Source organism: Dipteris shenzhenensis, chromosome 26, assembly GCF_047967505.1.
Source record: "Dipteris shenzhenensis isolate YYH24624 ecotype China chromosome 26, Dip_SZ_1.0, whole genome shotgun sequence".
In the NCBI taxonomy this organism is placed as follows: domain Eukaryota; kingdom Viridiplantae; phylum Streptophyta; class Polypodiopsida; order Gleicheniales; family Dipteridaceae; genus Dipteris; species Dipteris shenzhenensis.
In genome coordinates, this window is record NC_141621.1 from 23,695,388 (window position 1) to 23,797,057 (window position 101,670).

General features: G+C 40.3%; 1 protein-coding gene across 1 annotated transcript; it reads left to right on the forward strand.

Moving 5' to 3' along the window:
* The first annotated feature begins 8,176 nt into the window (after positions 1–8,176).
* On the forward strand, positions 8,177–82,147 carry LOC147884848 (ABC transporter B family member 3-like). The gene is made up of 12 exons (XM_087397224.1): positions 8,177–8,413; positions 8,756–8,810; positions 8,993–9,168; positions 34,034–34,255; positions 34,385–34,626; positions 34,802–35,327; positions 47,570–47,843; positions 47,943–48,567; positions 48,649–48,858; positions 48,978–49,263; positions 52,395–52,658; positions 81,491–82,147. The coding sequence occupies exons 1-12, from the start codon at positions 8,177–8,179 to the stop codon at positions 82,145–82,147; spliced, it is 3,774 nt and encodes a 1,257-aa protein (XP_087253350.1).
* Positions 82,148–101,670: the final 19,523 nt, after the last annotated feature.

Here is a 101,670-nt window from a genome sequence, read left to right on the forward strand (position 1 = left end):
CATTAAGCTGAGATAGACTGTAAGAAGATATCACGATGTTAGAATTACCATCTAATCACATGTCATGAGCAACCATTTAATCGCACGTCATGGCTAGACGATGATGTATATGACCGCCTATGCTAGGCTAGGCTACTAACAAAGCTGGGTGTATGTGCCACTAGTCCTGCCCCCTCATCCCATTGCATTATGATGACCTTGGCTCCGATGACCGAGAAATTCTCCCATGACAACCATCTAATCGTGATGTAAATGGCTTCCTAGGCTAGGCTAGGCTACTAGTAAGCTGGGTGGATGTGCCACTACTCCTCCACCCTCTTCCTATTGAATTATTATGATCTTGGCTCTGATGACCAAGATATTCTAGCATGGCAATCATCTGATCACACGTCATGGCTACACGATGATGTAGATGACTGCCTATGCTAGGCTGGGCTACCAACAAAATCCAACAGGTGGATTGTGTGCTCTTAGCAGCGATAGGCACCTAGAGTCACACAAATGACACAAGAAACGAAGGGGAAAAGAGTGGGATGGTGGCAAGTCTAGCTATATAAAGGCCTTAAGACCAGAAAAATTCACTGCACACAGGAAAATTTCTCTCCTACCCCATTCCATGCTCTCTCCAAGCCCCCTTCTACCCCTATGATGAATCTTTTGTTGCTGCAGCCTCGATGCCCCTTCATAATGCTGCCCAAGTCATGGGATCCATTATTTGCCTTGTCTCTCCATCCTACAACACTCCACCAGCCATAGCCATGACCAAGGGAGTTGCACGATGGGGAGCTAATGGAAACGGGTCATCGTTGTTCCATCAGGCACTGGGAGAGAACTCAACTTGGTGATGCGACTCTCATAATTGAGCACAACCTTTGGCACTGGAAGGAGAACTCAACCTGGTGATAAGCAGAAGTTGCTATGACAAAGGCAATTCTTTGAAAGAATTGAAAGAAAAACCTCATGACCAACCGTGTTGCAAGATAGGGAGCCAAGGGAAATGGGTCGTCTTTGTTCTGTGAGGCACTGGGAGAGAACTCAACTTGGTGTTGAGCCTCTCGTAATTGCACATAACCTTCGGCACTGGGGAAGGAACTCAACTTGGTGATCAGCTCTAACACACTAAGAGCATGCATCAGTGTGCTGGAGCTCACCACCATATTGAGTTCCATGTCTGCCGTCGAATGTTGTGCTCGATTGAGCTCACCTCCAAGTTGAGCTTCCTCTTCCACTGCCTTGACAGAAGTTGCTATGAAAAAGGTTATTTCAATTACAAGGTGCTCGTATTTCCCTTGCATACGAGGAGGACTAGGTCAAAAGTGTAAGAAAGTGCTAACAAGGGCAAAAAGTGACACCAGTCCTGCCACAGTGGTGATGTTGACAAGTGCTTAAAGAAGTATCACAAAAACAAAGTGCTAACATCTTTGTATGTAATCTGTTTTGTTAAATGTTTGCTTCAGATGTAATTTATTTTTCTTCAATTTTGATGTAATACTATTCTCGCAAAAACTATTGGATGTAATTTCTTTTGTTTCAATTTCAATGTACTACCATTATTGCCAAAACTATTGTTGTTGTTACTTCGATAGTGAAAGTGGATCTAAAGAAGAACAAATGGCATATTTCTGCCCTCGTTTATATTTTAATGCAACCATAGGGATCGTTGCACAAGAAATTGTTGAAAAATTTATTGTTACTGTAGTGAAAATGGTTCTAATAACTAGTGTGGTGGTTTAGAACTATGATAACTCCAATAACCAGCGCGATGGTTGCAAGAAACTATACTAAATTGCAAATGTCTATATTTTCCTTAGCTTGGAACTAAAATAGCTCCAACATCTAGTGCGGTGGTTGTGGATATGGACCTTAAGGGGTCCCATTAGAGATTGACATGCTATGGTGGTCTTCATGCCAACATGGTGGTCTCTTCATGCCAACATCATTGCTTGAACCAGCACAGTGGTCAACACAACAAAAGATTATGTTGCGCAGTGATAGATGGCAAAGCTACACAATTACACATGGCGAGGCAAAAGTTTTGTGCTATAGTCAAGCCAACGTGGTTGTTCTCGAGCCAGCACGGTGGTCAATGCAACAAAATATTGTGTTGCACAGTGACAGATGGTGAAGCTGCACAAGCAAACATGGCAAGGCAAAGGCTGTGTGATGTAGTCAGGCCAGAGGCATCAGAGCAACAGTCTTTGTGCTCATGAGTAAATGCATATAGTGACATGTGTCGAGTTCTGCGCTATTGACCATGATAAGATTGCGTCTCATTATTACACCACTATGCCTTCATGATGTCGGAAAAATTTTTGACGAAAGCGCGAGTCCATGAAAAATTTAAATATTCTCCCAGAAGCGCATCGTGTCGTGGCCCCAAAATGGCCTCGAAAATGGTTTTGTGATTGGCTACAACTAAGCAAACATTGACCCAAAAGGGAAGGGAAATGCAAGCAGAGAAGGGAAATTATGATATTTTAGCATGAGGTTCCATCCCACGATAGAGAGAACAGAGAATTGAGCTTCAAGGAAGAGATTTAAAAATAGGATTGTAGCAAGAAAAATTCAAAATGGCTCAGAAATAAGGCAGAGTGAAGAGAAATGAGAGAGAATGAGAGGAGTGTAGTAGTTGGATGGGAGGATTTGGTTTTCGGACAAATGGTGCAAGTTTGGTTGAGAAATTAGGTTTTTCAGTATGGTTATTGAGATCAAAAACATGATGAGAGAGTGGAGGTAGCAAGTGGGTGGCCTACATCAAACTTTGGGCCTTTGAATAAAGAAATAGGAAAGTCAAGCCATTCTCAATATTCGATTGTCCTCCACTATCCAATATTTTACTCAATTTTATTCACCTCATCCTTCCATGTCACCAGCCTAAGGGCTCTCTTACAGGGCCCCTATTTGAGTCCAATTTTTTTGTAATGAAATCACTCTTTAGCTCATGCCAAGAATTGTTCTCCTTTAGCATGATACCAAGGTCGATGGACAGAGCATGGATGTAGAGCCAAAATTGGCAACAAAGGAGCTAATCAGGATATGCTACCAAATCCTACATACCACATTCTAGCTTGATTAAAAGAGATCACTCTTACCTTTGAGCTCAACAAGATGGAGCTAGCAATGAAGTTGTTTCAAATTGGTTGCCAATTGTGCAAGGCTATGATTTATTTATTGTTCATGAGAGGGCTAACAACATGAGGATAAAACAACAAGATGATAAGAATGGCAAGGCTTGAGGAGATTGGTCATGAGAAGAGTTAAACAACCCTTATGTCTTTCTTCTTTTAAGTAAAGCTATTTTTCAAAAAGAAATCCTTTAAAATAGGCAACACATTCCAAGAAAATCAGTAGGTTTTAACCACCACAGTTAATGATAATTTTATGCAAAAGTTTCCATTTCCAACATCATTGCATTTGAATAACTCTCCAAGTGATTTAAGGTTTCTAAAGCACAAAATTGATTGGTTATTGAGCAGTTGGATATTTTGCAAGATAGCACAGAGAAAAGGGAGAGGATGAGAGGAAGACAATAGAAATCCACCCTGGAGATGTATAGTACAAATTGCATGTCCTTGGTAGGCACGGTGATCCAAAATCTATGGATGCTAGCTAATTGGAGTCATTCATGATGACTAATAAGTAGGCCTCTGCTACTTTCCAAAACCTAGCAAGCAAGGTGTCCATAGCTATATGCCAAGAGGCTTCACAAGCCCTTCTCACCTTACTGGACTTGGGTTATTTAGATCTTACATCAATTCGCATACCACTTTGCAAAGCCGGCCTTTTAATTGAGGAGGTCAATATGGATTTGGTACTTTTGCATCTCTTAAAGAGCCTTATAACAAGATTTTAATTGAGCACTTGCATTTTTGGAGAGAAAATCAACTCTTTCTTATATGAAAAAGGGGCTTTGAACCCCTAGCAATTCGCCTCTTATGGCTCCCTTGGATACTTGAAAAAAATGAAGAGTGAGGAGGAGCAACTCCATCACGGATGGATGGAAATGGACATGAACTGTAGATTTCTCAGCTTGCGTGGTGAAATTTTATCTAATTCACTCAGAATATATACAAATTTATCTCAGCTTGCATGGTGAAAATTCATTTGATTCAATCAGAATACATACAAATTTATCTCAGCTTGCATGGAAAAAATTTATCTGATTCAATTAGAATACATACAAATTTATCTTAGCTTACATGGTGAAAATTTATCTGATTCAATCAGAATACATACAAATTACCTAAAAAAATATTTTGAATTATTACAACACAAACACAACAACATAGACAAAAGTCAATGATCCAAAAAAGAAAACATAATGGAACTCATTTTCTTTCTCTTCCATTGTTCAATAAGTAACATGACATAATCTAACTTGCATTCCATCATAACTTTAGTTGATCCTTGGTTTCACCTTGCATGGCCATGCCTTTTTTTTCTCCTTGTCTAAAAGTATTTCACTGAGTACATGATTCCTACTAGTTGCAGAGTGGCACAAACAGACAGCTTGGTCTATGGCTTCCCCAATATGAACTTTGAGTTTATTGTTCATGCATCCTTGTTTATGACTTTTCACACAAGTAGTGGCTGAATTTTTTGATTCATTAAATAACAATACTATACCTATGTGTGAGCTGATCGAAATAGGCAAAGGCAAGCTACACAATTCACACAAGATACTTTTCAAAAGGATATAATAAAACTCACATATTTGATGTGAAGCTTTATTAATCCTTTAAGCTTCTTGAATATCCTTTTTGTTGTTGTTGAGAGTCATGCACTAAATTTTGTTAAAACACATTAAAGTACTACTAGATTGGGACCATACATTACTAAATATGCTACACGATAACAAAAAATGTTGATATATTAACAAATTTATTTAATATTTTTATGTTTTCTTATCTCTTACCATGCAGTATATTTTTTAATGATTTATAAATTTATAAACTGTCTCTTAGTATGCGGTATATTTTTACTATATTTAATATTTGTATGTTTCACGATAAGAGACAATAGACTCTCAAAAGACACATTAAAGTACTACAAAAGTGGGAAAATACATATGTGAGGTGAGTGTGAGGTATACCCACATATCGGAGAGGGGAATACCTTGAGGTATTTCAAACTACCACATGATGACATCTGGCTATCGCATGGCAATAAAAAATAACTAGTAGCGAGAAAATTTTGGCACTAGATCAATTTAAAATGCCATATATTTTGGCCAAAACTTGTCTAAAATGTATTAAATCCAATTTTAATATCCCTCAAATCCCTAGAGCCTAGACCTTGGAAACATTTTAAATTTGGCTATCTTTTATGATATAAGCTAAAGAGGATTGGAAGCAATGAGAGGACTTAAGTTTCATTAGAATAATAAAAAGGAGTATGTGACCAATGGAGGTGAATGAGAAGGCAAAGATAGACCTAGAAGGCATAGCACCCAAGCTAAAAAACTAGCTTAGAGTCTAATGGGTATGAAGTAGCTTTCCATCCATGCCAAAAGGTGTAGCTTTACTAGAAAAAAATTTGGAAGGTAAGTATGTCTATATTATTAAACCAATCATCACCTTATTTTTCATTAAATTTGAAGACAAGGATGATAATGCCTTTAAGTACAAGTACATGATAGAAAAAGTTCATTAATTTGTGTATACTGCAACATTAAATCAATCCTACTTCCAATTCAAAACTAGATATAATTGCCAATGCCATGGATATAAAAGTAGATTGATGAAGAAGAATACATGTAAGGACTTGGTAGTAACAAAGCGATGGTGATGGGAATGGGTCAAGGAAATGGAAAATAATAAAAGGGAGAATCTGGTGATTGGTTTAATAAATACCCTATAAAAATCACGAATAAGAGTAGAAGGTGTAGATAAGAGGCCTGTGAGTTAAAACCAAGAAAAGAGACAAAAATAGAGACAAAGAGAAGGAAGAAGGAAGAAGAAAGTGAAGATAAAGGGCTCGTGACTAAAAACCAAGAAAAGAGAAGAATAGAGACAAACATGATGATGATTCAAATTAGGGGACGGTAGGGAAATGGAAATTGGAAGCTTATTAAAATCAAGAAAATAGAGACAATTATTGTGATGATTTAAAGTGAGCACAGGGTAGGGAAATGTAAATTGAAAACTTATCAAGTATTAGTGTGATGACCATTGGCTTGTTAATGGATTTATACTCTTTAGATTCCATTGGCTTGTTAATGGATTTATACTCTTTAGATTCCATTTTTTATTTTTGTTAAAAGACAAAAAAGTCCACACCTATGTAATAGCTTATTATTTATTAATCGTTGGCATACTAATTTCGTAAGTCTTATATACTATTAGAGAAAATCAATTTGGAGACTTAACGTCAACAATGAATCAAGTAATAGATTTAATGATTCAAAATTTTATAAGTACTACAATGGTTGGGCCATGATGCCTTTAGTGCTTGAGTTTCCAACCATCTTGAGTTTAGAATTTATCCTAGAAAGTCTTTTTAGATTTAGACCTCCTTTTAATGGAAAGTTCTTTGACCTACTATTGTGAAGGGTACTCCTAATATTAACTTTGTCTTTTGAAGGTTTCATTTTCTAAACCCCTTCCTTTAATCTTAAAAATTCCCAAGCACGGTCTCTTAGGCTCCAAATTTGAGGCTCTGTTGGAGTCCTCCAAGTTTCATCTAAAACCAAGGCCTTCCACATCTAGAGGATAATAGAAGTGGATAAAGTTTAATGAGAGGTCCCCATGCTGGCTCAACAATTATCTTGAACTTGAGTCCTTGGTTGTGAGACACAAGGAGGCTAGAAGTAGCCCTATCTGTGCTAGAGATTATCCCATGCTAGAAAAAAGCAACTTGAGATATTTCATATTCTCTACCATTGGTAGCAAGTGGCAATGATTTGTACCCTCCATGGGGAGTCATGAGGTGGATCACTCTTTTATAAAGAAAGAAGGAGTGTATAGTTGCGCTTAGACTAATGTTAGTTGAACCATTGAAAAATAAATGCACTCCCCAAACCAACTATTTTTTATCTCTCAAAGGATACATGTTTGCTAGTTTTTATAGGCTATCCTAGGAATTGATCAGTTTTTCTTAATTTAAGCCAATGTAAAATACAATCAATGCCAATTATGTTCTAAGAATGTAAATTCGAATGGTGCAAAACCTTCTTCCCACGAGAATTGTGCTACTTGAATAATTATGTAATCGTGACCTTTCTTTGGAATGATACTTATGAATTATCATTATTCCTATGGTATGGCATAAATATCACCACTCTTAGGAATAATGGTGGCCTTACTTAGGGCCTTAGCACATGGATGGGGCTAGCATGGGTTTAGGATGGGAATATTTTTGTCATCATTACTCCCATCCTACACCAAGTGGTCTAGGATGGATTTAGAATGGGAGTAGCCACGTTTTCTCCCATACTAGACCATGGCCTCTAGACCCTGGCAGCCAGAATGGGTTCCCCTTTTTTAGGGATTCAAAAACATGGAAGGATGACATGTGTCCTTGTCCCCACAAGGTCCCCACCTCTTAAACACATGAAATGATGCCATGTGTCCTCTTCCTCCTGAACCCATCCTTAGTTCTTTTTTTGTTAGCACATGGTGGGATGAGAATAGGATAGAAATATGCATGGGACCACTCGGGACCACCTTTTCCCATTCCCATCCAATTTCTGCCCATAGGTGTAGGGTCTGCTGCTTTGTTGGTAAGCGCAAAAGCTGAACTCAAGGGAGATCTCTTCTAGAGAGTGAAAATTTGGATGCATTAGAGAGAAGAGTTCATAGGTGTAGGGTCAAGGGCGATTATAGCTAAACTCAAGGGAGATTTCTTCTGGAGTGTGAAAACTTGGATGCAATAGAGAGGAGGAACATTCCATAGGTGTACGGTCAAGGGCGATGTGTTCTTGCAAGTGTAAAATGCGCATGGAATAGAGCGAAAAAGCTCAAGCAACTGAAGGGCGATGTTTTAGTGGAAGTGTAAATGTGGATGGATGAGAGAGAAAAAGGTGGGAAAGTGTGATTGTTGTGTGTGAAGCGGTTGGACGAGAATGTTGAGGGAATTGTCTTTTATGTAAAAGTTGTCCAAAGACAAAATCCTTATTCCAAAGACATTATAGTCATATCTATAAATACATTCACACCATCAACTTTTGGAAGTTGGAATGGCTTCCCATCATCTTCATCCACCACCTCCCAAGTCTAAGCACACCATCTCTTTTCATCAGCTCTTTCGCTTCGTCGATGCCACAGACATTGCTCTCATCGTCGTCGGCACTCTTGGTGCCTCCCTCGCCGGAGCTCCCTTGCCCATTATCGCTGCCATCTTCGGACACCAGCTCGATGAGCTCGGCTCTGGAACTCTCATCCGTAGAAAGGAATTACTACTCCACATATCGCGAGTACAGACTCCGCCTGGTTTTTTAATATCGTTCCGTTTCGTTTGCATTAACGTGCGTTAGTCTGCACTAGACCCTTACGATCACAGATTTGCTTCAACGTTCGTTAGTCTGCACTAGAAGCTTACGACCACAGATTTGCATTACCGTGCGTTAATAGTGTACAGTAGGAGCTTACGACGATAGCCCACGAGAATTGTGCTACAAGAATCGTTATCCAAAGTAAACACTCCGCCTGGCTTTTTAAGATGGTTTCGTAGTTTGCGTTAAAGTACGTTATGAGAATTGCTTATCGTTTATGCGGCCATTGATGCATTGCAATGATGATTGCATGGATCTGTGCAGGCTTCCTTCTACACATTCCTCGTAGGTGTAGGGTCTGCCGTGGGATTCTTCTTTGGTAAGCGCAAACGCTCCAACAAATCTAAAAAATGGATTTTTGCCTCTCCTGGCGGCCCTGGCCTGATGCTTGCCTGAATCTTTCTCCCATTATGAATGAAGAAGAATGTCTCTAAATGATTACTCGTCGATTATTTACCTCCTCTCACCTTAGGGGGATTTTTTTCTTACTTGCTTCTGTAGAATTGGCCTGCTGGATGACGGTTGGTGAAAGACAAGCGGCTCGAATTCGGTGCCGTTACTTGAAGGCGCTTTTGAGACAGGACGTATCGTTTTTCGATAGAGAAATCTCATCGGGAGAGATCCTGGAAAAGATGTCCGGAGACACAATTTCCATCCAGCATGCAACAGGCGACAAGGTATGCTTGTATGGATCTGCATTTCTAATTGTGTGGAGTCCTCTCTCATTGCACAGCTTCATTTCTTCACTGGAGTTCCCTTCCTCTCATTCCATCCCTTGTACTAATTCATTTCTTAAGTTGTACCGCACAGTTCAGTTAAGGGCGCCCATGTGGTAATTTGCTAAAGGAATGAGACCAATAGTTTATGCAATTCCTAAGCTTCATCTTTAACCTATTAACCACGGACAACTAAAAAAGAGAAGTGTGTGTATAGACGCTTCAATCCTGTTACAGAAAAAGGTATTTGCTCTGCGTAAGCTCCCTCCACTTTGCTTGGCCCTGCGGCTTGCCATCACTCCATCTATGGCTTCTCATGGCTCACTTCGCCTCTCTACGTCCCATCCCACCCTCTCGATCTCAGTTTGTCTCTCTCGCTTTCTCTCTGGGAGTCTCTCAATATGGTCAAGAAAATCAAAGCAATTGTGGGGGCTCACTAATTAGGAAAATCGCGATACGGTTTCTGGGTGATAGGATTGGTGCTACAGGAAGATCAAGATCAAAAGATATTTCCATCGCCATGATTGGCATGCGCCATGGAGATATGCAGTGGCTGCTTGACTCTCGAGCTGTAATTTCTACCCGCTATGGCCCTCAGAGGGAGCCATTCGCTCACTCCTCTTCGTGGTGCTCACCCTCCTTGCTCTCATCTTCTTCGGTATCGCCTTGCAATAGATAGTACAGGCTGGCTTCAAAGCTATGCGCTCCTTCTTCACACGACTATAGCAGCAGTAGCTCCAGCCTCACCTTCTCTTTGCCCCCCTACGTCCTCCCTTCCATTCTCCCAATTTACCAGACCCCCCCGCTGTCCATACCCCTCCCTCACCCTTACCTCTCCTTGCCGTCATCCCTTTTCCACAGTCTTTGCTGCCTCGAAAACCCCCCCCACCAAAGGCGAGGGGATGAACAAGAAATTAGACGTCAGCATTTTTTAGGCTAAAGACGTTTGCGTAGGGAATGATGCTTCCGAAGAATGCGTTGTTGCTTGGGATGAAATGGAGGAGACATGAACATTGTGTAAGCTGAAAGATGACATAGGAGGAATTTTGTTGCAGCAAGCGAAGGAAGAAGGGTGGTGAGTGCCAGTGGCTCATATCTTCAAACACGCTATGCGTGCTTCCTTTTATGTGCCACTGAATATACAAGCCCGTAAGAGTCAACCCCCTCTTAACGAAAAAGCAATTTGCATCAAAGGATTCAATGTGCAATGCCAGAACTTTAATCAGAGTTGCAGGTGCAGAGGCTAGACTGAGCAGATTGCAAAATGGCTTAAGAATTTTCTACATGGAGTTACAACAATGGAGACGCCGCGGCACGGGGCGAGTGATTGCGGATAGAAAATGGATGATTTGTGTAGGATGAGGTCGTGGATGGATACGATGCTCGAGGAGGATTGGCTATCACAAGAATTGTTGCATGCTGCTCATAGGATTTTGATCACAATGATTACTATCATTAAAATCATTCAATTGATTGATTGGTCATAGGATCCGCTCTTTTGCTTTGAGCCAAGGTTTTTTGCTGTTCTCCTTTAGACATTTGTTGGGTTTCCAAGGAGGTGCCATGTGTACATCAATGCATCAATGTTCTACTTCCTAAAAAAGCCATGCGGCACGAGGATTTATGACAAAGGAGGGACGCAAATGGTTATCTATCCAAACCTTCATAAACTTTGAGATAGATAGATAGATAGATAGATAGTTTTTTACCCTCGGAGGAACAATCCCAAGGAGCCAATTATGACTCATCTGACGTCGATCCCTGAGGATCGAACACACAACACCCAATGACAGAAACCAGAGCCTTAACCACCAAGACCCACGCGGGTTTTACAAAACTTGGTGGGGAAGGATGGCCTTTATACACTAGGATAGATAGTTTTTTAACGTCGTAGGAACAATCCCCCAAGGAGCCAATTATGACTCATCCGATCCCTGAGGATCGAACACATAACACCCAACGACAGAAACCAGAGCCTTAACCACCAAGACCCACGCAGGTTTTACAAAACTTGGTGGGGAAGGATGGCCTTTATACACTAGGATGGATAGTTTTTTAACGTCGTAGGAACAATCCCAAGGAGCCAATTATGACTCATCCGACGTCAATCCCTGAGGATCGAACACACAACACCCAACGACAGAAACCAGAGCCTTAACCACCAAGACCCACGTGGGTTTTACAAAACTTGGTGGGGAAGGATGGCCTTTATACACTAGGATAGATAGTTTTTTAACGTCGTAGGAATAATCCCAAGGAGCCAATTATGACTCATCCGACGTCGATCCCTGAGGATCGAACACAGAACACCCAACGACAGAAACCAGAGCCTTAACCACCAAGACCCACGCGGGTTTTACAAAACTTGGTGGGGAAGGATGGCCTTTATACACTAGGATAGATAGTTTTTTGATGTCGTAGGAACAATCCCAAGGAGCCAATTATGACTCATCTGACGTCGATCCCTGAGGATCGAACACACAACACCCAATGACAGAAACCAGAGCCTTAACCACCACGCGGGTTTTACAAAACTTGGTGGGGAAGGAAATGAAAGCACTAAAGAGGAGGAAAAAGAGAACATGTTTCCTTTTAGGATATGTTTGCTAATGGCATCAATTTGATGTCTACTAGTGGAATGCATCTTATGTCAAAGTGATGTTGATAAATGGTCTTGATTTGTCCAACGTGTGATAGGCAACTTAGGCAAAATTCAATGTATGCTAGCCATTGTGTTTGATATAACTGTCAACGGTGGCAAGGATGCACAGATCTACTAAATCTAAAGCAAGGGGTAGAGAAGAGAGCAAAAGAAGTGGTGACGAGATTCAGCCAGCGCTGAAACTATGGAAGGTGGATCGATGGTGGGGGGGATGGAGGCCAAATTCAAAGAGGACGAGCTGGTCACAGTTTAGGGTTGTGGGCACAACGGATTTTCTGGTAATCAAGGAGGGAGCAAGCAGGATGATTCATGGAAGCATTAGTGAGGCATTGGTGGATGCTACCAATGAGGGGGAGCCGATGAAGGAGACAAGAAAGGGACGAGGGAGGAGGAGGGAGCGGGTGGAAGGAAGTAGTTGGAGAGAGGTCACTGATGCCAGACAAGGAGCATTAATTTTCCCAATTCGATAGGAGAGCCTCTTCAACTTTTGTTAACTTTTAGTTCACAATGGAGACTAAATAGTAACGGTGCGAATCTACACTTGAATTTGTAGCATTGTAAAGCAATTGCGATGTGAAGTGATGGATATATGATGATGCAGAGAAAACACAATGCACATTATTATTGTCACATGAAGTGTCCAATTCAAATGCAAAATTTGGCATCCATAGAGAGGTTTGTTGTGGTTTTCAAATATCGATGGATAATAGAATAGAAACGCGAATTAAAATCTGGCATACATAGCTAGGTTTTGAAACATCAATGGACAATTGAATAGAAATATAAGTTATTCATGCGGCGGCAAGTCTTGCATAACAATTTGTAAGTACTCACAACACACTTGGGCATATACGAGAGCATTTAAATTCATACATGTAGAGAGACTCAAAGATTGCAAGTTAATGATATAAATCAATTGTGTGAATTGAGAGTTCATACATTTCAAGTGTCACTAGCCGGTGTTTGCATAGAACCAAAAATTAGGTAGAACATAAAAATTTTAGGAGTTTGAGAGACTTAGAGATGGGATGGAGGATTTCAAAGACTAGACAATGACAAAACTGGCAGGAGTCCCTATTGTTTGTGTGTGAAAGACAAGGTGAAGTCTTCTACATCCGCAGTGTAGCGCGGGTTGCGTTCTAGTAATGTTCTATTATGTCATAGTTCCAAATCCACCTTCCAGCTATAGAGCCAGGGCTCCAGTCATCTTTAATGGAAAATTTGCATAACATAGCCTTTCTAGCAATCCTAAACTTACAACCCGAATCCGAAATGTAGCCCGATTCACACACATTCACGGACAATTCAAATACTTGATAGGAATGTCCGGCAAGTTTGCAGACCCTCGTCCCCCTTTGATTCACACACGTTCGTCGGATAAGGATTCATTATATATTTTATGTAGTGGGTAGATGGCACTAATAAAAGAGTGGTGTGGTGGTAGGGTCTACGTCCATCATGAGTGAGATCATGGGTTTGAATCTTGCTGCAACCAATGGTTTCTTTTTTTGAACACGGACATGCTCTTTCAAGGTCGCCCAAGAAAATTTTAAATTTCGACCAATGGTTGCTTTTTTTGAACATGGACATGCTTTTGGGCGGCCTTTCAAGGTCACCCAAGAAAACTTTAAATTTCATCCATGACCCAGCTCCATGTTGGATTCACCACCACCTACGTTCACCCGTGTGTGAAGCCCCTCTCCATCGGCTCTCGAATCTTATTGGAGGATGACCCTTTTCTCTAGATGTTTGCGGACGTGGGTATACATACCTAAAATGCAAGAGCAGACCACAATATTATATCCAAATGAGCAATGGAGAGAGTTGACTTCACCTGCTCTTTCGCAAATTCTAAGATGTCTTCGGGCATATACTCTTTGTGTTTATACTAGACTGAAGCTTGATGCTCCATTAGATAGTCCGCATACATCGCCGACAAGAATGTTGCAGCTCACACACTTTTGTGTATGTGTGTGTGTGTGTGTGTGTGTGTGTGAGAGAGAGAGAGAGAGAGAGAGAGAGTGAGAGAGAGTGAACGCGCCTACACTTTTGCATCGGGGTACCGTATTGAAGACACCCAGGCCAAGCAGAAGGAGTGGTTTTCATGGAATCCATCACTGCATTGACAGTCTTGCCACACACATAACATCCTTCAATGTCGACAGGAAATCTTTATGGGATAGAATATGGCACCGTTCCAAACCAACAACCAGCTCAAGCAAACAAAAGCCGCCCTCCAAAAGGAAAAAGAAGCGGTGGAGGCCAACGGACTCCATGCCATAGAGAGAAACAAAAAGCTCGAGTAGGAGCTACAACAACAAACTCAAGAGGCCTTGGCCACAGAGCTCTCTAGAAATGGTACGGATTACGAGTCCTTGCTAGCAGCAAAAGCAACGCTTGATCAAGAGCAACATGCTAAGTCCAGGAGGAGAAAAGGGCCTCGTAAGAGAAGAGGACTAGTGAGCTAATGCCATGCCAATACAAGCCCCCTAAGTGGAGTCCAAAGGAGGCCTAAACCTTTTACCTAGGTGGATATAACCCACCACCTATCTTTATCTTTAACCTATTAACCATGAACACCCAAAAAAAAAGGAGAGGACATGTGGTAGCTTGGAGGAGAAGAGCCTACCATGTGTCACAAAGAAGGAGCTCTTGGATGGAGGCTTGGAGGGGAGAGGAGGTGGAAAGACAAGAGGCAGGCTTTGCGGAGGAGGTGAAAAGACAAGAGGAAGCTTGAGGGGCAAGGAGTTAGAAGGTCAATGGAATGGAGGACATAGAAGGTCACCTCCGAGAGGAAGGAGGAGATGTAAGGTTAATGGAATGAAAGGAGGAGATGGAAGGTCTCAGAGCCATGGGTTAAGACAGCCAAAATTTAAGAATCAAAGATCCACCTTCAGATGGGGAGTGGTTGAGGATGGTCATGCATCTTTGCCCGTGCACGTGCAAAGCACAGGTTCAGTACTCGTCACTTTTATACATCATCATGGGAGGGGGCCACTCCTTCCAAATTCAAAATTTTAAAATTTGAAGTGCTTCTCCGTCCCCCCTTTCACCATCCTTTTCATCCTCCATCCTTCCAAATGCCTTCCTCTACAGTTTTTATCTACTCAAGATGCCATTCAAAGAAATCTCAAAAAGTATCATTTAATCTTGGAGTTGGAGGCTCAATACGAAAGCACAAAAGGTTGGGGGACGAGAGTTGCTAAAAGCTAATGCCACAAGCTTTGTTTGCAATGAAAGAATCATATTGACCTTTAGATGAAAGATAGCTTGTATCTTGTAGAACCTTCCATGTAAGAGACTCCTCCATTGCATGATTTTGTTCACTTTATCGGAGATGGGAATGCTAGATTTCTTGGTTATTGCTTTCAGAGGATCCAAGTTCAATCATTGGCTATGCAAGCAAGGGAATTGCAAAGAGCCTAAGTTGACGAACAACTTGTAGGTTTAAGGAATAGTACAATTGCCACAATGCATGAGCCTAAGTAGAACAACTTGTAGGTTTAAGGAATAGTACAATTGCCACAATGCAAGAGTAAAATATCTGCAACTTAAGAATAGGAATCTTTGTGACAAACCAATTTCCCTAGTCTTAGAGCAAGATGGATTACAAGAGCCACTCTCAAACTTGGACGAGCATTAAAAGTCTTTGGAAAGATCTATAAAAGGAATGGGACAAGATGACACGATGAGTGTAGTACCTTAAGGGAAGAGCTTTCAGGTTCGAGGATAGGAGAAGACACCTCAAGCTTAAGGACAACACTAGCACCAAGTAGTGATCCTCGTAAGAGGAGAATTTTGGCTACTAGGTTGGTGTAATGCTTTTTCATTCAAAATCCTAAAATGCAACATGCATGACCTAAACTTTGTTTCTTGTAACAAATTGATTTTTCTCTTCTTTAGAAACTTCATGGGATGTGAGGGGAACACTAGACATTGATGATATTGAGACTTCATACCCTTTGAGAGATTTATTTAAGCCATGGAGTTAGGTCCTTGAATGATGGACCCAAGACACATAGGCATGTAGCTATTAGTTGCCCAAGAGGTAATGGACTTCAAGCATTAGATACAAAGGAGATGCTTGGATCTTATGATGCTACTAGTGTAAGCCTTGAAGATTACACAATGTGTTCAAAATTCTCAAGTCTACTATTACCAAAAATTATCTAAAGTCCATAGTTCCATACCAACATCTTGGTCTATAAAGCTTTCCTAATAGGAAGCGAATAATATTTCTAGAGAAATGCTTAGAGGATGCCATTGTGTAACCAGCACAATGTTGGTGTAGCTAGCCAAAAGCGGCTTGGTATTTAATCATTTGAGACGAATGGTTTGAATAATATTTATTTGGATGTTTGAAATATCTATAGTACCATGGTAAGAGATGGTAAAGAAAACTCCCATCTTTGTGTTGTACTTTTCTTAGTTTGATTTAATGTATCCTAACAAGCTTCTTATTCATTAAATAGAGTGCAGTGGTAAGCTAATTTCTGCTATCAAAATGGATGAAGCTTAATTGGTCAAAGGGAAAAAGATGGAGAAGGTAAGCATTTGCATTGTAAACAAGGCCTTGCACTTTGTTTAGGGGGATGAGGAAAATGTACACGTTTTCTTAGTCTATTTTGAAAATGACATATGGTGGTCTACTATACTTGAGACTCCAAAAGAGTGCAAAGAGATATTAAAGTGGGTTTTAGATAGAACCAACATCCCATCCGTTATTCCAAGATAAGAGGACGGGCAACCATTATGCTTGTATTGCACCAACGTGCAAAGCATACAAAAGGGAAGCTTACAATGGAACAATGCAATTTATACAACCAAAGGGCAATGTCTAAATGTGAAAAAGAGGAGCCTAAGTGGGATCCCATTAGAGGGAGTACATGTCAACTCATTTTGGCTATAATCAGCCTTATTGAATGAAGGCTACAATATGATCCATACAAACCACAAAGTAGCACCTATTTTAGAGACTACCAAGTCCTCCACATCCAAATGCTATCCAAGATCCACATTATAAAATCACATTGAGGGAGATTACAATTTGTTGTGGTTAAGTTTGATGGAAACAAGTTCCATACTTGGCATTTTCAATCTGATATCTACTTATGTCCAAGGGAGTGTGGTCTCTTGTGAATGGATCAGGAAAGGTCCAAAATGGGAATGAGGAAGACAAAGATGATGATGAAGAGGCGCAGTCAATTATTGCCTTACATCTCACCAAAGATCTCATTCATCACTTCTTGGAGTTCATAATGACAAAGGATATGTGGGAGGAACACAACAAATTTTACGATATAACGGGTAAAAATTCCAAACTTGATCTTAAGGTCCAATTTATGATTTGAAAATGCAACATGGAGAAGCTCTCGGTGCCCATATAGCAAATTTAAAAGCATCATGGCTCAATTGATGTCCATCGATTCAAACGTGGATATAGAAGATGATATAGCGGTCCTCTAAAATTCTATGCCACCTATGATAGTCTTGTAGCCACTCTTAAGAATCTTCCAAATCCCACATTTGAGGGATTAATTTCCTCTCTTTTAAAGAAATAGAATAACGTTTGGGATAGGCCTCTACATCAGCACACCTCCTCAACAACCACTTTGCAAGATCTTTCCATGACCGAGAAATCACAGCTAAAGTATAATTTTTGAAAGAAGAAGGGGCACACCGACGAATCTTGGTGCTTCAAGAAGGATCCATCAAGAAAGAAGTAACGCAAATGTGGGATCATTGGCCATCTTTCCCATGAGTGTACGAGAGGTAGCTCATCTAAAGAAGCATGCAATATTCTCAAGCCGCTTCTCCAAAACTACAGAAGATCCCTTTTGAGCCTATGTTTTTTTGTAACCCTATGATAAAAGCATATTGTATGAAAATGCCTATCTCTATAAAGAAAGTTGGAGTGTAAGTCCAGTGCAATGTTGCGTTGAGGACCCATTGAGCGGGCGTGTTAAAATAACCTTCTCATAGGAACCATTCCTTAGTAGGCCTGTGATCTAGATGCATGAACCGTGTGGGCTCACAAAGGCTTATCCTCATCCTTACCTTGAGGGAGATAGATCTCACCTACATCTATAAAGGAAGAGTATAAATTATGTCTTTGCACCCTTCAAATGGGCTAAAATTGAAGTGGTCCAAGACCCCTTTAGACATCTTTTATGTGGTCACCTTTCTGGTCTTCTCTTCTTGCTTCACATTGTTTAGCCTTCCATTGTCTTCTCTATTTTGTGACACAAATCTCCTTGATTACGAAACAGGTAAATTTTTGCATTACATTTAGGCAATACAAACTAAGGAAGAAGCCCTTATCAACATCCTTATTACAAGGTTTTGGAGACTTAATAGAAGACATGGTGTTAATTGACACAACATACTACATACATGAATTAGCAGTTGATTATTCTAAATGACTCTATAAAATATCTTCACCTCCTCGAACCCATATGCATTATACTTCACCCATACTCACACAATGGATATGACCCAATCAAATGATTTGCACATTGATATCACTGACTTCCATGAAGATGCATGGGTTTTCTATACCTGTACCAATCCAAGGGGATAACTTAACCCTTCCATTGAATGGAAATGAGGTAATTACTCCGAAATAATTGTGGAAGTATAAGAAGGGAGGAGGGTCTTACCACGTGCCTTTCACGAAGGTCAAGGGAAGTGTCTACTCCTTTACAAAGTGTAGAGACATAATAGGCATGTTGCATCAAAACATCCATGAAAATGAAAATACTAGCATAAGAAGAGTAAAAATGAAGATACTAGCACAAGAAGAGTAAAAATTACATTATTATGATAGTGACACTTCAAAAACATCCCATAGCACTAGTTTGGTAGAATGCTTGGGGCGCCAACTCCCTTTAGTAAGAAAACGTATCAAAATCTTGAGTATGAGATGAATTTAACAATATGCCATGAGTAGAAATTATTCAAATTAACATGGTTGTGTTCTATAGTAAAAGAGCTTCAAATATGTCTTTACACCTTGAAATTTGGGTAACACATGAAAAGGTTACATTAATTTGAAGGGAGATGGGTTTTCATATTTTAGTGTATTTTTTTTTTACCCCCCCCATCCAAAAGAACCCCCCCCCCCCCCTTGGGCCTCACATGTTATGAAAAATATGTACAAATCTTAAAATCTTGCATATTTTCAAGATATATACCTTATCTTTTGTGGGAGGGGGACATGAAATTTTCATATTTTTCCATTGCATATTTGAAAATTTTAAAGGAAATCCGTGCATATTATATATGGACCTTGTCCCCCCATACCCTAGATTTTGGATGAGGGTAGTAACATTACATATTGAGTTGGCGCCCCAGGGTAGAATGACAAAAATTTCTCCCAGGACAATTTTATGTCATGTTAACTTACCCACTTCCTAGAATTTTTATAAGGCATTGATAATGTATTTTGGTGTTTTGATTATTGACCAAGCTTATGAGTTGAAAAAAACTTAAGATTATTATGGATTTGGAATCATGTTTATGACTTTGAGTTTTACGTAAAGTCTTAAGGTTGAGCTGTCACCAAAATCCTGCTTGATTATAATGGGTTTTTTAGAGTTTTTAAATCCCATAGTCTAATAATAACTGTAACACATACGTTTAGATTGCTTTTGGAGTTAGGTAATCATACTTAACTATGAACTCAAAATTAAACTTTGTGAAATTTGATAGTTACGTAATTTTGATCTTTTGCATATTATTTGACATGTATAACAAGTTCAAATCTCAATCATCCTTTGTATACGTCTCAATATGATCTTATGGAGTAGCATGAACTTTTAGAAAAATGATATGATGTAGAAATGCAAACATTCTCTTGATTATTGGTTACGCTGGAATTTATGTTATTTTTAAGATACAAGGATTAAGTGATATGATCATAGGAATCATGAAAGGCCTAAATCATTTTTATGGAGCGTCTCTAGTCATGAATGAAAGATAAAATCAAAAAATTCTTATATGTAGAACTTTTATGCATACTTTAAAATTATAAAAGCGAGATTTGTTATGAAATCTTTGAATCCTGCCTCAATGAAAATCTGTGTTACTATACTTTTGTGGGTTTATTGCAATCATGTGTGATGCCTTTTTATGTTGAAATCATGTGTGCTACCTTTTTATGCTCCTTATATTTTATAAAAATAGTCTTTTGAGTCTACCTTAAGCTCAAGAGAGGGAATCCTCAAAAAATATATATCTAGATCAAGTTGTGAATTTTTAGAAAAATGCCTCAAGCCATAAGCTCCTAACAAAATGGGCTACAACGATATAGTTAGAAACAACCCTAGAAATAGCATACATAAAGAACCCTCCAGCACTTGGAAAAAAACATACATAAAAAATAGTTAAGCACTTATGAGAACAAAGATGACGAACTAAATAAACCTCTTGCAAAGAAAGACGCGTGTCGTTTAGCAAATGCTATATGCTGTGAAAATAAGCTCCTCGTAGCTTCTTCAACAATATAGACAGTCATAGCATAGCCAAGAGAGGGATATGCATAAAGAGTGACTATAGAACTGAACTTCAACACTTGATATAATAAAATAAGGGGCAAAAAGTGGGCTCTAAATAACCAACATTGCTGAAGCCTGACAAAAGGTGTCTATTGAATCTAAAAGATTCTCCTGTAATAAGAGCATCAAATAGGGACCTCTCCACAATATTACATGGCTAATGTTCAATCTAACAATACCTCTATATCGAAATGACTAGAACTAGGATAGAAAATTCTAGCCAACAAAAGGTTAATAGGAGAGATACTAGAGCTAAGGTTTACGCTTTAAGGAGAGACTAGAATGGCAAGATTAAGGAAAGCGATAGAACAGGAACTAGGATTTGGTATTGTGTTAGAATGTAGGATGGAGAGTGCTCAACAAGGAGGGACCTCAAAAATAGGAAGGAGAGAGAACAATATGAAAGACCACACAACAAGATAAACCAACATATCAAACTCATATGGACTATCAATCTCAAATGAAGGCTACAATGTGATCCACACAAACCACAAAGTTACCACCTATTTTATAGGCTACCAAGTCCTCCAAATCCACATCCAAGTCCTCTCCAATAACCACATCCTCTAGCCACATTGGGGCAGACTAACACACTCCAATCAGTTTGATGTAGATATCATAACACTTTGCATGCTAAATTATGCGCTCACTATGCATACTCAATAGGATACTGTATCTCCATTTAGCTTATGCTTGGAATTTAAGGCCAAAAGAATTATTTGCACATTGCATTGCAAAAGCCAAAAAACTTATTTCAAGGATGGGATTTCATGGAGTTCATGTGAAGTATAAGGAGAACAAGAAAATGTAAAAAACAACACAAAATCTTCTTGCCAAAGCATCCATGGATGGAGGAAAAGAAAGGATATTCTTATCGAGCCATGATGCTAGCAAAGAAACACATACCTTGTCTCAAAACATCCTAGGTTTAGCACTAGAAATCTTTGTACGGGTGCAGTACCAAAAGAGCTTCGCATGCTTAAATAGCTACTTTGAAAGAAAAAGTGTAGATAAAGCTCCATGCATCAATAAAATTACTTTGACAAGGTCAAATCAATGAGATATATTATGAAATATTTAGGCTAGTATTGAGAAAATTCATACCATTGATGATAAAAGAATGGGGAGAGTTACATATTATGCATTAAAGGGTAGTCCTACTTTAGTTTCAGTTTCATGCATTATCCTTAGGTCAGTTTATGTTACTGACATGATGCGTGTTCATGTGTTTTATGCGCATGCACCGTGGTTTTGTGAGAAATGGGGTCCTATATCTACTTAGAATACTAAATGCATGGAAAATTCACAATGTAGAGCAAAGAGAACCCACTTCAAGAATTTAAGACATCATGGTAGAATCACTCGTAGTAATCCACTACACAAAATGCTTGACTAGTTCTATAAATGTTTGTCAAGTAGGACTCTCAAGAGTAAGAAGACAAAAGAGTCAAGAATTGTAAAGATGTCATTAGGTAAATGTGTGTGTGTGTGTGTGTACGAGTGCATGTGCGCATGTGTGTGTATGCGTGCATGTTTAGATTTAATAATCTCATCAATAAATGAATAGTACAATTGATTCACTCATAGAATAGCTTAACAACATTAACTAGAAATAATTCAGACATGGGAAATAAATACTTGAAGAACTCAAATTAAGTTTAAATCCAAATGTATTATTACAACCAAACCCTGGTAGGGTTACAAAAAAGGAGTAAATAAGTGTTGAATCCGTCAGGTAGTCCAAGCTCCAAGGTCAAGGTCCACTTACCTACCACCATCCAAATAAACCATATGTTTGAACAATATAGCTTAATTTGAATAGACAGGTAATGCATGTTTCCCCTAGCTTGTTATCGCTTTACCTAGGAACAAGAACATCCTTTCAAATTCCAAGGTATAAAAGTATAATGATTTCACAAAGAAAAGCACGAATAAATAATGCATTGACTTAGTTTTAAAGGAAATGTACCAATAGTCTAAAGTTGCATTTAAAGAAGGAGCAAATTAATTAAAGAAGAAATTGATTAAAAAATTTTCTGTAAAAGTGTGTGTGTGTGTGTGTGTGTGTGGCCCACTCCCAACCCAAAGGGTAAGACCACATGGTGAGTAAGCCCACCATGTAGAACTTACTCCCCACCTAATAGAATGCTAAGTAACTTTTGTACGGTAGAAATGGATAAGTATGATAAGTGTTTTAATAAGTAGTTGCTTACTCGAGGCTGTATCTAGTTGTTTTGCACAAAAAAGGAAAGATTATCCATTAGTAAATTATTGAAAACCGATTGTATAGTACTAGCTCAACCAAGGGCTAGTTGGGAGACCAATGTGTGTGTTTAGATTTGCTTAACAACATTAACTAGAAATAATTCAGATATGCATTAGGAAAGAAGGAAACTCATTTTGGGGCCCTCTAAGAAATTAACTATTTATCTATTTTTTTTGCACTCAAAATATGAGAAATGCCATCAATACGGATACTTATTGCAAAAATGTCAGCCTAGTACTCAGGCTTCACATTAAATGCATATATAAGATCCTTGATTTTTTGTGAAGCATCTGATGATTTTGACATTGCTAGCGCATCCAGAGCAAGCCAAAACCCCCAAATCGACCCGTGCCAACTGGCCAAATCGCAAGCCAAAACCCCCAAATCGACCCTGTGCCAACTAGCCAAATCGCATTTTTGTGCAAATTTGCCATTTTTGCCATTTTTTGAGCCTCCAGGCGTCGGCCCGCTTCGAATGCGCTTCTGATGTCAGAATCATCAAATTATGCACATAAAATCTCTTTTGAAGATCACGTATGTCAGACATAATAAAAGAAAAAGATTTTGAATATGACTTATTTTATCTTTTTACATGGTTTTTGGTATTTTTCCAACATTACGTTAGCCCTCTTCTGATTGGTCAAGAGCCTATTTTTCTAAATCCTAAAAGGCCCCAAAATGAGCTCCCTTTTTTCCTAATGGGGAATAAATAGTTGAAGAACTCAAATTAAGTGTAATTTCAAATGTATTATTACAACCAAACCCCAGTAGGGTTACAAAAAATGAGTAAATAAGTGTCAAATCCGTCAGTTAGTCCAAGCTCCAAGGTCATGGTCTACTTACATGCCGCCATCCAAATAAACCATATGTTAGAACATTATAGCTTAATTTGGGTAGACATGTAATGCATATTTCCCCTGGCTTGTTATCACTTTACCTAGGAACAATAACATCCCTCCAGATTCTAGCGTATAAAAGTATGATAATTTCACAAAGGAAAGCACTAATAATGCATTAACTCAAATTGAAAGGAAAGGTACCAATAGACTAGAGTTGTATTTAAAGGAGTAAATTAATTAAAGAAGAAATTAACTAAAAAACTCCTAAATAAGAAATTAATTTAACGATAAGTTCAACGGAAAAGCTTTTTTCATATTAATTCATTGGCAAAAGAGCCTTTCTTTCTAGTGGTTTTTGCTATTTTCTCACGGGCCGCCCTCGATCCTAAAGGGCACTCAAGAAAATTAGTGTTTCCTAATTTCAAGGGATTAGTGAGGTATTTGAGGTGTACCAATGGGAATGCTCCTTTTTGTGGGGCAATGCCATGTTGAGGTGGAGGGTGGGCAAACCTGCAAACAGCCCCTATTAGCTACTCCTCTTACACCGGGGACCACTCAAACCATCCCCCCCCTTCAACCCATGCTTGACCCTTCTCCCATATGCACCTCCCCCAAACAAACCTACAAGTCATTCAAGAGGTGGGTTCCTTTGTGAACGGTTGTCCCTCTGACCAACAGTCCATTCCCACTTTTCAAGGATCTAGTTTCTCTGGATGGAAGGCCAAGATTATCATGGTTCTAGAAGGGGATGATCTTTGGGAAATTGTTCGAGGCATAGCTCCTTGCCCTTCTCAGCCAGTAGATGGCTTTGGTGAATCCCGAGGGGTCCACTAGGGTTTATCGTATGGTACCACATGAGTGTAAGGGAGGGGGGTTATTTAAGGGAAGGAATGTACATTTTATAAGGTAAGGTCCCGTAAATATTGGGTAGATAAGGGGAATTTTCATATATTTATTGCACGCAGGTGACGTCTCCTTATTACTACTAGTGAATCCCCCGTGTGGTGAATCCATTACCGAAAGACCAGCATTCGAAAATTGGTAGATAATGTTTGTCAAGTGGACCAAGGAAAGCAAAGCTGCAAGACATTACATTCTTTCTGCCTTGAGTGATTCACTTATGATGGACAGTTTTTATTTGACAACTTCACAAGAGGTATGGAATCAGCTCATATATACTTTCGACAAAAAGTCGATCACGGAGGTTCTACATCTCTGCACGACCCTCGACAATCTCGAGTACAGGTCTTCCACTCTGATGGTGGCTCATGTTTCATCCTTCAAAGAGATCCTTAATTAGTTGGCTACTGTTGTGGATCCCATACCTCAATCTCAACTTGTGGCTCATCTTCTCCACACCATCAAAGATTACAAATATGATAACATCGTCAACATTATTTCCAACAAAGATGGTGTCACCTTTGACAGTGCATGCATGTTGCTCATCGAGTCTCACAAAACATGAAAGGCGATCTGCCACATATTAAATTATAAATGTATTATCACAACCAAACCCCAATAGGGTTACAAAAAAGGAGTAAATAAGTATTCTTTTGCATATCAGCTTGATGAATCTGCAAAGCGATGGGTTCCTATAGATTATCTGCCTTCTTGTACAATGAGGAGCCTCATTTTGTATAGCATCTTGATTGTTTTCTCAGTAATTTTTCAAACAATTATTATGTAAAATTGTTGATATTGATGTCCTTATAGGCTTGAGGATCATAGAGAACATGGGCACTAGGTTTCTCTCTTAACAACATACATAGGCACTAGGTTTCTCTCTTAACAACATAGATGTTGCATTTTAAAATAATTAACAATCAGTTGCATTTTAAAATAATCAACAATCTGTTGCATTTTAAAATGATTCCATTCTATGAATTAAACCCATATTTAATACTATATACATGTATGTGTGCATGCGCGTGCGTGCGTGTGTGTGTGTGTGTGTGTGTGTGTGTGTGTGTGATGTGCAATTTCTCAATGTATACATATGCATATGTATGTGTATATATATACTAGTGCCTATGTTGTTAAGAGAGAAACCTAGTGCCTATGTTGTTAAGAGAGAAACCTAGTGCCTATGTTGTTAAGAGAGAAACCTAGTGCCTATGTTCTCTCTTAACAACTAGTATATATATACACATACATATGCATATGTATACATTGAGAAATTGCACATCACACACACACACACACACACACACACACACACACACGCACGCACGCACGCACGCGTATGCATACATGTATATAGTATTAAATATGGGTTTAATTCATAGAATGGAATCATTTTAAAATGCAACAGATTGTTAATTATAACTCTCGATCAAATTTTAAGACTCTAATCTCATTTTTAGACAATCTAGAAGGAATCTGACTTCAACGCAGAAGCTAAAGTTGATATGGGTGACATTTTTTTTACAATGGCATGAATTTGGGTCTTTGGAGGGTGTCCAAGGCCCAAATTCGTTCCACAATGAGAAAATTTATTTTCCTACTGAAAATGTGACTCTGATCAACATTGCCTTCTGCCCTAACGTTAGATTCTTTCATCTTGACTATAAAAATTTAACTTCTTGACTAAGAAAGTGCATGAGCTAGGAAAAACATAGATGAGAAACCATCATGATTTTCTTATATTCCATGAAAGGCTATATTAAAAGACACTTCAAGCCAAATAAATATCTAAGAGAGGGGTTTGATTAGAGGGGCGTACTAGTGCTATGTCCTAGCACAAATTAGAGTCCTTAGTCAACATCTATTTGGATGCCTTACTTGTATTGAAGTGCACACGCCTTTTGTATTATTGTTCAATCTCATGAACACACTAGAAGGAGACACAAGGGATGCGGTTGTCCATACAAGTTTGGTGCTTCTTAATCTTTTGGATAGATTTTGTGCCCGATAAACTCCTCCTCTTTACCCTAGGATCTTGTTGGCATATACAAAAATGATTCCCGCAATCTACTTTCAAATCTCGCCATATATTATCTTGTGCTCCCTCTTCCTCTAAAGTGTTGTTATCATCTCAAATCCTATGCTTCTTGGGATGGGTGTCTCTATGGTACTTCCTTTATGTGATTCCTTACTCCACATGTTTGAAGTGTTTGTGCTCCAACTAGCTCTATATACGTACCCATCTCCAACCCTCATGTTTTCTGGCTTTTTTGTTACCAAGGCAACACCAACTATCGGTAATATGGTGGACTTGCAAGCTGTTTTCTTAATGTCAGGGATGGGATTTGCATGCGAATTCTCAATGTCACCCACCCCCACAAAACTGGTGTCAACAGGGCCCGTTCCTTGTACATCTAGTATGGGGAGTGAATTGGAGCAACTTTGCTCACTCACTAGTTGCTATTGCCTATTTTAGGATTTGAGAGGATTCCATAGAAGCCAGGTATTTCCTAATCCTCTTGATGAATGGGGTATCCAAACTGTCAACCACCTCGCTAGTTTGGGTCAATAATCAACCACTTGGCAGGTTCATCTCTCACTCCCAATCTCTATTACTACAACCCAAAATTTGATAGCCTCTATGACCAATTTCCAACTACCAAATAGTGTATGAAAACAAATGCTCATGCTTACACATTGTTCATCGTTACATGTTGAAATGAATAATGAGCATAACTCAATCAAATCACCTCCAACATCAAACTCGAACAATTTGTTGTCTATACTCACTCAAATCACCTTGGCATTAGACTCGAACAATTTGTTACCTATACATAGAACAAGTGCCTACTAAGCGTTTTTTAAATGGAGCTGCACGAAGAGATCATTGTTGCTTGAAGATTTCATATTGCTAATATTTATTGTAGCATTAGCTAGAGCTTGAGCTTTGGTTGGAGCCTTGCTTGCCTTCAAAAACACCCTTCTAAAAGGATTCTATGAGATAAAATCACTGATAGAGAGAACTAACAATCCCTCCAGTTTATTGTACATAATTGTATTAACAACTATAGCACTCAAAGTAGGAGACAACAGAGAATCTACATAGTAGTTGTTGTACAAGGCTGTAGACTATATTCATAATTGCAATGGAAGGAATAAAAAGGAGGAGCTCCACTTAGCTCTGTACAATCGTCTCTCTCTTGAAGGTGTCACTCTAAATGAGAATCTCTACTTGGATGTTGTAGATGAAGGTGTTGAACTTATCCCTAGAGTTAAAATCCTACTAAGTCTAACTTTTTGCTATTTTACAAATGGGGATGCCACATGTCCGTGTCTCTCCATCTAAGTTAGTGGCTTATTAATATGTACTTTAAAACAATGTACCATGAGCCTTGTTTGAGCGCACATGGTCCTACTTCAGTCCACATGTGTACAAAAATTAGTCTAACCCCCAATACTTAATCATGTCTCTCTAGGTATTGCCTCATTCTATCCACAATGTATAGTATATCCTAATATACTTAGTCTTAGCATAAAATACCTCAAACATTGGTTTAAATTTCTTGATTGGGAAGTTTTGAGTACCTTCTCACAAGATGGGACAAGGCATTGCACAAATGTGATATGTAGGAGAGCAAGACAAAGGAGCAATTTAGTGATATACAAGAGACCAAAATAAAGGGTCACTTTTCATTTAGATGCCCTATGTACTATGAGATATGTGGATGATACTACCACTGTCGATCCATGAGCAGTTTTGGCCCACTCAAAGATTTCTTGGCACACCCTAATCAGCAACACATAGCCATTTTCCTTCTCAAGTTCCGACAACATATAAATAATCTCTTCCAAGCCTAGAGGAGTGCATGGGAGGGATCGTCAAAACCATTTGCCAGAGGACAATCATGGACTTTTTCCTTTGTGACCCAAGCTAAGGGTAGCAAGTAATGAGAAACATGGTGGTAGAGACACTCGAGACCATGACATGAGAGGCACCGACCTTGGGTGGACTCTCACATGAGAACCACAAACCTCTTCTCTTAATTGTAAATAGACTACTAGAGTGACAATAGCACTTGTCAAACAATTAGTGATCTCCTAAAGATTATAGAGGAGGCGAGCGGCAAACTAGTTGTGCTTAGCACGAGCATTGTTCCATTATTGATTTTGTACCTCAATGATATGATGGGCCTCTCCAGATCCAAAGCCACTAATGGATGAGATCATCTTGTCTATTCTCAAATTGGTACCACAAAGAACACATAGGTCCTATTACTTGGATGGATAGTTGCTGATAGCCATAGATCTCCCTCCTTTGCTTTTGGGCTCTCTCTCTCTCTCTCTCTCTCTCAAATAGTGGCAATGTGATGCATTTATTTTCTTGTATTAGACACCGGCCTTGGGCGTCAGTCCTTGTTTTGTGGCCCCACCTCCTAGCTTTGATTGTATCTCATTTTTCCCAATCTCATATATCCTTCAGTCTTTCGTAGATGTTTTCAAACTTTCTTTATTGTGAGATGTGTACTCAAATACATGCAACCATAGGAGGAAGTTTTAAAGAAGGCTATTGATTTAGGAAGCTCCCATAAATCTATAGGATTTTTAATTCATGCAACAAAGGAATCTAAAGTTTTATTAAAACAAAGAAATTTAGGACCCATCTATAAATCAGTTTTTAACTTGCAACTTGAACACAATTTATTTCAAGTTTATAACCACCCAAGCATTCCCCTCACTTTAAGATCTCTATGTCAATAGAACCAACACATAAATATACATGTTGACTTTAAGGTAAAGAGAGGGACAATCCGGTAAAGGAATTGATTATTTTGAAAAAATGTGTTCCTCATCGGGCTACTTTAATAATCTGTAAACAAAAATCACACGACATAAAATCTAAGTAAGAAAATTCTAACCTATAAGAAGACAAGAAAAAGACAATGACTTTTGTATTAGCAAATTTTCATACATTTTGTGTCATATATATATGGGATGAAGAATAATAAAATATAAAATTACAAGTAAGAATATAAGAGGGGTGGGGGAAAGGCAGGGGAGCATGGACACCAACTTGTGCTTTATTGCTAGTGAGAAATAGGTAAGGGTCACATTTGTCAGCAAACTAAGGATTGACAATATGGGAGATGGGGCTACATAGGTATATCATGTACATTCTTAAGATCAAGTTTTCAAATTTGATATTTTCCACCATTTTCATAGAATAATAATTTAGAAGATATTTTTTAGTTAAAATTTATAAATTTAAAGGATATGAAGGATTAGGGTTAATATTTTATGTAAAATAAGGACATTTAAATTAACTCTTTTTGAACAAACATGCTATGTATGGCTTTCGAACAGTGAGCTACTCAAGATTTTTAAGAGAGAGAGAGAGAGAGAGAGAATCAATATATTGCACATGTGTAGAAAATAGCTTTAGCTAGGACCTATTTTCCAAACAAAAAGAAAAAATTTTCCACTTTGAAAACACACTAATTGGGTTCCAAGTCCTTGCTCAAGTACACTCTCTAGCAAGCTAGTGTTAATAAAATCTAGTAAGTATTTATTCATTTGAATAAGATCTATGTGCCATGTCATTCTTCTAGATGATACTCTTGGTAGATAAAAAGTCGAAACAATTTCTACATGTATGTATATGTATGTGTGTGTGTGTGTGTGTGTGTGTGTGTGTGCGCACGCGTGTGTGTGTGTGTGTGAGAGAGAGAGAGAGAGAGAGAGAGATTTGTGCAGAATGTCCTTCAAAATGATGGTAATTTTATGTCCTTTCCTATCGTGAATAGGCATTACGCTTTGGGCATGCACTCACTGCCTATATGGTAGAAGCTACAGGTCTTAATTCAACCATTCCTCTCAATTCTTCATCTTCCGGTGCAAGATCGATTGGAGGATTGGAAATTTACAAGACAAGAGACAAGTTTCCAGAACCTACCGATGATGAAATTTACTGTTGCGAGAGCTTATCGGCTACTGACCCTCGTCATGGATACAACATCATGCCAATGAGCTTTGGCGGTTGAATAAACCTCTCAAATGGTGGGCAAGATGCATGTGTACCATCTGGAAGAATGGGCTTCCTCTCAAGCAAAGGTTTTTAAGTGGCGGTGTTTGCTTGGGGTTCTACCAGTGGGGACTAGACTGGCTCACCGCCGCATAGCACTTACGCATTATTTGTGTTACTCTTCTCCTAGAGAACCAATCCTCCATATCTTGTGGACATACTCAACTACTAAGGATCTCCTTGCGACCCATTTGTCAGCCTTCATATTCGCTTCCCTTCGCATAGTTTTTCCAAGCACTTTTGGATTTTTGGAAGATTCCATTCCTCTCTCGATGACTATAGACCTTTCTTCTTGTGAGTTAGATTTAATGCATATTGGACCATCGGGCATGATAGAATCCATCGCATGTCCTCTCATGCCCCTGTAGATACTTGTGCATTCTATAGGTGCTCTTTGGATACATCCCTATGTGATGCTTGTCATATGGGTGACATTTCTCTACACCTTTTAGAAGCGATTTCCCACTGCTTCTAGATGCCTCACTTGGTGGTGGTGATTTGTAAATTTCATTAATTAATTGAATCGGCAGTTCACCTCCCAAAAAGATGTGTGTGTGTGTGTGTGTGTGTGTGTGTGCGTGTGTGTCTGTGGGTCTGTGTGTCAGTTTGTAATACTAGTTATACTTTGGCCTTTTCATATCACACATGTTTTGGAATCTAGCAAAAAAGTAACAAAAAGATAAAGTTGACAATAAACTTACATTTGAAGGAATAAGCATCAACAATATTTTTTTTTTAATTATACATATCACAAATTCTGACCAAATAGGAGAGCCTTATACCACACTTTAGGACAGCCACTCATTATAGGATATGCCATTTGGTAATAAGTAGGAATGTGCTTAATAAAAGGTTAATCTTTTACGGCCACCTGTCATTAAGACAGCTAATCTTTTACGCTCACCTTTCATTATAGGATACACCATTTGGTAAAAAAGTAAGTGCAAGACAAAAGGTTGGCCTATTTCAAAATCATAAGATTTTGATATTTTAAAGACCCAACTCTTGACAAGGAGCTAGAGAGTAACACTCGGATATCTCACTTAGAACACCTTGTACAGGATTACATGGAACAATTGAAATGGATGATCCATGATAAAGATAATGAATGTTGACACACAAGTGTTTGGACTACATGTGTTGAGTGGAATAATGAGCAATTCACTCATATAAAGGGGACACACAAGACACTACAAGGCTATGTGGACACCTGTATGAATGCACATGGTAGAATGGAACTATGTAGGGACACACAAGACACCACAAACCCTTAGTTTTAAACTCAACAGATGATGGACTAGACAAGACTCGTAAGGCTCTTGAAGGAAAGGAGGTGACAAGTTTGAAGCCATACTACTCTAGCCACATCTATGATACTGATGCAAATATGAACTAAAGCACTTCTAGGAAAGGCTTGCATATAAGTGGGTGGCTCCTTGACCATGCATTAGTGGCCCAACTTGCACAATGTTTGGAAGAGCATGAACTCCCCACTCTCACAACTGATAAAAACCATCGCAAGGACCATAAACATTACATCACAATCTCTTCCCCATTCCGTAACCCCAAAGGTGGGGGTACATATAAGGTTGAAGAATGGCATAGAATGGAAGCGGAATAAATTGACATCACAAAGCACAAAATAATCAACCCACATGGGTGGAAATTGACTTAAATACTTGCATTATCAATCCAACATCATATATACATGTGAAACAAGGCTAGAACCATGTACAAGAGTGTCAGGATCTTATCACCCTTGGGGGCCATGACATGGAGAGGGCGGAGTGACAAGCCAAGAGAAGAGGATGAGAGGTAGGGCTCCTCATGCAAATGACAAGATAGGAGGAGAAAGGACCAGAAGACTAGAAAGAGGAGTGTGGAGGTGGAGGAATGGCGGAAGGGTGGAGGCATATGAGGGACTTGCTTCCCAAAATGGGGGGTAGGTTGAAAGGGACCTCTCGCCTTTATCTCCACTCAATAAATTTGTGGCAACTCTAACGGCCGATTGTACTTCCCAATGGGGCAGATGAGGTTGACATGGCTTGTGAGCTTGTTGACATGTGGAGGATGGCACATCCTAGAAGGCTACTGACTCATCCCATATAATTTCATATTGTGTCTCACATCCAATCATCAACTTCCATGTGCCCAACACAAGCTTGGCATCATGCCCATTGGCACGCGCTTGGCATGAGTCAACCATGCACTATCGAGCCCACCTAAGACTTAAACCATTAAAATTTTCATTAGAGCCCCATTGCAATAATACATTTCTCCCTTTTAGGACATTTCCCAATACCTTATACATTAAATACCACAAGAGACAACATAGCATAAGGAATTTTTTCCTTATGACATCATCCACCATAACCTGACCCATGTCACTAGACCTTCCTACCGATTCTAATAGGAAAAGACACCATGTACAACTAGAAGAGAAGCGCTATGTCAACACATCTCTGTCCAACAAAACCAACAGGCCGGACTAGGCTGACTTGGCCACAAAGACTTAAGCAAGCTGACCAATAAGGTTGGCCCTATTTGTACCCTCTCCCTATACTATCATCATATCAGGCAAGTTGTAGATCTTGCAATCGTAATTTTTATTAAAGACCAATTACCACTCTTTTCCAATTTTGGAAGGGTTTCATAGTTTGCACATTCATAGTACAGCCTTAGAACGCACCCTTATCGGCTCTGTGGGATATAAACAAGGATCTCAATTTTCTCATATTGCTATGTAATACAGGAGGGAAGGAACATGCACAAGTTCTTTTAAGCGCTTCTCTTAAGCCCTTCAAACTGGGTCTGACAGAGGACTCTGGTTGGTGGAATGAAGGTTTTATTCTCGTATATTACTGGTTGCTTTGTATCATACTCCCTTTCTAAACATCACATCACAACTTGCTCCCTCTTCTACAGATCACTTTAAACCTGCTTTTCTTCACCAAGCAAGACTGTCCTACAATACCTTTAGATCATCCATTCAAAAGCTGCTAATTTCAATTTTCAACCAGGATACTTGATACAATTGTCTTGGCCATAGAATATCATGAATTCCAAAGTAGCCTTCTAACAAAATAGTCATGCATAATCTTAGTGATACATGAATATGTTGAGATAAGAATAGTCAATAAAAATCCCATTCAGCACATGAAGGTATCATGTGCTTTCATTGTATAAATTTTAACGAGCATTCACATTCCGACAAGCATCAGCATAGCCCTGGTTTCATGAGGAAAAACTACTTCCAAGTCCCAAATTACATTTTGAAATAAGAATTGATCCATTACTATGAGATGGAAGATTTTAAGACCAACCCAAAGCGGATTATTATCAGCTGAGAGAATGTTCACTTGCATGATATTCAAGTGAGTTTACAGTACAGTCCTAGTCTCAAGGTGATAAGTCATTAAGAAAACTTTGTTGCACATTCGATATACCACATGTGTTGTCTTGTCATGTCTATATCCACTATATAAAGGCAACTCCATGACTATGATTGTTTTGTGCATGCAGGCTGGAAGGATTTTACAACTGTTTTCAACGTTTGTTTGTGGATTTGTAATCGCATTTGCAAATAGCTGGAAACTTACACTAGTAGTTCTGACTTCCATTCCCCTCATTATTGGAGCTGGTGTGGTCATGTCAATAGTGGTCTCAGAAACATCAGCTAGCTTGCAGCTTGCCAATGCTGAAGCAGGCGGTTTTGTTGAACAAGTTATCAGTGCCATCAGAACGGTGATAAACACATCTTCCTGACACAGATTTGATTATTTAAGAAATTTTGCCATGATATTCAATTCCATGTAATGAAGAAAATGTCGTTTCCCATCATCGGAACTGATCTGCCTGATTTCCCAAAAACAGGTGGTCACCTTCAATGGTCAGAAGAGAGCAATTAAAGACTACGAAATTGCATTAAAAAAGGCTGATGCAGCTAGTAAGAATCAAGCTTTGGCTTCTGGCCTTGGTCTGGGAGCTATATTATTCTTCACTTTCAGTACCTACTCTTTGACGTTATGGTATGGAACATGGCTTGTACTCAACGATCATACATACACTGGTGGCAAGGTCATGATAGTTTTGTTCACTATAATAATTGGATGTGGGTAAGTTGCACCTGGCATTTGTGAGATGCTTTGATTTCATTGCTTTTCCTGCTGTCACATTTCTTATATCAACTAATGGATGACCCTTCAAATCTGAGAAGCATGAGCCAGAAGGGAAAGTTTTGGCGGTAGGTTGAATAGGAGGAGGCTCATATAATTAAGGTTTTGACTGCAGAGCTTTGGGCCAGACTGCACCATTGTTGACTGCCTTCGCTGCTGGAAGGGCAGCAGCTCATCGAATGTTCATAGTCATCAAACGAGTACCGGAAATCAATGGTTGCAGCAAGCAAGGAGTGACTATTCAAGACTTACAAGGTGAAATTGATCTTCAGGCGATACATTTTGCGTACCCAACCAGACCTGACATCAAGGTTTTCTCTGGTCTTTCTATCAATATCCCTAAGTGTACAACTACAGCTTTTGTGGGAGAAAGCGGAAGCGGTAAATCAACAGTGATATGCTTGATTGAGAGATTCTATGATCCACAGGATGGGAGTATTCTAATTGATGGTGTGAATATCAAAACTTTACAGCTGAGATGGTTAAGAAAGAAGATAGGGTTAGTTACACAAGATCCTGTATTGCTTGGGCTTTCTATCAAAGACAACATTGCTTTTGGAATGAAAGGTGCCACATTGAGGCAAATTGAGGCTGCTGCAAAGCTTGCTAATGCAGAAACATTCATACTAGGCCTTCCCAAGGTAATCATTTGCGAGGTGTTGCACTGAACAGATATAAAGATATTGACTCCTTAGAAAGACTGATAATGTTAATGGAATTTGGGTTTTTTGTCCCCAATTCAGGAAATAAACACAACACAAGTGAGCCTACAGTCTTACTAGAGTAGCTAAAAGTAGTACATCCACCTGGAGAGTCCAAGCAGAACTCAAACAGATGCATAACACAGTTGGGACATTTGTTTCCCAACAGACGTCACTTATATTCTTGCACCTCACCCTTCTCTACTACACAAGACAAACTTACAGTGCTCTCAAATGCCCTTTGTTCAAAAGGCTGCAATCTCCATTTTTTAGGAAACCTGCCCATCAATAATATTTAAGCACCTACACACAGACACAGCCATTCAATAATTATGTTCATCATTTCCTAGAAAAAGCCTACCTAAAGCAGAGAGGACAAGAACCACTGAGTTGTTCAAAATTGGAAAAAAATCATGAGAGTGTAAATGAAAAGAGAATGCATGCATGTATGCCTGCCTGCCCGCATGCCAGAGAGAGAGAGAGAGAGAGAGAGAGAGAGAGGTTTATTAACATCTGCAAAAGGCTAGCAAGGCCTATGAGACCCAAACATGGTCATACAGCGTGATTAAAAAAACCCTGTACAGGGGCTAGAGGTGTCTAGTACACCTTTGTATGTGTAATACAATCTAGAAGTCTGAACATAGAAATAGATGAGATAACCAAGTTCCCAAGTTTGTGTAGATCTCAGGTGGGTGGGTGTTACACTCTAGCCGAGGTAGCATGACCTCGGAAGAATCAGTCGACATTTCCGTTATAGGATCTATCTTTGTAATATATGTGTTTGCGCTTTATGTAAATGATCGGGAGGGATTTAATGTCAAGGTCCTAGGTGAGGGCTGATAGCACCAGACTAGATAGATCTGAGACCAAGGGCCTAGTGCTAAGATTGTGCCTAGGGGCAAGGAATTAAATGCATCCCAAGAGAGGGGTGAAATGTTGCATTAGGAAGGCCCTATATGGATGACATGTGGCATCTAGATCTATCTAGGGATTTGGGGTTTGCTAAGGCTAGTGAGAGAAGAGAAGGAATGAATTTTTATGTGAATTTCAACGTAGATCTCTTGCTTGCTTTGTGCCTTAGCAGAATAGGCTGGGAGGAGAATCATGGTGCTACTCCCGTGATCTGCAGTAGAGGCTAGTATAGAGAATAGTTGGTTGACAATTGGTATCAGAGCTCGGTTGAGTGAGCAAGGGACGGGAGACGTTGTTTGTGAAGGGCCTGCGAGGGGACTTGGATCCCTGTAACGACATGACGTGACCTTAGAAATAAGGTGACAGTTGGTATCATCACGCACGTTGACGAACTTGAAGGTTGGCTGGCCGACGAGCAGTAACGCTGATCCCGGGGGCAGAACCTGTAAATAGACCTCCCTATAGAATGAGTTTTACTGAAGAAGCGGAGGTGCGTAGGCAACTGGAAGAATACCTCAAGTTGGGGCAGATTCAACCAAGTTTCTCACCTTTTGCTTCACCAGTGATATTAAAGAGGGAAAAGGATGATACGTTTCGCCTCTGTATAGATTACAGAGCATTAAATAATATCATTGTTAAGCACAGGTATCCGATGGCTCGGATTGATGATTTGCTAGATGCATTACATGGAGCCGTGATTTTCAGCAAGATAGATCTTAAGTGCGGCTATCATCAGATCCGGATTAGAGCCGAGGATGTGCATAAAACCGCTTTTAGAAGCAGGTTTGGTCATTATGAGTTTTTGGTAATGCCCTTCGGACTTACCAATGCTCCAGCGACCTTCGTCATGCTTATGAACGATTTACTACGTCCGTATATCGGAAAGTTCGTAGTACATTTTATTGACGATATCTTGATATTCAGTAAAAGTGTTACTGAGCATTGTGAACACTTAAGGATAGTGTTCAGTACTTTGAGGAAAGCCAGTCTTTACGTGAATAAAAAGAAAACTATACTGTGTATGGTTAGGCTTGAGTATTTAGGGTTCATAATTACTCCACAGGGGGTAGAAATGGATCCGAAGAAAGTGGCTGCGATACTAACTTGGCCAATCCCTCAGAGTCTGACCGCGTTGCGATCATTCTTGGGATTTGTCCAATTTTATAGAAGGCATATCAAAGGATATTCCGGAATAGTATCGCCATTGACTGATCTGACCTCAGATAAAGTACCTTTTATGACAGAATCAACAAGAAAGTTTTAACACCATAAAACAAGCTGTGGTCTCAGGACCGGTGTTAAAAATAGTTGATCCCCAGAAACCGTTGTTCCTAGAAACCGATGCAAGTGGCATTGCGGTAGGAGCAGTCCTCCTTCAAGAGGGAAGGCCAGTAGCCTTTGAAAGCAAGAAGCTTTCTCCCTCTCAAAGGAATTGGCCAACTCATGAATTGGAGTTGTATGCTGTTATCCATGCTTTGAAAACATGGAGGCATTATCTGTATGGTTCAGAGTTTTATGTGGATGTGGATCATGATACTCTGAAACATTTCTGTAAACAGCCTGACTTGAGGGGCCGCCAAGCTAGGTGGGCAGAGCTCATGCAGGAGTTTAATCTAACGATTCGGTACCGAAGAGGAAAAGACAATAAGGTAGCTGATGCGTTGTCTCGCATTATGCACAACCTGAGTTTCACGGTATTAGAGAGTGCTCTAATGGCCGAGATCAGAGAAACTCAGAAGGTGGACGAGTTTGTCCAGAGCTTATGGCCTAAGGCTCATGTGTTAAAACCCGGGGAAAATGAAAAGGATGACCTGGCATCCAGAAAAGGCCAAACTTATGCAAGATATGCCATAAGGGATGGTATGCTAGTTAGAAATGGCAAGGTTGCAGTACCTGGTCAGAATTATCTCAGGCAGAGAGTCATTCGACAATGCCATGATAGCCCGTGTGCGGGACATCCAGGTGTCGAGAAGACATATGATCTCGTGAAGCGAGATTTCTTTTGGCCAAAGATGAAAAAGCATATTCATGAATATGTGACACGGTGTTTCTCGTGTCAGGTAAGTAAGGCCGAGCGGGTGAAGCCACCCGGACTTTTACAGCCCTTGGAAATACCACTAAGTGGGAGAGCATTTCCATGGATTTTATTGTAGGACTACCTGCAACACAAGGAGGGTATAATTCTATCCTTGTGGTGGTTGATCGTCTAACCAAGATGGCTCACTTCATTCCGACTAGAGAGTCTATTAGTGCCCCGCAAGTAGCGGATTTGTTTATTAGACATATATTTCGTCTGCATGGATTGCCTAGATCCATAGTGTCAGACAGAGATGTCAGGTTTACCGGTCACTTTTGGACAGCGGTATTTGAGACACTAAGGACTGAGTTGGGAATGAGTAGTGGGGATCATCCTGAGACGGATGGTCAGACGGAGAGAGTCAACCAGACTTTAGAGGATATGCTGAGGGCATATGTGTCATTGAGGCAACATACATGTGTCAGAAGGTGGACGAGTTTATCCAGAGCTTATGGCCTAAGGCTCATGTGTTAAAACCCGGGGAAAATGAAAAGGATGACCTGGCATCCAGAAAAGGCCAAACTTATGCAAGATATGCCATAAGGGATGGTATGCTAGTTAGAAATGGCAAGGTTGCAGTACCTGGTCAGAATTATCTCAGGCAGAGAGTCATTCGACAATGCCATGATAGCCCGTGTGCGGGACATCCAGGTGTCGAGAAGACATATGATCTCGTGAAGCGAGATTTCTTTTGGCCAAAGATGAAAAAGCATATTCATGAATATGTGACACGGTGTTTCTCGTGTCAGGTAAGTAAGGCCGAGCGGGTGAAGCCACCCGGACTTTTACAGCCCTTGGAAATACCACTAAGTGGGAGAGCATTTCCATGGATTTTATTGTAGGACTACCTGCAACACAAGGAGGGTATAATTCTATCCTTGTGGTGGTTGATCGTCTAACCAAGATGGCTCACTTCATTCCGACTAGAGAGTCTATTAGTGCCCCGCAAGTAGCGGATTTGTTTATTAGACATATATTTCGTCTGCATGGATTGCCTAGATCCATAGTGTCAGACAGAGATGTCAGGTTTACCGGTCACTTTTGGACAGCGGTATTTGAGACACTAAGGACTGAGTTGGGAATGAGTAGTGGGGATCATCCTGAGACGGATGGTCAGACGGAGAGAGTCAACCAGACTTTAGAGGATATGCTGAGGGCATATGTGTCATTGAGGCAACATACATGGGACAAGTGGTTACCATTGTTGGAGTTTGCCTACAATGATAGGAAACATTCATCTACTGGGTTCAGTCCGTTTGAGCTGAACTATGGTTATAGGCCAGCCAATCCAACTATAGTTGGAGTACCTCAGAAAGTGCCTAGTGCCGCGAACTTTGTAGTTCAGATGCGGGAGATGCTAGCACTTGCGAGAGCTAATATCCGTCAGGCTATGGATAGAGCCAAGGTGTATGCGGATGAAAATCGGTCTATAAGAGTATTTGAAGAAGGAGAAAAAGTTTTTCTCAGAATTCCTTCGCACTCGAAGTCGTTGACTTCAGGAGAGTGTGCTAAGTTATCACCTCGATACTGTGGGCCGTGGTTAATTCTAAAGAGAATAGACAGTGTAGCCTATAAATTAGAATTGCCACAGGGGTGTAAGGTGCACTCGGTTTTTCATGTTTCACGTTTAAAGAAATTTTTACATACTGGTGACTCACTAATCGAAGGTGTGGTTTTGTTTCAGGAGATAGAGGATATTGCAAGGCGCAAACCAACAAGAATCCTGGACCGAGGAACAATGCAAATACGAAATCGGAAGATACCCACGGTGTTGGTTGCATGGCATGGTCAGCCTCTATCCGGGGAATCCGTATATCAGTTGCGGAGAGTGTTCCCAGACTTTATCATCGAGGACGCTGATGTCTGAAGAGGGAAGGAATGTTACGCTCTAGCCGAGGTAGCATGACCTCGGAAGAATCAGTCGACATTTCCCTTATAGGATCTATCTTTGTAATATATGTGTTTGCGCTTTATGTAAATGATCGGGAGGCATTTAATGTCAAGGTCCTAGGTGAGGGCTGATAGCACCAGACTAGATAGATCTGAGACCAAGGGCCTAGTGCTAAGATTGTGCCTAGGGGCAAGGAATTAAATGCATCCCAAGAGAGGGGTGAAATGTTGCATTAGGAAGGCCCTATATGGATGACATGTGGCATCTGGTTTGCTAAGGCTAGTGAGAGAAGAGAAGGAATGAATTTTTATGTGAATTTCAACGTAGATCTCTTGCTTGCTTTGTGCCTTAGCAGAATAGGCTGGGAGGAGAATCATGGTGCTACTCCCGTGATCTGCAGTAGAGGCTAGTATAGAGAATAGTTGGTTGACAGTGGGCCCTAGTCAAGTTCTATCACGAGTGATGTGAGTTGTGCCTGGGCTTGGCTAGGGTCCCATTGGGAGTCCTGTTGTCTCTGGAGCATGTCTCAGTTCTGCCATGCTCCACTCCATGAGGTGAGCCCATGGGCACTGTGAGGCAGCCAGTGCTGTGCTCCTGCAAGGATAGTGCTCTATATGGGACACCTGCTGACTGGTCCTGTAGGAATCCTCTTGCAAGTTGGGCATCTATGAAGAGAAGGCTCAGGATCACATTCACTCTGGTGACCACAAAGCATGGGCTCCTCCCATGTGAATTAAAAAACTGTGACCCTCTGATTGGGGTCCTTGGTCAGAGCCACTAGTCTCATGAGTTTACACCGGGGTCTCATGACATTTGACATGAAGAGGGCTACCAGTGTTGTTTTGGGTAGTCAATGACTTGGTTCATGCGCAGGAACCCCTACTCGAAGAGACTCTGGTATTATTTCTAGACCAAGCAGTGGTCGTTATCTGACACCAATTACGCTCAGCTAGAGCAGCTTGGCTATAGTTTGTGCCAACAAATTTTTTTGGCCTGCCACGTAGCATTGCCATGCCACCATGCAGTCTAGAAACCCTAATTTTGTGAGTACATCAATTTGTGATATTATACTTCTCACACACATCTTTTGTAATGTGTCCCTCTCCGATTGTGAGAGTTATGCAATACAAGCCAGCTGATTTCTCAATCCAATTGCTTATTGCTGTTCCAAAAAAGTGTTAGAGGAATCTGGCAGCAATTTGGAGCATAGCTGAAGAGAATTCAGCAAAAGACAGCACTTTTGCTGTTGGAGTGTAGCAGTCAGCCATAACTTCAGTTGTGCAGCATCTGCAAGCAATAGAAATACAATCTGCATATCCTACTACATAAAATTGTCTAGATTTTTACAAACTTCTACACCTTTTACAAAGTCCTCGGCATTTTTTTGCATTTTTGTAAAGTCAAGTGCATGCGCAGGTGAATGAACAGGTGACAGCTTGCAAAGGACAGGAAATTTTGAGGTTTTGACCTGTTTTAAATACAAAAATGTATTTGAAGATGAGTGATTCACCACGTGTGCATTTAGGAGCAGGTGGTGCTGGAATCTATAGAGGAAAACACATGTGTGAATTTTGTACCAGTTTTTGCAGGAAACCCGCAGTTTCTACACAAATGTTGGAGGATTCCACAGTTTTTTTTTCAAAGAAAATACTTCTATTAAGTATGAAAGAAACTCCAAGAGCAAAGCTAAAGGGAGAAGTATATCATGCAAGGCATGAGAAAACAAACACCCTTGTAGGGCAAAGCAAGCTCCTATAAGAGAACTAGAAAAAATCCAAGGTTACCTCAACCCTGTGGAGGACTTTGAGAAGAACGGTGAGCCGCTCCACTCCTCCAGGAAAGCACTCCTCCTGGTAGAGACTGCCCGGGAACCAAGGTATGGAGGACTTTGAGAAGAACGGTGAGCCACTCCACTCCCCCAGGAAAGCAGTCCTCCTGGTAGAGACTACTCCGGAAGCAAGGTGTCTACCGTATCTATTCAGATACTGGACAATGTGTATGCAAAGTGCACCTAGGAACCATCCAAGGCCTCCGTGCATCTGGATTTGCAAATATGCCACACTGATATGCTTCCCAAAATCTCCCATGAAGTATCCATAGAGGCAGGCGCACATCTGTAAGGAGAGCAAAAGCATCATCCAAAGAATCAAATATCGTGGAGCTGAAAGAGCCCCAAGAAGAGTCGCCTCTCTCATAATACACCTGAGGACCCCCAAAGAGAAAGCCAAGCTGTCGAGTCCCAAGTCATGGAAAAAGGAGAAGGAATAAAGGTGCTCAATAAGCAAGCAATCCCCTTCCAAAGGATCCTCGCTTGCCTGCAATCCCACAAGCAATGCTAAATGGACTCCTAAGCAAAAAGGCAACAAATACAGTAGTCTGCCCCGAGCACAGACCTCCATTGGTTCACTGCAATCACTCCATAAATAGAAAGGAAAAGAAATGAGTGATTTCTCTACTCCCGAGGGATTTCCACACTCTCTTTCAAAAGGATTCTACTAGTCAGCAGAAATATGGAAATTCTCCCAATGAGGAGATCTAGTGGGCTCCCAGCCTCAAGGGTGAGCTGAAACTTCCTGGCATTATTGATCATGTAGAGGAAGAAGAGGAGGCTCTTCTTTCGGTGACCTGTATTGTAAAACAAACAGAGAACTACTTCGAAAATAAACGTTGATTACTTCAGCGCTCTCTCTCTCTAGTCCTCTCTCTCTCTCTCTCTCTCTCAGCTTTGTGTGTGTGAGGTTTGTCCAGAGATCCCTTGCTGGCATTATTGATCATGTAGAGGAAGAAGAGGAGGCTCTTCTTTCGGTGACCTGTATTGTAAAACAAACAGAGAACTACTTCGAAAATAAACGTTGATTACTTCAGCGCTCTCTCTCTCTAGTCCTCTCTCTCTCTCTCTCTCTCTCAGCTTTGTGTGTGTGAGGTTTGTCCAGAGATCCCTTGCAGTCTCTTGTGGTTTCTCCTCTGCTTCTCAGTTTTGTGTGTGAGGTTTTCTCTCTCTCTCTCTCTCTCTCTCTCTCTCTCATCTTCATCAGCTCTCTCTCTCTCTCTCTCCGCCATGCTGCTTCTTCTCCCCGCTATGCTGTTTCTTCACGTAGCTCTGCCCCCCGCCATGCTTGTCGCTCTGCTCCCCGCCTTGCACGCCGTTCTGCTCTCCGCCATGCCTCCACCTAGCTCTCCCACGCCTCCTGCTGCGCTGCTTGCTGCCCGCTGTGCCTACCTCCCCTCCACGCTTGCTGCCTACGCTGCTGCGCCCACCTCCCCGCTCTTGCTGTGTTTGCCACCCCTTTCCCCACGCTGCTGTCGCGGGCGTCACCCAGGCTGTGCCTCTACACCTCTGCACCATCGAAGGAGCTGCTGCTGCAGGAGCCCCCCCGCTCTCATTGGTCGCAGGACTGACCTACTATCTACCTCCCCGCTCTTGCTGCGTTTGCCACCCCTTTACCCACGCTGCTGTCACGGGCGTCACCCAGGCTGTGCCTCTACACCAGCGGGGGGGCTCCCGCAGCAGCAGCCCCCCCGCTCTCATTGGTCGCAGGACTGACCTACTGTCGGGACACAAGGGACAGCTTAGCCCCGGAGCTTCAAGGCAGACCCACGGGCTGCTCAGCCTCGCCATAAGGGGGCACCGAAAGCAGCTGTGCGCTGCTTGTGAAGCAGCCTTGAGCTGCTAGGCATCAAGGCTGACCTTGGTGGCCAGCCCCCTCATTACCTCAAGGCCCACTCACCACCTCTCGAGCGTTCACAATCTGCACCGTACCTGTACCTGCAAGAATATTAGCAGACAAGACCAAGAAAGGCTGCAATATGGGGACAAAGGAGAGCTCACCCGACCAAAAAACAAGAGGAGATAAGAACCGGAAGTATAGCCTCATCTGGATGAAAGCGGAGAAAAAAGAAGACCCGAGCGCCAAGGCTTGCATATCAACACTCAAAGAAATATGTAAGATGCAAGACACAGAAATTGAAGGCCTAGGCAAAAAGCTATCTTTCAGCATCACTGGCAAAAAGAAATACCTCTCTAGTGCTTGAGTTGTTGCTGTAATTCCTCTATGCCCAGCATATGGAGAGGCATGGCATTCCTCCAAAATCTTTTTCCTCATCTCCTGGGCGATGCATACCCATCTTTCAGGAATAGTGACTGGTGGACTCCTCTTGCAATTGCTGAAAAATCTCACTAAAATCTGCATCATTAGCATATTGCTTCCTCATGTCTTCATCATCCCTATGATAAGAGCAATAGTCACATTGTTCACCTGGGGTCGAGACAAGGCATCTGCCACTCTGTTCTGAGCTCCTGGAGTATGGACAATCTGAAAATGATACATTGACAGCATGTTTGCCCATTTCGTATGCTTCTCGGAGAGCTTTGTCTGAGTCAAGAAATATCTCATACTTTGGTAATCTGTTGTTGGCATAAGGCTTTGGTGATGCTTGGCATTTGGGCACGTGAGGTGCGTGCATGGAGTGGTAAGTTCTACGTGGATCGATAGCTACGATTGGTCCATGCACTAGGAGATGGTGATTGGTTGTTCCATGCATGGTAGGACACTTGGCGTGTGATGGCGCAGCTACCTGACGAGGAGGAGTGTAGAAGCGGTTGGGCGGCTTCCATATCTACGATCTTCACAACTAAGTCGGTCCTTTTGTCCAAGCCTTACGGCTTCTATGTAGAATCGAGCAGCTACTCTTTAGGGTCCTTAGAGAGTCTTTTATCTTCATGTTGTGTTTACTTCCTGCAACAAAACCCGTAGGTGTGAGCAGGAAGTCCGTTGTTATTTAGTTCTTTTTAATAGACGAGCTTTCACTGTCTTTTGCTTTGTCATACTGAAGAAGCCTTAGTCGTAGATTATTTCAGAGTGTTGATTTGATCATTCATGCACACAATACCTCATCTGTGTTAGCTCGTGATTATAAGCAAACTTTGCATGCAATATAGAATCCTCTAAAGCTAACATCTGTCTTAATTGTAAAGTCTGCACCCAAAAGATAATGCTTCCATGTATGGATGGCATGAATTATAGCCAGCAACTCATTCTCATAGATTCCCAAATATTTCTCTGGATCCCAGAGTCTCCTGCACTCATAGGCCACTACATGACCATTCTGATGCAATGCAACCCCAACACACTCCCCACAAGCATCGCAATCCACATCAAATGGCTAATACAAATATGGAACTATCAAAATTGGCTCTGTGGTCAGCTTCTCTTTGAGTGTGGTGAATGCTTTCTTCTGTGGAATTCCCCATTTGAAAGCTGTATTTTTCTTGGTAAGGTCGTGAAGTGGAGCGACTATGTCCGCGAAATGCCTGATAAATCTTCTGTAATAAGAACACAGGCCTAGGAAACTACGGACTTCATGCACAGTCTTCAGCTCCGGCCATTCCTGAATGGCTTGGATCTTTGCCAGATCCATCCGTATCCCATCTTTGGATATTATATGCCCCAAGTAATGGATCTCTTCCAGGAAGAATTCGTCTTCTTGCTATTTACATAGAGCTTGTGATTTCGCAAAACTGCAGACTTTATTGCTTTTCCAATCGATGATACAATGGGGATAGTCTCCCCTCTATTCCTAGCAACCACACGCTGTGTTTTACCCCTATGTACAAATTCCAACACTCTCTCAAGAAGAGTTACCTTCAATGCCTTGCGATGGACCCAAGGCATACCCAAAACCACATCGTGATGTTTCAATGGGGAGATGAAGAAGTCTTCTTGGTCAACATAACTTTGTACATGAAGATGGAGCTTCCCTATCAAGGAGTGACTGGCACAAGGTTCCCACAGAACATCTGGTCAGCATCCAGAGCCCTGCCCAACTCCTCCGTCTTTATTCCCAGCCTCAGGGCTAAATCCTATTATATAAAGTTATCTGTAGCCCCTGTATCAAACAAAATCAGTGCCTGCTAATCTCTGATATTGCCCCAAGATAGCAGCAACTCTCTTTCATCTGGGTTTGTCTCTCGGCCCACAATGTCCGGAATTCCTCCTGCCATCGGCTTTTGCTGTCCTGGTGGCTTTCTCTACTCCCTAGAACTCGAAGGCTTCTCGGGGCACTGGGCAGCCACATGCCCTTCCTTTCCACACCTAAAACATTTCCCCTCTTTGCGAAAAGTGGCAATCAGCTTAGGGGAAAACTGGGGTTTGCCCTTGAAGGCTCTTGGCGCCACGCACTTGATAGGTGAAGCCGTTACTTGGTGGCACAAGTGGTGCATGGAGCACTACAATGACATACTAGAGATAGCTTGCTATGATTGGGAGAGTGACTCAAGGACATCCAAGCCCATTTCCGCTACCCTAGTACATGGATCATCTGCATGTGTCAGAGTCCCTTCCGAAGGGCTATGCTGAAGCCATGAGACTGTCCATGGCTGAGGCTATGCTGTAGAGGTTAGGGGAGAGGTGAGAAGAGGGAGATGTACATACTTGTGATCCCAAGGGTAGTCCCCATTGATTAGCTGTATATTTGACAAGAGTGAGGCATCTATTGATTTCTTCATCTCACACTAATCAGGCACCCAGCAATTGAGCTGCTCGATTGCTATTTCAGGGCATGATGGGCTTTTTGTCCTTAACTAAGCATTCACTGAATCAGTTGGGTCTCACATGCGACTTTGGAGATTACTCATGTGTCCCTAGAGCTTCAAAAGCGTGTAAAACTGGTCCCAATTCTTCCAAGCTTCCATACTAGACTCTAGTCTCACGTGTGCTATGCCGACCAAATCTTTCATGTCACACAGCAGCTTAGGTAACAGTCAAACAAACTCTCTTGCTCTTGCTAATAGCAGTAGCCCCTTCATTATATTAGTTGTTCCATTGGGAGCCATCCATGAGCAAGCAAGCAAACGTAAGAACACATTTGCCAGGCAGTTGCAGTGCTGGAGGTGCCTTTACAAGGACATCTAAAACCGACGATAATAACCGGCACCATCACATGGGCTTCCAACTCATCCATGCAAGCTCAATGCATCCCCCAATTTCTACAATGCACATCAACAAAGGGGTTTGCCTACTTCTAGTCCACTTAGTCTGACCCACCAAATTCCCTCAAGGTTGGCAGAAGTTTAGCTCTCCGTGCCAAAGTTAGTCCTTGGCAGAAGTTTAGCTACAATTGATTAAAGGAGATAATTGCTCCAAAAATCCTTAACCTACAAGGAAAAATTATAAACCAAATAGAGTCATCGTTGTGGCAACAAATGCAGAGCCAATGGTAGAGGCACATCATTGTGGGCAACAGACAGATTAATCCACAGAGTACTTTTGTTCATTACTGCTAACTGAATCCATGTTTTTCCAGGGATATGACACGCTGGTGGGCCAGCAAGGAGCCAAACTTTCCGGGGGTCAAAAGCAGAGGATAGCCATTGCAAGAGCTATATTGAAGAACCCTCGGATTCTTCTCCTTGATGAAGCAACGAGCTCCCTGGACACAAAGTCGGAGAGAGCAGTTCTTGAAGCGCTGGAAAAGGTAACAAAGAATCGGACCACAGTCATAGTAGCTCACAGATTAAGTACAATAAAAAATGCTGATCTCATCGTTGTACTACAGCATGGATCCATCGTTGAAAAGGGTAAGGCCAAAACTTCAAACTAGGTTTTGTAATATGGAAACTATGGTACAGAAAGCAAGCAAGATCATGATCATTCTCACCAGATATGAAATTTAGCAGGTTCTCACGAGGAACTCCTGCAAAACAAGAATGGCGCTTACTCTCAACTGAGAAAGAGGGCGGAGGCTAAAGCAGCCCCTGAGGACAGTCGCCTGCAACGGGGAAGTCCAAGGAAAACCATGAGCCCCCGAAATTTGGTCAGAAAAAGTAGTATGATCGGCTCGCCCTCTGTAAGCTCTTACAATCAAAGCACGCTAAGCTCCCATGAAGTCGTTGGTCCGAAAAGCCCCCTAGGGTTTCGAGACGTTGAGATGGGGCACTTGACGAGTAGCCTGAAACATTCCCATGTCTTCCGCCTGGCTGCAATCATTCGACCTGAAGCTCAGATTCTTGTACTAGGTTCCTTGGCTTCCGCAGTAAACGGTGCGGTTATGCCCGTGGTTGGTGTCCTGTTCGCGAACATGATGCACACTTTCTATGAACAGCATGACAAGTTACGAATTGATTCTAACAAGTGGATTGCAATGTTCATGGTGGTGGGAGGTCTATCGCTAGTAGTTGCCCCTATACAAATTGTATGTTTTAACATTGTCGGGATCAGACTTGTTCGTCGCATACGGCTCTTGATGTTCGATAAGGTCACACGACAGGAGATGGCATGGTTTGATGCAGAAGAAAATTCAAGGTTTGTACATTAATCTAATGCCTCTGATACCTATTCAGAAACGAACCAAAGCGGATGATTTTCGTTACCTGAATTTTGCAGTGGCGCACTCAATTCTCGGCTTTCGACGGATGCAGCAGAGGTGCGCAACATCGTTGGGGACGCTCTCTCATTGCTTGTACAAAACCTGACCACTGTATTGACATCCGTGGTTGTAGCTCTCGCCAGTAATTGGCAGCAAGCGATGATTCTCGTTGCATTACTACCTCTCCTGAGCCTCCAGGCCTGGACCGAGGTGAAAATGATGAATATGTTTGCAGCGGAAACAGAGGTATTTAGCAAAGTAGCGAGCAACAACGGCAATTTTCAAATTGCAACGACAGCGTTTGTGTCAATCGTTGCGTAGAGTGGCGGATAAAAAACTGTGCTAGTGGATTTGATTTTGCACAGGCATGGAATGATGAGCCGAATCAATTGGCGCATGAAGCAGTGAGCAGCATAAGGACGGTAGCAGCGTTCTGCGCGGAAGGCAAGGTGAAGAAGATGTACAAGGAGAAGAGCGACAGATGCAAGGCGAGCGGATACCGCAGAGCGATGATCGGAGGAACGGGATTAGCTGTGTCGAATTTTCTGATGTGCACATCCTTAGCGATCGCGTTCTGGTCCGGAGGCCATTTGATTGCAGAAGGCAAAACGACAGTGAAGAATTTCCTGCGGGTAACATCCTTCAACTCCGGCCATTTTCGCTCACGATTTGCACGATTCAGCTCCGATTCTTGCGTAATTGATCCGTTCAGATTGCAACGATTTGTAGTTTTATGCGCATTGCATCGCTCGATGATGATCGAGTGTTCGGTGGTGGCTCAAATCTTGCAACAGCTCCCATTGTTGCTCACATTTGCAAGGACGCAGCAAGATATCAAATTTTCAGCTCCGATTCATCCCTTCATCCGTTCCAGATTGCAAGGATTTGTAGTCGCATGCGCGTTGCGTCCATTCTTGCTCCATATTGCTTCGATTTGGCTTCCATTCTTGCGTCCTCTTTTCCAGATTGCAACGATTTGTAGCGTTCAACTGTTCATCCGTTTCAGCCCAGTTTTACAGCTCCAATCTATCCGTTCATGCGTTCCAGAATCCGTTCCCATCCGAACATTCATGCGTTCTAGATTGCTCCGATTCTTGCACTGATCTGCAACGGTTTGTAATCGTATGCGTATTCCATCGTTCATCCGTTCCAGCTCCGATTTTCAGGTCCGATTCATCCGTTCCAGATTGCTTCGATTCTTGCGTTGATCTGTTCCAGATTGCACAGTTTGTAATCGTATGCGCACTCCATCGTTCATCCATTCATCCGTTGCAGCTCCGATTTTCAACGAACCCCGATTCATCCGGTCGTCCGTTCCATCGTTCAACCATTCATGATTTTCAGCTCTCGATGCTTGCGTTGATAAGTTGCAGATTGCAACGATTTGTATAAAGCCACTCATCCGTTCGAGGTAATTGCTCGGATTCTTGCGATGATCCGTTCGGGATTGCAATGATTTGTCAAAGGGCTAGGGCTTAATAATGGGGGCTGGGATCGACCTTATCAACAAGATGCACAGGGTGCCCCCGGCCGAGCAGTGTCCTTGTCCTTGCTCACAAAAAGGACCGTCAACGGCTGGGGTCCGCGGAGGATCTCCGTCCGATCTGCAGCCGTGGAGAATCGTAATCAGCGCCCTTAAATTTGACTGGGACAATCCGGAGAATCACGATCAGAAGTAGAAGCAGGCGGTCAGACTTGGCCGGAAACACTGCATAGAGACTCGACAATGCCGCAAATGAGCGGGCAGAGGCAAGCTGTCACGCAGATTGGCCCGTCAGTCGCCTACACACTGGCTGGCCACAGTGCCACATGTACCCAGTAGCTCGCCTCCCCATGCCGCTGACGGTCGGGAATCGTGCCTGATCACTGATCCCGATCAGAAAACCGGGACAATCGGCTTCCGGCCTAACGGCTAGTCTCGTCGGCTTGCCGGTTGTCCTCCCGAGAATCGGCTCTCAGAGCCAATTCCCTACGCCTTGAATTACAAGAAATGCCTTCCTCAGGCATGTCCCTAATGTGTACCTGGAAGCTAGCAGTGGGCACTCAATCTAATTTTCTTGAGTTGGCAACTGCAAGTTATGCCTATGGTCACAATCCATGGTGGTCCCCATGACATTGACTTTTCGTAAATGCCTCCCGTGGGCATTTCGCTCATATCATCTCCCAAAAGAGGGAGATAGGGCGACAAGGGAGAGGAGAGAGGGAGACAAGGGGCCACTGGGACAAATTCTACTTTTTGGCCTGCCATATGTGGTAGCCTAAGGGGCTTAGCACATGGGAAGAAATAGGATGGGAATGGGAAAAGGTGGTCCCAAGTGCTCCCATGCATATTTCTATCCTATTCCCATCCCACCATGTGCTAACAAAAAAAGAACTAAGCATGGGTTTAGGAGGAAGAGGACACATGGCATCATTTCACGTGTTTAAGAGGTGGGGACCTTGTGGGGACAAGGACACATGTTCTCCTTCCATGTTTTTGAATCCCTAAAAAAGGGGAACCCATTCTGGCTGCCAAGGTCTAGAGGCCATGGTCCAAGATGGGAGAAAAAGTGGCTGCTCCCATTCTAAATCCATCCTAGACCACTTGGTGTAGGATGGGAGTAATGATGACAAAAATATTCCCATCCTAAACCCATGCTAGCCCCATCCATGTGCTAAGGCCCTAAGTGAAGCCAACGAGCTTTTGAAGAAGCTCATTTTTGGGTGAGATCAGTGCCATGTGGGCGTCCAATCGTAGGTACGTGGTAGTTCCCAATTTTGTTTCATCCTGCATTTTTAGCGCCCCCCCCTCTCTCTCTCTCTCTCTCTCTCTCTCCCGAGTCCGCACCCCCTCCCTCTGAGTCCCTCTCTTCCTTTCTCTCTCTTTCTTCCTCCTCTCGGGCAGGCCTATTGAATGATACATATCATTCATCTTGTTTAAGGTTAAAATCGTGTTAGGATGTCTGCTTTAGACGGGTATCAAGTATATACTGCCCCTAGCGAGGCAATGCTAATAAATGGAAGCCTATTTGGGACACCTTCTCTCTCTTCTTCCGTCACCTCCTTTTGAAAGTCAAATTTGACGCATCGTGGGGATTCTTTTCCGCAAGGTTTTCCACAGTTTTTCGTCGTTTTCGTGTGCTCTTCAAATCGTGTTGCGTGTTTCCTTTTGAACTTATTCAGCTTAGTTATAAAAGAGCTCCAAATACCTTGGGAATCAATTGCCAAATGTAGAGTGCTCACAGAAGCTAGTTTTTCCGAGCTGAAATTGAGAAATCCGGGCTAGGGTTCAAAAATAAGGGACTATTTTTCTAGGCTAAATCAAGAAATCCCTTTTTTTAACTTATAGAAAAAGGAATCAAAATTAAAGAAAGTAAGAATGCAGGTTCTTAATGTGTTAGATTATTTTGGCATTGTTGCTTGTTGCAAGGCCTCGTAGGTTGTTTCTGATTGTATTTTGGAAAGCATGATTATGAAGCAAAGGTCCAAATCGAGTTTCTTAATGTGTTAGATTACTATGGCACTGCTGCTTGTAAGGCCTTGCGGGTTGTTTCTTGACCTATCCATGGTGCCATCTTTTTTTCCTCTTTTCTTTTAAGAAATCTAGATTCAAGGGACATACGATAAGTGCAAAATTCCTACTATTTGGGATTTTAAAGAATTTTAAGATACAGTCTGATTAAGCTTAGGATTGCCCTTAATATTAAGGTCTTTTTTTTTTAAAAATTCCAAGTCCTCATTGCTTTCAAACTTGAGAAGATTTACAAGTACGGTTGTGTGGCAGGTGTTCTTCTGCATACAACTAAGCGCCATAGCCATTGCACAATCTATGGCAATGGCACCAGACATGGGAAATGTAAAGATGGCGGTTTGTTCAATATTTGGAGTGATCGATAAGGAGTCACAAATTGACGCTGCAGGAACCGAAGGCATAACCATGGAGCACGTGAGAGGAGATATTGAATTTCACAATGTGTACTTCAAATATCCCTCTCGCTCAAACGTACCCGTCTTTACTGACCTCTCCTTCACGGTCCATGCCGGCCAGGTCAGCACCGCATTTCTAGAAAAAAGACATCCTTCAGTGTATTTTGCATCGATTGAAATCGCAAAAAAAACAGGTAAAATTTTACCCCATGTTTAGAATACATTCATATTTTGAGTAATTTTAGTATAAAAAGGGGCAATTGAGTATGTTTTGAGATGCAAAAACCGGCTGACTTGGAGAGTGACCTTATTTTGACTGGTTAGGGAAAAGGTTTTTCACTACCACTAATTTTGCTCCTTTCTGTACATCTACGACCATAGGTTCATAAATCAAAAGGGCATGGAATCGCACTTTCCATGCTAGCATTCAAACCTCTAGGAGCCTCTATTAACATCGTGAAACTTAGCAGCAATTCGTAGCCCCAAATCTATCGTTCAATTAGAAATCATCCTTGCAAAGCAATCGTCAATCTCCATTAAAGAAAACCCTGAGAACTCACCTAACATTCCCACATGAGATGGCTAGTGGATTCCAACTAGCCTTATTCCCATGTTTGCTCTTATTTTCCAACCTATAAATTCTTAACAAAACTTGTGGGCAACGCAAGAATGTGCTCTATCTCCTTATGACATTGTGGTAGTTTTGTGGGAAATGGTAATGCCAAGGTGGCATGTGGTCCCCACCTTTTTTTCCCATTTTTCCCACAAAACCACTGAGCTCTTGAGATCAATGGTTTTGTGGGCAAAAAGGCTTTGGGAATATTTGAGGGTTGTAAATGGCATAAAATCCAGATCTACCAAACAATCTAATGTTTAACATGGACAGTGTTCTCAGCAAAGACATTTTGTATAACAAATACAAAAACCTTCTACCTCTAAGATTTCAAACCTTACATAATTTAGAAACTCTTTCCACTAACCTTCACTTGCAAAAGTATGCCTTTAAAAACTTCTAACAAATGCAAATTCAAACATTCAAAGGGAGAAAGAGAAGGGTTCCTCCCCCCTCTCTAAGGAGTGCATAAAGGTTTGAAGACCTTAATCATGGACATGGGCTCATTCTCACTAGTTTGCAAAGTGCAAAGTTTGACATTTTCACAATGCAAAAGAGAAGCTACCTGCACTAATTCCAATTTTACATTCTCCCTCCTTAGTGGAGTTACATGTATACAATGTAGTTAATGCTCATTAGTTGTACCATGACAATGGTAGTAGTCTCAAGAGTGGGCTATTAATCTAAGTAATTTTTGGAATCACCTACTAGGTAATACCTTAGTCCCAAGCCCAAACCTACACCCAATGGGCTGATGACCTATACTAGTACTAAAAAATTACAAGCATGGGGCAAACAATGCATTTGCCTTAATGTCTTTCAAATATCGCACTCAAAAAATATTTACCTTCTTGTTTATAGGTCATATCCCTGAAATTAAAACCATCTAATTTGCAAGGTCAATCCTTTAAACTTGCCATTTAGTTCCTAAAACCTTTTACTTTATTTTCCAAAGTCAATTCTTAAAATGTGCCATTCACATGATATTAAACCTTGTTTTTTGGTGAACACTGCTCCACATCCACTTTTCTCTCCTCTCTCTGTTCTCTCACACTCAAGACCCTCCCCATAAGCCAAATGATCTTAGCATGGCCTTAACTCACCTACACCTCACAATAAAGGTGGCTCACTTTGACCATCGTTGTTTCTTGGCCCCTTCATTTTGACGATACTATGGTGTTGAGAGTATTTGCAAGTGTCCCATGAATGCTTTTATAGAAGATATACCTATATAATATTGTCTAAAGTTTATAGAGCTAGATGTTTCAATTTCACAATATTGCCCCAAAAGACATAATTTGATAGATATACTTGCAGTTTTGGTAGAAAACATGAAAGTCTAAAGAATTTTTAAGAATTTTTAAATTAAGTTTCAAGTCCTACAAACATTATAGACTTTTATTTTTATTAGGGCATTTAAACTTGACATGACACACATGGAGGAGCTTTTAGTTTGTTGTATCAACGAAGCTAGCCAATGAAACGTGCAGGTAACTTTGAGATAAAAAGAGTCTTTGTGGAGAATTGTGCAATGCATATTATTTAAGATTATCAAAAGGTGATAAATTTGTAATAATGACCATGAATGAGAATAAACTCCTTGAGAAAAAATGGGTTGCAAATTACTCCTGTTGAAGATTCATGTTCAAAATAGTGAGGATAGATAGTTCCAAGATCTTATGACTAGTTTGTGATGCATCCAAAACAAAAAGTTGAAGATGGGATTAATGAACCTAGAGCAAGACGTGGATAAAGGCACTTATCATGCTCAATGTGTCAATGAAAATGGTGACATATATATACATAAATGCAAGCAATCAAGAGCCTACATGGAGGTTGGAACATATTGTCACATTGTTTCAATAGACCCCCATTCCTAAACAATTAGTATAGCTTAAGAACAAAATGTCAACTTAGTAATCTTGGAGAGGAGCTCAATTTTATTTAATATTAGTATCTTAAGCTAAAGAATGTTGACAAGTATATATATAATTTAAGTATATTAAGCTAAAGAATCTTGATAAGTATATAAATTACTCCTGAAATTATTTTAGCTATGTACACCCTATGTCCTAAATATAAGTGGTAAGTCTCTCTATTCTCCAATATCCCTATACAAGATTAAATTTGGATGTGACAACCAAAAGAGATAGAATTTGGCTTAGAAATGTGTTGTCCATGCTCTGCAAATCAACTTATTTGTAGCTTGCTCACTTAGCCTAATGTTTCAGCTTGCTCACTTATACAGCCTTGCACTATTAAAGTTTGAATGTATCTCAATTTTTTAGGCTACAAGGATTTGCCCAAGGCCCAAGAGGGTTTTGTGGGTTGTGGGTAGCAAGGCTAAAGTAGAGTTGGAGAAAGACTCTGCCAACAAAAGCAAGCAGGGTACAGAGGAGGACATGAGCAGATAGCAACAACAGGATTAGATTCACAAAAAAGGCATTGTATGATGATTTTAGCCCCCTCAATTAAATAAAGAACTCTACCCCCTAAACACTTCAAAAAATAAACCTAACATACTTAAAATGCATCTATAGTACCGAATGTACCTAAAGACTTTAATTTTAGGTACACGACTAGAGCCAATCATGCTTTGAGTGTTGGAGAGTTGAGGATCTAAGCCTTTGAAATAAGTATAATGTGTTTGATGTTTAACTAATGTGAAAAGACTAGGTTACATCACAATATTTTTATGATGGATGTATGAAATCTCAGTGAGGAATTACTTAGGGTTGTGCAAGAACATGAACATAAGTGCTTAAGTTTGTGCATATATTTTAAGGCAAGATGCAAACAAGTAAAATGGGAAACCTTAATACTCCTAATGTTCATGAATCCTTGTAGCCAAAAGTCATGGATTTACATTTTGGTGAAAAAACATCAAATATTTTGCCACAACCAAAGAAATGGAAGGAAAAGGTTCAAGGACAAACTTGTAAGAAGTTAGACTCTAAGTTTGAATGGTATTGGAGAGTATTTCCCATAGAGCCTTGAAAGCTACTTTTGATAACCAGAATAGATAGGAATCAACAAGATATAAGTTTTACCAAAATGTGCTTTTGACAAGAAGAATTAGTCCATAGATGAAATGGTACGATCAATGCTTTAAACAAAGAACATTACCAAGATGTAATGGGCAAAGGCATGCACATAGAGATTTCAAAGCTATTGTGAACAAATTGATTCACAAAGATAGACATAGTCTCTGTGTATGACAAATGGAGTAGAGATCTTGAAAGGAAGAAGTGGTCCATAGTTGAATCTGCATAGTCAATGCTCTAGGCAAAGAATGCGATTAAGTCATACCTAAGGTTAGGAATCATCCATCTCCTACCAAAGAGGACACCTTCAACACAACTAAATCTCAACATATGAGTTATAACTATGATTATCTAATCTAACAAAGAAAATAAAGATTTACACAATGAAGATATCTTGGCATTGCTTAAAGTTAATCTTATATTTTAAAAGGAGGCACTTTTTGAGTAGGAGCTTGTCACATTGTCATATGCGAATAGAATGAGCAGTTCACAACTAAGTTTCATGACCTAAAGAGGCTTAGAGATGAAAATAAACAAAATTAAAAGGATATATATCATCAAGAGACTTTGAAGCATACAAACCATTATCACATCAATAAAATCAACTCCAATTTTACTTCACAATAAGCCATATGTGGGGAAATGTTCTTACTTGCAAGTAACATAAGCACACACAACATCACTTCTTCATTTTTGTGTAGTAAGGCTTTCTTTTTTTTTTGTGAATCTTTATTATGAGTCTATGTAGGCTATATACATGTAGCTATATTGTAATACATAGATAGAGATTCATCTTGATGAAATTGATATTCTATAGTTCCCTTTTTGTCATGGAGAATGTAATCACTAACTTAGAATCCAACTTGAACCCTACAAGTTAATAAAAAATTTTGAAAATACATGAATAAGGCATTTTATTTTTTTCCTTTTTTTTTCAAAAAAAGGAACCTTCTATTAATGCTTGAAAGCTTTCATACAAGACAACAGCCCTGAAGGTGCTGACTATGGAAAAAAACAGAAAGGCTGAAAGAAAGAATCGGTCTATTCCAGAGAAACCCAACTCACTGCCTAGGGGATCTCTGGTACTAGGGCTAACAGCCAAGTGGGGGGACTATACAACCAACGAATCCCTCACAGGGTGAAGATGTAGAAAACTCCTGCAGGCCAAGCCTTGCAAAAACTAGCACGCCTCGAATAAGGCATTTTCTTGCATGAGTTTCTAGTTTCTCTTTGATAACAAAAAATTCATTCTCATTGTAGCCCACAAGATTGTAGTAGAGTATAACCTTATGTACATTGTGTTGCAGTCCTTTGATCTTGCATCCATCATAGTCATCATCCTCTAGTGCTCCCTTTCCATCAAGAACATGTGAGGGTGCTCTCAAAAAACCAATCTACTTAAATAAAACAAAAAGATTCCCCTCGTCCCCCAAAAAATAATCCCGTAGTGCAAGTATGCACATACATACATACATATGTATGTACTTGTGTGTGTGTGTGTCACACACACACACACACACACCTCTATATATATATGTGTGTGTGTGTGTGCATGTGTGCGTGCATGTGTGTGTGTGTGTGTGTTGTACACAAACACACACATATACACATACACATACACAACACATACACATACACATACATATACACATACATATACATATACGTATACATATACATCTACATCTACATACACATATACGTAAACATACATACATACATACATATACAAATGTGTGTGTGTGTGTGTGTGTGTGTGTGTGTGTAGATGTTTGTATGTATGCATATACATATAACCAAATAAAATCTAGGCAAAGAGGCAGTGCAATTCTTTCTCTATATAAAGTGTAGGCAAAGAGGCAGTGCAATTCCTTCTCCACGGGAAATTGTTAAAATTTTCCCTTGTACCCACTGAGCATTAATGGTCCTAGATATCCTGTAAAATTTAACAAGTACATTTGGTATTTCCATCTAGTTCTTGTTTATTTCTCTTGGTTTATCATTATTTGTTCAAACTTTAATACTTCCTCACCGTCAACTACTTGAGGAGGATCGATCATCCATAACCTATTCCGTTAGAGCTTGCCCATGAGATGGTTTAATATTGGAAATATTTAAGACATTGTTCGTTTTCCAAGAACTAGCCAAAAAGGTAGAAGGCGGATTGGTATATGACTTTCAAGACTTGAAAACAACCATAGCACCTTTTCATCAACCTCGTCTTTAGATGATCGTTCTTGAAATTAGCAAGGAATTTTTCTCAAATTGAATAAAATTCCAATGTTCTTCTTTGAAAGTCAGCGGCTTCTTATTTCTATTTGCTTTCTCTCTTGTCTCTCTTCAAATCTTCTTATTGCCACACTAACATTTTCCAAAGCTTTGTTGTGACCATTTATGAACCGACTTGCAATCAATACTAGGTCTTTAACGTTCTCCAAGGCTCCATTGTGAACATTTATCAACTCATTTATGACTACTATTTGCAATTGATACAAGGTCTGTGGAGTTGATAATGGGTGTATTATTTCAAAAAGCGGCTCTTCCTGTGGAATGGTGCTTGGTATTATAATAACAAAATTCAATATATTTAAGAAACAAACCCCTCATGTTGCTAAGGCTTTAATAATCTGTACTCCCAAAACTTGCTATGTCAAAAATACCATCTATTTGAGGATGAAGTGGAAATGAGAAATTTAATTCAATTCTCAAATCTTCAAATAATGCCTTTCAAAAGTTGTGGTAGTAAACTTGGTATCATGATTTGACACAAGTGATCTAAGATTGTAGAGCATTTTTGGACAAAGAACTTTACAATCTTTGATGCCTTGAATTCTTTTCATAGGAACAAAAAGAGCTTTTCTACTAAAGCAATTGATAGATGTCGCTATTTAGTCTACACCATTGTCCATACTAGGAAAATCCAAAACAAAGTCTATAGCTATATCACATCAATGTTATTTTGGAGTCAGACATGACTAGAGAGGAGTTTCCCAAAATCATACTAAGATGGCATGTCTGACATTCAAGAACCTATTGTGCAATATCACACCATACCCTTGGCCAAAATAATTACCTTTTGAAATTTTCCAAGGTGGATGTGACACCATGATGTCCATGAAAGGCAAAACTTGCCTTCATGAATTAATCATTTGTCTTGGTAATGCATAGCATTCTCATATAGGATAGATGTCCATCATTGTTGCTTGAATAGTTTGGCACTAGAATTCTAACTTTCAAGATTTTAAAAGCTTGGACAAATTGGCATCATCAGCATAATATTCTTTGAGATCAGTTAAGTTCTCGTGTTGAGTGACCATTATTTCATTAATAAAAAGTCTTCTTAATAAGGCATCTACCAATTTATTATTCTTCTAGGTATGTATTGAATGTGAAAGTCTAAAATTTGCAAAAATATTTCCCATCTAATATGATGCTCTTTAGAAAGTTCAGTCAAGAAATGATGTAGACCTGAATTATGTGTAGGCCAAAAAATATGCACCCATTGAATAACGCTTCCAAAACTTGAGAGCATGAACTAGAGAAAAGAAGTTCATTCTCATTTTGACTATTACTTGACTTTGAATTTTCATTTTCCTACTTTCAAAAGCTAGTGCATGTACTTCTTACATAAGCTTGGCCCCAATTATAAATCCATGCACATTCAACCATAAAAAAGGTTTTTGTAAACCTGGAATGATCAAAACAAGTTGAGTACCATAACACGTTTAAAGTCCTTGAAATCATTTTCATGAGTTATGGTCCCTTGGATAAGACACCCTTCTTGGTCTATCACGAAAACCTTGTGGAGTAGATCATTCCATGAAATCTTTGACCTTACTTGGATCCATGCATATGGTGTTGGAAAAAATCATGTAACCAAGATAAGTAAACTTTAACACAAAGAAAATCACTCTTCTTTGGATTGACGATCTTCTCACTAAGGAAAAAACTTTGAAGGAGATCATTCATAAAGCATTTGGCATATTGGCTAGCAAGAGCATCTCTCTCCTATGAAAGCAGCTATTTTGGCTCTCAAAATATTTCTTGGCCTCCCTCGCATACATTAGAAAAAGGTATAACAATGAAATTGATCCCTTTCTTGACTTGTCTATGGCTAAGGATGAGTAATCTTGGTCCAAACAGCATGACTTGCTATTATTTTAGAAGTGGATTTGATTGGTGCTTTAGGCAAGCACTACAAGAGGATCCCTTTCCATTTGATACCAATATTAGTATCCAATCCTTCACGAGGGGCTATAAGAAATTTAAGATGATCAAGACACCCATGAATAAGAGATGAATATGAATATGTATAGCCACATCTACGGTTTGATAAGTCACCACATTTCAATGACAGGGGTCATTAGCATTGATAGAGTAACTACCATTATACCAAGAGGTTTGGCCATTTCAAGTTCTAAATACTTCCATCATCAAATAGAAATGTCCTCACAGTTTATTCAAATTCTCCTAAGACTTTGAGTAAAGAGTAGTCATCAGCAATTACCTCACCACTTTACACGAAGTTGTGCCTTGTCTCACCATATTGAAAGATCTTTCCTATATACCTTTTTCTCTCTCTAAAGTAAGGGTTTTAACCTTCTTGTTGCACAATTCCTTTTGAGTTCACTTTTAAAAGGATCGAACAAATTTCCTTTTGCCTCTTGAATTGCTTGAAATATAGTCTTTTGATCCCTTTTGCCTTTTTTAATATATTTGTCTTAGATCTATCTTTGGCTTGATTGGGTTTTAGCTCCATCTTCTTGATAAGATTAATAATGCCCTCTAGAGTTAGAGATTCATGGTCTAGACTTCAATATCGAGCTGATCTCTTAATGTTGCTATGCACCTTTGCACTCTTCCTTGGATTTCTTGTCCAAAGTTTCGTTTTAGAGTAGGAGTTTCCCATAGCAATTGATACTCTCATTTTGCTATGCACCTTTGAGCTCTTCCTTGGATTTCTCATCCAAAGTTTAAGTTTAGAGTAGGAGTTTCCATAGCAATTGATATAATCATTTATAAATTCTCCTTAATTTTGATGGAATCTATCCCATTTTAAGAGCAAGTAATCACATGATTGGTATTGCTCTTGTAATTGATGTTTGAAGTCATCCCAAGTAGTAGAAACTTTCTATTTGGCCTTAACTACTAGCCACCACAGGGTAGCATCGCCTTCAAGATGAGCATGATGATCTTGACCTTCCCTTCCAAGAAAGTGGGCCATCCTTAAAGAAGATATTCAATTCATGAATCTAAGAGAGAAACTTGTCAGGTTTGCCTTACTAGAAAGCTTTGATAGCTTAAAATTTGTTTCTTATGATCTTGTCTCCCTAGCTTGGGTAGCCATGGTAGGACATCTTTCCTTGGATGGTCATTACTATAAGGGTACATTACTAGTGGATGGTAATACAAGGCCTTTAATATGAGCATCGTTAGATATGTTAATAGAGGGCCTTTGATTCATAGATGGTAATAAAGGGCCTTTGGTATGAGCACCATTAGATGACTTTTGAAATCATTGGGTCTCTTCTTGAGTTGTGGAGAAGTCATTTGAGCAATCACCTGGGCCTCTAAGTTTGGAATTGTGACAAACATTGCATTGATGCAAGCATATCGCTTCTTGATATGATTACACAATTGCTTTAAGCTCATGTGCAAAGGTACTGTGACAACAACAAATGATATTTTGTTTTGAAACCTGTGGGAGGATCTGTGGGGCCCGCAAGGTGACAAAAGCTAGCCATGGAGACAAAGAACCAAGAAATGTGATGGAGAAGTTAGTGGCGGGAGATGGCTCTTTGCGGCTACTCTCGTTGTGGCTTGTCAATCTTTTGATGTCGACTACTTTATTTCATGTAATGATTAATGTGGGTTTGACATTAATTAGAATAATTAGTGAAAATGATTGCAAAGGTGATTATGAGTGGAGGGCATCATTGTAAATACCACAGGTATGAATTATAAATACCTTGGTATAGGGATAGAATGGCTTGGGAGATATATTATTTGCTTTGTAATTGGGAAATAGAAATGAGTCATATATTTAGAGTGGGCCAAAAGCCTACATGGACTCAATAATGTAATAAAATAATAGGGAGTGCACATGGAGAGCATGTGGAGGGCATGTGGAGGAGTGTGGAAGAGTGTAAAGTCAAGAGGAATCCTTCTCGAATTCCAAGGTGGTATATGGAGGATGTTGACATATGGAAACAAGATGGTCCCTAAGGGCTCCAAGGGGAAAGACTCTTGACTTTCTCAATTTTTAAAGAGTCATGAGGATCTTGTGATGGGACACTTGTCAAAATGTGCCCAAAAAGACATTTGATGGTGACCCATGTCCTTATGTCACCAGGGGGTGAAGGAATCTACTAGCTGAAAATGTAACAAGGTGAAGGAGGGTGAGAATTGCTCTATAAAAGAGACCTCTCTCCTCCCTCTCCATCATCTGGTTCTTCTCATTGTAGTTATGCCATCACTTGTATCTAGCTTTGCCTATCTCTTCCCTTCTCCCTAGAGCATTAGGCTCTCACTTTGTATCCCTCTTCTTGCTTCTGATGTTTTGAATAAAGTTCATGCTTTTTTTTCCTCATCCTTCTTCCATCTCCTCTCTCCTCGCTCTAAAGCTTAGTGTACCCACATGAATGAGTCATTTCTAGACCTGTTTTAAGGGTATTCTCTACTCCCCTGGGTGACCTCAATTTTCCATGTATCCTGGAAGCTACTTCTCTGCTAAAGGAGATCGTTGCCCTTTCCATAACTACAGTCGGGTATGGACAGTTTTGACAGTCTTCTGTAAAATGGTCATAACTTTCTACTCCGAGCTCCGTTTTGAATGAAACTTATATCAAAATCTTTGTCTTTTCAAGATCTATCTACTGATGTATCCAGATATTTGTTCCATTTAGTAGAACAAAAGTTATTGTTGTCTGAGTGGTCAGGTCTGTTGTTTGGAGTAGTTTTGAGAACCTTTCGTAAAGCCATCATAACTTTCTATTCCAAGCTCCATTTTGAATGAAACTGATATCAGAATCTTCGTCTTTTTGAGATCTATGTTTTGTCCCAACCGTCCTATTCAACAAAATCAGCCCTATCAATTCATGCCTTTCACATCAGTTCACATTGTGTTGAGTCAAAAGATGTTCTTCCAACAACGGCTCGCCCTTACTTTTGGGGCTGACCGATTAGCTCAAATCAATGCTTTCCCTCAGCCTTTCTTATTTCCAATGCTAGAGTACAACCTCACCTTTGATGTCTATATCTTTGTTTTGATCTGAGAAGATAGAGAGTGAGTGTCTCTTTAAGCTTCATCTTATGCCCAAATCTCTTCTCTCTTCTTCAATTTATGGATTGAGATGTGACCAAAACCAAACCCCCAGCTTTGTGTCACATCTTTTGGTGGAGACGCCGGGTAGGTTTTGCCTAGGATTTTCCTATCATAACCTCACGATCTCAGCTTGTTTACAAGCAAAGACTTTCTTCTTTGTGCTCATTTTTTATGCAAGATGTACAACATTCCAGTGTTCCGTGGATCAGAAGGAGAAAACTTGAGGAGTTACCTTTGAGAATTCAATCGAGCATGCCGCTTGACTGGTTGGTCTATGAAGGAACGTGCTGAGATACTTCCAAATTTCTTGGAGGGTGTGGCTTTAACTTGGTACGAGGCCTTGCCAAAAGATACCAAGGATGATTGGGAAAGCTTGGTTGAGGCAATGAAGGAGAGATTTGGGACATTGGAGTCATCAAATTCCTTGTTAAAAATTCCTTGTTATTGCAGCTGGAGAAGATTTCCCAAAAGGAAGGAGAGTCAGTTTTGACCTTCGCTATGAGGTATGATGACTTATTCGTCAAGTACCAACAAGCTGCTTTGCATGTGGTTGAGTCTTCTTCATCTTCTATGGGAGATTCTAGAGGTTCATTGGCAATGGAACATCTCAAGATGAACAAATTTGTTTATGGTTTGGATTCTACCTTGCGTGAAAAGGTTCTAAGCAAAAATCCTAGTAATTTCAAAGAGGCTCTTCACATTGCTTTGAAGAAGGTGGCCCATCAAATTGAGTCCACATTTCAGCCATCTACAAGTGTCATTACTCTGGCACATCGAGTAGAGGTAGCCTCAACATCCCAGGTATCTACTCCCTCACTGGATCATAATATATGGCAGAATTTGCTGATTTGAAGTTGCACTTAGTGAATGCCAAGGCACCTAGGGCTCCACGAACTGAGGATAATCCTAGGGATAAAAGCAATGTTACCTGTTATGAATGTCAAGAGAAGGGACACTATCATCCCAAATGTCCAAAATTGAAAAAAAAAGAAGACAAGAGTGTAGTACTCTTAGAAAGAACATGTTCAGAGGAGGAAGATGAGGAAGAAACTTTGATGCCATTGATGACAAGAAGTCATAAAACTAGGAGTGACGAGGAAGAGGAGGAAGAGAAAGAACGGAAACATAAGAAGAAAAAATCATCTCGAAGAAAGATTGGACAATCTGATTTTCCTCTTGGACAAGGGACTTTTAGTTATGATCTATTGACAAACCTTAGAGAGAAGACTGCACAAATCACATTTGGGCAGCTTTTGGCACTCTCTCCAAAACTTAGGAAGGAATGGAGTAAATTGGCCAGCACTAGGGAGTCTAAGAAAAAGAAGAAAAATGATAATGGGACACCTATGGCACAAAAGGTAGACATAGATGTGGGAGATGATGTACTCGTTGTTGATGTCATCATAGATGGCCGGACTATTTCTAATGCATACATTGATGGGGGTGCATCGATAAATGTCAAGAGTGAAAAGACAATGAAAGATGCTGATTTGAAGTTATCTTCTCTTAACTCTCCTTATCGCATTAAGTTGGCTGATAATACTAGAGTGAAAACCCTAGGAGTTGTGAAGAATTTGGCTACAACATTTCAAGTTATTCCTATAAAACTAGATGCTAGGGCTTACCCATTGATCTTGGGAAGGCCTTGGCTCCATCAAGTGAAGGCAGTACAGAAGTGGGAGATAGGTGATCTTATTTTCCAAGGAGGGAATAGGAAGGTCTGCTACAACATCAAGAGTCGCCACGAGGTGGTAAAGGAGGAAACTTTAACTTCCGAGAGCTCAGAGTCTGAGTCATCTGATCACGAGACAAGTGGCACCTCCGAGGAGTCCATCTCAGAGGGAGAGGTGGAAGGAGTGGTGTTTGGTCTTTGCCTTGGTGTTGATTGCAGGGACAATCAAGGAAATGGAGCTTCAAAAGGAGAATCATCTTCAACCATGTATGAGGAAGTGGTGGCTCGTACTAGTCTTCGCCAACAAAATGAGATTCTTCTTGATGAGACTATAACAGGTATTGAAAGAGATGAATACCTAGAAATGCTTGATGGGTTTCCTAATCTATTTGCAAATAGTTACTCACAGGTGCGCTAAGTTACTTTAGCGGAGCACAAAATTGACTTGAAGCCTCAAAGCAAGCCAGTGGTGCAACGGCTTAGATGGTTGGGAGTGGTACAAGCACAAGTGCTCAGGAAGGAGGTAACTAACTTGCTCCAAGCTGGATTTATTTTTCTAGTTGAGAATTCAGAGTGCGTTTCTCTAGTGGTGGTTACTCCCAAGAAAGGAAAGAAATGGCGTGTTTGTGTGGACTTTCGCCCTCTAAATGCATGCACACAGAGGGATTATTTTCCTCTACCATTTCAGGATGAGATATTGGATCAAGTTGTAGGCCATGAAATATATTCAGTATGTGATGGGTACTCCGGATACTTCAAAATTTGGATTTGTGAGGAAGATCAAAGGAATACTTCATTTGCTACACCATGGGGGGTGTATGCATATAGGGTGATGCCATTTGGTTTAACTAATGCACCAATAACTTTCCAACATTTCATGAGCCAGGTATTTGCACCCTACTTGGGAAAGTTCATAAGAGTGTTTTTGGATGATTTTTGCATTTATTCAAGTCGTGTGGATCACTTGGAAAAGTTGAGGATTGCATTGAAAAGTATTGATGATGCAAAAGGTTGCCTTAATCTTGCAAAATGCCGTTTGGCCAGGAAGAAGGTGGCTTTGTTAGGACATGTTATCTTGGAGGAAGGTATAGAAATGGATCTTGAGAAGGTACAAGCAATCATGCCCTTTCGCCACCCAGTAATGTCAGAGAGGTGAGCGGCATTTTGGGTAAAACAAAGTATTACCAGCGCTTTGTTGATATGTTTTCTGAAAAGATGTATCCTATAAATTTATTGACAAAGAAAAATGTATCTTTCCAATGGGGACTAGAGCAAGATAAGGCATTTTGTTTGCTTAAGGAATGCATGAGCCAAAGGCCAATTATGCAGCCTCCTAGGTGGGAGGATGATTTCTATGTGAATCCAAGTGTGTCAACTCATTCAGTGGGAGCTATACTACTTCAGAAGGGTGAGCAAGGATGCATGCAACTAGTGTATTATGCAAGTCGGCAACTCACCGAGGCTGAGGAGAGGTACAGTGAAATGGAGAAAGAAGGTTTATCTTTGGTCTTTGCAATGAAGAAATTTAGGTCATACTTGCTGCGTCGCGCTTCTTTCTTCCTTACATCTCAACCTGCTTTACAATTTTTGGTTCGCAAACCCAATCCTGCTGGAAAGTTTGCTAAGTGGATTTGTGAGCTTCAAGAGTTCTCTTTCACTTTTATTACAAAAAGCACCACTAGAGCTTCTCTTGCAGATTTGCTTATAGGTAAGGAGGAAGAAGAAGTAACAAAGGCAAAGGAAGACTTAGATGAAGAGTTGGAGACCCCGGCAATAGCGTTCAAGCTGCATTTTAATGGAGCCTTTAGCCCTTCTAGAAAATGTGGGGCTGGGGGGATAATTCTATTTGATGCAGAAGGAAAAGAGGTATGGGCCAAGGGTAGGCAATTTCCTGAAGCAATATCAAATAATGTGGCTGAGTACAATGCATTGATCTGTGGATTAGAAGATTGCCTAAAGGAAGGAGTGAAAGAGGTAGAGGTGAAAGGGGACTCTCAACTGGTCATTAGGCAAATGAAAGGTGTTAATAAGGCACGGAGTCCTAATCTACAAGATCTTTATAAAAGAGCGATGGAGTTAAAGAAAGCTTTTGAGTTTTGCAAGTTTGTGCATATTCAAAGAAAAGATAATCATCAAGCTAATGAGATGGCTACTAAAGCTTTCACTGAAGCTACTCTTGCATTGATAGATACAGGTTGGCCAGAGCTCCAAGATGTTCAATGTTACTTGGACGAAGGATATTTTCCTCATGGATTGACTCCTCAACAAAAGCAGAGGCTCACAAGGAAGGCTCATCCTTATACAATCCTTGGGGATGTTCTATACAAGCAAGGTAAAGATAAGGTTCTTAGGAGGGTAGTGAGCTTGGAAGAATCTAAAAGGATTATGGAGCTATGTCATGAATGTTTAGGTCACTTTGCTTCAGCTAGCACTACTCGAAAGATCCTTAACATAGGGTATTATTGGCCCCGACTCAACAAAGATGTTCATCAGTGGTGCCGAAGTTGTGAGGTATGCCAAGCATATGGATGCAAGCAATTGGTTCCTGGGCCCTTGAAACCCATTCCAGCATATGGTCCATTTGAGAGGTGGGGTTTGGATTTTGTTGGCCCCCTTCCTCGTTCTTCACAACAGAAGTATTATATATTAGTTGCAACTGATTATGCAACTAGATGGGTAGAAGCAAAAGCTACCGTCAACAACAAAGCAACAACGGTGGCATCATTTCTCAAGGAGTTTATACGTGCCCGTTTTGGTTGCCCTTTGGAAATCCTTACAGATGGAGGGAGGTCTTTTAGGAATGACTTGATTGAATCTTTGGTGCACAAATTGAAAATAAATCATGTCATATCAACTCCATATTATCCCCAATGCAATGGTCTTGCGGAAAAAACTAATGGTTTGCTTTGTGGGCCCTTGTCTAAGCTAGTAGACACCATGAAAAGGAAGTGGGATGTGCATATACCAGAGGTTTTGTGGGCTTATAGAACCCTTGGTTTCACACCTTTTCAACTAGTTTCTGGAGTGGAGGCCATCTTGCCAATAGGATTGGAAATCTCAAGCCTTCGCACGACTTTTTCTCGATTGTGCAACTAAGAAGAAACACATGCTTGATGGGTTTCATAGTCTGTTTGCAAATAGTTACTCACAGGTGCACCAAGTTACCTTAGTGGAGCACAAAATTGACTTGAAGCCTCAAAGCAAGCCAGTGGTGCAATGGCTTAGATGGTTGGGAGTAGTACAAGCAGAAGTGCTCAAGAAGGAGGTAACTAACTTGCTCCAAGCTGGATTTGTTTTTCCAGTTGAGAATTCAGAGTGGGTTTCTCCAGTGGTGGTTACTCCCAAGAAAGGAAAGAAATAGTGTGTTTGTGTGGACTTTTGCCCTGTGAATGCGTGCACAAAGAGGGATTATTTTCCTCTACCATTTCAGGATGAGATATTGGATCAAGTTGCAGGCCATGAAATATATTCAGTATGTGATGGGTACTCTAGATACTTCCAAATTCGGATTTGTGAGGAAGATCAAAGGAATACTTCATTTGCTACACCATGGGGGGTGTATGCATATAGGGTGATGCCATTTGGTTTAACTAATGCACCAATAACTTTCCAACATTTCATGAGCCAGGTATTTGCACCCTACTTGGGAAAGTTCATAAGAGTGTTTTTGGATGATTTTTGCATTTATTCAAGTCGTGTGGATCACTTGGAAAAGTTGAGGATTGCATTGAAAAGTATTGATGATGCAAAAGGTTGCCTTAATCTTGCAAAATGCCGTTTGGCCAGGAAGAAGGTGGCTTTGTTAGGACATGTTATCTTGGAGGAAGGTATAGAAATGGATCTTGAGAAGGTACAAGCAATCATGCCCTTTCGCCACCCAGTAATGTCAGAGAGGTGAGCGGCATTTTGGGTAAAACAAAGTATTACCAGCGCTTTGTTGATATGTTTTCTGAAAAGATGTATCCTATAAATTTATTGACAAAGAAAAATGTATCTTTCCAATGGGGACTAGAGCAAGATAAGGCATTTTGTTTGCTTAAGGAATGCATGAGCCAAAGGCCAATTATGCAGCCTCCTAGGTGGGAGGATGATTTCTATGTGAATCCAAGTGTGTCAACTCATTCAGTGGGAGCTATACTACTTCAGAAGGGTGAGCAAGGATGCATGCAACTAGTGTATTATGCAAGTCGGCAACTCACCGAGGCTGAGGAGAGGTACAGTGAAATGGAGAAAGAAGGTTTATCTTTGGTCTTTGCAATGAAGAAATTTAGGTCATACTTGCTGCGTCGCGCTTCTTTCTTCCTTACATCTCAACCTGCTTTACAATTTTTGGTTCGCAAACCCAATCCTGCTGGAAAGTTTGCTAAGTGGATTTGTGAGCTTCAAGAGTTCTCTTTCACTTTTATTACAAAAAGCACCACTAGAGCTTCTCTTGCAGATTTGCTTATAGGTAAGGAGGAAGAAGAAGTAACAAAGGCAAAGGAAGACTTAGATGAAGAGTTGGAGACCCCGGCAATAGCGTTCAAGCTGCATTTTAATGGAGCCTTTAGCCCTTCTAGAAAATGTGGGGCTGGGGGGATAATTCTATTTGATGCAGAAGGAAAAGAGGTATGGGCCAAGGGTAGGCAATTTCCTGAAGCAATATCAAATAATGTGGCTGAGTACAATGCATTGATCTGTGGATTAGAAGATTGCCTAAAGGAAGGAGTGAAAGAGGTAGAGGTGAAAGGGGACTCTCAACTGGTCATTAGGCAAATGAAAGGTGTTAATAAGGCACGGAGTCCTAATCTACAAGATCTTTATAAAAGAGCGATGGAGTTAAAGAAAGCTTTTGAGTTTTGCAAGTTTGTGCATATTCAAAGAAAAGATAATCATCAAGCTAATGAGATGGCTACTAAAGCTTTCACTGAAGCTACTCTTGCATTGATAGATACAGGTTGGCCAGAGCTCCAAGATGTTCAATGTTACTTGGACGAAGGATATTTTCCTCATGGATTGACTCCTCAACAAAAGCAGAGGCTCACAAGGAAGGCTCATCCTTATACAATCCTTGGGGATGTTCTATACAAGCAAGGTAAAGATAAGGTTCTTAGGAGGGTAGTGAGCTTGGAAGAATCTAAAAGGATTATGGAGCTATGTCATGAATGTTTAGGTCACTTTGCTTCAGCTAGCACTACTCGAAAGATCCTTAACATAGGGTATTATTGGCCCCGACTCAACAAAGATGTTCATCAGTGGTGCCGAAGTTGTGAGGTATGCCAAGCATATGGATGCAAGCAATTGGTTCCTGGGCCCTTGAATCCCATTCCAGCATATGGTCCATTTGAGAGGTGGGGTTTGGATTTTGTTGGCCCCCTTCCTCGTTCTTCACAATGGAAGTATTATATATTAGTTGCAGCTGATTATGCAACTAGATGGGCAGAAGCAAAAGCTACCATCAACAACAAAGCAACAACGGTGGCATCATTGCTCAAGGAGTTTATATGTGCCCGTTTTGGTTGCCCTTTGGAAATCCTTACAGATGGAGGGAGGTCTTTTAGGAATGACTTGATTGAATCTTTGGTGCACAAATTGAAAATAAATCATGTCATATCAACTCCATATTATCCCCAATGCAATGGTCTTGCAGAAAAAACTAATGGTTTGCTTTGTGGTCCCTTGTCTAAGCTAGTAGACACCATGAAAAGGAAGTGGGATGTGCATATACCAAAGGTTTTGTGGGCTTATAGAACCACTCATAAGCTCTTCCTTGGTTTCACACCTTTTCAGCTAGTTTATGGAGTGGAGGCCATCTTGCCAATAGAATTGGAAATCTCAAGCCTTCACATGACTGTTTCTTGATTGTGCAACGAAGAAGAAACACATGCCCAACATCTAGTACAGCTAAAGACCTTGGATGAGAAGCAGCTTCAAGCACTTCAACATTTGGAGGCAGCACAACAATGTCGCAAAGCAAGGTATGATGCTCTTACTAAGAAGAAGAAGTCTCTTCTCTCTTCTTCAATTTGTGGGTTGAGACGTGACCAAAGCCAAACCCCCAGTTTTGTGTCACAGTACCATTATGCCTAGTCACCTATAAGCAGTAATGAAAAATTTACTCACAATTTCAAGCCATATTTTCTATCATCAATACGCCATTATTGAGCAAGGTTGACAAGGATGGAAGAAGATTATTTTAGCATTTTAACCAAAAAAACTTAGGCATGTAGTGTTTCTCTGAAAGAAAATGGGATCTTTTCAATCAAGAAGGATATACTCATGAGGTCCCTCCATGATATGTGTTGCCCTACCAATTGTGTCTCACGGTCACATAACCCTCCATGTAGAGTTTCTCTTAAATAAAATGGGATCTTTTTTAATCAAGAAGGATACAATGATGAGGTCCCTCCATCGTAGGTGTTTCCCTTTCAATTGTGTCTCATAGTCACATAACCCCCTATCTTGTTGACCAAATTTCAATTTTCTTTTATAGAATTACAATCTGGCTGCACGTATCCATTAGATATCCAAAAATATATTTTTTTCAATTATAAAAGGATATGGGGATGGGATCTTGCAAATATCACTATCACTTTATCACATATAACTCAAAGCAACATAATGACCTATCTTTTTAATATAAGTCTGTTTTAAGAAAATAGATGTATGCAGTATACATAAACTTTACTTTTAATGACATCTTCTCATTTAAGTTCTCCCAAGGCATGGGGATGAGGTCCCTCATGATAAGTGTTACCCTATTGTGTGTATTTCGATAGTGGTAGGGACACATTGCTTATTGAGAAAACTTCAATTGAAAACGAATGAGTCCAAAGCAATTTCTCACTCTCTCTTCACAAAAAAGGAAAACAAAGATGAGACTCCTTGAGGATAAATTTCTTGATGGGTTTTCCCATTACATGCATCTCTTAGTAGCATAGTTGCATACTCATCATAAAATTCTGACATTTTAAAGGAAAAGAAATCATTTCACTGTTACACTCAAGCAAACTTTTGTCCTACCTATAATATTGCAAAAGCTACTTGTAGTGGACAATTGGTTAAAGAGAAAAGAAGATAGAGAATGGTGAAAATGAATCCGGGTTTCTCATAATGGATATGGAGTTACAAGGTAACTTCTCTTCATGGTAACCACACTTTTTTTCCTTAATCCATAGATGTGAAATAAAGTTTCCACATTTGCCACAATTGTTCTCTCCTTGTATGCACAATTCCTTTAAAAACATTAGTCTCTTTCAAAGGCACAAGAGCTTTGTTATTTTGATACCTTATGCTACAACGTAAGGTTAGGAATCTCCCATTTCCTAGAAGGAAACTTCAATAGGCAACTCAATATCAACATACATGAACTATAAGAAAAAATCAAGCTATCATGGTGTTGCTTAAAAAGAACTCACGTAAATTTTTATTCAACTGTGGAATAGCTCAAACAAATAAGAAAACCAAATAAACGAGAGACTCTTCAAATTTTGAATGGGATCCAAATATAGGGATCCTACCATCTTATCAAGAGGATTTCATTCACTTTCCAATGAATCGCACACTTGAAACCCTGAACAAGAGTCAAGCACTGAATGCAAAATTACATAAGCTACACGAAAATCTATATGGAAAGATGAAAATAATTCACCATTATTTCGAAGAAGTTTTCATCCAAGATAATTTCTTGCTTATTTTTCATCACCAAAGCATGAAGAAGATGGGGAAAGAAAGGGAAAAGAAGGAAAACTTCAAGAGAAAGGGAAAAGAAGGACAACATCAAGGGGAGGAGTGGGCACCAAATTTAGGCTTCAATATGCACATGGAAAGGCCACAAAATGAGAGAAAACATGTTCTCAACAAGAGGGTGGCTCTTAGCAAGTGGTTTTGGAGTCCAAGAATAGGTGAGACACATGAAGTGAAACATATTTCTATGTGTGTATATGTACATGTACATGCATGTATACACATACATATAGGTATATTTGTAATATATCAATATATGTATGTGTACATGCAATATGCACATGCACACACACACATACACACACTTATATGTGTATATGCACATGTGCATACACATGTATACATGTATACATACATACATGCACACATACACACATGTGCATGCATGCATGTGCATGTGTGTGCATGCGCACATGCGCATGTGTGTGTGTGTGTACTTTTCACCCCAAAAAAAAAGATTTGTGGGTGTGTGGGTATGGGTGTGTAACATTACTCGACTTGTTATCAATGTCTGAAATATAAAGTACAAGATAAGACCATGAAAAACAAAAGGATTAGGAAAATTTCTCAATCCTCACACACAAAAAATATCCCCACATAAGCATAAGATTAACTATCCTTTTATAAGGATATAGCCATATACAAAAGTTAATGCCATTAGAAAAATATAGGCATATACTTTTTTATGAAAAAAAAATCCTTCAAACTTGGTTATGCCTTTTATCATAGAAATTCTAATTTTCTAAAAGATCTCATGTTTTGCCTAAAACCCAATGAAAAAATAATTTTAATGAGGAAAAAAAACCAAAAGGCCATAAGGCACTTAAGGCGTAAAGGGGTCTAAAAAGGCCAAAATGGACAACTATCCAAAAGTCCCATGGTTCGGATAAAAGGTATCAAAGTCCCAAGTTATAAGTAATAGGTCATGCCTAGACAAATTAGATGAATGGCTTTAATATATGCAAGGTATAAGGTCCCTATAAACTTCCTTAATGTCCATCCCATGGCTCGAAGCCACAAGACCCAAGGGACCAAGGAGTCCAAATTCCCATGCCACATGCATTGGACTGCATAGTCGTAGTCGTAATTAGTGCAAATCTTCGCTACACTTAGCGCTGCCTGTCGCACATGCCATGCCACCATACACTGTGCATACCTTGCGTGGCTCGAGATGCCTAAAAGGAAGCCAACTAAGCCACATAATAAGGACTGTATTGCAACACAAATTCCGGTGCCCCATCCACGTGTAGATGACCTTGGTCATTGTGGTGCTGTCATATGACATTACATGTGCCAATGGTCACCTAGCATCGCCCTCTGCCGTGGCAGTGCCACCAATTCGTATATGACCTCTGCCACCGTAGCATAGATATGCGCCACCATGCATCCTAGCCTTGCACTAATAGGCAATACTTTGTGTGAAGGCTTAGATAACCATCCACCTCGTCTTTCATGAGCCCACGCAGTCTACAACAGTCAACAGTACTGAGCACTGTGTTGCAAATGCTACCCCTTACTACTATATCACTTGAGTACTATTGTGTCCTGCATCCATACAGAATGGAGCGCCGACTTTTATGGTAGCACGTCACTGCATAAGGAGCTTGATACAAAGAAGGAAGGTACGCATGTCACTTACCTTATCACTTGGCATGCTTTCACTCAACTCCACCCTTGTGCACACACTTTTTTTTTATGCACCACTTCTGAAGTGCTAGTGGTATTTATAGAGGTGCATCCCTCATAAAATGAAGGGTCACTATGGCACATGAAGAGTCCATTGTCTTTTCGTTCAACCTTATTTTATGGAATTGAAGGGACAGATGTTAATCCAATGCCTGAAAATTAGGTCTTTTGGTTGTCCATTTAAAAAATTAGGGGACACATGATAATTTTATGCCCACCATCTTTTTTCATTGTTATTTACATATTCTTTACCCAATAACCACGTGAGCATGAAAAATTCCCTTTTTTTTTCCTTTTTTCAAAAGCCAGAGGTTAATGTTAAGTAATAACCCCATTTTTTCCAATTAATAATATAGGTGCATAACTATTAGAGTTAATTTCATGCCATTACCAAGTTATGGACAATTAGCTACCCTTTGGAGTTGTTAGACCTTTTAATAACTATATATAGGTCATGTGTCATTCGACCTATTGTACTAAAGAAAAATCCTTTTAATACATGGGAAACAAACCCACCCATTCCTAATCATAATTGTCAGGAATGTGTGTGTGTGTGTGTGTGTGTGTGTACCCGCCCTTATCCCATGGTGGGCACAACACCATAATTGGAGTGATGGTAGACACCTAAATATGAGAAGTGCCTACCATTCTCCCCAACCATATAAAGTTCTTTATATAGAATCATACCTTTAAGGAGTTCAACCGATTCTAGTACTTTAAGTAGCGCACTAGGAAACTCTGAGGATAAGTAGGAAATAGGAAAGATTTGGGAAAGGATCATTTTATAGGCTTGGCCAATAGGTCTATTAGATTAAAAGAGGATAAATCTGGATATAGGAAAAGAAAGTGCTTTTGTTTTATTAAACTTATCCACTGGAAAGCTACCATCTCCCATAATTTCAATAGAGAGATCCATAAAATTTGTGGATAGAGTTATTACTTTATCTAACACACAAATGGATTTGTGAATGGTTTCCTTAATGTCAATGATAGGTAGTAGATAGATCCAAAAAGGATTATTTGCATCTTTGATAGCATTTGGATGAAGGAAATCTTTTATACAATTGTTGTTAATACAAAGAATATCATCAATGTATCTAAACATGTGTTTAAAGAGTGGTAACAAGTCAATTCTTCCAAGTCTATTGAGCCTTAAAATGAAACAAGACTCATACCAAAAGAATTTGAATTACACCATAATGGGTAGCACAAAAAACCCATTGGAATCCCTTTAACATGTTTCCAAACTCTATCACCACAGTGTACAAAACAATGAGTGATAAGCCATGTTTGTAATAAGATTAATTTAGCTTCATCTAGGCAAATAGAACATTGTGTATTTGTCATAGATTTAGACCACTTTGGTTTACCCCATGTACCCCATGTCCGTTGTGACTCATTAAAATGTGTCAAGATGAAGGGGTGCATGGATTTTTGCTTAGAGGTTAGAGTAACTACTTTATCAACAAGTATGGTAACTAATCCATCCTCCCCATATAGAGGTAAAGATTCATAGCATTTAGCTATGTCTACACAAAAGATAGAGTTGATTTTTGTTGGTAGATTAAGAGAAACCTTAAATATAGAGTTGAATTTCCATAATAATGAAGTCTCTGCTTGTAAAAAGGTTTTAGCAATCAAGGTTTTGTTATGTGTCCATTTCCTCAAAACATTCAATACAAGTGTATAAATTCTCATAAGAAGTTTGGCAAGGGAAGAATAGATGCAGTTATGAGCATTGGTAATCCATCTATGAGATCCCTTGTGTGGTTTAAATATTGAACACAAGAAAGGTAGATTATCTCATGAGATGGTGTCACACTAGGTAAAAGGTGAATTAAATCCTTAAAGAGTTTAGAGGCAACTTGTTTTGGGATGGTCCATGTATTTCCTTCCATGCATGGGATGTTGAAGTCAGGCCAATTAATTCTACAGCTAGCAATATCACGTATTAAGTGAATGCATTCGAATACCATAGTATTAGCACATTTGTTTGATCTTGAAATGTACGAATGTGATTTTATCCATTCAATTTCATCCAAAACATCCTTGTTGTCTAACCAAATTTCATATTTTTTAAATTTTCTTAGTATTGAAAGTTTTAAGTTAGTCAGCACAATCCCTTAAGAAAGATGACATAGCTAATTGTTTATTGACCAAGTTGCATTTTGCCAATAAATCCATCCAAAAATTACTGAGGGACTTAAGGGCTGGAGAAGAAAGACAAGGTTTACAAGGGATGTGATTTAAGCCCTTGTAAAGTGTTTGTCGAATAATTTTACTACGAAAGATTTTAAGATCTACCGATTGAACATGTGATCCCATTCCCCCATCCACTTCCATAATAAATGTCTTAAATCATTTAAAAGTAGAGCCTTTACACTTATCTTCCTCCTTTTCCCATGAAAAAGTATGGAATACCTCTTTTGAGTTATGAAGTATCCAACTTATTGGTTTATCATACTTCCATCCAAAAATGAGATTGGAAAGTACAATAGTTGAACTGGGATTGAATTTATTAAAGCAAGATACTAGATTATCCCTAAGAGATATCCTGTCCAAAGCTTGAGCGGAGTAATAAAGATGCAAGATGCTAGTGGTTTCTTTATTAAGAGAATTTTTTATCAAAACCAATCTTCCATAAGACTCCATTAGACGTCTAGAACCTGTGTAACACAGAAGACCATTTGAGTTTTTTTGCCAAGGTAGGAGCAATACTATTATTGTAGGTCATAGGCCTTTTGCCCTTATTGGAACTAGAGCCTAAAGCCGGAGTACTATCCCCAATTATTAGAACCGCACTACTAGGGGTATTAGAGGGTGGTGTGGATACATCCACAATGTCTTGGTGTGGAAAAGTAGATCCACAATCACTATTATGACATCCCCCTCTTGTGAAACTTCTTCCAGATCTGGCTCCACACCGAATTGCCTCTTACATTGCCTCTGCCACCATATTTTGGCTTCATAAGGTTGGCACTTTCTCTTCAAAAGGAAGAGGGTTTGATTAATTTTTCAATCATAGTGAGTCCTTGCTCATTGTCCATTGAAGAAAAAAGTTTTTCCTTTGGATTTTCTACATATTCCAAGACCCCTTGAATCATAAACTCTCTCACAAAGATGAAAGTGATGAGAGTTTCAACTATGGGTTTTGCCAGTCCATTCAGCTATATGAGGAATGCAATAAAGGATGCTGATAAACTCATATCCGGGTAAAATAAATCCAAGTGATTTACCATATATCATATAACATGGTCTGCCCAAAAGAGAGAACCACCACATTTGTCAGAAACATAGGCATGCCTGAGGAATGGTCATAACCAATTCCACCACAGGGATTTGTAATTTGCAGCCCTTTCTGTACTGGAGTTAAAGCCTCCCTGAATAAGTAATAGTATTTTGGAGTTAAAACATTTCCTAGCATCCATTGTAGATAGTGCAGGTGCACAAGGAATGCCTACCTTTTTGAAAGCTGTTAATGAGACTCCTTTGGGAGTAGCCTGTTTGCATTTTTCCACATCAACATTAGATAGTGAGCCCCAAAATCTTAATATATCTATGCTCAAAGGTGCTAATAGATTCAAATTATTAAGAGTCCACATCTTGTTTTGATGAGTCTCTTGAGACACATCGAATTCCACCTCCCGAGCAAGCAATGTAGGAATGCATGATGATCCTTGTGACATGGTGAGATTGTCCTTAGCTTCCTGTTCTACTGAAGTAGTGAGTAAGTTGGAGAAAGTATCCAACTTCTCTTGCTCCAATAAAGAAAGAGCAATTTTTTTGAACCAAGGAAGTTTGATAGTGACCTCAGGTATAATGGTAGAAGATAGAGCCTTTTCAATTCTAGGTAGCATTTCTTCATGATGATGCACATTGACATCATCGTTGGAAATGATTTCATCGATCATAGTTTCCATTTCAAAAAGTAGTTTAGAATAGAACCCCTCAAGAAGGTCCAAAAATATAGGAACAACATTTTAACATCAAATGATATATGAGAGAAGGTATTACTAGAGATAAAAATTTAGCTGAATCCTGAAAAGATAATATTTTTAGGAGTATAAAGAAATTTTCCATGATAGAACCTTTGCACTACACTTCAACCAGCAACGCTGATACTTGCCACCATCCAACAAGCTTAAGCTAGGATACTTAAACCAGAAGGGAAGACAAGTGTCATAGCATTACTAGACTTGTTATCGATGTCCGGTGCCGCCAATTTGTATATGACCTCGACCATCGTAGCATAGATATGTGCTGCCATGCATCCTAATAGCCTTGCATTAATAGGCATTACTTTGTGTGAAGTCTTAGAAAACCATCTGCCTCGTCTTTCATGTGCTCACATAGTCTACAATAGCCAACAAGATTGAGCATTGTGTTGCAAATGCTACCCCTTACTACTGTGTCATTCTATAGTATTATTGTGTCCTACATCCATACGGAATGGAGCACCGACTTTTATAGTAGCATGTCACTGCATAAGGAGAGCTTGATACAAAGAAGGAAGGTACACATGTCACTTACCTTATCACTTGGCACGCTTTCACTCAACTCCACCCTTGTGCACACACTTTTTTCTGATGCACCACTTCTGAAGTGCCAGTGGTATGTATAGAGGTGAATCCCTCATAAAATGAAGGGTCACCATGGAACATGAAGAGTCCATTGGTCTTTTTGTTCCATCTTATTTTATGGAATTGAAGGGACAGATGCTAATCCAGGTTGTCCATTTAAAAAAATTAGGGGACACATGATAATCTTTACGCCCACCATCTTTTTTCATTGCTATTTACATATTCTTTACCTTATAACCACGTGAGCATAAAAAATTCCCTTTTTTTTGCTTTTTTCCTTTTTTTAGAAGCCAGGGGTTAATGTTAAGTAATTAACCCATTTTTTCCAATTAATAATATAGGTCCATAAATATAAGGGTTAATTTCATGCCATTACCAAGTTATGGACAATTAGCTACCCTTTGTAGTTGTTAGACCTTTGAATAACTATATATAGGTCATGTGTGTATTGAAGAAAAATCTTTTTAATACATGGAAACAAACCCATCCATTTTTGACCATAATTGTCAAGAATGTGTGTGTGTGTGTGTGTGTGTGTGTGTGTGTGTGTGTAAGATAATGGTAGTGTAGTTGTACAATATCTCTTGTATGGGGGTTCTCTTAGATGCCCATCGACCTTGGGGGTGGTCATATTAGCACTTGTTCATTTATGTACATTTTTATATTGTTTTTTGATATAATAATGGCCGTGTACTTCTAAATGTGTCATTGTTGTGGCATTTGATGTGTGTGTGTGTGTGTGTGTGTGTGTGTGTGTGTGTGTGTGTGTGTGTTGAGAAGGGATTAGGGAAGGTATGGGAGGACTAGTGTGCTTGGTGCATGGGTTGATTAAAAAGATAGTGTAAAGGAGAGATTTCACGGGGGGGTTACATAAAAGAATAATTCATAGTTGGGGAAGTATATGTGTGTGTGTGTGTGTGTGTGTGTGTTGAGAAGGGATTAGGGAAGGTATGGGAGGATTAGTGTGCTTGGTGCATGGGTTGATTAAAAAGATAGTGTAAAGGAGAGATTTCATAGGGGGGTTACATAAAAGAATAATTCATAGTTAGGGAAGTATACATGTGTGTGTGTGTGTGTGTGTGTGCATGTGTGTGCGTAAGAAGTAAGAGTTTCTGTGCGATACATTTACTAATCAAAATTTGTGTGTGTGTGTGTGTGTGTGTGACACCACTATTATTTCTTGTTTTTGCTAACTGGTTCAACATTGTATCACAAGCGATTCTTTAGATAGTTCCTAATTGATGTTGAAGATGCATCAATAAGATTTATATTGAAACATAAATATACCTTAATACAAGAGCACATACATTTCATATTTTGCCCACTTTATCATTTATCAAAGCTTATAAATACTCTTTTCTCTATTGAATCCCATCTTTAAGTTTACACATTTAGGTCATACGAAACTCTTAGTACATAAATCAATTCTCTTTTAAAGTATCTTTCTTCTCATAATAAGTAGGACTAAATTATTTCATATTATTAAACAACTTTGATCAATCCTTACTAAAGTATCTTCATTTACCTAGCCATTGTACTGCATTTCCTTCTATCTCAATGTAATATCTTAGCCTAGACAAGATTCTTGAAGCTGACTTGCTAATTCTAGCAACACATCAGCCTTGCCTTAGGGCCTAGGATCCCATTATCATGCTTGCATGATCACTTTCCTTGCTAATTAATTGATCAACAAGCTTCCATTAAACAAAATTCTATACTTCTCATCTGCACTCCTTCCACCTCTACCATAGGATGTCCGTAGGCCATACGTTTGTCTACAAAGGGACTAGCATGCACTCTCTTTACATTTTTATTAGGTTTACCATGAGTTTCATAGGGGCTCTCTAACCTAGCCAATGGATTACACTCTTGTGCTATTGGCCTATGGTTTGGTGTATACAAGGCACTCTTACTACATATGGCCAATAACACTAGGTAGTTGTCTCTTATTGACACACTAGCCATAGAAGGAGTGTTCTAAGTTGATGCTTTCTAACTGAATCAAGAGAAGATAGAAGCTAAACTATAAGGACATTTTTTACCTTTTGATCGACCAAAAGTCTTCCATTTCATATGCGTGTATATACTTATGCATGATGCACGTGTGTGTGTGTGCGCACGTGTGCATGTGCGTGTGTGTGTGTGTGTGCGCATGCGCATGTGCATCCATGCATGTGTACATGTGTGTGTTTATTTGTTTGTATGCGTGCGGGCATGCGTGTATGTATTGAGAGAGAGAGAGAGAGAGAGAGAGAGAGAGAGATGATGATGACTCATGATCACAATTTTTATTGATGAAAACAAAATAGGCTATAGCACTAGTGGGTGAGAGTGGTGGTGGAAAGTCAACAGTGCTAGCATTGCTACAACGGTTTTATGACCCAAACGGAGGGGAGATCACAGTGGATGGGAGAAACCTAAGACACTTGAAGGTGGAATGGTGGCGAAGGCAGGTGGGTGTAGTGGATCAAGAGCCTTATTTATTTAATGGAACAATTGAGGCCAATATTATGTATGGACGACTAGCTGTGGAGGAGGGGATGGAAGAGCCTATGGAGAAGGTGGTGGAATCAGCAGCAATGATAGCAAATGTAGCAGCATTCATAAGCAAGCTCCCACAAGGATACAAGACCAAAGTGGGAGAGAAAGGCATCCAATTGTCAAGTGGACAACGTCAGAGGGTGGCTATTGCTCGAGCTATTGTGAAGAACCCTCGCTTGCTTTTGTTGGATGAAGCCACTAGTGCTTTAGATAATGAGACAGAGCATGTTGTTCAACAAGCCTTTTCACACCTTGCAGCATCACGCACCACATTCATGGTGGCACATCGCCTCTCCACCGTGCGCTCTGCACATTGCATAGTTGTGCTCAAGAATGGTACTATTGCTGAGATTGGATCCCACGATGACTTGTGCCATCACCCGGGTGGATTATATGCATCAATGCTCCATCTCTCTACCCTATAAATCCACATTGAGCATGCCCCCATCCTGTTCCTTTAAGACAACATGCACATAACATTCAAATTCAAGGCAATCAAATGATCAATCCCTAGCATGCCTCCACTGCAATCTTATCTTCTTCCTAAATTTGTGTAGCTCTAATTGAAATAGATTGATGCCATGCAAATAAATTGACTTAGTGCAAAGTTTGATTGGTCCAAAATCCATTGTTAATACCAATAGGGTAACCTTTTTAAAGGTTATTCTGAACTGTCTTGATCATAGGAACTATTCCCCATTTCTCAAATCATACAAAATAATCAATTTGTTCAATAACATTAGTTACAATTCTTTCCGATAAAAGGAAGCATTTAATAATGCTAAAATATATTGATGCCATGCAAATAAATTAACCTAGTGCAAAGTTTAACTAGTCCAAATCCATTGTTTATATCAACATGGTAACCTTTTAGAGGTTATTCCAAAATATCTTGATCATAGGAACAAATCCCCATGTCTAAAATCATAAGAAATAATCCATTTGTTCAATAACATTAGTTACAATTCTTTCCAAAAATAGGACACATTTAATAATGCTATAATAAAGAGCATTTTAAAGTGATACAATATGCAAAGCTTTTGTGATAAATAATAATTTTATTTTAAAAATAATCAAAGGATAGAAAACTTATGAAGGGATTATCAACCACATGTTCTTTTATATAAAAGAATACACAACCGTAGCAAGATAATCAAAACAAAAATATAATTTACAAAGTCTTTTGTGACTTCCATCTAATCATCATTATGTCATGTTTTTAATTATACATACAATGGATATGCACACACACTTAATGACCCCATTATCTTCGAAAATTTTATAAATCTCATCTTGAAGCTTTTAGTTTGTCTCTTGCTTTCAATGATAATTTAATGAGCTCAATAATTCATGTCCCCTTCAATGTTTCAATGAAACTCATAAATAAAATTAATCCTTCGAGAAAATGGTTTTAAAAGGTCTTTCTTGTCATAATGTGTTAGTGATTATAGTATTTAAAAAATGATTTATTTCTCATAAAAGGTTGCAATTACACAAAGTGCTCATAAATTATAATCAGTGCACCAAATAATTCTTCTATCCATGTTTCTAAGAGAGAGCATGAAAATCATATGACGCAATATTTTAAAACTTCATTTTTACTACAAGATGAAACTAGGCTTCTTATAATATTAATTACAAATACGAGTAGTTCATCTTTCTACTCCCGACTTCTAGGCCCTAGACCCCGCCCAAGGCAACCGTGTTGAGACTTTTGGAGGCTCGAGCCTTGGAAATATCTAGAGATTCTGAATGTGTATCGCCTAGCCCTAGAGGTGACAATGTTGATCCTACAACCGCAGAAAGGGGGATTCATTGGTGTGGTTGGCTCCCGTTCTTGTCCCTTATGGGGCTTCCATTTTTCCTCCATGAGGAGGAGGAGTGGACCCTGTCATTGTTTGATTGTATGATGGGAGAGTAGATGCACATGATGGAGGAGTGCATGGGCCCGGCAAGGGATAGAGTCCATGCCCCAACTATGGTGTTATAGCTATCTACCAACTCGGCTTTATGGAAGAGAGGCTGGGTTGTGCATGCATGGCAGTAGTAGTGATTTGGATGGGACCAGAGGTGGAGCTCATGCATCGGACCTATTGGATGCTTTAATAGTGTGTTGGTAGGTTTGAGGCTGATGTCTCATTCATGATGTACTGTCCATGGAAGGTCATATCCGGAGCCTATCATGCCTTTGGTATGAAGATACACAAACACAAACCATTCCAAGGCCCTTTTGAAGTCATAGAAATCCAAGGTTGTGGTGCAGGCTCCCAATATAGATGAACCCTATTCATTGTTTCCTCCTCCCCATAAGTTTGACTATGGTGAGTTGGAACGTGCACGTTCTCCACAATCATGCATGTAGTCAGCCACAACATCTAACACTTTGTCAGGAGTTGTAGAGGGCAGGATTTCATTCTAGTATAGGAGCATATGTTCTCAGCATTGGACATCAGTCTCATTGCCACCATCTACTCCGGAGGAGGCCTAGAGGTGTGATCTCATGTAGTAGGCCAAAGTGGAGTTGTTTGTATTTTGATGTCCCAAGCAGTGGCCCTTGAGTTCTTTGATCAAGCCAAGCTTATCAAACAATTTGTATGTTTCTCTGAGTGCGTGGGTCTAGGATTGGGATCCTAAACATGCATGCACATTCTTGCAGAATCTAGATAGTAGTACCATGATTTTTGGAGGCTGTTTACCAAGTGCCTTCCAGATGTTGACTCTTGGATTGTTGGAGGCAACTTCAACAACCTAGAGTTCAAAGAGGATAAGTAGGGAGGAGCTTTCTTCTTGGAGATGGTTGCAGTGGAAAGGAGCACTTGGGAGTAGTTCATCTTCATGACCAAGGGCAAAGATCTATGGAGAGAGGCAGAGTTGCACCAAGATCCTAGGCAGCCTCTTTTTTCTTTTGGGTAGAGGAGGCAGAGGCCTGTTGGAGAGCCTTGACAAGCTTTACATTGGGGATTTGGCAATGGATAGGGGGGCTCCATGGGAATTTTACCATGTGTTATGATGTCATACCACTCCCCTGCTGTGCTTCTCTAGAGTAGCCCTACTAATGGACTCCCCTAAAGGGGGGTTTGAATCATAGATGACCTTCTCTAGGATGAGAAATAGAGGCGGTAGCTGAGATTTGGTAGCAGTAGCCACAGGGTGGACACAAGTATAGGTAAGCCTCTTGAATTCCAAAGCGATACAAAGGAGCAATGAGGAGCTTAATCTTTATAGGACCAAGAGAGAGATCTTAGATGAGACTTAGCATCGATAGAGAGACTGAGAGAGAAGAAACAAGGCTCCTAGTGGCTCAATAATCAATATGAGAGTGATCTTTTGTGCTTCTCAACCTCATCTTTATCTTCAACATGCATAGCTTGTTGCATAGCTTTTAACCTACTCCTTTGCTCCCTTTTTCTAGAATCCTCATATTCCCTAATTATGTCAAACTTGCAAAGGACACAAGATTTGCAAGGCAGATCTACAAGTCCACCACACTAGCTTGATTGTTCCAACATTATTTCAAGTATCCTATGTGAATCTTCAGCCATTTCTATGAGTCGAAGATAGTTGTTGGTGACTAGCTCCTTAAGTTGAGAGAGAGAGAGAGAGAGTGAGAGAGAGAGAGAGAGAGAGAGAGAGAGAGAGAAGAATAGTGAGAGTTACCATTCTCATTCGATTTGGTCTTGCATTGGTCGACTATGTATCTCTGCCCTGGGGCGCCAACTCCCTTTAGTAAGAAAACCTATCAAAATCTTGAGTATGAGATAAATTTAACAATATGCCATGAGTAGAAATTATTCATATTAACATGGTTGTGTTCTACACTAAAAGAGCTTCAAATATGTCTTTACACGACGTTAAAATTTGAGCAATGCATGAAAAAGTTACATTAATTTGAAAGGAGATGGTTTCATATTTTAGTGTATTTTTTGTTTTACCCCCCTTCATCCAAAAGACCCCCCCCCCTTGGGCCTCACATATTATGAAAATTATCTACAAATCTTAAAATCATGCACATTTTTCAACATATATACCTTATATTTTGTGGGAGGGGGGACATTAAATTTTCATATTTTTCCCTTGCATATTTGAATTTTTTTAAGGAAATCCATGCATATTATATATGGACCTTGTCCTCCCATGCCCTGGATTTTGGATGAGGGTAGTAACATATTACATATTGAGTTGGAGCCCCAGGATCTCCACACCCATCAACACCATTGTAAGCATTGAAACTTACAAGCTTCTTATCATTCTTGGATTGGTGGTCTACCATGTATCTACGCATCCATCAAGAAACTTATGAGCTTCTTATCATTCTTCTTATTGAGTATTCAAGTCTTGATCTTGGCCTTTCTCTTTCAGTAGTAGTAGACAATAGAGCATGACATGAAGCATGCGTAGCATACTTCTTGTTCCTCTGCATTCAATTGTTTTTTAATTGCTTTCCCATAGTATTTCACACAAATCAGCTCAAAACCTATTGGTTTGTCATTGTGCTTGAAATCTTAAACCCAAGGAATCCTAACACCATTGGCAATGACAAGATTATGATTCTAAAAAAGGTATGCCCATAGAAGAACTCAAGTGTCAACTCTCAATGTCAGTGTCAGCCTAGATCGTTAGCACTACTATCTATGAATTCTTTCAAAGAAAGAAAAGAAAAAGATATTAAATAATGGCACCTCTATAAAAGTACATTTGGAGACCACCAAACCACAAATAACAACATGGTACCACAAACATGGAGCTGTAGGAAATTAAGGATCAAGATCTTTCATATCATACAACTCAGTAAGTCTAGGTTAGATGTACAAACACCCACAAGCTTGAATGCACCGTAAATGCACAAATAAAATGGCATTGAGTAGGGAAGGGCACAAGAATGCTAGGCTCTCAATTCTCAAATGAAGTGACAACCCACAAGTGATTAGAAAAATAGAATTTTTGGTTTGGGTATCAGAAGACATGCCAAAAACTCCCTGAGTGCACTTGCACAAGCATATATGAAATTGAATGTTGCTAAGAGCACAATGACTACCATCAATACAAATTAATACACAAAGTCGACACCATTTACTCCTAGGTCTTCTAATATCTCGTGGAAACACAAGTGGTGTTGCTGCTGCTCTCGTAATGGATCTCTTCAACATGCATGCAAAAAACTAAATCCTCTAATCAGACAGACACGTGATCAAACCCGCTCTGATACCACTGATGGTGTGGCGAAATTCAATCACTAAGCCTAATAGCATGAATACATAGACAACTTGCAATAGACACAAAAGTAAGAACTTCTATAATAAGAGCCTCAACCCTACGGGGTTTGTTGGCAATTACAACTCTGAAATATGACTCTACTATGAACCCTATGTAGCTACGACTCTGAGACATGCTGTGGCTCATGGCTCTCTAGCTCGTGGCCTCAACAAAGAGAGGAAACTAATTGCCTTCATGCTAGATATACTGAGCCGTAGAGAAGTTGGTTGCTACCTTGAACTCATAATCGTCTAGAAGATGCTTGCTATCAATAACCAAGAGACGTCCAAGTGTACTCCATGTATTGGCTAAGCTTTAGGCACATGCATGGTCTAATGAGCTTCAAGTGGCCACCTCATGAGTCATGTTCATGCGACCAGCCAGTTGACTCCACACGGACCATGCACAACACACAATAGTTGGACCCCTTAAGAGGAGTCCCCAACACTTGTGCATACACTCAGGCAAAAAGGATCACTTGCAATGCGTGGAAAATGTATTGAAGAAATGCAGGGAGTATGGAATCTCTTTGAATCCTCTAAAATGCCAATTCTTGGTCACACATGGAGTAATCTAGGGATGCATAGTCTTTTGACATGGGATTGCAACTGGACATGGACAAAATAAAGATCATCATGGAACTTCCCCCCCACTAAATGCAAAGGGTATCCAAGTTCTCATGGGCCATGTCGGATACTATAGAAGGTTCATACTTAGGTATGCCATGATTGCAAGACCCCTATATAAGCTCCTAGTCAACTTCATCTAGATAGACGAATGTGAACAAGCTTTCGAAACCCTCAAGTGGAGATAGCCCCTATCTTCATGGCACCAAATTGGGACATAGAATTTCATGTATATATTGATGGTTCCAACTATGCAAACACAACAAAGGCTACCGAGTATACTTTACAAGCAGGAAGCTAAATGATGATGAGGTGAATTACACCACAATAGAAAGAGAAGCTTTGGCAATGATCTACAACATGAAGAACTTTTGACACTATCTTTTGGCTACTGACTTTATCTTCGACACAAATCATCAAGCCTTCTTGTGAATCGGCTATGTACCATAGGCCAGATCACTCGATGGCTTCTACTGCTATAAGAATTCAATTTCAAAATCATGGTGAGAAAAAGAGCTCAACATATCATTGCCGATCACACTCACAATTGAGGACAAGAGAAGAGCCAAAAGGAATAGAAGATGACCTACCAAATGCCGCATTATTTCAAATTGATGCTTTGCCTGACTAGTGTGTAGACATCATTGGGTACTCAATGGCAAGAAGACCACCCCCTGAAATGAAAGTAGTGGATGCCAGAAAACTAATTCTCAAAGCTACACCCTATCAACTCATTGCACAACAAGTATACAAGATGGGCAAGGACCAGGTTTTAAGGAGATGTGTAATGCCACATGAGATCATGCCAATCCTTAGTGAAGTCAATGAAGGCATTGTAAGAGGACACTTCCAAGGGGAAGCAATAGCAAGAAAAGTCCTCTCGCAAACTATCGGTGGCCAACAATTTGGGCAGATGCCTATGAATATGTTAAAAGTTGTGATGTATGCCAATGAACTACTAAACCACAACACAAGGACTTCAATCCCCTCATAATAGTTGTTGCACAAAAACCATTTAAAAATGGGGGATTGATTTTGTTGGACCTATACATCCAACAACAAAGGGAACATAGGCATGCTATATCATTGTGGCCCCATTGATTACCTAATTTGGATGTCCTATTGAAATTGTGTCGGGTGGAGGCACGCATTTTGTCAATGAGGTTATCTAAGAACTCTTGTCTGGCTTTATAGTGATCCATAGAAAAAGCACACCCTACTACCCCCAAGGGAATGGACAAGCCGAATCCACCAACAAAATATTACGCATTGTCCGCACCAAGGTAGTAGAACCAAAGCATTCAGACTCAGCAAAGAAACTAAATGTAGCCTTATGGCCATACCGAACCACACTCAAGGTTAGTATAGGGAATACACCTTTTCAATTGGTGTATGGCCTTGAAGCTGTGATCCCACTGGAATTTGTAATACCAAGCCTACGCATAGTAGTTCAGGAACTCATGGGAGATCATGCATCACTGAAAGAAAGACTCTATCAATTAGAGAAGCATATAGAGACCAAATTAGTCGCCTACTAGACCATGACAACACAAAAACGCAAAAGGAAGGCATGGTTTGATAGAAATCTTAAAGCCAAAGACATCAAGGAAGGTGATTTGGTTTTGATATACATGCCAAAGTCCACAAGGGCAAACTCAAATATCTAGGTCAAGGATCTTATAGAGCCAAAAAAATGAATCCCATTGGAGCTATGCTACTAGAAACTCTTGATGGAGTCCAATTCACCACAATAATAAACGGGAGCCAACTGACATGCTACTACATCAACATGCAAGCCCTCCCCAACAATAATGAAATTTTGGGAGGCCTAAGTCTCCCATAGATAGGATTAGATTGTATTACAAGCACTCACTAGCATATGTATGTCTTTGCACATATAGGTAGTTTTAATCGATTTCAACCTAGGGCTAAGAGGTGATGACTGAGTCCTAGGTGCCCTATGATTTCCTTAGCAAATTAAGCATATAGGAGGAACACCCGCCTCCCTTGGCATGCATAGCGCACCCACATGTTTCGAGAACCACGAATAAGTTACATGAATAAAAGCCCCAAGAGATACTTGCTTTGGTCCACCACACGGCACCCTTATCACAAAAAGAGTAAAATGCATCAGCCACTCACAAAAGAAATAGGCGCTCTTAGCACATGGCAGTATATTGGCATTGTCAAACTGGGACCTAATTCATATGTGAAATGCCAAGGTAAAGATAGTCTATTAAGATGGGAAAAAGTCCTACAATGTCATTGACAAAACGGCAACACACCAAACATCCCAAACCTCAACCTCAACAACCCTCCTCAAATCACCAACTTGAAGAAGGACAAGGTCCAAAATCACCAACCCAAAGGACAGCATTGAAACGACCACGACTAGTGGTTTTGGACAATGATAGTGATGAGCAAATAAATGTAGCATGCCAAGGAGATATGCCATAGAACATGTGGACCCTAGAGTCAGAAGAAATTGAGGCAGAGCAATTGACTATGCAAGATGTAGGTGTAGAATAGCTTGATGCCCAAACCAACAAAGAGCTAGCACAACAGATGAAGCAACACAGCTTGTATGGCCACGAGTCTCAATGTTCACCATGTCAGCCGATGTATACCACTTCTTGCAGTCAAGGGATCTAGGAAATATTTTTAAGAATTCTTACCAACACCTGCTATGACAGAATACATTTGTCAATTCATAACATCATTAAAAGTAGAGAGTTGAAGAAGGATATGTACGACACAATAACATATAATGAAAAGCCCTTATAGATCTACCTCAGTAGATCCACTATGCAGGAAGCTTTCTCATTCCCAGAGGCACAAGAGTGCATGCAAATCTCATACGGTTAAAGCCTGATGCAATACTACTATATGAGTGCTTGATGGGAAGGCCCCCTCTTCGAGTAGTAGCCGGTCTCCTGCCCTTACTGCAACAATCACCATCAACTTCCCTGGGATATACCTCCCAAAAAAACCCTACATTAAAGCTGACAATGCCTACCAGAAGTGACAAAGATCTACCAGAGGAATATGTGGTCTAACTTTAATCTAACCTCCCCTATCTTAACACTCTCTTTTCTGATCTTCTCACATCCCTCCCTAAATCTAGTACCATCGTCCGTACCTTTCCAGAAATCCATGCTAACCCATATTCCTTCCCATGCCTCTCAACACTACCTCCTAATCCAGAAATCTAACTTCTATCATCCAGTAACACCTAACTTTTTTCCATCACTTGACAATTCTTCCCTTAAGGACTATCAAGTCGTTGCTAAATCCATTTACCTTGCTCTCCCTCCACTTTCCACTGCCATCCCTTCTTCTACCTTCTCAAATTCAATACTTTCTTCTACCTCGAGTTTGTCCCCTCTAACCTCTTCCTCTCCCCCAAGACCACATATTCCTCAGATCTCACTTGAGTTTTCAATGGAAGACACCATTAATGATTCCATCAATGAGCTTTACGAATTGGATTATCCAAATTGCACACCCATAGGAGCATTGCAACAAGATACAGATAGGATTCCCATGCCTGGTAATCCCATTGGTGATTTTTGGAAGCAATACCCAAATATGCAGTCAAGAGGAGGAAGGAACCTCTCTGGAATTTCAATGAGTATTTGCCAAGTGCAAATCACTATAAACATAAGCAACAAATTGAAGCCACCACTTGCTTGGCATAGACCAAAGCTGCTCAATGAAAAGTACCTCTTAATTCCTTGAGTACTCACAATCTCCAACTTCCTTTCAAATGCATCCCACATTTGATGTGGTACCCTGTCGCTACCGATGGGATGCCAAACATCATGATCCATATAGTATAGATGCTCCTCACAATTGGCCGCTAATTAATAGAAACTTTAAGATCAAATGGACAAGCCAAGAAACACTCATCAGAGACTCGAGGAAGTAATAGATCTTCCTGGAGCTCCTTGGCCATTTCTATGGCCTTTAGATGTGTGGCTTTGACCATATTTATGTCCGCCTTTTTCTTTTCTAGCAAGGCTTGGACCTTCTCTAGCTCTCATTCATGGTTGTCTCTCTACATGTGGGCCGTGTTGTGGTTGGAAGGATAGCTAGCTAGCATACTCCTAATTTTGAGCCAGGATGGTTTGTGTGGTTTGAGCCATTTCCTCCAATGCTTCCATGAAGACCTGTTCATTTTGGGGGGCCTCCTTGTTGTCTTCATCCAATCACGCATAGTTCTCTACATAAACATAGTCAATGGTCTAGGTGGATATTTATGTGGTTGTTGCTTGGATTCTACCCATGGCTTCTCTATTATGAGCCTGTTTGCCACTGCATATAGTGGGGACATTGCATGGCCCTCACTTGGATGGGGAGGCGAGCTTGGCCCGTTGGTTGCGAGAGAGATCTATCAAGGGGGTCTCCTCAGCAACTGGTTTCTTAACTACATGCACTCTTGGCATGAGCTATTTAGCTGCCTTTGTTACATTTTTGTGGTCTTTCTTTTTTGCCTCTGCTCCTGCCTATGATTATTGGAGTTGGCAGCGGCTGGTTTGGCCTTCCACCTTCTTCTTTGGGGATGGAGAGGGCTTTGTAGGGGTGGGCCGCATTGGTATCGAAGGTGACGGGAGGGAGCTATCCTCAGAGGCATCTCCAAAGTTAGTGATGGGCACTAGGTTTGGGGACAGATGATGGATAATCATCATAAAGAGCATGGGATTGCCGATCTTACACTGAGAATGGCTGCACATGTTCAATAGCTTCCCATAGAAATATTCTAGCCAGTTGGTCAAACGTGCCAACAAATTTGCTAATACCACATTTTGATAATCCATGTACGTGACTTGGGTGAGAAGAGTCATTGCCTTGGCGGCCTTGTCGATCCTCAGGTTCTCAATTAGATCGATGAGGATTCCACACCTGTGGATCTTCATGTAATAGTTGACCAACCCTAGGAGACAATCGTTCATTCTACAGAGTACTTCATAGGGCTTGGACACTACTAGGAGGCCAAACGTCGGTTGTATTGTGCTGGCTAAGAAGTGATAATGCTTCAAATTGTTTTCTGCATGTACCCAACCTATTGTCTTAGATGATCATTGAATTTATCATATGAATTTGTAACTTGCTTGAGGCTGAGGTAGGATGGGAGGTGGTCACAACGGAAAAGGGGAATTCTCTAAAGGGCACTCTTGAAGCTTTTCCAAGCTTTTATAATAGAAAACATAAGAGGTGAGGAGGCACATTTGAGATGCGGTGAAGGAAAGATCCACCTAGTACTACCTATCCAATCTCCATCCACAAAAGGAGTACAAGACTATATGCAATGAATAAAGAAAGCTTTCCATGGCTCTTGCCTAAGAATAAATCCCTTGACCACAACTTTGGAAAGACAAGCCTTTCACTACAAGTCTATGTCAACGATATCAAGAACCTCTTGATGCATGGGGAGAAACAAAGTTTCCCAAGCCACCCTGGCTATTGTATCTATTGTTGCACCATCTAGTTCACTCCATGGAAAGTTCCTCTATAGGCCTCTTGAGCTAAGTGATGCAATCCCTAGAAAGGAACCAACAAGGGTAAACAAACCACATCATGGCAAAAAAGACTTGGCTAACAACCACTACCTTAAAAAGGAGTTTCCTTTTGATGCTCTCCAACGCAGGAGCAAACTACTATGAAGAACAGATACCCATACCGACCTGGTATCCCAAATATTTGATGGAAACACCCCTTTGAGTCTACGTAAAACCAAAATCAGCCCTCCAATATGGAGTGTCCTCATTACTTATCCAAAATCCATTGATTTATTCCAATTCATGTGTACACCTACTATGGAACAAAATAAATACAAGGCTGACAGAATGCGTAAAATACACAATACAAAAAGTGGATAGAATGGGCGTGAAAGAGAAACACTGATATACGTGGTTCACCTATGTGGGCTACGTCCAAGGGGGAACATCCAATCCTATGTTTTCCTTATCCATCCAGGGAGAAGATATAAGGTACAAGCACTATATTCAATGCTCTCCTACTATGTGAGCCACACGCCTTTTTACAAAATTTTTAACACATAATTCATGCGTCAATTTTCATGTATTTTTGGCTTCAGTGGTGCTGCCCCCAAACCCCCACCAAGGGGGCCTAAATAGCTATTCTTGGCCCCCCTTCGAACCCCCCCAGTGACAGTAGTAGGGGGGGCATTTCCTCCCCTGCATCCCCCTTCATAGAGTGGGTATAAACACGCCTAGGTCCAAAGCATGGCTAGAATACAACCTCTGAAAAAAGATCAGGTTCCACATACAACACCTTCCATGTCTATGGGCAACTCCACCATGTTGAAGTCACCCCCAATGATCAATGAATCGACTATAGGGTCCCAATAAAGAAGTTCCTTCCAAAAAAGAAGATGATCGAGGGCATATAGGTTGAGAAGACCAAACTTATGCCTTCCAATCACAAGTAAAATATGACCTAGAGGGTGAAATGATTCCGTGTCCAACCACAAGAGGAAGAAAAGAATCTGAAGCTCAAATGCAAATTCCTCCTCTAGTTCCCAAAGCCAAAGATCCAAATGTATGACTAGAGAGGAGTTTACCTAAATTTGTGCAATCCTTAACATCTAGCTTGTGTTCTTTTACAAAAAGTATATCAATAAGATCACCACCACTAACACCTAGATGAAGCTCATTATGAACTAGATAGCTTTTGTAATTGTGAGGCACACCACCAAGACCTTGAACCTTCCAACTAACAATCCTCGTTAGCATATGAAGACGAGTGGCTTCTCCTATACATGAGATCTCCTACCATAATGTTGTAGCAGAGGGAAGTCCACTGGGAAAAACACTCCCATACCTGTGGAAGGTGACACTCTATCAATAAGAACACCAAGGGCCACATCACCAATCAAACAAGGCATAAAATCCTAAAATCCTCCTCACTAACATTAGCCAAATAAGAAAATGAGTTTTTTTGGACCAAGTATGGATTCAACATCCCCTGATTATGAGGCTACAGCCACACTCTTCCACAATCAAGAAATGAGGACTGAAGAGTTGATGTGGAAGGGATCTACTGATATGAAAGGATAGGGTCTAAAATAGGAAGTGAAGGAGGATCACATCCCTAGCCTCAACCCCAACTGGGTCATGAGAAGTAGAAGATGTAGCTTAAGGTAAGCCAAGCATCACTATCTATGACAAGAACGTGAATATCTGCTACAATCAAAGTTGAGCCAAGGCAAGAGAAGGGGTCACCTGATCATCCTAAGGTGTACAAGGAACTCTAACTAGAACCCCACATGTAAATTGAAGGCGGATGCACAAAATGTGGAGGGCGTGTAGTTGATAGTAGAGGAGCACTCGATCGAGGTCGAGGAGGAGCTACACCAAAAGGCTTTTTAGGCCTCTTCTTCTTCCTTGGGCAACCACTAGCAAAATGCCAATATGTTCTACAAATGCTACACTAGTTTTGTCTACCTATGATCTTAGCTCTATGCAAAATAGAGAACCATTGGGGTGTTGGTGCATGATGTGGTCATCTAGACTGTTAGGGCAAAAAATGAGGACCCTAACTCTAGGAACCCCATGGAACTTGAGCACCTTTGTCATACAAGAAGGTAAACCAAGAAGAAAGGGTATTTGAGTAACCAATCCAAAGGTAGCTCCAACTGTGGCAAGGAGGCAATGATAAACTTGAGGCATACCTAGGAATGTGATGAAGAGAGAAGTTGTCTGCTTGTCCTCCTCTAGAGGGTCAAAATTAGGGAGAAGGCTTTAAGGAAAGTAGTCTTGGAACTGAGCACTAAGGGATTGGCTTTGAGTACTATCTCATAGCTCCAGGAGTGTGAAAGGACGCTTGAAAGAAACCTCATCCCAAAAGTCAAATATCAATAAGGTGATGAGTGACATTCAAGCATCCAATCCCTAGCTTGCAATCTAGAATTGTGGGACCCATGAATATGAACAAAGAGTGTTGTTGAGCTCTCAAGCTCTACATCCATTTTGAATTGTAGCAGCTCATCTTTTGAAAAGGTGATGGTTCTCATGACTGGTGGAAGTGGTAGAGGATTGTTTGAATGACGATCCATTCGACAATCAAGGGTGACAAGCCATTTTGGAGAAGCAGCACTTCCTAGATCAAAGTACTTTTTTGTAGCAGCCAAATCCTCCTAGAGCTAAAATTATTTTTTGGGAGTAACCAAAGCTTGGAGATGAATTTCATTTTTAAGAGCAGCTTGACTGGGGCGGATGAAGGAGGGAGTAGAGAGGGAGGATTAGAGATAAGTTAGAGGTACAAATTGTTGTAGACTAGGGGGGGAGGGAGAGAGAGGCTAAGGGGGCGGAGGGAGAGGGAGAGAGAGGCTGAGGGGAGGGGGGGAGAGGGAGAGAGAGGTTGAAAGGGGGAGGTAGAGGCTAAGGGGATCAAGGAGTGACGAAGAGGTAGCTGCATTTCTCTAGGGAATGAATTTGAAATGTGCGGCAAACCAAGTTTCTCAACCAAAGGTGAACCAAATTTCTCTACCCTCCCTTGTCATTACTACATTCCTCCATCTCCCACATTTTCCCCTTTCTTCTCTCTCACTTTTTTGCACCCTTTCACCTCTTCCTCTCTGGAACCTACATTTGAACCTCTCCTTGCTTTTGAGTCAGAAACTTCTTTCTTTGTTCCTCCTGACCTTTGGGTGGAATTTCCTATCATAATCTCACCATTCATATTTGTTGTGACTCATGCGCTCCCTCCCATTGAATCTTCATTCTTTCAAAAAAAAATTGATAATTTCTAAGAAGAATGTGACCCGCTTGCTTTTTAAGTATATCTTCTGCATAATATTACAATTTCTTTCCTCATCTATGTTTCCCTCTTCATTTCAAAGTGTTTTTATCAAGATTCACAAGATCTTTGATGCTATTCCTCTGAGTTTGTCACATAATCAATGTGACTATAGAGAATAATAACTTAGCATGCCTCTATCTTGGGGGAATACTTAAACAAGATTCTTTGAAAGAAGATGGAAAGAAGAATGATCTTTCATCTCAGACTTACTGGAGCATGAAAATTTATTCTCTTTAATCTTATCTTTCAACTTCATAGATATTTGCACGGCTTTCATGCTTCTTAGTTCGGTAAAAGTATTCATTTTCATTGCATTTTGACATATTGTGTAGATTTTGCCTATCTACAAGCTTGCTTCATGGAGATTGAGGTACTATAGTCTTTCCACTAGTAATATATATGCAAAACAAGGAGATTTGGAGCGAATCCTCACTTTTGATGTCTATTTTATACAAACATTAGTACAATATCTTTTCAGTTTGAGTTAGAATTTTAAAAAATATATTCCCTTATTTTCTACTACTTGATATGAAGTTTTATTGCAATTACTACGGCATTTTGGCCCATTGGGAACATGAATGCATGAACAAACAACGGGATATTGCAAATGGGTAGTGGAATCACAAAGAGAAATCAAGAACACCACGATCATCCAAAAAAAATGCAATTGGAGAAACTCCAAAGCATTTGGACAACGAAGAAAGTATTCGGTGGTTTGACTCAAGTGCAAGAATGAACAAGAACGGTTTTAATGCAAACTAAAAAAATCTCTTTATGGGTTGAAATAAGCACCATGTGCTTGGAATACAAAGATTCAAAATCATTTTCTTGCTATGGTATTGCAACCATCAGACTCAAGTCTATCACTTTACATAAAAGTATGACAAAAGGCATTGTTCTCACTGTAAGAATTTGGACAATGAAGAAACTATTTGGTAGTTTGACTCAACTGCAAGCATGAACAAGAATGGTTTTAATGCAAACTACAAAAATCTCTTTATGGGTTGATACAAGCACCATGTGCTTGGAAAACAAAGATTCAAAATCATTTTCTTGAAGAGATTCAAAATCATTTTCTTGTAATGGTATTGCAATCATCGTCACTTTACATAAAAGTATGACAAAAGTCATTGTTCTTACTGTACTTTTATTGAAAGGATATGTAAGATAGAGAAGAAGATTGGTAGGATGGCTAGTGCAAGCGTCAAAGTTCTATGTTACTAAGTTTTCAATGCAATTGAATCATTTTATCCCTTGGCTTTGGGATCATAGAGATGATCTAAGAGGTTGTGCAAGCAAAGGGGAGAAGAAAATAAAATGTACGCTTGGAGCTAAAACTAAAAATCTTTTATTTGCATAATTGTGGAGAAATGTAAAATAAGACCAAGAGATATGAAGAGGCAAAATAGAAAATGAGAAGATGAAAAGAATTAGGATTGCTTTCACAAGAAGTAATGGGAGGTGACCTTATCCAAAAATTGTTTGCAATGCCCCCAAATGGATGGAAGGTTCTCTCATGGCAGGAGACTGTGATAGATTGCGAAAGAGAATTTGCATGGGGTTATGATCTTAAGGTATACAAGCATATAACTTATTTCACATTCATATTCATTTTTTAGATTACTAACATGTGTTTGGAATTAGTGAATTACTGAGTCTTTAGTATTAATCATTCAATGGAATAATCACTTTCGAGTGGAGATGATCGAGCTGCAGAGTCATGAGGCATCTTCTGTTGGCATACACAATGTGACGGTTGTAAACACAAGGACCTAGAATTTGATAGGCTCTCCATGCAACACATTTGACCGTGGAGTCATGGAAAGCTTTTCACAAGACAATTGAGGGATACAAACTTCATCTTAGGTGAGTAATGATTATGTCGAAACCATACAAGACACTATCCAAGAGGACTTTTAGAGATTTCCATACAAGACATTGTGTTGAAATAATACAAGGTACAAATTTTTCTATTGATCAAAGGCAAAGCAAAAGACAAGTCTGCAACAATTGACACAAGGTAGTTTGAAGATTTTAACAATGATGTATTCTTCTAGTCAACATCAAATTTGATGTGCAGCATACTTTATGCAACATGAAGATGAGTAGTATTAAACTTACACGCATCATTTACAAGAACAAAGCTTATCCCAAATGAATATTTTAATCATGTTTTTTCATTTCTAAACTTTTAGCAACAGTTAGAGTCACTCAAGTGACTTCATCATATTTAAAAGTATCAATGAACAAACTTGCTTTCAGTAAGCACATAAACTTTACAGGTTAAAGGACTACAATGACGCCGCATCAATTAATTTTTGGATCAAGAAGGCAAAATATCATCTTCATGAAGATGTTCCTCATAAGTAAGGAAGATAGTTATGTTAGCCAACTCTAGGTGAATTCTCTGACTCTCAAAAGATTTTGTATAATTAATACATATATGTGGAAGTAAGCTTTCTATTAGAGAAGCAACCACTCAAAATATCTTTCCTAGGGTAAGCCTCTACCTCTATGAAATTGAGAAATACACATATGAAGTTGGTCAAGAGAAAGCACAATGGCATTGTAAAGAATATCGGAGTCAATAGTTGGGAATCATGGATGCACCCACGGCTGTGACGTTTTGTGCACACTCTGGTAGGTGGCGAATGTGGTTGGCCAAACAACGGTTGGTGGGCGGGATGTGTGAATGGAGCCGCGGCGGCTAGGAGACATTGATCACGTAACACTTTCCAGCTAGAAGATGGTTGAAGCAGGTGCCTCATCATTTGGACCTGGCCTCATTGGTGATGATGAGGCATCATCATGGATGATGAGTCATCACTCATCACAATGGCCTTTACACCATGCAAGCTCATTTCAAATATGTCACAAGGGCCAATCGAATTCATGCACTTGAAAATCTCGATTTAGAACATTTGGCAACAACGTCCTGCAACAAGTGACATGGACAGACATGTCATGGCCTTATTTAGGGAGATTGCTTTTGGCTTGGTATCCTCACCCACCCCTTGGCGCTCTGTGCATTATTAATCATAATCTAGTAGGTGATTCTGGCGTCAATCGTCTAGCAACGAGTGACATGGATAGACACCTTATAGCCTTGTTTAGGGAGATTGCTTTTGACTAGGCACCCTCGCCCACCCCGCGATGCTATCTACAAGACCAATAATAGTCCAATAGGTGGTGCGTGAGGTTGGCTAGACATTGGATGTGTGAATGTAGCAACGGTTGGTGAACATTGGGCTGCCAAGGGGCTGCCTCTGCATTTCAACCCCACAAAATGTGTGTTGATGTGTCGTCATCATCACAATGAGTCATCACTCATCACGGTGGCCTTTGAATCAGTCGAGCAAAATTTGCTCATTTCCTGTTAATTTTACTTGCTGTCTCTTTCATTTTGTGTAGAGTTGCAACTTTCTTCACAGTAGGAGCTATGGCAAAGCACAAATTTGGGTTCGAGGGCTTTGGAATTAGTCGCCTTGCCACTTTCAAGCCCCTCATCGAATCTCCCTCCCCTCCTTGTTGTGCTCATAACAATCATGAGGATCACAACCTCGACAACATCGAGTATGACGATAAGGACTCCCACCCCGGCTCCAACACCGGATTCTAATTTGTAAGACTAGCTTGTGCAATGCAATTCAAAGGATTGCAGATAGCCATGATATTTTCCATCACAATTGTTTCCATGGTAGCAAGCCTCCTGCTTTCCATGTTCTCCATGTGATTCTACTTGTTTTGCCTCCCTCTCATTGCGATCAGCCTCTCGCTTCTCCCTTGAAGCCTCCATAAGGCAAACCTATGTGCTTTCTCAATGACGTCCTTCTTGAACACAATAGCCAAACTCTTATCTATGTCAACCTCTTGACAAACACCGAGCCCTCTTCCTAGGGATCGTGGTTCATGAATCATCCATGCTAGACTCTCTGCCGAGGCATGCTTTGAAGGTGCTGTGAAGAAGAGGCAACCATTCAGACCATAGACTACAATGGTTCTTGGATTTACTTGACAACCCAACTTGAAGGGATCAACCATTTTGCAGCACACTTGACATGAAAAGTGCTCAGTTGGAAGTCCATGGTCAGTCTTCTCCTCTTTGACCATGTCAAAAAACATAGAAGCCTCTGACTCGTGTCGCCTCTTGACGTTGTATATCTTGTTCTAGAGCCTTGATAGATTTACCCACTTGTCCTTGCACTATTGGGAGGCCTGCATCATGTTTTCGATCGTGCACATCTCCGAAGTCTTTGCACCTGGATGCATACATGCACCCCTTCCTCTTGCTTTCTACCAGAACCACATCTTCTACATTCTTTTTCTTCATCCTTGCAGTGTCAGAGTTGCTGTCAGTAGGTGTGGTTCTCTTCATGGCACCCTTCTTGGATCACTTGGTGGAAGTCTTGTTCGCAGGAGTAGAGGCAGCACTATCATGTTGCCTTTGGTTAGCCAAGATAGGCAGCTGTTTTGACGGGACGAAATCACACAATTGACTAGAGTTGGTATAACATTGAGGAGGCACGAACTCTACACTGACTCCCCATTCATGTTGTCATGGAGACTCAGATCTTGACGAGGTCAACCAAGAAAGGAAGGAGTTAGCCAGGCGGAAGTTGAGCGGGGCTCTTCAATTGTTGTCTCGCCGATGAGTGGGTTGATAAAGGTCGCCTACTCCTACCTTCGTGCACCACCCAGCTTCATTCTGTCACAGAGTGGGAGAAGAGAGTGGTGCCCCTAGCCACTGCTTGGACTAAGAATCTGTTTAAGTGGGTCCCATATTTGCAAGGCGGGCTAGCCAATCCATGCATGGGGACTTGAATGCCGATAGGGATCGTCGAACTCATGGCAAGAGCAATGCATGGGGACTTGGCTTGAAGCGGGCGCCTCTGCATTTAAACTAGACCTCAGGGGGGATGATGTGTTGTCATCGTCACAAATGGGTGACGAGTCAGCGCTCATCGTCACGGTGGTCTTCCTCAAAATGAGAGGTTTCCATTGGCACCTCGAGCTTCATCGTGAGAGTTGTAGCTACAATAGAGCCCATTGTTCGCGTTTGCAGGAGAATGGCGAAGTAGGCAAGGCATGTAGACGGATGCCTGTCCATGCTCCTAGCGCCAAGACGAATGGCTTATATGCTAGTCGAGCCTTACGCGGGAATGAGCTCTGATTGTTTCCCGCAACAGAAGAGGGTTGCCCAAGGAGGAAGCTTTTGTTAGCATTGCCCCACTAGGGCAGGCGATAGC

What these genes read in the sequence shown, in the direction of transcription:
- LOC147884848 (XM_087397224.1), top strand. Translation starts at nt 8,177, where the DNA reads ATGGCTTCCCATCATCTTCATCCACCACCTCCCAAGTCTAAGCACACC. An exon ending in TGCCGTGGGATTCTTCTTTG is followed by an intron (nt 8,811 to 8,992) that starts GTAAGCGCAAAC and finishes TTGCTTCTGTAG; the next exon opens with AATTGGCCTGCTGGATGACG. An exon ending in CAGTGAAGAATTTCCTGCGG is followed by an intron (nt 49,264 to 52,394) that starts GTAACATCCTTC and finishes GTTGTGTGGCAG; the next exon opens with GTGTTCTTCTGCATACAACT.